General features: G+C 41.2%; 1 protein-coding gene across 6 annotated transcripts; it reads left to right on the top strand.

Annotated features, from left to right (window-relative positions):
- The first annotated feature begins 22,857 nt into the window (after positions 1-22,857).
- SIPA1L2 (signal induced proliferation associated 1 like 2) lies at positions 22,858-99,040 on the top strand. 6 transcript variants are annotated; one of them, XM_080998456.1, is made up of 23 exons: positions 22,859-23,089; positions 39,166-40,857; positions 47,401-47,534; positions 51,253-51,441; positions 53,632-53,806; positions 54,640-54,743; positions 58,230-58,307; positions 62,352-62,509; positions 63,688-64,264; positions 66,481-66,755; positions 70,421-70,678; positions 71,708-71,791; positions 72,723-72,826; positions 74,104-74,207; positions 76,281-76,666; positions 78,752-78,976; positions 79,595-79,745; positions 81,439-81,658; positions 83,499-83,630; positions 87,634-87,687; positions 88,596-88,713; positions 94,021-94,102; positions 98,489-99,040. In XM_080998456.1, the coding sequence occupies exons 2-23, from the start codon at positions 39,399-39,401 to the stop codon at positions 98,633-98,635; spliced, it is 5,214 nt and encodes a 1,737-aa protein (XP_080854582.1). In that variant the 5' UTR covers positions 22,859-23,089; positions 39,166-39,398; the 3' UTR covers positions 98,636-99,040. The 6 variants fall into 6 exon arrangements, with proteins under 6 accessions (XP_080854587.1, XP_080854582.1, XP_080854585.1 ...); XM_080998457.1 differs by lacking the exon at positions 22,859-23,089 and adding an exon at positions 23,170-23,263; XM_080998459.1 differs by lacking the exon at positions 58,230-58,307.
- Positions 99,041-137,742: the final 38,702 nt, after the last annotated feature.

Raw genomic sequence — 137,742 nt, 5'->3', positions numbered from 1 at the left:
GCTTGCAGCTTATCTCGCTCCTGTATTTGGCAGGGAAAGATATTAGGCTTACGATCTATCTATCTTGGTGGTGCTGGAAGCTAGCCAAAAGCTTGCACTTGAATTGTTTAGTTCTATAAATTCCGGTTTTGACTGGGCAGGGTAGTAGGTGCCTGCAAACTTGTGACTTCACAAAACTTAGTAAGAGTTCTTAAGCCGGAGTCCAGAAATAAATGTAACCCTAACCTCCACCTGCACTCAGAGCAAAGCAGAGATATTTGCATTGTGGAGTTCAAGGCAATGCTATCTGATAAGAAGAAATCAATGCGAATACTCTACCAGAGACAGGAATGTAGGAAGCTGCCTTGTACAGAGTTAGACCATTAATCCAATGGAGTCAGTCTGCATTGACTGGCAGTGGCTCTCCAGCCCCACCTGGAGATGCCAGTGATCCAACTGGGGTCTTCTACTGGAGATCTGCCCCTGAGCCACAGCCCTTCCCTCAATTCTGCTTTCTCTATCTTGATCAGAACAGAACAGAATTGTTGAGCTGGAAGGGACCATGGCAATCATCTAGCCCAACTCCTGGCAATGCAGAAATCTTTGTTCCCAACATGGAGCTCTAACCCACGACCCTGAGATTAAGAGTCTCATGCTCTACTAACCGAGCTATCCCAGGTCCCTAAGTTCCTTTCCTGCCTAATACACACCGCTACATCTAGAGAGCACAGGTCTAAATATTTCTGAACTCTGACATGCTTACTAGCAAACAAATGCTAAAATATGACCTTTGCTGCAAAGGGTATTGACTTCCTTTGGGTGGTTCAATCTGGAATGATCTTCCATTTGTGAAACAGTGGTTCTCCCCCAGCTCTTAGCCCAACTGAATAGTTGTGTTGATGACAAGTTAATGAACCAAAATAAAGCAAAAGTCAATGACAAGTTTCGATTGTTAATGTCCCTTAGTTTCCTTTTAATTAAAATTTATGTAGAAACATGCATGCCCTACTCAGAAACAATGGACTGGAAAGGTAACATGCAGTTAGACAATTGGCAAGACACAATAATGTTGATGGAAAGCTCTGATGACACAACACAGACATTTCCAGGTTGGTACAAGAGATTTTATTGCTTGAGGTGGAACAGCAAGTCAAAGTGCATCGTATACAGATTGGTCAAAGTATTTTGCACCAGGGTAGTAGTGCCTGCCCCCTCACTGGCAGTAAAAATACAGCTATCATAAATTCATAGAATCAAAGAACTGCAGAGTTGGAAGGGATACTGGGGCCCATGGAATCCATCCCGCTGTGATGCAGAAATCTCAGCTAAAGCATTCATGACAGATGGCCATCCAACTTCTGCTTAAAAACCTCCAAGTAAGGAGAGCCCACCGCCTCCTGGGAGAGACCAGAAGGTCCTTCCTGATGCTTAGTCAAAATCTTCTTTCTTGTAACTTGAATTCATTGGTTTGGGTCCTAGCCTCCAGAGCAGGAGAAAACAAGCTTGCTCCATCTTCCATGTGACAGCCCTTGAGATATTTGAAGATGGCTGTCATATCTCCTCTCAGTCCTCTCTTTACCAAGATAAACATACCCAACTCCCTCAACTGTTCCTCATAAGGCTTGGTTTCCAGACACTTTACGATATCCAAAATCAATGGCCTGAGGTGGCCAAGACCTTCTCATGCGCACGTCTGTGTATCGTGCATAGCTCCATACATCCCTAAAAACTGTGGCAGACAGCAGGCCTTCCCTATGCCTGCTGTGTAGGTGACAGTTGGCTGAGACTTTCCACAACTATTACACAACTGCTTTCTCTTCCGCTAAAAATGCTACCTCTCAAGTTTACTTCAAACATGCTCCATTTCATGACAAGAAGAACATACAAATGGCATGCCGGAGCATAGGAAATGTGCCAGATGAGAGCACAGAGACCCAGGTTCAGATCTCCCTCACTGGGTTGACCATGGGCCATCTCTCAGCCTAACCTACCTCACTGGGGTGTTCTGAGAATAAAATGATGGTGTTGGGTGACCATTATATGCCAGAAGCTCCTTAAAAGAAAGGCGGGAGAGAAACACAATACATAATAATGTAGCAAAGCATGTCAGTCAGAAATCATGCATGGCAATTGCATGCTTTCAAACTAAGGAGCCCAAAAGAGATGTGTGCATTTGTCGCATGTGGTGATTTACATGTGGCTGGCATGTTTCCACCCCACCCCCCACAGAAGTACCATCTGTGTGGGAAATTAACCACATTTGGAAGTGCCCTTCTGTTGACACCAATAGTGGAAAGATTAGCCAGGCTCCTTGTTCTTCTGTTGTTATCTAAGCGGCAGCACTGTTGCAGTTGGCGGGTGCCAAGGAAAGAAAGATGACCTCCGTGCTTAAAAAAAGGGATGCACCAGGAGAGAAACGGTAGAATAAAAAAAAAAACACAGTCCGGGTTTTTGAAACAGTGCAGCCCAGCGATGTTTCACCCCAAGTTAGCAAGGGCTTAAACTATCATTTTCCTGCTGCTACTCACAAAACAGTGGATCAAGTGTGAGTTATAAAACCATCATACCACTACCAGCAGCTAAATGTGGGGGAAAGGTCATGCTGTGTAAGACCAACTTCCAGACGTGAAAGTAGAAAGCTGAAACATAATAGGGTGTGGGGAGAAGAGATCCTTCTACACTACACCTATGTGACACAGCCACAAAAGCCCTATTCAGTTGTTCAGCCTAAGCACATGGGCTGAATGTGTAGGGGGCAGGGGAATGTGTGCCAACCCCACACCCAATATTCTTGCACACTGGGGCCACCGTCTCCAACCTCACCTTCATGCACTGAGTGGGAAAGTCTAAAGAAGAAGGGAATGTGGGAATTGACTGGTTTACTATATATAGCCGAGGGTGTCCAAGCTACTGGCTCATAGGGTCGTTTTCAGAAATGCATCCTCCCACCTCCATATACAGTCGTAACTTGGAAGTCAAATAGAATCCGTTCCAGAAGTCCGTTTGACTTCTAAAATGTTCAAAAACCAAAGTGTGGCTGCAGCCAATCGGAAGCCACGGAAGCCCCGTCACATTTTTGGCTTCCAAAAATAGTTTGCAAACCGGAACAGTCACTTCTGGGTTTGTGAAATTTGGGAGCCAAAACGTTTGGGAACTAAGCTGTTCGACTTCCAAGGTACGTATTTATATATGGAGGTGGGAGGATGCATTTCTGAAAATGACCCTATAACCCAGTAGCTTGTGTGTGTATATATATATATATATATATATATTGGCTGTATACCGTATTTTTCGCTCTATAAGACACATCTGACTATAAGACGCACCTCATTTATAGAGGAGGAAAACAAGAAAGCAACGCAAAGCCTCTTGAGCGAAGAGGCAGGAGCGCTCTGGCTGCGCTCAAGAGGCTTTGCATGGCTATCCCTGAAGCCAGAAGAACGAGAGGGATCGGTGCACATCGCTCCCTCTTGCTCTTCTGGCTTCAGCGATAGCTGCGCAGCCTGCATTCGCTCCATAAGATGCACACACATTTCCCCTTACTTTTTAGGAGGGGAAAAGTGTGTCTTATAGAGTGAAAAATACGGTATACAGCCAACATCCAATTGACTCAGGCCTGTGCATGTGAGCATTACTTCAAGCTGGAAGTGGCTGGAAAGTGGGGTGGGGCAGTGTGTGAAGGGCAGAAGGGGTTTACACGCACTCCACTGGTGTGCATGGGGGTCAGGAGAACAATCCTCTGTGCAAAACAGTCGTTGCCTATATCTATATGCAAAACCTCTGGCCCTTTCTCCTCTTTACAATGTCTGTATTGTGTGAACTAAAATAAAAAAGCAAATATTGTGGTCTGTAGTCTGTGGTCACCTTGAACTAAAAAACTAGAAAAAAGAAGTTTTTAAAAAGCATATTTTACACACATTCTCAGAAGTTACTTGTGACTTTTTCTGACAAATCCTGTTGTTGATGTTCTCACAGACGGGTGTCAAGTAGACCCTGTGCTGAAAATGGATAGCTCTCTAGACATGCAATCTGTAAAGCGATCTTCTGCCAAGAAAGGTACACTGTAAAAGCAACTGATAATGTCAACTCCTTTCCTGTGGAATGGGATTTATCCTCACCCTTTTCACTCTTTGGCCAATATTGAGAAATATTAGTGAAGCCACTCCCCGACTGAGTCAGTGAAACTTCTGTAATAACATTCCAGCTCATTCCAGCCATCAGATAAGAGAACCCCATGCATGCAGAGCATAAAGTTACAGTGAATGAGTCAGAAATGAATCTCCCAAGGACAGGCGTATATCAGGGGAGGTCTCATGGTGTTACGGGGGGGGGGGGGTGAGGGGAGACACATCATGTGCTTTTGCAAGGGGATAAAATTAATTCCACTTCTTCAAAGAAGAGTGCATCTTAAGAGGCCCATCTAAACAGTTTTCTGGCATGCTTTTGCCATCTGTGGCTACCAAGAGAATAAGATTAATATTATTGTCTGCTACCAGTGCTGTTTATTCCCTTTATAAGATGCTGAGCTTATGCGGTACCATATATGTTATGATTTTGTAGTTCAGAGTGAGTGGATAAAAGTAGTTTTGAGTCACTTAATGACTGAACTTTATGCTGTATGCAAAAATATAACATGAAAACAATAAAACTGTGTAACAAAAATCAGTAAACCAGTACAATATTCTGAAAGCAGGACTTCTGTAATAACAGGGTCCAATCTCATGTGTCAGGGAAAGCCTGATCAAAAAGCTATATGCTTACAAGATGTCTGAAGGATGATTCCATATTTGCCGGGTAATGGAAATAACTCTTCACGTATTTTAGATTGCTGGGTGGCACAATCCAGTTGCAATGCCAATTATCCTATTTCTGGATTCTCATTGTCATCTTTTGATGATGCAGAATTGTGGGGAAATGTGGCACAAAGTGAACCCAGGGCTGTGTACGGACACTCGTTTACTCTGCATCTGGGGCACTCCCACCACTGATTTGGGGAGTGGTGCACACGTGACATTAACCACAATCCGTATCTATCCTACTGTTCCTCATGAACTGCTGTGTTTTGATGTGCTTTCCCCCAAGCCACCTTCCATCTGAATTGAGAAAAAGAACAACCAAGCTGCATTTTAAGCCAGTAATGTGTACACAGCCTGCTACAAAAATAAAATTCATTTTATTGATGTTCGAAGTTTATACCCAGATAACACTCAAAATCCTTCTCTAACCATGTATATGAACTACACGTGATAATGTCAAGAAGAGTGCTGGATGGTCAACCTTTGTGAATGTCCTTTCTTAGCAGGAACTAAGAGTGACATTGTGGGAGGTCATGAGAAGTGTACAGACAGGACCAGTCCCATATTTCGTGCTGGTCATGCACAACAGATATGCTCAGCAAAGCTGCATTAATTCAGGGGAGCTCAGAGTCAGCACAAAGTGACATGACATTTCCTGATTCCATGCATCTTTTCACATGGCAGCACACAGAATAGCACAAAAACCACCATGTAAGGCTTCCGAGGACTGGAAACGTGTCCAGATGCAGGGGAAATTCCCATGTCCATCGCTGGCCTTCAGACTCCTTTGCACGCAAAATCTGAGTCTGTGTTAGTGCATACTCTCGTTGCAGCATTTATTTCACACCACTGTGTGGCCATGGGAATAAGTTATATTAAATTAGCTAAGATGTCTGCAAGGCAAATAGCTTAGAATGCAAGTCCATAGATATGTATAAGTGGGTGATCCATATGTCTGTCTGTCTACATACCTAATCATGTCTGTATTTTCACATGGTTCTGTTGTGCAAAAAAGATAAAGAAGTGAATATTTTCTTTGTATTCTCCCTGAAAGGTGAAACAAAAGGCTTGTTCTTGGCTACAGATTAAGCAGCAGAGACCTTAACAACAATCTCAAATTGTTGGGTTTTTTTTTCAAAATTACATTTACAGTATATCCCACCTTTCCTTCAAGGAGCTCAAGGTGGTTCTCCTTCTCTGCATTTTATCCTCACATTGATTTATGTGAGGGAGGGGGCTACTCTCTCCAGCCTTAATTTGAAGCTCTATGGCACTTCAACTGTGTTTCCAAACTTGGAGGGATTGTGTGCCCTGTGCACATTCCAAACACTTAGCTAGTTGATGTTGTTGGGCTGATTGAGCAAAACCCCACCACCACATTTCACCTCTCTCCCTAGCCTGCCAGAGATCATTGACCAGCGCAAACAAGCAAGTTTCAATCCCACGATGAGGCCTGAATCTCAACTGGAAGGGATCCAAATGGTCCGCATCTTCCAGGCGTGCCTGGACTTGTTGAGCAACCACCTGCTCAGTCACTTTGCCCAAGACTGGAAGATTTCTAGCCTTATTTTCCCTATGACATGCTAGTTTACAGGGCGGAAGCATCCATGGGAATGAGCATCTCTCTCCTCCATTCTGAAGTGATAAGTGTCTCACTAATGGTCTATTATGGGACATGGGTGGCACTGTGGTCTAAACCACTGAGCCTTGGGCTTGCCGATCGGAAGGTCGGCGCTTTGAATCCCCGCAACGGGGTGAGCTCCTGTTGCTCGGTCCTAGCTCCTGCCAACCTAGCAGTTTGAAAGCACGCCAAAGTGCAAGTAGATAAATAGGTACCGCTCCGGTGGGAAGGTAAATGGCGTTTCTGTGTGCTGCTCTGGTTTCGCCAGTCATGCTGGCCACATGACCCAGAAAAACTGTTTGCGGATAAACGCCAGCTCCCTCGGCCAGTAAAGCGAGATGTGTGCCGCAACCCCAGAGTTGTTGGCGACTGGACTTAACTGTCAGGGATCCCTTTACCTTTTTAATGGTCTATTGACTCTATTCATTTTCTGACAGAGCTGGCCTACCTACGAGGCAGGCTGAGGTAGCTGCCTTGTGCAATGGAAGCTCACGAGGTGCCACACCTGTGGGCACCTCCACCACTGGCAAGATTTCTGCTTTGCAAGTGCCGCACCACAACCCAGGTAAGGGAGGTGGCAGTGGCAGAGTGGTGGTGGCAGCAAGATGGCAATTTCCTAGTTTGTGTCAGGTGGCGGTTAAGCAAGCACCACCTCTGTTTTCTGAATATCTAAAGTGCCCCTTTGCCCTGATATAAGAATCAGACCAAATCACTTTGATTTCGTTCACCATTTATTCGCTGATCAATGCGAACCAATTTGTTCTGAACACAACAGAAGCCATAGCATGGGTAACATAAACTGAAACAAGCTGCTCATTGTTTCATGCTCTGCATTTGACAAATATGCATCTGAACTGCAATAGCTGATGTAATGATCATGCCAGCCCAGCGCATTCCTGCTGATTTAGAGCAGAATTTAAGAGCTCTTTGTTCAAACAGCGGCTCAGAAATTTTGGGCAACTTTACATCAACTACGTCTTCTCCCTGTGCTTCAAAACACCATCTATTAAACTGGGACAGCACTGCTCTTTTGTACAAGCATGCTACAAGAATAAATTCATTAATGCATCTGAAGTGCTCAGAAACATAATGACAGTGATTAGCACCATAGAAAAGTCCCTGAATTAATACACTGATTACTCACAAATATAATTTGGGTTTTCAGAGATGCAAATTTCATTCAATTGTTGTTCTTTTTATTCTGATCTTAGCAAGCTGACTGTTCCCCCCCTCCCTTTTTTATGTGAAGAAATTGGCTATGCAGTATTGAAAGCAGAATGGAAGTTAATTCTCAGTAAACCCTGGGATTAAATCCTTAGCAATAAACCTAATCATTTTCTTACAAAGCACCCTATATATTTCCAATTTGGGAGGTTTTCTATTCTATATTCAGATTTTTAAATAGATATATCTGAGGGAATTATTTTCAGAAATAAACCAGTGACTGAAGTCACAAGGCATAAACTGTTTTAGATACAGTTAATTATATCTGTTTCAGAGTCTTCATGTTTTTAATGTTCATCTTGCGTCAGAATGGGATCTGGGATGCATAAAATTCTACAAATTGTTATTCCTTTCAGCACATCATGAAAACCATATATTCCTTTCATAACCTGCTGGGATGAGTCCAGACAAGTCCACTGAAAACTTCAGATTCAGATTTGATCAACCAAAGCAGGGCCTAGAAGATAATCCAAAAAGCTAGTTTGCTTTTTTAACTGCATAAATGATCCTTAAAATTGCAGTTGGGCTTAGAATTCAGGTCTTCTGAATGAAAACATCTTTTGAAGTCTTAAGCTTTGCTAGTCTGAGCCACAAAGCCAGATGTAATGACACATACTATTTTTAGATATATTTTTTGTTGCCTATGCTTTATTGTTTATGTATTTTATTGTAAATGGTAAACCTCTATGGGATCATCTTGTTATGATGGAAGAATGGGGTAGAAATATTTTAAATAAATAAATAGCATTATTTTCTAAGGTGCAAAGTTTAATTTTCAAGGTTTTGTTTGCTTGTTTTTTTAAAGAGAGCACATGCCTTGAAATGTCTGAATGGTGGCACAAATGTTTTGCTATTCAAAACCTCTTGAGTAGGGATGGGGGGAATTCAATTCACTTTGCATTTAAAGATGAACCTACCTAATTATCACTTTTAGTGAATGCAACATATCCAGCCTTCAAATTTTGGACTTCTCTGAATCTTGCAGTGCCAGGTAATACACACACAAATGCATATACTAGGATGAAATGTGCAGACAAATGCATATACTAGTAAAAAGGACATATGGAAATGCATTATATCAGAGACAACTGCTCTTGCAAAAATGAGTATATTTGGGGAAATTACATGCTAACGTGCGCATACGGTATAAGGAGAACTTTGTGTCAAAATGCTGATGACTTTCCATGACGACCTTTTTTTTTTTTTTAAGCAAACTGATGTGGAAATGTGAAGAACTGCACTTAGGACTGGGGAAAAATGAGAAACTGAAATGGAAACTGATACATTGGCCCATCCTTGCTCATGAGCAATAAAAAGTGGTGTAATAGTAATAGTAGACACAAACTACAAATCTGTGACTTTGTGGATGGTGAGTTCTGCAGTTCCTGATTTTCAAAAGTACATGAGTAAGAACTATGCTGCTTTCTACATATTTTCATCTATGCAAGCTCATCTGAGCCTAGCTAGAGAATGTGGGCAGGTCATTTATAAAGTCTGTTGGTTGTGGTAGCTCTTGTGCTATGACCTAAGGCAAAATTTGCAAGCAGGCTTGTAAAAAAGTGATGACATTCTAAACAAAAGGTGGCGTGGGTGTCATTTCCAGGTTTCACCCTGCTCCATGTAAAGTTGATGGGAAATGGATTTTACCAGAAGCAAGACCTGGAGTTATACAAATATAAGCTCTTTAATGTGACAGCAGTGCCCAAACGGAAGATAGTGTACAATGCAGCAAATGTGATGCTCTGTTGAGGTATTGTTATTGCTGCTGTGTTACTATAGTGTTGTAAACCACTTTGAGGTTTGTTTTGAAGTGAAATATTGATTTATAATAAAGAAATACATTTATCCCTCTTACCTGTACACAGCTGACGATGAATAGCCTACACTGCCTGATTCATATTAAGAGGGCAGATCGTGGCATTGCTTTATTTTACCAGCATGAAACGGAATACATCTAAGGATGGAGACAAACAATAACTTTTAAGAGAGTTGAAGGCATTGCAATAGAGTAGGGTTTCCTTCCTTCTTTGATCTGATGGTTTGGTCCCATAGCTTTTTCAGGTTTTTGAAGCACTATGAAACCCACTTACCAGATACACCATAGTCAATATTGCTTCTAACATACCTGTATGAATGTACAGTGGGCACCTCTGGTTAAGAACTTAATTCGTTCCGGAGGTCCGTTCTTAACCTGAAACTGTTCTTAACCTGAGGTACCACTTTAACTAATGGGGCCTCCCGCTGCCGCCACACGATTTCTGTTCTCATCCTGAAGTAAAGTTCTTAACCTGAGCTACTACTTCCGGGTTAATGGAGTCTGTAACCTGAAGCATTTGTAACCTGAGGTACCACTATATATGTGAATGGGAGGCACTATCCTTTAGGGAGTACTACTCTCTACTTGGTTTGGCTGGTGTCAAGAAATGGATGCAATGGATTTCCGTTCCTCCCTGTTATTTTTATCCTGACTCTTTCAAGTTCCAGGTGGCTCACATCTGTAAAGCACCATATGTAAAATATCATCACCAGGAACCCAGTGCAGCCTCTGCCAGGTTTGGAGTGTGTTTCTGAAAATGGGGTGCTCTGGACAGGAAAGGCATTGTGTTGGTGTATTGCCTGCCTCACTGCCCAACAGTCTCTAGGCCGGTGAGGGATGTAACCTGAGGAGAAGTGGTATGGCCTAGGGAGGAGGCATATTCTAGGACAGGGGTCAGCAAACTTTTTCAGCAGGGGGCCGGTCCACTGTCCCTCAGACCTTGCGGGGGGCCGGACTATATTTTGAAGGGGGAAAAATAAACGAATTCCTATGCCCCACATATAACCCAGAGGTGCATTTTAAATACAGTGGTACCTCTGGATGCGAACGGGGCTCTGAAACGGATCCCGTTTGCATCCAGAGGTACCACTGAAGCAAACGCAACCCACGTCTGTGGGTCGTGATTCGCCACGTCTGTGCATGCGCGTGATGTCATTTTGAGCGTCTACGCATGCGCGAGCGGTGAAACCCAGAAGTAACGCGTTCCGTTACTTCCGGGTTGCCGCGGAGCGTAACCTGAAAACGCTCAACCTGAAGCATATTTAACCTGAGGTATGACTGTAAAAGCACACATTCTACTCATGTAAAAACACCAGGCACGCCCCACAAATAACCCAGAGATGCATTTTAAATAAAAGGACATTCTACTCATGATTCCCGGACTGTCCGCAGGCTGGATTTAGATGGTGATTGGGCCGCATCGCATCCAGCCCCCAGGCCTTAGGTTGCCTACCCATGTTCTAGGGACAGTCTCATAGGCTGGATAGAGTAGCCTGGAGGGCTGCATTTGGCTGAGCTTTCCTATGCCTGAGGTAAGAGGAAAAGTGATGCTGATATGATAAAGAACCAAGCTGTCCTAGGGCAGATCCACACTACACATTTAAAGCACATTCCACTCTATTTCCCCCAAAGAATCCTGGGAACTGCAGTTTCCTCCTCACAGAGTAACATTCCTAGGACCTGTAACAAACTACAATTCCCAGGATTCTCTGGAGGAAGTCATGTGTTTTAAATGTGTGCTGGATGTGCTTTAAATGCATAGTGTGGATCTCCCCTGGAAAACCACTGTAGGGAAAAGAAGTTGAGGTTTTAAATGGCTACATCCAGGGTCCTTCAGCTTTTCTCCAGTTTTTGGCCTCAGACAGAGAGCATTCCCAATCCATGTACACGTGAGTGGACTTGTCCACTTTCGAAGCAGTGTGGTGGGTCTTCTATAAATACAAAACAGGACCAACAACTTCAAGAACCAGTTCAAAGTGTCTCTGCTGTAAATGTTACAAAACAGACTATTTGCAATGTGTTTTGAGACCTGCTGATTTCTGAGACTGAGCAGTGAACTAACTCACCTCCCCCCCCCCCAGCCCCAGCCTGTCTTTGCCCAGAGGGTGAAAAATTACATAAAGTCTGTGTCATTGTACTTGTTAGAACAGTGGGGAAACAGTATGAAACAAAAGATAAAACCAGGTCTCCTTTCTGTTGTCTCATGTGATGGATGAGTCAGGAGCCTTGGTCAGCATGACGTGCAAAAGGAGAAACAGTGGGATGGATCAAAACACAGAGGAGGTGGTGATAACATGACATGCACAAACGGTACTTGATGGGGGGGGGCGCTGGCAGAGGCAACATACAGCTCTCCTGTGAGCCACGCAATTAAGTGAAACCTTTTTTTTAAAAAAGAAACATCTGAAAATTGAGTTGCCTGAGATATCACTTCTAAGGTTTTCCTAACCTTTTCTAAAAAAAATTTCCCCCCCAGCTCAACATTTGTGTACACTCACCAAAATCAGCAGAACAAACTAAAGTTAAGGACGTCTGTTTTGTGTGCAGCATTTTCTGATTGTGTATGTTTTTCCCTCTGGCTGAGCATGCTTTGGATTATGGTCTAATCCTATAACTGCCTGACTGCCTCAATTTTTCAGACCTTCAAATGAATAGCTGATTGCTTGCCTGGCATATGGTTCTGTCACATGCAGCCGAACGAAGGAGTCAAACAGGAACTTTGAATTCCATCACAGTCACACAGAGGCGTACCCAGACTCCCTCGTGCCCTTGGCAAGAAGATGTTGGCCAGAAGGAGCAGAAGAGCAGTGACCCAAGGAGCACGGAGACAGGCAGATGGCCTCCTAGCAACTCAAAGCCAGAGTGGAGAGGCACGGTTTTTGCACACACACCCTGGGCCTGCGTCTTTGGTGGTGGTCAGTCTGGCCAACCGCTAGGTGCACCCCTGCATACACAGAAATGAGACCTTGTTCTGTTGCACCTTGTGTCACGGTCCAGTCTACAGGGGATCAAAGTCCCGGCTGACGATGTAAGGACTGGGAGCAAGATGGCGGGGTGAGAGCAGGAACGAGAGTCCAGAAGCCGGGGGTCCGAGTGTCAGGAAGCAAGGAGTCATGAAGTCAAGGGTCCGAGGATCAAGAAGCAGGGAGTCAGCAAGCAAGAAGCCAAACGCAGCAAGGCAGGAAATGTGTTGCTGTGGCAACGAGCCGAAGGGAAATGCTGACCTTATATCCCTTCCCAGCTCTTGCCACCAGGTGCAGTGAGTTACCAAGCGGTCTCACCTGTGTGGCTGCACCTTGCCTCTCCAGAACAAATTTAGGAAGGCCCCAGTCCTGCGAAGCCCTACTGGTCACAAGGCCTGGCTCCTGCACGCACTCCTGACACCTTGCTTCCTAGGATTTCAAATGGCTAGAAATCAGTGTGGGTGGTTTGTCTCCAGTATCCAAGTATGTATGTGAGAGACACTGTTTGTAACAGGCCTGCATGACGGATGATTCCCCAAGCCCAAGATGCCATGCCCAGTAGCTTCTGAAGTTCTTGACACCCTTTCTTTTTTGCACTTCTAGGCGGGGGGGGGGGGGGGAGGATTGTTGTACCCTTTGTTTGCCACTGTCCAGGGGTGTGGGTTGCGCTTAACTTGGTGGGCTACAAATTCTACAGGCTTAGTGAGCCACAAGTTGTGCACTGCATGAACAGATTGTGATTCTTGCAGCTGAGATCTTCCGAGGATACCAGGACATTGCAAGCTACTTGTGTATATATACTTGTATATACTTTGTGTGTGTGTGTGTGTGTGTGTGTGTGTATGTGTGTGTGTATGTGTGTGTGTGTGTGTGTGTGTGTGTACACATACACCCCCCCCCAAGAAGTTTAGGAGAAAATTAAGCCTCCTTAAAGAGTTAAGCTTCATTCTCAGCAAAGCAAACAGTGGATTAGCAGTATTATATTTCACATTTGCTGAAATGCAGCCAGTCTAGCGTGCTTTAACACAATGTGAATCCTATTGAAAGTGCAGAGGAATTTTAGGCAGCTTTCTAATATGCTTTGCTTGTGTGAGAACTGGCCAGGAAACAAGCCTGAAAGTTTTCATTGTTATAGGAAGAGGCATGATGGATGCAAGGATTGTGAGTTTTAAATTACTACCTTAAAGCTACAATCCTGTACATACTTGAGAGTAAGTGCCATTGAACTCAGTAGGGGTAACATCTGAGTGCACTTCAGTTTGCATTTAAAGGCAAATCTACCCAATGCACAATTTCCAAAATAAGATGAAACCAAAACACAGCCATCTTTTGAAATGCACACTTGTCTGAATTTTGGAATGCAATAATGTGTGCAAAGATGCATATACTAGTGTAAAGTGTGTATATAAATGTATATATATATGAAGGAAGGAAATACAAAAGGAAAAATTCTTTGCAAAAATGTGTATTTTATGAGAAATTTGCAGGAACATACTGGTGAATTTGCATGACTTCTTTATATATATATAAAACTAATGTGGAAATGTGGAGAACCGAAGATTGGGAAAATGAGCAACTGAGAGAAACCAACACTGGCAGATTCACCCATCCAGGCTTCTGAGTAACTAAGGCCACACTACAAAGTCTGATTCTCTCTGGTGTGATGCAGCATTATCAATGACTATAGAAAATAGCCACTGCCATGTGGAGAATTTTGATTTGATAGGTCATGGGTGCTCCAAGGGCATTCACTTGCAAATAAAAACACGACAGGAATATTCCCCAACAAAGAGCTGAAAGGCAGAGGAGGACAGCTTTTGTGTGATTAAGTAGTATTTCGGGAACTGTGTAAACCCAGCGCTTGGTGGTGGAGCATGGGAAGCTCCCCTGCCCTGCTGGGGTTTGGTGTTTGATGGAGAAGGGGCAGCACTTATCAGAGCCTGGCTCACCGTGGTCCCCGCTGTCTGAGCTTAGGAAGACGTTGTCTCAGCAACACACCAGCTTTGTCTGCTGACAAGGCCTTTCTTTCCAGTGGCTCCACCCTTCTGGGACAGGTATCTGCAAACCGTAAGGGGCCCATAACTGATTCTGTCGTCACGTGTCCCTGAGTGGCTATGGAGCAGGGCACTTTAAGAAGGGGCCAAGGAGACTGGTGAAACTTCTCTAATAGGAGCAGTATATGGAGAATGGGGCACTACTGCCATCCTGTACCTCCTGGTTGTCATGGTGACCAGGCCCCTTAGCCCATGGAGTTTCCCCACTCCTTCATACTCTCAAACACACAGCTGCTTGATTTATCTTGTAGGCCACATTATTTCCTTTGACCTAACTAGGGCAGGCATCTTTACTTCATGGCGTTCTTCTTAAGTTGTCACGACTCCCTTGTGCTTTCTAAATAAACTTTCTCAAAGAGAAAGAGGCAGCCTCAGAGCCAGGGCACATGTGAAGAGTGAACAACACCAAAGTCAGAAGATGATGGCAGAGCCACATCCTCAGGATGGGATGGTACTGAAGGAGGTCTTAAGGGCACTCACCTGAGTGGGGGGAACACTGGGACTTGACAGGAACATACCCGCTCATCCTTCCTAGAATATACTTCCCATGTTTATAATGTAATTTCAAATTTGTTTTATTTTCCAAAGTCTCGTTTCTGTGTGCTTACTAAAGTGGTATGGAAAACAAGTCTTGCATTTCTGTTTCCATTAGGTGTGTGCAGGAGAGAATATGCAGCCCCAGCCCACACACAAGGTGGGGTGCAGCAGCTGCCTCAGGCACCAGAGGTTCCCAAGGTGGAGCCCCTGTGAGTGCCCACCCCACCCCAGAGAAGCGGCACCTGCTCTGGCGTGCAAAGTCTTGTGAGATTTTGGTGAGAACTGTTGTGGTGAGCAGCACAGCGGTGGCAGAGCAGGGCAGCACTTCTCGTTTGGCCTCAAGTAGTGGAACAGGATGCATTGCCCCTGAATATATGAGTGGATTGTGTCCCTTAAGTCCTATCACTCTGTCACCCATTCTGCTGCCCCTAGTGGCATTCACAACAAGTCACAAGCCATCGCCAGCAAATCGACTTCCTCAGCTCTGCCAAGCTCTGATACTCCAACAGTGGCTTGCAGTGCCTCTGCTTGCTCACGCTCTCATTGAAAAGGCCATTTCTGCTGGGCCCCTTTCTCAAAGGTGGTGGGGAAATTACAATCGGGGTTCATCCAGCTCATTAGCTGCAGGCCGTATTCTGGGTGGCGGTGTGCAATTATTTATGTTACAGTGTTCGGAGATCTCAGATACCACATCTGGATCAGGAGGGGGTGACAGCTGAACTTTAAAACGATTTCCTTCCCCAGCATAATTAAGTTAGTGTGGCTGCGCAGCTCATTTTAGCAAATCTGAAAGGCGGGAAAATGTCAGCATGGCAAGTGTACAGATTATCGTTGTATGTTCTCTAATCTTATATTGATAAGTCCCCTCTAGTGGTTTCCTGCTGGTAAACCGCAGACAAGGGAGGCAGGGGTTAGTCAACTGGGGAAAATTAGATGAAACTTTGCTTCTGCAGTTAATATAAAGGCACACTTATTTGAAGGATATTGCTAGTTAAAACAAGCAGTGCTTTCCCCATTTCATGGGCTCTGGAAATGGGTTTCATGGAATGCACAGTAAAGTCTACGTCATGAGGTAAGCCACTGTGGCAAACTCTGTTTTATGTGTTCAGGTGAAGACTTCTTCACCTTTATTACATACAGATAAAATTGAGGATTTTTTAATGCAATTTAAATGCATGTGGTTTTCTGTGGATTTTTAAAGCAGCCCTCTTCCTTCCCTGTATACCATCTCTCCACTAAGTGTCTGTAGATTAAAGTTATCACCCCCCCATCCCGCAATGCTCCAAAGGTACTCAAAATTGCTGTCCTGACCCCAATCTCCTACTCCCCCCACCCCATTCATCCATCATTTCCTGGACTGTGGTTGCAGCAGGTCTGGTGGTGGTGGTGGTGGCAGAGATGAAGAATGAACTTTCTTTTCCTCACTTCATCTCCGGCACCAGGAATAGGGCTGAGGAGGGTGGGGAAAGGAAGAGGAGAAGGAAGCGGAGAAAAGAAGATGGGCAGAAGATTCCCAGCTACTGTTGACACTGTAACAGATAACACAAGCGACAGCTAGGTCAGCAGGTGGGAGCAGGGTGGAAGAACAGAACAGCCCATCCCTCCTTCCTCTGCTCCTGCGTAGTTATGAACTGGGAAGAAAACGGCATTTGGTTTGGTTGAAGGATCACCCACGGAGATTAGCGCACGAGCCAACATCAGAATCTAAATATTAACAGGAAAGGAACTAGGCGAAGGGCCTGTCAGGAGGTAACAAAAGTCCACTGGAATTATATGAAAGCCTGGAAGTGTAAGTGTGTACGTATAAGATTATTTGTCTAGGGCTGAAGCCCTGTGCTCACTTACCTGGGAGTAAGCCCCTTTTAATTTAAGGGGATTCACATCAAGTAGACAAATGTAGCATTGCACTGTTAGCTATACAAGTGAAAGCCAGGCCTACAGAGAAAGGGCAGAGAAAGGAAATTTTAGGGGGATGTGCTAGCATGTCTATAAAGGATGCAATATGCACTGTTTCAAATTAATATATCTGGCATTTCCATGGTCTTAGGCAGTGCTTTTTTCTGGGGGGACCCCTAAACATTTTGTGAATCTTTGTACTTTCGTCCATTTACTGTACTTATTTTCCCTGATTTGAACTATAAAATGGTGATTTTCTTGAGTCAAAATGAGAGTACCCCCAAATATACTTTTTTTTAGGGGGGGGAAGCACTGGTCTTAGGGAATAGTATTTCCAGGCAAGGTTGCTGAAGTATAAATCTGCAGCAAACAGACCCTGGATCTGAAACACTCCTGATCTCTTAATAATACAGGTTGCTTGCAAAAGGTCAAGAATTCCGCACAGCATTTAGCACAGCAGGGGGTCCCATCAAAATGAGCTCACATGTAATAGTAGCCAATAATGCAATAAATATTTCAGCATTACTGAAATGTGATAGGTAAGAGAGAAAAATCAATGGTTAGGAAGGGCGACCTGTAAATGTTCATATTTTTAAAAAGGACCAGAGATTTCATGTCCAGAAATAACCACAGCAGCAAGTATTAACAGAGGACACCTAGTGGTGGAGAACCATAACAGGTTATTTCTTAAGACAATGTACATTATGTAAACTGCACAATGAAATTGCCTGTAATGCAAATTCTTGTATAATGATTTTACAGAGATTGGGGCCTTGATGGTTCTGGAGAAAATATGCTAATGAAAGAATCAGAAAGTTTTAAATACATGTGAAATAAAATAATTTGTGTCCTCAATTTTGTTTCAAACTACTGTAAGCAGAGGGATTATCCGGGGAATAGCATTTTTTGCTCGTTCCCTTAATACACTTGTCAGTTATTTCTAGGAACAACAGTGACAAGCTATGAAGAAAAGGCTTCAAACACAGCCAGAATGCTTTGTAGGTGTAATGTGGGACTCTGGGTACCGGAGATAGCACGACAAGAAGAAATATAGGTGTACCTTCAATTGTTCGGCATGAACAGTCTTTAAAAGGCAGAAGTAATATAGATTCCACCTACCTGCCTTTAAGGAGAATTTACATCCATCTACCAAGCAAAAGGTAGTTTATATAGTACACCGGTAACGATTTAGTTCTTCGGTTGCTAATTCTTACATAGCCAAAAACCATCTATGCACAAGAGGTAGGTGCCAACGGATTTGGGGGAACCTCAAGGTTTGCAGAAGCAGAAAAGTACATTAGAAAGGCCCTATGGAGGAAGAAGGCCCCCTCCCAGTCTAATGAGAGTAGAGTGTGCTGAGTGGACATTGAATACTGAGTGTCTATTGAAGGGATGCTGGTAAAAAATGGGTATTTGTTTGTTTGCATAATTTATATCATGCTCTTCCTCCCAAAGAAGCCCAGGATGGCAGGGTGAGTAACAGAATGTCCTCAAAGAGGCCACGACTCACTGGCTGGCTGGAGCACTCAATGGGAGCATCCCGCACTGCAACAAGTGCAGGTCCCACTTAGAAACATAGTATTGTAGAGTTTGAAGGGACCCTGAGGTCCAGCCCCTTGCAATGCAGGAATCTCAACTAAGGCATGCATGGCAGCTTAAAACCTTCAATGGGGAGTCCACTACCTTCCAAGGGAGTCCTGATGTTTAGTTGTAATCTCCTTTCTTGTAACTTGAATCGATTGGTTCAGGTCCTGCAGGAGAAAACAAGCTTGTGGTGGCCCTTGTGATGTTTGAAGATGACTATCAAATCTTGTTTCCTTTTGTTTTAAAAGCAGGTGTTTCACCTTTATACTGCAGTTGTGCTTTCAATGCAGCTCTCAAAATATTTACTAAAACAATTCAGATACACTAAAACTATGTGTGGCCCACACAATGCAAAAACGAGCGTGAGCATTATCAATGTTGATAATGTGCTAGTCAACACCACACTATTACTTGTCTGGTTTTTTGTTTGTTTTTTTAAAAAACACTATTCATATACTGTTTAATACTGTAGTCTCTATGTGGCACTACTAAAACCAGCCATTCAGTGCCATAGCAATTTAACATTGTGCATATATGTGCAGTGTATATATTTTGACAATATATGCACCATGTACAAATTCTCCACAAACCTTTGTATCATAGATGGATATATGAGTCTACCCTGAGTTTATAAAAGAGTGCACTTTCAGATAGCACTCGCTGGGGAGTAGCTACCTAATGACTCAACAGAATGCCACCTTCATTTAATCAATTAAAATACTCGTTTATAATTACATTTGTAAAAATCAATAAATAAACACAGGATTCTTTTTTATATATGGAGAGAGAGAGAGAGAGGCAACTATCTACACTAGGTAATGTTGTATACAATTTGAAACAAAGATTGCCTAGGAAAAAATTAATGGATTTGATTAAACAGTTGAGGAATGCACTCAGGTTGTGTGTGATGTTTTACTTATTTAAAACATTTCTAGGCCACTCTTCATCAAAGCAGATGCCAGGATTGTCTTCAGTAATATAGGCAACAAATTAATTAAAACCTAATGCAACACAAAAACATGAACATGAGCAGCTGGGGTAAAAACAACAACAGCAACCCAACAGCAGATATATTAAGGTTAAAATGTAAACTTGATTGGTTGAGTATTTTAGAGCAACCTTGAGCATGTGGCATTTTCATTGTGTCTGCCTGCTCTGTTTCAATAAGGTTAGCAGTAAAACTGAAATTTACAAGACAAGGGAATTCTTGTAAATGTCAGTCTGTTGCTTGTTTCCAAGCCATGTGAAAACTAGGGTTACTGAATGGTTAATCCCCATACCTTCCTAGTGAGCAATTGAAACTTTGAGGGAAAGACTATGCACTACACGAAAATGTATGTAATGAAGGCCTGATGAGTTTTGTAATGAAAACAGCCTCAGGAGATTGTGTTTTTGAGCAGAGGAGCACTTTGCCTATGTGTAACCTTTTCCCTGCCAAGTATTTTTTTCCCCTCCCAGCTTCTCTCCCTCTGCTTCCATATGTGTATTTGTGAAAAAGGGTATTTGTGTGTGTGATTTTAAACTAAAAATCATCATGGGGAGGGGTTAAGCACTCATTCCCTCTACCATTCTTTTGCTCAAAATTGCAGCCTTTTTTTTTTTTTAAAAAAAAGACATCATAGATCACTTTACTATCTCAAAGATCTCAAAGTGGCTTACATACACAATAAGTACAAAAAACCCACTTCAGATGATTTCCACAACAAAATACATGAACAATATCCATAAACTTAAAATAAAATTAATAAAATCAGAGAGCACTACAAGGCAGGATATCTTGGGGCTGCTTTTCTATTGCAAAAACTCTGGGTATTGTAGTACCTACTTTATCTCTGAGTTCATTACTGTCATGTCACAGTTATGATTAAAAGAGTTGGCGGCAGTAGCACTTTTATTAAATTGAATGATATCTTGCCTACTATACTGCCTGGACTCTTGCAACTGCCCATCTCTAGACATGATTTCACCTAGTGGATGAATTCTGAGTCAACTTTAGGAAGATCAAGACCATGTATTCCTGTGAGGCGGGCCTCTCACTGAGAGCCAGTGTGGTGTAGTGGTTAAGAGCAGTAGACTCATAATCTGAGGAACCGGGTTTGCGTCTCCGCTCTTCCACATGCAGCTCTGGGTGAACTTGGGCTAGTCAGACTTCTCTGAAGTCTCTCAGCCTCACTCACCTCACAGAGTGTTTTTGGTGGGGGAGGAAGGGAAAGGAGAATGTTAGCCACTTTAAGACTCCTTAGGGTAGTGATAAAGTGGGATATCAAATCCAAACTCTTCTTCTCTTCTCAAATTCTTTTTATCCAAGGGGGCTGAAGAGATGAAGCCAAGAAAATAACACCTTCTAATGGGAAACACCCCAAAAGAATCAATTAAATATCTTTTCAGAGCATACTGAAGTCATAACGTCTTTCCCCTGGAGTACACCTGTTTGAATTTATGGGGCTAATATTTTTCATATATATAAAAAGATGAAAGTGCACTTCTTCTGGAAACTGCATTAAGTCTTAAAATTATTGTTTCCAAAACTTTAATGCACTATTCTAAATTTTAGAGGGAATAATAGGGCTATAGTACAACTGCACTTTACTGAAAACCCTGTGCCTGTCCTCAAGGCAAAGTGCAACAAGGGAACTGTGCTTTGGGCTGCAATCCTGCACACACTTACTTGGGAGTAAGCCCCATGAAACTCAGATTTATTTCTGAGTACAACTGCACGGTCAGAATCAATGTTGACGACTTCTTTCTTCCCAGGATGACCTTCCTGTATCTGGGTACCTGGTACATAATTCCTTCAGAATGAGCTGCACAACTCTCTGTGTCTCTGCATTCCATGCATTCCTATCAAGTATCAGTACCCAGACCTGGTCAAATCAGATTTTTCTTATGGTGGATGTTTTAATAAGAAATAATGTAAGAAGTCAGCAAAATGCTTCTCATTAGAGAGATGGGCAGGTTGCTTTACATACCCAACAACAGCAAATTTGTAAGCATAAGGTTTTCAGAACAGAAGTTACTCTGAGAGTAGCTTTTATCATCATACGTTTGAGAGATATGTAATTTATTTTGTCTTCTCAAATAAAAACTCATGGTGCAATTTTACTTCCTGCTTCTAAAGAGCTGTCCCTACATGCTGTCTGTCTCTCGTTTTTTTCATTTCCACTGTTTTACAGTGGCTACCACAGATGTGTACATTACGGTTTTAAATAGACTTTGAGGTAGTTTGTGCGTTTTGGCACTCAGCTGGGATAGCTCAGTGAACTGAACACGAGACTCTTAATCTCAGGGTTGGGCAAAAGATTCCTGTACCATAGGAGCCAACTCCTAGGAGCTGAGGGGGATTGGCCGCCCAATAAAATATTTGAGGAGGCTGCCCCTCCAAATTGAAGGGCATTGCCATATAAATGTGCACAGTGTCATGTGATCGATTTTTCGGGGCGGGGCTTACGTCCCTTCCCCCTATTTTATTCAAGTTGGCACACCTGACCCTCACGGTCCCTTACAATTCTGTGATTCTGATTTCGCTGCGAAGACACCACCTGCCCCAGAAAGAGAGCACGAAATGGCAACGCTTTACAACGATGGAGTTGTCCAGGGTCTTGAAACCGAGATGCCATTGAATGCTTCGAGGATGCTCCCCGCCCCTGCAAAGGGCTGCCCTATGCGCCCTGTAGGGGCTACGGAGTCCCCACCGGAGTTTTAGAGGCAGGCACGTTTATTAAAGTTTACCGATGGCCGCTTTTCTTTTCACCCCCCCCCCCGCTTAAACAGCGACTCGGGTCAAGGTCCGATCGCCGTCCACGCAAGAGAGGAGTTTGCGGTGCAAATCGGCGTCCTGGCCAACGTAGGTTTCATATTCGCATTTAAAAAACCCCTTTGGCCGCCCAGAGCCGCGCTATGAGGAATCCCACCGGATCCGAGACGCAGCGCGCAAGGCTGGTTACAGTCTCTCTCTCTGGCGGCGAGCTGCTTCGCTCCGGGCTTCCCGCCGGCCTCCTCCCCCAGCTTAGAGACTTTCCCCAGCGGAGCTGTCCTAAGAGGCAGAACTTTAGGAACCCGCCCCGCGCGCCGCCTGGGAAACGGGGGGGGGGGGGGAAGGAAAGGAAAGAGCGGCGGCTGCGGATCTCAGCGGGCTCTATAAGGCAAGGAAGACAATTACAGAGAGAGAGAGGGAGAGAGAGAGGGGAACAGCAGAAGGTGGGATCGCCTGCTAATACGCAGGCGGGGCGTCCTCCCCCCCCCCACAAGAGGCATCCTCCCTGTCCAATGGGGCGTCAGGGCGCCCTCCGAGGGGCGGCCTCAGCCAATGAGGAGCCAGGGAGGCGTAGCCGCGCCTCGCAGCGAAGCTGAGCTCCTTTCCTCCCCAGCCTATCCGGCGGCTGAGACGGACCGAGCCGGAGCTTGCCTCGCGCGGGCAGCTGCGCCGGCTAAAGCGGACGGGCGGCGCGCGCGGCGCTCGCTCGGGTCGCCCCCCCTCCTTCCCCTCCCCGCCGCCCTTTGAGGGAGAGACGCTCCGCCAGTCAGTCAGTCAGTCAGTCCGCCAGTTGGTTTCGAGGGGGGAGAGGAAGGTAACCGGACGGAGCTCCTTCGCCTGGGAGCAGCTGGGGTGTGGAAAGGAGGTAAGGGAGCCGCCGCCGCTGCCGCTGCCGCCGGGTCTCTCTCGCGTCGGTTCTCCTCAGAAAGTGGTGAGGGAGTCTGGAAGGGGAGCCGAGCCGGCTGGGTTCGAGACTGAGGGGCAGAAGCGGCTCCTTCAGTCCGGCTGAGGGGAAAGCGGGTCTTCCGAGGAGGGGCAGGTCGGTGCCATCCCCTCCCCCTCCGCCCCTTGGTGGAAGAGAAAGAGGGAGGAATTAATGGAGGGCTTTTGGGGATTAGTTCTCCACGGCACCAGGAACTCTCGCTCTCTCTTTGTGTGTGTGTGTGTGTGTGTGTGTGTGTGGTTTCTGGTGGGGGGTTGGGGAAGCGACACTTTCTTCATGCACTTGCTGCAGATGGTGCAAAGGTTCCTCACGTTACTTTCTTCCTCTCCCCTCCCCTCCGAGAGAGAGACAGACAGGCAGTCAAGATGGAAAGTTGGAGGAGGTTATTCTGGCCTGGGAATAGGTGAGGAGGCGAAGGCAGGAGGGAGTTGCCTTTTCCTCCCTCCCTCAGGGATCTCTGCTTAGCCACCCCCACTCCCGTGGGTGGAAAAATAGCACGGGGGGGGGAGAGGGGCTTGGGGTCGGAATTCGCCTTCCCCCCCCCCCGCCCGCCCAGCACAGAGTTCGCCTCTCTGGCGCGCAGCTTTTGTGCCTGCTGTAGCATTGCCATACATCGCTTGATTTCATCTACTGTATTTATTTATAAGTTTTGCAAAACAAATGGTTCTGCTTGGACTAGGGCATGGGTTGGCACAACGGTGGTATCTGTTGGGCTGCCGACGTCATTTCGCTGGACAGTTATCTAAAACCGGCACCTCAAGTTTAGTTTAACTTTTTAAGGAATGCTGTGTGCTAATTGCTGGGATGTTTTTATAACGCTCCCCTTCCCCCAAATGGGCATATCGGAAAGGGAGGTAATGGGGCAATCTTCTCTTCCCTTTGGTTTTGAAAAACAAATGTATGTACATCAATCGTAGGTGCTAGAATACGGTTATTGTCTGTTCCAGCTAAATGATTTTTCAGCAGTTTGATTTTTGTGTATAGCAAATGGCAAACGATGTCCTGTGTGTTTTCTCCCCTCCCCACCCCCTTGTTTTTCTTCGAGTCTGAAGCATGACCACCAATTCATTTTTTAAAAGAAAGCTTTCTCCTTTTTAATGTTTTGTCTTATGCTGCATTTAATGGAACACAAGTGCCTTTGTAGTTTTGTGGAAAACTTTTACCATTATTTTATGGATTTTGGTTTAACAACATTTGCAGGGCTTTCCACTGTTATGGGTAGCTAGCTCACTGCTTTATTTTGACAGTAGACTGCTCTGAAGCTGATAATTATCTAATGCACCTATTAACATATAAAGTGAGTTTGTAAGCTACATTTTTAATGTATGTTAGAAGATACCTTTGAATACTTGCAGCATGGTTATCCTATTTTTATAGGGTTGGTTTTTGGCAAAACATTGTTTGAAAACAGATATCTATATTTTTGTAGTAAAGATTCTTGCTAAGGAAAAGATTGCTGTGAATTCTTTTACCTTATTTTTGTGTTCCATTTTCATTCCTAAATCTTAACACTAGATGGCTTTCTTGTATCGTCCAGAAAGTACAGTACAGTTCAGAGCTGGCTTCTGACTTTGCTAGGTTATATCCTAGCACTTGCTGCTTATAAAATGCTAGTGTCCTGATCTGTTTTATAGTAAATGGAACTACAGTAGAACCAAATTTAAGCAGTTCCGTTCTTGGCAGTTTTGTTTTGACATTCTTCTTTACAGAAGTGCTATATGTACAGTTTGCAATTTCTATAATTCTGTGGTAAACGATGCTCAGAAAAAGCTTTGAACATATTTTTTCCATGAAAAGGGCTGCTTTATAATTGATGCATATATTGATAAATTGCATTGCTTTACATTCTCTTTGAAACTGGTATAACCTCTTTAACTGATTTAATATAAACAAATCAATATTTTCTCTAGTTTTGTGTTTTTGTTGTTAATTTTGGCCAAAATGATGCTACTCCAAGTCACGTTTCATTAGCTTCTGTGTAGCTAATACACTTGTATTTTGTTTGTACAAAATGTGGCCATAGAACAATTCTTTATTAGTGCACGATGTTTTTCTTCCTATGAACTAGGTGACTGTGCAAGTAGCGTAGATATGCTTCTCTCCATTCATAGGAGCACAGTATGAAATAGAGACTGCTCTGTTGTTGTGGCCTGTCTTCTACTTGGGTCATGCTCTGAAGAGTAAAAATGTCCCCCTCCCACCCCCCGGGTATCAGCACCCTTAGACTGCATATCAATACAGAGGATTGAAATGTAGAGCTGCCAAATTTGGATTTAGGAAGGCTATTGGGCTCATTATGGTTATCATTTATCTGTGCTGTTTTCTGAACTATTGTTGATGGAAAACATGAAATGCAGGACCCCAATGAAAAAACTGCTTGCTACCTAAGAAATAATTACAGATGGAATTATTCCAATAATGCAACTTTAAGGACATTAAAAACACAGTTTGGCTTCAGAATTGTTGGCTTACTCTGAGTGTTCATATAAATTAAAATGGATCCCAGCAAAATCTTAACCATTGACTTGTGTTTGCTGTAGTAGCTGTCTCTTACTGCTTTGAACTTAATGAGATAATATACGTATTCAGTTTTGAAAAAAATTGTATAGATGGTCTAAGTAGCAGTGTAGCTAGCCATTTGGGTGCCTGGTGCGGCGCACGCGCACTGCAGCTGGGTGCAAAGTGAACCGCCCATGGGGGCGGGGCGAGCCAAGGCAGGGCGCGCTGCGTGAAGCCTCTCCGCAGCCTCCCCCTCAGCTATAAGGTGGCTGAGGTGGTGGGCAGACGCAAGCCCTGCGCTGCTCAAAAAAGCAGTGCAGAGCTTGCAGGCAGTCCACCCGCCGCCTCACCCTCAGGAGAGACGCATGGCTTAGGCACACTTCATCATTCATTACTTCCAATATTATGATTCTGAATATTCACTTGGAAGGAAGTCTTGTCAATTTCAATAGAATTTCCTAATAAGCATTCTTGGGAGTTCCTCTGTAGGCCTAGTGAAGAATCTTAAATCCCAATATTTGATACTGGAAGGGGTTTGTTGTTGTTGTTGTTTAGTCGTTTAGTCGTGTCCGACTCTTCGTGACCCCATGGACCAGAGCACGCTAGGCACTCCTGTCTTCAAGAGGAAGGGGTTAGAATAAGGCATAAGTTTTCTCGGCTCTGCTATGGGGTAAGCTTTGCCACTGTGGAGGCCCCCATTGTACACTCTGACCAAGCGCAATGTTCCTGCCCCTGGCAGCCATAATAAAGCCCCCAAATGAGGTATTAAAGTTGTGAAGTGTCCAATTCAGTGTATTCAAAACTGCCCCATTTCCTGACAAGGGGCCTAATATGGGCTCCTCTGCTGTGTCAGCTTGGAGTTGGCACAGCTAAAAGCAGAGGATTATTGCCTCATGTCTTCTACTCTGGCTGTCAGGGAGCTATAGGGCTGCAGTTGTAGTGGTCAATTGACTGGTCAGTGCCATCCTAGCTCCAGTTTTAATTGCTCTGCCCTAACCCTAGGCATGCTTCTTAGGGAGAAAGTCCAACTGCTGTTAGTGGGAGTTACTTCTAAGCATCCACAGGTTTGAGTTGCATAAGTTTCAAGACTGGAGTAAATATTTATTTATTTATTTATTTGGTTGGTTGGTTGGTTGGTTGGTTTATGCAGGCTGTGACTAATGTTGTCTGTTACCCAGTAGTAGGCTTTTCTTGTAGGTTGATGCTACAAGAAGTAGATTGAAATAGTTGGCCACTTCTGCTTCTGCTTGTTGTTTCTCACATTGGAAATTCCATCATTGAATGTTAGAACTGAAATTGTCTTGATGGATGTTACTTTACATGTATGATTTGGCCTCATTATAAAATGTACTTCAGTGTCATGTCTATCCCTAGACCTGACAGAGGGTTAGAGTATAATCTACTCACTTGGTATGCTTTATAACATGACTACAATAAGTCAAATTGTTTACATTCTGTTTGTAAAAGCTACTTACATTTTCTGTGCTCTTATTCATGCACTTTAGTTAGGTTTGTGTATCCAGGTCCATGTTTCTGGATTTGTCAGGGTTGATTGGCAGGTGTCTTGTAAGTAATCAGCTCATTTGGCTTTTATAGAAGACACTCAGAATATTTGACATCATCTGTTAATTTGCAACGGAATAAATTTCTGGAATAAAAGTTGCCTACCTGTACTTTTGTAATTCATTAACATAATTTCAATCTTGCAAACTCCTATCTTTTCAGTTTTCTTTGAATTTTTATTAGTTAGAATATTTTGTCAAGCTATTTTGATGTGTGAGAAACACTTGTTTAATCAGAGTTTTGAAATGTCTGCCCCATGTACATTGATGGCACTAAATTAAATAAATGCAGCATTTACAAAAAGTTGTGGAAGAATTGATTTTAAAACTTACTGATGAAGTAAAAAGTCCCCCCAACTAATTGAGTAGATGTTTATTTGCTCCTGTGTAAATACTTCTAGTAACAGTAGAGGAAGAAGTGTTTCCAAGGTTGTGCTGGACAGGGTTGGACAAGTTTTTTTGTCTGTCCTTGGTGGATCTCCTTTTAATAAAATGCCCCCCTCCAAAAAATAAAAAATAACCAATGCAGGATAATTAATTATGCCAGTTCCAAACTGGCATTGTTGATGATTATGATCCTGAAGGTTTCAGATTGAAGACTGCCTCTACCCCACGCCTGGAATGAACCATCTCAGGGCCTACCATTGTCTACTGCCAGCAGTAGAACTATGCTCATAGAAGTATCTGCCAGTGTGCAGCAGGGGGCTGTGCAGCAGATGTGCCTATCTACAAGTGCAGCTCTTCACCAGCGCCTCCTCCAGTCAGTGAATGGGGGGGGGGGTAGGATTGTTCTTCCAAACTCTTGTAGTTATTTGACTTTCTTTAATTGGGTGAGAATTATAATCATAGAGGTGGAAGGGACCCAAGGGTCATCTTGTCCAACCCCCTGCAATGCAGGAATCTCAGCTAAAGCATCCATGACATATGGCCATCCAACCTCTGCTTTAAAACTTCCAATGAAGGAAAGTCCACCACCTCTTATGGGGTTCCACTGTTGAAAAGCTGTTACTGTCAGAAACTTTTTCCAAATGTTTAGTCAGAATCTTCTTTCATGTAACTTGAAGCCATTGGTTCGAGTCCTACCCTCCAGAACAGGAGAAAACAAGCATGTTCCCTCTTACATGTGACAGCTCTTAAGATATTTGAAGATGGCTATCATATCTCCTCTTAGTCTCCTCTTTTCCAGGCTAAACATATCCAGCTCCTTCAAGCACTCCTTGTAAGGCTTCATTTCCAGACCCTTGATCATCTTGGTTGCCCTCCTCTACACACATTCCAGCTTCTCAACATCCTTCTTAAATTGTGGTGCCCAGAATTGGACACAGTATTCCAAGTGTGGCTTGACCAAGGCATAATTGCTTCCTTGCAATGACAAACCTAGACAGCATCCTAAAAAGTAGAGACATCACCTTGCCAACAAAGGTCCGTATAGTAAAAGCTATGGTTTTCCCAGTAGTGATGTATGGAAGTGAGAGCTGGACCATAAAGAAGGCTGATCGCCGAAGAATTGATGCTTTTGAATTATGGTGCTGGAGGAGACTCTTGAGAGTCCCATGGACTGCAAGAAGATCAAACCTATCCATTCTTAAGGAAATCAGCCCTGAGTGCTCACTGGAAGGACAGATCGTGAAGTTGAGGCTCCAATACTTTGGTCACCTCATGGGAAGAGAAGACTCCCTGGAAAAGACCCTGATGCTGGGAAAGATGGAGGGCACAAGGAGAAGGGGACGACAGAGGATGAGATGGTTGGATGGTATTCTCGAAGCTACCAGCATGAGTCTGTCCATACTGCGGGAGGCAGTGGAGGACAGAAGTGCCTGGCGTGCTCTGGTCCATGGGGTCATGAAGAGTCGGATACGACTAAACAACAGCAACAATTGCTTCCTTTGATCTGGACACTGTACTTCTGTTGATGCAGCCTAGTATAGTGTTAGTTTTTTTGCTGCTGCATCACACTGTTGACTCAAGTTAAGCTTGTGCATCTGGTTCTTCCTGCCTAAGTGTAGGACCTTACATTTGTCCCTATTGAAATTTATTTTGTTAGCTTGTGTCCAGTTCTCCAATCTGTTATGGTCATTTTGAATTCTGATTCTGTCTTCTGCAGCATTAGTTACCCCTCGCAGTTTGGTGTCATCTGCAAATTTGATGAGCATCCCCTCAATTCCTTCATCCAAGTCATTTATAAAGACGTTAAACAATAATGGGCCCAGGACAGAACAGTGTGGCACCCCACTTGTCACTTTTTCCCCAGTTGACAAGGAACCATTAATGAGTACTCTTTGGGTTGAGTCAGCCAGCTACAAATCCACCTCGTTCAACCCACATTTTACCAGTTTCCTCACAAGAATATCATAACATGTACTTCACTGTCTACACAGTGTGAACCACTCTGTATAGTCACACACTCCTGCATAAGTATTCTGTAGTAAGAACTGTAGTAAGAAGAAAAAGAACCCCTACAACTGACAGCTGTTCAACATGAATAAAACATGTATAATAAATAAATAGTCATGTTAGGTGACTTTGAACATTTATTAACATGAGAAGTGTTCTATAGTATCTCCAGCTGGTCATTGTAGCAGCAAAGTTGGGAGCAGTTTACGGAGAGAAGTGTTGGTCTGGCAATGTGGGCATACCTTCTGCTGCATAGGATCATAGTACAGTATTTAGTGCTTCTTTTGTGCCTTTTTAGCTTTTCAAATACCAGTGTGGCAAAGCATCCAGAAAATGGAGAGCTGGAGAATGAAGTTATGGTATAGGGAAGAAAAATACAGATACAATAAGAATGTTCTGATTAGAATTGAATACCCACATACATAATTGTATTTAAATATCAGTGACCCATAAGCAGTATGTCTTCCTTTATTTATTAGAGATGCAGAATAGAGTACTGGGCTCAATTTGTGTTGAAATTAGAAGAAACTTCATTGAAATAGCTTGTATGTTTAGGATTTATCCCTTTATATTTGTTGCAAAACAGCATGGCATGTGGAAAGTCCTAGCAAGATGAGGACTGAATAGAACAGATATCTGTGGAGTATTACAGAAGGTTCTAGGAACATTTTAAGATGTAGATATCAAATGAACACAGCATAGGGAGGTCAATTTATTCCATTTAGAGAGGCTGAAGCAGGGTTGCAGTCAAGCAGTGAACTGCCTGGAAGGTAGGTGGGCAAGAAATTTGGAAGACTCAGAGGGGAAAAAGCAGGGAAGTGAGAAAGTATTTGCAAGCTGACAAGCAGAGGCAACTAGAGGTAGACTACAGCCAAATGGAAATAAGACCAACATCTGGCTGTTGATCAGGCCTGATCTGGAAGTATTTAAGGCAGGTCAGAGAAACAATGGATTGTCTGGGTAGTGAAGCATTCAGAGAGAATGCTCTTGTCAGCCTTAGCACAAGGGGCACAATTGATCTAATCAGTAAGCTTCCAGCTTGAGACTTACAGTACTGAAAATAAGGCACCTCTCCAGATATATGTGGCTTGATAAAGAGCAGTGGGTTTAGGTCGTTGTAATAGTGTCAGCATCTACATGGTTGGAATGTGTAAAGGACAGGGGTCTACCATTTTTGGTTGGCGTTGCTCACCAAGCCAAATAAGTCTAGCTACTAGACACACACCACCCAATCAAGCCTCCAGCCCTCTTCTCTCTGGACAATAATCCAACAGGTATTTTTCAAAGAAAAGACCAGTAGGAAGTGTACCAGGTTTGGCACTGCTGGTTTGAAAACACTCTGAGTGCCTTCAGAAAATAGCATCCAGCCCTCCCCAGTGCATTCCATTCCTGTTCCAAAGCAGGAAGAACCAGTGTGGGGGTTGTTGGTTTGGCCCTGTGTGGCCAAGGCTCATCAGACATTTTGGCAATGCAGCTGCTAATTTCCATCATTCCTTACAATTTTGGAGGTGGCAGACATAACCACACACTTGTCTGGATGACCTCCACTCACCACTAAAGCTTCAAAGTTGGGAAGAAAGCTTTGTTGGGAAGTTGAGGAGTGAAAATAAAAGGATAGGAGAGAAACCTAGAGGTAGAATTTAATTTCATTGATAAGTAAGATGAAAATTAAACCAAGTTCCTAGACAGAGTTAAAGTAAGCTGTTGAGTCATCACTTGCTCTTTCAACTTCCTAATGAGGCTGATTTTATCACCAGATGATGGACCCTGCCATTAATGTATTGCATCTTGGTTTAGACAATTTATTCAAACATCTTTCACTAACATGGAAATAAACTCTGTCCTACTGAAATCTCAATTGTGGCTTACATGCAAATACAGTACATGGTTTCATTTTTCTACTGTAACCTCTAAGCAACATTCCAGCAAGAAGATTATTCTTGCTGAGCCATTTGAGGTAAGCTAACACATTTGCTGTTTGACCAGCAGTACAATTGTCCTCCATGGGCTTCGTATACCAGCTGTACCACTACAAATGATTGTGTTGAGTGGTGCTTTGTTTAAAAGAGGGAAAACAAATGTGATGTTAATATACAATTTCCAGAGTTGGCCACATATGGGGGTTGGAGAGGGGACTGGCAAGGAAGTGCATGGATGGATAAGATGTAGACAGCATTGTGGTGAGACAAGAATTTTAAGAGGTGGGAATAAAGTAGAATCAGGGGTTTTCATAGATGGAATAGCATGCAAAACAAAGTATTTACAGATTTTGTTTAAAATATTTTTCAGAATATGTATTGTAAAAGTTCAACGTAGATAGGAGTGAAGTTGTGAAAACCCTAAAGAATAGTATTTGTTAAAAGTGTAATAAATAATCCCCTTTAAAAGGTCTTATAACACATAGTAACCTATAGTAAGGTCTACCATTTGTTAACACATTATTTCTTATTGCTACTGAGGACACCGTTTAGTGGAAATGTCTCTGGCACAAATGCCATTGCAACTATATGAATGGTTGCATGCTACATCCAGGGTTGCTTGCATAAATGTTCCCAGTGAATTGCTCATATATATAAGCCCAGTGTAGTCAGAATTGTAACCTGTATTGTGGAACCTTGAAATTAGTTCATTAATGTATAAGAAATTTATAAGCTTCGTTAAAATGATCATGATAGATATTTGCCTTAAATAGATTTATTTAGTATGGCCTTCAAAAAAACTTCAGTGAGAAGATGATGTGTTCTATATATGTTTCACATGGTGTGATTTAATCACTTGCTTCCATCTTAAAAGCAACAATTATAGTTGTAAATAGCTTTTTCTAAAGCATAGCATAAATACTATAGGAGTTAATGACATTTCAAAATAACAGCTGCTTTTAAAAATAACATTAAGTACTGGTGTGTGTGCATTTTTAGCATTCACTTGATTTTGGTAGGTAGTGTAGTTGAACAGCTGCAGATTGCGTATTTTCATCACAAGCTGTGGCAGTTGGAAAGTTATTCTACTTCTGCCTATCCAACAAAGGTAGTTTGATGCTTGAGCAGCTAGATCAAGGTCACTTAGTTTCAACTACACACAGTACAGATCCCCCCCCCTTCTGTCTATAACAATATAGTAAGTCACTGAAAGGAAAGGCATCTACAGGATTATTTTGTATGTTCTCACAAACTTTCAATTTATTCTTTTATGTAATTGTGCTTAGTAATAATTCTCTACATAGACACTCACATATTCAGACTATGATTAATACAAATGAGCTGTCAATGGTGCAGTGCTTGTTTGTAATACACAAGAGATCTGAAGCAAAATGTTGTAGCTTTGCGAGTTCTGTTCACTGTTACTATCACTCATCCATGCTCCAATGCATGATAACACAACTCAATTCATGTCTCCTCTGGTTTTCTACCCTTCCCTTCAACTATCAGTCAGTATTTATTGGCCATTGAGTAAGCGTAGTTCTCATTGGATTATTTTGTGTTTCCCTCTTGGTTTTTATCTCCTAAGCATTTTTGTACTTCTGAGCAACTTGGGCTCTCCCAAGCCCACTAATATATCAATGTTATGTGTGGATTATGCTGTTTTTGGCTATTAGTGCTCACAGCCTGGACTTCAAAAACATAGGGAATGGTAGAATGATTATTTACTGAGATGTGCTTACTGTGTTGAATCTTAGTAGCCTGCTTGAGATCTTGACCAGCTTCTTTCTAGAAGCTTTACCATAAATCCTTAACTAATGGCTTTCACAATGCTACTTGATTCAATAATGACCATCTATGTTCTAGAAGATTTCGAGGCAAGATTTTGGCCCAAATCTTGCAGTTACCACGACTAAATATTCAACTGTTGTAACTCTTTTTCAGGTCAATTGCAACAGTCAGTGTACTTGATTCATATATTTATCATTCCTTATATTTCTGATTAAAGTTGTCTTGTGATTGTGGCACTGCCCAAGCATGTTAGGGGACGGGGGGGGGGGCCTCAGCTGATGAAGCATTTCAGCCTCAGTGATGACAAGTCAAGACAAGTGAGATAGGCAACTATGTAAGGACAGATGACATCCACCCAAGAGTTCTTAAAGAACTCAAATATGAACTTGTTTATGAGCTATACTTTTGTTAGAAGATATCCAACTGTGTTGCTCAGCTGATAGTAAAACATCTATCAGAAGAATGGGGAGAAAAACAATTTTCAGTGAACCCCACTCCTCCCTGCAGCTCCCAAGTTCCTCCAAAATTGCTCTGGAGGGGTCAGCTTGAGCAAATTTAAGGGGAATGTGGAGGGGAATTGTGAAAAAAACAATTCTCTCCATTCTTCTGACAGAAGCCTTGCTGTCAGCTGATCAACACTATTGGATATAACCCAGTGTAATTTGTCTGTAAGATCAGCCTCTATACTTGAGGACTGGAAAGAGGCCAATGCAACTTTAAAAGAGGGAGGCAGGATCCAGGAGTGATCTGAGAAATGGCAATCTGGTTAGTTTAACATCTATTCCTGGAAATTACTGAGCAAGTCTTGAGGAACAAGTTTTGCTGATGAAGAATCAGTGTGATTTGTGTAAGGATTAGTCTTATGGTTAAAATAAAAAGGGATTTTGAGGAATCCAAAATGAAATCTCCAAACTGAGTAATGGGCATTAGATGTGATTAAATGTAAGAAAATGTAAAGTGATGCACACTGGAACAAAAAGCCTAACTTCACAGATATGTGACTTTGCAGTGGTTTGAGCAGTAAAGTGATCTTGGAGTTGTAGTGGATAACTCAATGAAGATGTCAACTTAACTATAGAAATGTGAATTTCATGTTAGTGATAATTAGGAAAAGGATTGAAAAGAAAACAATTAGTATCATAATGCCATTATACAAATCTGTCATGAAATCACACTTGGAATACTGTGTTCAGTTCTGGTCTTCATACCTCAAAAAAAGACGTAGAGTTGGAGAAGGTTCAGATTAAGGCAGCCAAAATGATCAAGGGATTGGAACAACTCTCCTATGAGGAAAGATTACAACATTTGGACATGACAGAGTTGTAGGAAAAAGTGGATGGACAGAAGTTGCCATCCCCTCACAATACTAGAGTGGGGGCCATCCAATGAAGCTGCATGTTGGAAGATTTATGACAGATGAAAAAAAGTACTTAATTCAGTTAAACTGGAAATTGTTCCCACAAGATGTAGTGATTTCCACTAAACTACTCACCTTTAAAAGAAAAGTTCATGGAGAATAAGGCTATTAGTTGCCTCCTCCAGTATTGGAGGCAATATGGCCCTGAATGTCAGTTGCTGGAAAGCACAAGTGGGGGGAGTGTGATGTTGTATTCATGTCCTGCCTAGGGGAGAATAGTGAATCAAGGCCATCACAAACAGAGAACAGATGGACCACAGGCAGAAGAAAGAAGTTCATATAGAACAGATAACAGCTGCACACTACAGGTCAGGTTATACATATTGTGAAATTAAGGAACTGAAATACATTGTAGAAAGGACTAGGTAAGAGAGGTGAGAGAGGACAAGCCAAGTATTTGAGTGAATCCATGTTAAAGAATTCTTAAACATGAGCCACTATGGCAGAACTCCTCATGTGTATGCTTTACGGTGTTCCCGTCACTGTTAAATGCAGCTTGCCACAGTGTCCATGGTTCTCAGGTGTCCAGCAGACCTTTCTGCATACCCAGTTCCTGCTCTGAACTCAGCCTTGGTATGCATCTATTGACTTTATTCAGTTCCTGAGCTGTTGGCTGACTGACCATTTAAAGATGCTTTGGATTATAAGGGACATGACAAAGTTAAGAATCCTTGTAAATCCTTACAGTTGTTTGTCCTCACTATGGTAAGAATAGTTTGAGGGCTAATGGGAAGCAAGGAAATGCTCGATTTAGATGTGTTATCAGCACTAGATGTGACTCGGGCCGCCACATTAAATTGGAGTGAGAGCATGAAAGGCTGCTTTTTATATTAAAAATGAGTGCAAATAGGGAAGGGTACCTTGTCTTTCCTCCCGCCCTCCGCCACCATACTTTGTTTCTTCAGGCATTTGTCGGCCTGGCCTAGAAGGTCTTCTTGAAGCAATGGAAAGTGGAGAGGTAAAGTGAGGGAGGCTTAGGTTCCCTCATCTGCATAATACAAATAATAAATTATTATTATTATACTGCAGTATATTTTGTATTATTTTGTCCCTCTTGCAAATGAAATAAGTGAAGTTTTTAATGGGTAGGTTAAATATCGCCCCCCCACCCCAGTGCAGCATTCTGTGTCCTCAAATACATTGCCATTAATCAGCATGCTTCTTCTGAAACAAGACATCAAACGTAGCAGTACCTGCTACTGTAATACCTGCTTCATGTACACATCAGTATGATAGGAAATGAAACACTTTCTGCTCTTGCTGCCAGTTGTGTTTCCTGTATGTAAACAAAAGCAATCAGTTAGCAGAATGGGAAATTGTTTATTTGCAGGATGCTTGCTGTATGAACGGAAGGAAATGTTCTTTTACAGAGATCAGCTCATTGTGTTGAGGCTACATTGCTGGCAAAATTGATTTTAGAATAGTTTGGGGAAATTAGCTGCAAAATAGGTGCATCTATTTTGAGTCCTAAAAACTTCTTAACTCTTTACATTAGTGGTTGAAGTTGAAGCTTATAGATCGCATAACCATCCCTATTCATAGTTTATGAACAGGGGATTTACACAGTTAAATGAATGTAATTTTAAACAGGAAGTTTGCTGTTTGTGCACTGCCTTTTTTAAATTTTGAAGCAAAGATGTACAGCAATTTTGAATACAATCTGAACAAATTAGCTAGGAAATATGTAGCCTGATAGTCTGTAGTTTAAAATTTTGGAGGATGCGTGATAACAGGACTCCAGTAAATCTCTGCACCCACCCTGCCTTGAAGTGAAATAAAGGTTGTTTCCCCACTAGAACACTTTACTGCAACTGAGACCTTGCTTTTCATTGGCTGAAGGCTTCACACAGGACTTAATAGTCCACCATTACCTTTCCACGTAGCTATTTGCTTAGAATTAAGTCTATTCAAGGCAGGGTACTACAATATAAACATAAAATTGCAATAATGTAACATGATGTTTCAAACATTAAATTGCAGAAACAAACAAGCAAGAATACAGTAAAATATAATTCAGCAGTACAGAATAGTTTCCAAAGCCACAGCAATAAAAAGTATATACAATAAAATAACATGTGTTAAAAACCACATGAAACAGGTGTTTGTCTTTTTGAACACAGCACATCCCTTGAGAGGGAGATCCATAAAGTGGAGACCACTGTACTTTGAAGTCTCTGTCTGTGAATCCCACCAATTTGACAGATCTTAAAAGTGAACCAGTGAGCAGTCCCTATATTCAGCAAAGGTCTCTCAACACTAAGGATCCTTCCTTGCAAGTTTTGCCCCTTTATTGTTTTGTCATGAGCATGATAGTTCTTTTTAGAAAGCTGCTTCTTAACAGATCTATAGCCCCACCTGCACTATACATTTAAAACAGTATCGTGCCACTTTAAACAGTTATGGCATCCCCCAAAGAATCCTGGGAAAAGTCATTTGTTAAGGGTGCTGAGAGTTGTTAGGAGACCTCTGTTTCCATAAGCAACTGCAATTCTTTGAATCACTCTTCCCAGGGAACTCTAGGAATTGCTAGGTGTTATAATGGCTCATAATTTTGTATGTTTACAGATCTAGATTTGTCTTGTCAGGTTGGCAGGGAAGGATTTCTCTTATTTTGTGCATTCTTAGAAATGGATTCTCATTCGTGGATTTAATTTTAAAATGTATTCTCCCTTGCTGTTCCTTTATCAGCAGACATTTATTTAGAATTTCTGAAGTTCTAGTGGGCTAGTTTAGATGTGTTTCCAAACATTTGATTCTGTGAAGCAGATAAGTTGATGTCATGGTCTACTACTCTACCCCTTCATCTTTTGTGTTCTAATTATTAGATTGTACTCCAGTAGTTTTGTCTGGGGAGGGTGTTGTAGTACAGGTTATTCAGCAACTGTGTGCTTCCCAGTTAAGTCTTAGGTGCAATCATTTTATTTTACTTTATATTTAGCTGGATATTCTTGGGTCTGTAGTATGTACTGATATAATTTTATATGTAGTGAATGTATGTTACACAGTATCAATTCATTATGTAATATTCATTGTACTTTTATTCTCTGTCTGTAAAATAATTTTAATCACTAAGATAATTTAATGTAATAGTGTTTCCGAAAGAAGAAGAAACCTTTTTGTTACATAATATAAACGGAAACCCATTAAGTTGAAGACTATAATTTTAATTTGCTTCTACCTGTATACTCCCAAATCTTTCTATTCCAGATAGCCATTAAAAGAGCTATGTAACTAAAAAAAATAGTGAGCATGCCACACATAATGCTAAGCCAAAACATGATTTATCACAAACAACTAAATGTGCATATTTCCAGGCCAAAGGTTGCAGCTGTATTGCTCCTGCCTTAGTTCTGCTGCCACCATGTCACCTGGGTCTAAGCCATGGTTTGCCTTAGCAATTGTGTCTGAAGGCCATTTGGTATTCTTTCAAGGTGAACAAGGTTTTGAATCTAGTAGCTTCCTCTGCTACTGACGCCAGAAGACTATGTACATTACAAAACTTCTTAGCTGCAGGTAGTTGTATATGTATACTTTTGTAGTACATAATGCTTCTGAAATGTTGGAGAAGACTAGCAATAAGTCTTTTTTAGACATTTTCATAGGAAATGGACTGGGATTTAAAAATCAAAAGTTTGTATTCTCCTTTCCTGAATCATATATGGTGCAACTGTCCCATTTTATGTGAGACATCCTGGATTGACGCCTTCTGATCCCAATCCTGGATGTCCCATTCTGGCTTCTGTGCTCTGGCCCTGCCAGAACATGGGACCAAAAGATGGATGTTTTTTCATCTCTCCCTGTGGTGTGACTCAGTTGGCTCACACCAGAGCGTAGGACCAAAAAACAGAAGCAAAGCCTACCTTGCCCCTGTGCATCACCACTCTTTTTTCTCCTTCCGTTGTGGGACTTCTGGAAACTGGCTTCAGGAAGCACATCTGCGGAGGAGCTGGAGGCCGCAGTGACTTCTCCCAAGGTTTGGTTTAGTGTGATGTGCAAACCTGGTTTGTGTGAAATATAAGTGATTGGATATTTCTTTAAAGTTTGTTCTGTTGTATCCCACCCTTATGCTACTACTAAAAGATTATTGTGGGGCTCTCTAAAATGTGCATTTTGAACTACAAATAGCTGAATATACAAAGTTGCCTCAGGGCTACTAAACTCATGAGATGGCAGCTTGTCACAGCTAGAAGGGCCAATATTGCGGTACCCTGATATGGAAGATAATTGTTTATACCTTTTTATAATTTTGAATGTGTCATATTGGGACATAAATCAGTCCAAATGGATTTCTTCTTTGTTTAAATTGATTTCTTATGTATAGGAGATGGTTCTGATTCTGGTGGTGTTTTAGAGTAAGGCTCTGCATTTTGAATAGATGATGTGTTAATTGATTTCTTCTTCCCTTTTGGTTGACAGGTATGTGGAGTAAAAGTGAATTGCTATCAACTTGATCTTGATCCGAAGTTATAAAATGCAGACCCAGAAATGAGTCCTACTGAACTACCTTCTGGAATGACAACCTGAAAGATCTTTTGATACGCACAGACACTGTAACTCTTTCTTACCTCACTTCATAAATAATGGAAATGGCAGGCCAACAGCACTGCTCTTGAATATAAGGCTTTGCATTCCCTTCCCATTGCTTGGATATGAGTGATCACACATCACAGGAAGAAAAACACAAATCCAGCAGAACTTCCTTAAAGTTTAAGGAATCAGCAAGAATTATGCAGTCTGATGACTATTTTGCAAGAAAATTTAAGGCTCTAAATGGTAATATGGGCCCTCCTTCTTCTTTAAGCGCAACCAACAAAGGTGAAAGCAGCAACCCTTCCAATGGTACCCCAGCTATGCCTAAGATGGGTGTCCGAGCCAGAGTATCTGAATGGCCTCCTAAGAAAGATTGTACCAAGGAATTAAGCAAAGCTACATGGGAAAGTAGACCTCAAGTTAGTTATGACGGTGCTGGGTCAGCAAATGGTGACCAGAATGAGGGGCAGCAAAAAGAACCCCTTGATATAGAATTTGCAGAGGCAAAGTATGCATTAGGAGACATTTTTCTCCATTCACCACACAGAGGGCTTCACCCTATAAGACAAAGAAGCAACAGTGATGTTACAATCAGTGACATTGACACAGAGGATGTACTAGACCAGAATGCTGTTAATCCAAATACAGGAGCATCTCTCCATAGGGAATATGGAAGCACTTCATCAATTGACAGACAGGGTTTATCTGGTGAGAATTTTTTTGCAATGCTTCGAGGCTACAGGGTGGAAAACTTTGAGCATAAAACACACATGCCATTTGGATTTCCTGAATTTTTTCACTGCGATCCGACAATTTCTCCAAGCCTGCATGCTGCAGCACAGATTTCCAGAGGAGAATTTGTAAGAATTTCTGGACTTGACTACATGGATAGTGCCCTGCTAATTGGCAGAGACCGGGACAAATCTTTCAAATGGAGATTGAAGTCAGAATCTGTAGAAACGTCACTCTTTAGAAAATTGCGGACTGCTAAAAGTGAACATGAAACTCTTAAATTCTCATCTGAACTAGAAGAAAGTAGACTTGATAAAAATGTTCATGCTTGGAATTGTCAGAAGTGTTTTGCACATTATGATGTCCAGAGCATTCTGTTTAACATTAATGAAGCAATGGTTACCAGAATTAATGTGGGGAAAAGAAAAAATATAACCACTGGGGCATCTGCTGCATCACAAACTTCAACAGTAGCCGGACAGCTTGGAAGCTGTGAATCTCCTATGGGGAGTAAAGAGGATCTCAATTCAAAAGAGAACTTAGATGCTGATGAAGGTGATGGGAAAAGTAATGACCTAGTACTGAACTGTCCTTATTTCAGGAATGAAACTGGTGGGGAAGGTGATAGGCGGATTGCGCTCTCTAGGGCAAACTCAGCTTCTTTTTGTGCAGGAGATAGTTGTTCTTTTGAGTCTTCGCTAAGTTCACATTGCACGAATGCCGGTGTTTCGGTGCTGGAAGTACCCAGGGAGAATCAACCAATCCACAGGGAGAAAGTGAAACGTTATATCATCGAGCACATTGATCTTGGTGCATATTACTATAGAAAGTTTTTCTATGGAAAAGGTAAGCAATTTTTTCTGAAATCTCTTACTCCCAAAGGTTTCAAAACATTGGCTGAACTTGTGGGTAGTGTTGTGAGATGTGAAAATATCTGATGTAAAATGAAGCTCTCCTTTTTTAATATGTGTCTTAGAGGGCATCATTGTGGCCCTCCTTAAAGTATTGAAAGCCCCAACCTACTTATTTAATATTAATGATTTACTATTGGGGTTGTGTTTCTCTGACTTTGGTGTCATGTTCTTACATATGCAGTGGCGTAGCGTGGGGGGTGCCAGGGGGGCCGGCCGCATCGGCCGCAACATGGGCGGGGGGCGCGCTCGCACTAGCAGCTCTCTGCCCCTACTAAAATCCATGGGTTAGGGAGCCCGCGCTCGCTCGGCTTGGCGAGGAGGTCGCGGAAGGGGGAGAGTGAAGCCTTCTGCCGCGGGCAAAAAAAGGAGAGGAAGCCGGGTGGGCGGGCGGGCGGGCTGGCTGGCGGGGGTCTGGCTGCGCCTGCTGCTGCCGGTGCAGGGCAAGGCAAGCAGAGCGAGGAGGAGAGAGAGGGGAAGGGGGGGGGGAAGCAGCTAGGAAACGCTGCGGTGTGGAGGAGGAATCAATTAAGGAGAGAAAGCGAAAAGCCTTGGAGAAAGGGAAAAAAGGAAAGAAAAGAGGCAGCTCCAGGAGAGTGCGGGGGAAAGAGAAGCCTCGCTGCTGCTGCTGCTTGGGAGAGTAAATTACTGTACTTGCCTTGCCCCGGGTTAGGGGGCGCAAATTATTTGCCTTGCCCCGGGTTAGGGGGCGCAAATTACTTGCCTTGCCCCGGGTGCTGATAACCCACGCTACGCCGCTGTACATATGCTTTGACATCTTTAATGAAAACCATAATCTGGTCTCCTATTCTGAACGACAAGATTAAAGGAGTTAGGAGTGTGAGAGTATCACACTGTCAGTGGTTGCAGCAAGTACAAAAAACAAGTACAAAAAACTGTCTTCCATCAAAATGCCATAAGTGATATGCTCTTATTCTCTAACTAGTATTTTATACAAATAAACCAGCTAATTTCATAAGCGCCTAATACATGTGAGGGTGATGTGATGAGTTTTAAACTCCATACTTAGTGCAAACAAGGGTTTAATATTGCTACAGATATGTTTAAAAATACTCAAAATGCCGCATTTGAACTTTAAAAGTGCATAAAGTGTGATTAACCCATGGTCTGAATCTTGCCCGCCAAGGCACAGGAAGTAGTTCCAGCACCTCCAACTTTATCTCTCAATCTGATCAGGAGATAGAGCTCTATCTACTCTTTAAAGAACTAACTTCTCTAAAGATCTTTTCTAAAGGGCAGGGAGAGAGATTTTATCTTCAGTCTTGGTGCTAAGCAGCAGAACACTCAAGATCAGAGAAAGAGTCTGGTACCTGCTCTTTAAGAATAAATGGCAGCATTTCCACCTACCCCAGCATTTGAGTGGAGAGGGTTAAAATGTGTGCCCGTGCATATCTGTCCCTGTGCATTTGGTGTGTGAACATGTTTGTGGGCTGTGTGCCCACATATCTAAGGAATGTGTGTGCGGGGGCAGGGAAGGTCTGAGTGTTCTGTATGTGTAGTGTTTTTCTAGGAATGTGTGTGCACATTGACATGCATTGGCCATGTCAACCACTGGCATGTGGCCCTTGGAGGAATTGCTTTTGGGTAAAAAAAGCATTAAACCATATTTGTTATAAAGCGTTAAATGCATTTGACCATCTTCCATCTAGTTTTGGTACTATGAGTGTATTCCCCTGAGTGTATTCTTGTTTTTAAGAGTCATTCAGTAGTATGTTGTGCATGTGCATACACATGCTGTTTCTTTGTTTCTGAGGATATTTATAAAAATATTCAAACTATTTTCTCAAAGTTTAGGGGCCATTCTTACCAGTTTCCTATTTACGAAAGCTACAATGCAGAATTGTAATTGTCTAAAATATGTGCTAGGGGGCTGCTGCTTTGAGAATTGGACAAAATCTGGGTTTTAAAACAAAGTGTGATAAAATTTAGGTATATAATAAATACCTGCCTCTACTTAGCTTTAAGTGGAAGCAGATATTTTTATTTATTATTAAATGTTTGTATGGTATGTATGGACTATGAAATAACTTTTAATGTTGATTCTTATTCAAGGTATGTGGTGTTAGGTGAAATACATTAAGAACATACTCCTTCTTCCTATGTGATGGACAACAGCATGTAGACAGAAACCCCATGGGAGATTGAAATCTTCCGGGGTGCTCTGGAGAGAGGCTTATACAATGCTATAAGCCTCTCACAGAAAACTGAAGCTCTCTTGAACCTTGAAGGCCCAAGCCAGCCCATTGGAGACAGTCTCAGCATGGATGTTGAAGTCTTCCAACACTGCTGTAAAAGGGTTCTCCAACACCACACACCATCAGCTCAGAAAGGGAGGTAGTACAGCCAGGTAGACAGTACACGAAAAGCACAGGAGGATTTGGAAATAGCTGAAGGAATAACAGCAGGATTATTTAATGTTTTCTAGAAGTAAGTCCCATTGAGTTCAATGGCATTTACTCACAGCCTAAGAGAATTTGAGCTGTGTGAACTCTGAAGGACAAAAGGAATGCACCAGAAAATGATATATCAGTTAGGACTCATCAAAGGAGGACAAGTTCGAGAAAGGTACTCAAGCAAGACTGTAAAGTAACTAGTAAATAATTTTTATTAGTTTTAGCCATCTTTGCCCCATGCTTCAAGTAGGTTTCCATGACAGCTCGCAAAATTTCAAAATAAAATCTTTAATTAAAATGTGCAATCATAAGCTAAAAGCAACAATTCAAATTGGAAAATATAAAACAGTAAGGAGAGGAAAACATTTAAAATTCAAAAAATGGAAAAGTAAGGTTCTGTGAATACCAGCGGCGTAGCGTGGGTTGTCAGCACCCGGGGCAAGGCAAGTAATTTGCGCCCCCTAACCCGGGGCAAGGCAAGTAATTTGCGCCCCCTAACCCCTAACCTGCCGCCGCTGCCAGCTTCTTCTTGCTGCTGCCTGGTCTGGTCTGGTGTGGTTCTCTCCCGCGCTCAGCGCTGCGCTGGGCGGCCACTGCACTGTCCCTCCCCCAGATAGTCCATCGCTCTCTCTCCGCACCGCACGCCTGGCACCCACCCCCTCCACAGTGGGCGGCGACCCAGCGGCTCGGATCGGATTTGCACAGCCAGCACTGCAGTGAGAGAGAGTGAGTGAGCCAGGTAGGGGCAGAGAGCTGCGAGTGCAAGCACGCCCCCCCCGATGTTGCGCCCGGTGCGGCCGGGCCCCCCTGCACCCCCCACGCTACGCCACTGGTGAATACTCTTGAAGTACCGGTAAGTTCAAAGAAGAAATGGGAATGAAATTTCCCACTCCTACTGCCAGTGAAGGCAAAGCTAGAAGAAATGGGAATGAAATTTCCCACTCCTACTGCCAGTGAAGGCAAAGCTAGAAGGATAATATATTCAGATTATTTTTATCACTTTTTAAAAGAGGCATGTTATTAAACAAATAATTGCTTGATTTGGGGACTTGCATGTGTATAAATAGTCAGATTTGGCAAAAAGAAAATTCTGTCTGTCCACCTTCCAAAAATGTGGAAATTCTTTATATTAGATCCATTGCGACTTAAATATTCTTTTTTTAAAAAAAATATGTGTTGGAATATAATCTGTGTAAACTAAAACCTACTATCTTAATAGAAACTATGTATATAGACTTGTCAGTTATGAAAATGTTTAAAGCACATTTGACTAGCCTATGAAAATAGTCACAATGACATTTACTGCACTGTCAGTTTAACTATCCTCTTAAGAACTGTGCTCATCCATGTATGTCATCTCTTACTTCCATATAAGTGAATAGCAGCTATTCACTTTGTGTAATAAAAAAATAAAGTGGGCAAAACCTGCAGACAGTGGGTATCCCAACTTCTACCATGAGGAATCTAATAGGGGAAGCAATATTCAACCCCACTCCTCTGAACAGCTTCTTCTCCCCTTCTCTTTAGTCCTTTCCCAGGAATATATTTAGGAGGCTCTAGGCAATGTAGAGCTCCCATTCTGCCTGCACTTCTCCTTAACATGTAGGGTTTGAGGGGAGTGGGAGGATTTGCATCCCTTGTTCTGTCTCACCCAAAAGTCTCAGTGTCCTCCCTCAGTCATTCAATCAGAGTAGGAAAAATAGGTTGCAGGAAGGATTAGAACTCAACATCTCCTACCCTTCTCATCAAACTTAAAAGGATGTTAGCTAGTTTTGAATGCGCATAGGTTTTGACCATATTTTGTGGAGGCTTGGAAGATGCAAATAAGAATTCTGTTTAGCCTGAAGGCTAGATGCTACTCAGGCTCACCTTATTAATGGCATTACTATGATGATAACTAAGCCTTGGTTTCAAAGAGCTAAGAAGGTTGATGCAAGGGGCTTGCCGTAGTCCAGTGGAATGTTTCACTTCTTTCTCCTTTGAATGCCATATCAGTACAGTGGTACCTCAGATTACATACGCTTCAGATTACATAGGCTTCAGGTTACAGACTCCGCTAACCCAGAAATAGTACCTCGGGTTAAGAACTTTGCTTCAGGATGAGAACAGAAATCGTGCTCCGGCAGCAGTGGGAGGCCCCATTAGCTAAAGTGGTGCTTCAGGTTCAGAACAGTTTCAGGTTAAGAACGGACCTCCAGAACGAATTAAGTAGAGGTACCACTGTACAGTTCTTGGCACTGTCTCAGTTTTAAAGGCAAGGTGCATGTATGACTTATTTGACTCCTATTCAAGAAAAACAGACAGTCCCCTTCATCAAATTTGTGGTGCGTTTTGCTGAGTTGTATATATACCTGCAGCTCAGGGAAACACTTCATGCATCTGATGAAGAAGACTATAGTCCACAAAAGCTTATGCCATAATACATTTTTTAGTCTTTCAAGTGCCGTAGGGTGCTGAATAAAAATTTGTTACTAAAACACTTGCGTCTAAAAATATCAATATCAAAGGAACATTAGATAGCAATAAAATGTCTTTTGACACAGAATATTTTAAAGAATCTGGCAGAGCAATCAAACCCCCACTTTGCATCAGATAGGGGTGGGTGGATAGGACTGGGCAGAAGTGTTCCTTCACCAGCTTTGTCATCCTTCCAATGGCCAGTGCCTGGAGAGAGACACCAGCATCATTCTGCTGTTGTGGTGCTCCCCCTTTTTGTCCTCTAAATGTCTGAGTGGGGCATTGGCTCTAAGCTCTTCCCCAGCTCCAGGTTGCCCCACCGCACCAAACTTCTGCTGCTGGGGAAGAAGGGAAGTTTGGATTCCTTTCTAAATAAATATTGCAAACACAATCCAGCCAGAGTCAAGGACATTTAAATACCACTGACTTCAATGAGGATATTAATGAGGTGCTTGATTTTCTTCCTTACTCTGTGTCCACGGCCATAGGCAGTATGCTTCTGAATACCAGTTGCTGGAAACTGCAGGGGGCAGGGCAGAGTTCTGTTGTGCTCAGCTCTTGTTTTCAGGCTATCAATGGGTACCTCGTTGACCACTGTGAGAACTCAGGGTAACTCACCTGCCAATCACATGTCAATATTATGACATCAGAAGACTGATGGGTGGATTGTCCCACCTACCTGTCCGAATCCCTTGCCTGGTGTTCCCAAGCTTGGGAACTACAGTGCAAGCAGTGTTGCCAGCTCTCTGCTTTGCAAGCCTCTCTTTGCTGCATCTTTCCACCCCGATGTGTGAGGTGGAAAGGAACAGCTTCAAAGAGCAGTGCTGGTAGCGAGAGTTGGCTTTCATTGGATGGAAACTGCTTTTTTCTCTTTGAGCAAGGCACACTCCTCCTTACCATCACATGCTAGATGATTGGGAGCATGCCTTGCTCCAGCAATGGAACTGTCAGGAGCTAGTGGGCCAGATGGGGAAATTTTAATTATTAATCTTAATTATAATTAATTATTAATCTTAATTATAGTTTGGCACACAGTTTGGAAGTTCCCTACCCTCCACCTTAAATCAATAGGGTTTAAATATGCTTAACTTAGGTTGGATTGTACTTTGTGTGTGCATTTAGAAATGTGAGTTTTCCTGCAAAAGAGAGTTAATTTACTTCTAATATAGTTGAAATTACAGTTGCCTCATTTGGAAGGTGGGGAAATCTTGTTTTAAGAGAACCTGATCTGTGGATTGCCATAATTTCATGTGTGCCAAAATATACAAGACTAATTTCTAACGAAGTATTGCTCTGGCATCCCATATGCTGCAGAATGGGTCATAAACTAGTGTGTATGAAAAAATATTTTAGTTATTTGCATTTTTTTTAATGGCTGACAGTTTTCAGCTACAATACAGATCTATGCTGAACAGATGTCCTAACTTGCAATACACTTACTATGTTTTTAGGTTCGTTGTCCTGCCTGCACATAAGACATAATAAAAGTGTAAACAAATAGGTCTGAGGGACTTTCCAATCTCAACCAGTAACATTTATCTGACAAACGAACAGGAATTTGTCAGTCTAATATTTCATTATTGTCTTCTCCTCTTTATGTACAACAGAGCATCAAAACTACTTTGGAACAGATGAAAATTTAGGACCAGTAGCAGTCAGCATCAGAAGGGAGAAGTTTGAAGATGCAAAAGAGAAAGAAGGTTCACAGTTCAACTACCGTGTAGTGTTCAGAACAAGTGAGGTAGGGTTTCTGCCAGGTGTGTTGATAGGTAGTTAAAGGACTTGGGACACAGTCCTATGGCACAAATTTGAATAAAATTAACATATGCTTATTTATATGCATAGAAGCAAATTTAAATAGACTTTCAGAGGGGGGAAATAAATGCTGGGGTTGCTGACAGGGCTTATTCTGAGCTATGGGGTACCATGAGGATTTTCTGGGCAATGTATACTGTATTATGCCCTCTGTCCTATCTGTAATATATTGGTAAGAGCAGGTGTTTGCTTGTATTTTTTCTCCTGTTCTGCCTCCCTTCAGTAATAGAGCCCAAGGTAGCATAAATGTGGTTTCCAAGCAATTTTCCACTGAGGCACTAACCAGCTTAGTTTCAGCAAATTAATGGCCAGACCATACCTTGGGACTTATGTGCGCAAACAACAACTTATCTCTGTTTCACACATACACATATGCTTACATGTCGTTTTAAAAACTCAGTGCCATCCACACATAATACCTGGCAACCCCAGATTAAAAGAATACCAGATGTGCAGGAAAATACTGGATGTACAAAGCAGATAACCTAGGAAAATTACGGTAGTCTATTTTAAAGATGGGAATATGATGCTAAAGCCTGGGACATAGCAGGTGCCCAGGAGTTCTTACTAGTGCTGTAGCCTGCCCTGCTGCCTTGTGAACAAAGTTTGCTTTAAAAAAAATAATTAAAAGAAGGGGAAAGGGTCAAAAGTCTGGGATCTAGTGCAAAGTCTGGGAACTAGTGCAAAATACTCTTACTTGGGCCCTGTGGATCACCCCTTGACAATGCCCCTGGTTTCCACACTGCTCCAGAAAGTACTGAAAGATATTCAAAGAGAAATAATAAATTCCCAGAGCTTTCATTCCATATATAAGAATAGATATCATGTGAGCTGACTTCTGCTCTGCTCACACAACTGAACTTCCCCTTCTCCCCCTCATACCTCATGAAATCTGCTCCAGAGGGTCCCCTATCCTCCAGAGCAGATTTGAGGGGTGCATGAGAGAAGAAGAGAAAGTGAAGTTCTGTTGAGAAGGCAGAATCCCATTTCTATTTCTGCATGTGGACATGTAGGCACTTGCAAGGAGAAACAGGCAATTACTGGCAGCAATTCCCATAAGCTGCAGTGGCTGGAGAAAGTGCCACTGCGGTTAAAACAAAACCACAGAATCATAAATAATTATCTGTTTCCTTCCTGTTTAGCAGTTTGGTGTAAATTAGGTGTATACTACATCTTGGTTCAGCACACTAGATGGATGGGAGCTATGGGTGATTCCCCCTGTTTATTACTAAGAGTGAGTGATACATGCTTTTTGCTGCCTGACAGTCTGGTGATGTTACTCTGTTCTGACAGAGAGTAAACTTATTTTGCCCAGTCTAGATTGTAAGAAATATAATATCCCATGTAAGAAATATAGTCTTTAATTATTGTTATTAATTGATTAAGGTCCTGGTGACTTCTAAGTTGTTTGTAAGTTGTTTATAAAACTTAAAACCAATTGTACAACATTGATAAAGTACAGAATAATTAAAATATGTAATAAAACAATCACATTAAATCAGCACAGCAATTAAAACAAGAGAATCAGGTCAAGAAATCAAGATAATGCTTGTGTAAACAGGTGCATCTTCAAAAGCTGGTGACATGCCAATATAGATTTCAGCAGAGAGTGCATTCCAGAATTCTGGTGCCACCAATGAAAAAGCTTGTCCCTGCATCACAAGCTAATCAACATTAGGCCATGTTCTTGTGTGCCCAGGTTTCAGAGTGATCTATGGAATTGGCAGGAGAAAGAGGGCTGCTGTGTTCCTGCTCCAGGGTTTGAGAGTAATTACATCTGAATATAGCCAGCAAAGAGTGAGATTAATTTGGGCAAATATACCCTAGTCTTTTATACAGCACCTGTCTCTTACAGAATTCTGGAGAAAGTTAACGTTCAGAATGACACAGATGAAACACAAACATTTTTCTAGGAAAAGAAGTAACATAACACACATACATATGTGTGTGAGAGAGAGATCTTGCCACTATAATCCAGCAACTCTACCAACCCACAATCTCTGTTTTTTCTTCCTATCTTATGTACTGTAACCCTGATTTCCATTATTATCTTGTTTCTGTTCATGGGGTTAACAGTGGGAAGTCCTTTGTGAAGTGCCACCTGTGAGGAAAGTCTATTCATGTTTCCAAATCTGTGTTCCACTGGGTTTGACCTCAAGTTATTGTGCCTTTCTGTACTCTTACCATTTGTGTTCAAATGCCTTTTCAATTTTGTAATTGCTATTGGTTTTATGTCATTCTGTATTTCATTTTCAAGTTGTCTGATACCTCTAAAAACATTGGTAAATGCCGTTAGAAAGTCCCACTAAATCAAAGGGATTTAGTCCTGTGTGTGTGTGTGTGTGTGTGTGTGTAGGATTGCAGTAGTTTTACATTATTTTGTGGATGTGCTTATAGTTAGATAGAATATGATGGCTCTTGTAGAATCAAAGCATACTGGAGCCTAGCAATTCTTATGTCAGAAATTCATTTTCCCTATTGAGGAATGAAGGAAATGGGTACACTTTCCAAAAATAAACAGATGGTGAGCCTGAGAGTGTAGAAGATAAGTATGGCTGCAGATGCTTGACAGAAGAGGATTATAAAAGTATAAGCAGGCTTGGGAAGAGAGTGGAAAGGAATAATGTTTTGAGAGGGGGAAGGGAGAAAGGGGATGTGACATAGAATTCCTCTTTAACAAAATACTTTAAATGTCTATTTTATTTCGTGTTGTTGGATGTTCTAGCTATTTCTTTTTTCAGTGTACTAACTATGTAAAGCACAGTAGGGTAATTTGTTGTAAAATAATGGCATGTTCAAGGTTTAAAAAACAATAGCATCTGAAGTCGTAGGAGGGATGCTAATTAAGCCTCAGGCACTTTCTTAGGCAGCTTTAACAAAACACATACGAAAATCTGGTTGTCCACCATTAATTTCAGTTATAGGTAGTTTTTCAGTTCAGTTTTCCTTCTCTTGTTAATTAATCATGGGAATGGCTGTGTATGACATTTGTGATAAATCTTTGTTAAAGGTTTCTCAGATCTTACATTGGCTAGCATACACAGAATTAAAGGATGCATTTTGCCATATAGTTTGCTGGTGCAGTTTATGAAGTTTATATAAAACCTTCTTGAGGGCTGGAAACTGAGCCCAAAGTGATGGTTTCATGCTAACCTCCAAGTGCTATTGCTGAAAATATACTGCTTGTGAACATGTTTCAATAGACACCTGATTCTGACTGTTAACCCTTCTGCTTATTTTATTCTTTTCAATGTGTGCCTTTAGTTGAATTTTGAAGTTTTGCTAATTGCTGTTGCCCAGCACCACAGTAAATGAAGCTTAAGTGTAGCCATGTTCAAGCATTATTGCTCAAGCTAGTGTAGGTTCCCCAACCTAGCACCATGTGCCAGATGAATGCATTTAGAATACCCTTCACAATCCTTGATAGTGCAGTTCTATAGAGGTTCAGTCAAATGCACTTAATCCCCTGTCAAACCTTCCCATTCAGCATAGCAAGGTTGGGGGTAAGGCTAGCATGCATGTTCCTACTTCTCCCTATGCAGGTTCAGGCAGTAACAGCTTAATAGAATTTGTATCTTCCTTTTCCTTGTTGAAGATTGTGTTACAATGATAAACATTTAGTAAGACTTATACTCTTGCTGTAGCTTACCACGTTGAGGGGAGCCATTTTAGAAGATGCTATTCCATCTACTGCTAGACATGGCACAGCACGCGGTTTACCTCTTAAAGAAGTATTGGAATATGTAATACCAGAACTGAGCATTCAGTGCCTACGGCAAGCTTCCAACTCACCCAAAGTTTCTGAGCAGCTGCTTAAACTTGACGAACAAGGGGTAGGTATTGCATGCCTTGCCTGAACTTGCGTGCCTGTGAGTTGTCTTATTGCAGTGTTTTGTTGTCATAAATACAACTGAATTTGATCTGACCTGTCTGTGGAAATGCAGTTAACTTACGATAAGTGAAGGAGGTTTTTAAGGAACTTTAACAAAAGGGGACTTTCTGTGTATTTATATTACGATAATTTTGTAGGTTTTTTGGTTTTTTTACATGTTGGCTTATTTATATACTGCTTCAGTTAAAAGTGGTTCACATAAAACAATAAATATACAAAATGAACATTTACACATACTAATCACAAGCACAAATGGCTGTACTTTCCATGGAGGTAAAATACAGTTTAGTAAGCCATTTTTGGTAAACACCCAATATTAGAAAGCTGCACATTGTATTAAAGGGAAAATCATTGGTTTGCCAATCTTTCACCTTTTCAGATTTTTCTTTCCTAATTATAATTAGCACACCTCATTCGCAGTGGCAGTCTTCTTACTTTATGTGGAATATATGATAGATCAAACAGCTGAAATTCTAATTGGGACTATTTAACAAGTTAACACTGCATGAGCAATGAAATGAACATATACTTTAAATTCAGAGTGAATAATGGTGAGATTAATTGGTTTGATAAGGCAGACACTGTTCTGCAAGATTATAAAAGGCATAATTGATCATTTTATATAGAAATGCATATATAGATACAGAAAAAAGAGCATCATTTTAGTCAGCCTTATACAAATATGATGAATAAGGTAAATATCCGGCTTCTTCCAAGGAGCTCAGGACACCATATATGAGGATGTCTCATTTTATTCTCACGTCTTGACTCCAAGGTGACCTTGGACCAGTCAACCAACATTTGAGGTTTTTTCTTACAATCAGCAATATATATATTTTTTGAAACAAATTAATAAAATAATAAACCAATCCGGGGGTTTTGAGCTGGGATTTGTCCCCTGGATTCCTCATTCCATAGAGCAATATTCTTTATACAGCACACCTCATTGATTCAATGACATACATTTTTTATTCTGTAGCCAGAGGATGTATTTTGACCAAATAAGTATTTTTCAGTGTATGTGATTATGAGCCTTGAGCATGGCTGGATATCTGAAAGCAGTACAGGAAGACTGCTGCTTTCTATCACTTGGTTAATTTTTAATAGGAAGAGGAAATGCTAATAGAATGGATGTAGGAACACTGGATTCTTCCTATTTTGATACTACTAGAAGTTTTTAATAAAGTTGAAAATAGAAGAGATCAAATCAATTGCTATGGTGAAAATAATCACTATTTGTTACAATCAATTGGCAATACATACTTACATTATAGATGCTTTAGTTCATCTGCAATTATTGTCAGAAATAAGCAGGATGATTGTGTCAACAGTAGTTACAATCTAAAAGGGAACTTGTATAAACTTCACCCCCACCTCCACCAAAATCCTTCACATAATTGGGAAAATAGAGAAAATCGCTGGTGTTATTGCAAAGAGGAGGAGAGTCCATTGAACTTCAGGTATCTGAAATTTAAGTTAGAAAAAAACAGTATTTTTTTCCTAATGCAAGAGTAACTAATTTGTGTGGTCTTTTTGGGTTGAATATTCCAGAGCTTTCAGTACTCACATCTTCCATATATGGTGCTTTCTGCTTACACTTCATATTCTTTACAGACAACCACTTACGAAAGACAAATGGGGAATTCATTCACCCAGAGCAGCAGAAGCTGATGTTCCTGCTTATGCAGGCAATATCTTAAATTAGCCCAAATGCATTTGCACTGGGATCAACATAAGGTGTCCCATTTTGCTAGATGAAGATGTAGACAGTACTATAGTATACAAAGCAATCCTAAAATCACATTTCACTTCAGAGATTATCTCAATAGGTATAACATGTATTTTGGTCTCTGAGAATAAAAAGAAAACCTTAGAGAGAATGAGGATACGCAGCTGCAAATGATCCAATGATTAATACTGCACAGGGGCTTTGGGAAGGCATGATTTATCCATCATATGCTAAAGAAGTTCAGTTCAGTTAGTGTGCCAGAATTGGCATTAGCTGCTGTTCTAGGGAAGTTCAAATATGTTGATCCTAAACTGAAAAATGCTTACTAGGGTTACAAAATATACCTGTCAGACCCTGTTTTAGAGACTTTTTCTGTTCTGACTAGTTTTTTCCTAATTACAGCTGAGTTTTCAGCACAAGATTGGGATCCTGTATTGCAAAGCAGGCCAAAGCACTGAGGAGGAGATGTATAACAATGAGACCGCAGGACCGGCTTTTGACGAATTCCTTGATCTCCTAGGTCAGAGAGTATGGCTGAAAGGTTTCAGTAAATACCGAGCTCAGCTAGACAATAAAAGTAAGTTTTAATAATAAATTGTAATAAACACTAAAATTATAAAAATAAGGGAATCTGTTATGCCAAAGTGCTTTCCTTCTGTAAATGCAGATTACACAGAGATCACAGAGACAGCATCTACACTGCATTTCTTTCTTCCCTTCCAGTCTGAACACAGTCACCCTACAGTGGGGCCAGACAGTGTTCCAGGCCTGCATGCTGATGATTAGGGCCAGAGTCATAGCAACAGATGAGTTTTATCTTTGTGCAGTTGACTACATTCCAACCATGCAGAGCTGTCCAGACACACCCACACTGACACCCATCTCCATCCTCCATCCAGGCAAGCAGGAGGCATCATTACAATTGAAGGACATACTACAGACAGGCAAAGATGAGAGCATGGAGTAGGACCAGTGAGGGATGTAGCCTGAAGTGGTAGAGAGGCATTCCGAAGAGGCATGAGAACTGGACAGAGGGGCCTGGAGGGGCCACATTTGGGCCTGAGGTTCCTCATCCTTGCTCTAGGAAGACCAGACCCAGCAGCTGGTTTCCTTGGCGAGGAAAACAAGGGGTTACGTAAGTGGCTGTGTTTTGCGTGCTCCGTCTTAGTGGTTGTGCTGCACCCATTGAATGGCATGCAACTTTCACTTGCCACAGGAAATAGTTGAATGCCAAATTACAATAGGGACATATGGCTTGGAAAGGGCTTCTGAAACTATTTGGAATTTTTATGGAACTGTCATATTTGCTGGATGGTTTTTTTTTGCGGCCCAGTGGTGGGGAGAGATGTTTATATTATACTTGAATTTCTGCATTGTCTTCATTGACCCACTTGTGGACTTTAATTTCAGCCGATTCAACTGGAACACATTCCCTTTATACTACCTACAAAGATTACGAAATAATGTTTCATGTGTCAACTATGCTTCCGTATATGCCCAGTAACAGGCAACAGGTATGTCTCAAGTCAGCTTTAGGGAATCATGCATGATTTCTTGTCTGAGAAGTTGTTTGTAGAATGTATTTTTGTTGTTGAAATGTTTGTTATGAATACTCAGTAAAAATTATTGTTGTTATTATTTTAACTTGAGGATTGCATATTGCTTACGGATTAAAATGCTTAGGTTTATTACTTCTGCTTTGACCCAAAAGTTTATTCTGTTAACTATTTTTTTAATATATCTGGTCTTTCCATTTTTAAAAAAGAGAGAATAAATTATTTCACTGAATTGCCAGTATTCAGTGATACAGATACTTCTGGAAACTTAAATACTTCCTCTCCTACCAAAACAAACTGAATCCAGCCTAATTTTAAATAATGTGCATTTAAAAGATGCAAGTATATGTAATTTGATTTTTCATGGTGTAAGTTTTGGTATTCTAATAACTTAACATACTGCTTGTCTGTTATGCACATAGATAATAGAGCATTATATAGCAAATACAGTTAATGTTTGAACATGTACCATTCTGTTCTAGTTTAGAATATCTTGCAGCATTAAGGATGGCTAAAAATGACATTGCATCAGAGGTTTTGTAGAATCCTAATGGTTGCAGTCTTGAATGATTTGAAGTTAATGGGCTTTTGCCATTGGCTTGAATTGAATTATGATTTTCTTTTTTTGTTTTTGTAAGGTTAACCCTGTCTTTGCCTGTACTAATTGATATAAATAATACCTTTGGCATAAGTTTGCTTTATAAATGGGATTTAAAAGAAATAGATACTTTAAAATGTATAATATATTCCCACTTCTACGAATTTAATGTGTGAATAAAGGAGCCATTCACAAATGAGATTACTGCTCAGAGTGTAACATTCTGCAAGCCAGTGTGTGTAGATAAAAGAAGCAAAAACAGTTCCTTGTATATCTGCACAAAGAATAAGGATTTCTGCAAACATATTTTCAGACTTATTGACAGATGTATAAAAGTTATTTCCTTATCTGTGGTGAATTTGTTTTGGGAGAGTAGCTAAAATTGTAGTAGTTAGGTTGTATGATATTATATTTATGCCTAAAGTGAGCAAGTTGAGAATGTGGCAGAACTTGCAATTCTGGAGTTCTAAAAGAATAGCTTCGTAGATGTATAAAAATTAAAATAGTTTTATAATCATTGGCAAATCACTTTCCTAGAAGTGGGTAGGTGTAACCAGCTGTCTTGTTTACCAAATTCACCAAACTATCAGAACTTTATAGCTTGTTTTGTACTGTTTTAACTCAGGTGTACTTTCTATTGTTTTCAATGGGAACTATTCCCAAGGCAAGTGCCCAGAGGATAGAACGAAGCCTTAGTTGGATAAAGAGAAAGTCTTAATAGTAGACCTGCACAGTTCTATCCAATGAGAAAATATTGTAGCAACACCTTTTAAAATGGAGCTAGAAATTATACGTGAAAGGCATATAGGAAACGGCTTTAGAATACATCTACCTCAGTACTGTCTACACTAACCAGCAACAGAAACTAGGGTTTCTGATGGGGACATTTCCAGCCCTACAGCTAGAAATGCCAGGAATGGAACTTGGGACCTTCTGCATACAAAGCAAATGCACTACCAGTGAGCTATGTCCCTTCCACTATACATCTTCCATATTTGGTCTACCTATGGTTTTTGGGACCATTTTGACCATTTATGATGATACAGAAAAAAATTCAATCTATCATATGAAGTTAATTATATTTCCATGTAATTTAGAAACACTTAAATTTCTTTGTAATCCAGTGCACATGCCCAAGGTGATTAAAGTGATAGGTTAACATATCAAAGTTGTGAACAAGGAGCTTACTGCATCTATTTGCAAATATTTTATTCCCTCCAATATGACACAAAAGACAGTATACACTGGAATAACAAAATGTTTGAGAAACTGTAATCTATCTGTGGATGGGTTTAAATTGCAAAGTTTAACTATTGTAGAAAATACTTCTACAAAAGATATACTCAATGTTGATTTCAAATATTTTTGTTCCTAATTGCAGGCAATGACAATACATTAAACCCTTACTTGATGTTGAATGTTAGTCTTTGTCTCGGTTTTACCTAAACTGTGAGCATAGGAAATAACCTTTTACCTTGATCCACTTCTTCCAGAATTGTATGGCGTTTGTCACCCTCACTATTGTGTTTGCTTGAGCCACTCATTTCACTCTTCAGTTTTCTTACCTTTGCTTATATCTTTACCTAAATATTCCCTAATGTGTCTTCCTCTCTAGACAAACTAAAGCCTGTTCTTGGTTTATCCTCAAAATTTTCCAACCTAATTCCATTATTTCCCCAGTAACAATCACACCCTTCCACAATGTTTTAGTAAACACTCATCAGTCTTTGTACCTTAGACAGTCTTGGTATATTTAGCAGTAATATCATAGTCTGTTCTATGGATTTCTTTGGATAAAATAATGTGGAAGTTTTCCATATTTAGGTAACATTGGCCTCATTTGCACGTATCACTAAGCCGAACTATGGCTTAATTTGAACAAAACAGTGTGCTGGTGCACATAGTGAAAAGTGTGGCTGCTTAGCTCCTTCCCGGCTGTTTCATTACCAATAGGTAAACCATGGTTTGACTTAGCAAACTTGGGCTTACGGTTTGTCTCCCCCAAATCAAACCAAGAACAGTAAGCTGAGAACAAACTTTGGCTAACATTGTGGTTTGTTTGGAGTGAGATGAACCATGAGCTCTAGTTCATAAGGCTAAGCTTAGCTTAGCTAACCAATGGCTTAGCTATTGGTAGTGTTGCTGCAGGAGCAAAGCATACTTCTTTGTTCACACTAAACCATAATTTGATTTAGCGTTATGCACAAACCAGGCAACTGAGATCTGAAGGCCCCCCACATTATTTTTTATGATACTGGATGCCAGTGGTATTTGCACAGCATGGACACTTTTCAATAAAATGTGATAAGCACACTCTAGTAATCAACATTTAGCCAGCCTTAATGTGTAGAAGAAATAGCTAATGAATGTTTATTTTCTCTTTCTGTTGGTACCTCCTTGCCAAACTATATAATGTAGAATGCACCCATGGAAGTATTCTTGACAAGCTAGGAACAATTCACATAAAATAACAAACCTTTCCCTCTGAGACACACAGGAAGCTAAGATTCAGCATCACAGATAAAGTTGCTGCTGTCTTGAAGGAACAGTCTTACCAGCCCTGTGGTATAGAAATTTTACTTTGTGTACAGGGCTTATCTTGTTTCATCCACTTATCCGAGTCATGTGGGAACTTCCCATCTTAGATTTGAATGGGATCTAGAGGTCTAGCCTCCCACTGAAATTATGGTGTGAATAGGTTTATACATCCATTATACCTCATATGGTCACTGGCCAAGGTATGTAGCCAGCTACTGTGAGCACTATCTCCAATGAACATTTCATAAAATCCAATTACCTGTGAGCCAGAAATAGGCCACACCAGAACTGTCTGTTGCTTTTTCTAGGAAATAACTACGCCCTGCTTGGTCACTGATCAGGACATCCCTCTAGTTTTAGAGCGAGCAGGAGATCCAAACACACAGGTAATTTTTCACTTTGGCTGCAATATAGGGTGGGGAGTCTTCACTCTGTGTTCTGATCAGAACAGAGGGAGCTACCCACTCTGGTGTGGCCAGTACCACCTCCTTGTATTGGCTTTCCTTACACATCACAGTTAAAGGCTTCTCCTGTTGAACTTTTACCCTTGTAGACACCCTTTCCAGATCATTTCCTTGCAATATTTCCTCACACTTCTGCCATTTGCTTTTGTTATCTTTGGTCAGATCTGATTAATCCAAATCTTTTGTCAAGTTATCTCCTTGTCTGATATAATAATAAAAAAAATGAAAACGAGTTACTGTCTTGGTATGTAAGATTAAATGCTTCTTCAGTGTTTGGAATTTTCCTAGTTTTAATCAGGTCTGATTGAAATATGTGATCTTTGTATATGTAAATATTAACATATTATAATGCAAACTTACTATGAAACCACTTATTTTATTACTAAATTAAAATAAGCTTGAAGGTTTCTTGTGATGTCTTTTCATTCCCCCCCCCCATTAAATTGAATGAAGAAAGATGCTTTATGCAATATGACAGGATAGCTTTGTTGCTTTCGCTTGAGCAATTAAGGCTTACAGAAATAGATTGCTGTGGCTTTAGCTGTCCGATAATGGTCAATCTAGCTTGGGAAGCTTAGAGATGAATAAAAATATGCTAAAGGGACAGATTAGGTGGTGCATCCTATTTCAGATTATCTGGAAAACTTAAAATCACATTTGATTAGCATGTTAGGGAAAACAGAGCCAGTAAAGTAAATTGAAGGTCCACAATTAAGGTCAGATCAGAACGAATACATTATTTTTAAAAGGTGGTAGATATTTCTTTTCTAACATTCTCTTAACTTGATACTCTTTCATATTAAAATTAAGTTCATTAATGCTGATATTTTACTGGATTCATATTTAGATTTACCACCCCAATTAAGGTTGTGATCTACATTTTTTTTTTAAAAAAATACTATTATCAGTGGACCTTACTTCCAAGTAAATATTGTGTTAGAACTAAGGTGAAAACTGTTATTAGGGTCTTGTTGTCAATATTGTGTTACTTCCTGAAAATAATCTCACTTGACCTATGTACTATATTTAAAATTCCAATTGAATTGTATCATTGTTAAGAGTGTGTTGGAAGGGCAGTTGAACAAATAAGGAGAGAAAGGGGAAAAGAACTTAGAGATATGAAAACAAGCTCTGTATAATAGTTACATACCATTTTCTTCAGCTTTCAGAACAGTGTCTCTCTTTTTTTCATACCTTTTTCTCCATTCAATTTGCATTCCATTTATACAATCCTACCGAGATCAATGTATTACATATCAATATCATCTATTTAACTCTCCTTGCCTGTTCCTTGCATTTCAATTCCCCATTTATAATTATATGGTTCTATTACTGTTTTTTATGATGTTGTACAGACCTTTATGGTAATGATTATAATGGTTGTCTGCTATGTTGACTAAAATATTAGTTGTACCTCAGAAATCTCACCCAATTTGCCAACATTTTAAAGAATGAACGAGTTCTAATTTGTTTTATATGGTTAGGTTAATACAATTACATTAATGAATATGCTCATGCATGTTGGTGACAAGACTCAAATTCCTTTCAGGAACTATTGATGCCCTTTAAAATAATTTAGAAAGGTTTATATTGCAAATGTCTGTTATTTATTATTCAACCCAATTAGCACCTAATATCTAAGCCAAGCCATGGCTTGAGGCAAATATGTGGGATCCCAAAAAGGAAATTGTCCATTTTGCCCCTCTCTAGTTTGTTTTGCTGCTGCACTTTGCCGAGCTAAGTTATGTTTTTGCTTAGCATGTCATCCAAAGTCAGGAACCTTTGAAGCCCATAAGTGGGCCTTCTAGAGATCCCCTGGAAAAAATCTGTCCTCCACTCAACTAGCTGTTACATGCCTTTCCTCACACAGACTGGAGTAGGCAAAATGTTCATTCTGTTTGTACACTTTCCTGAAGGCATAGCCAATGTGGTGCAACTTCTTTCAGTCTTAGCCAGCATGGCTAATGATCAAGGCTGATGGGAGTTGTAATCCAAATCATCTGGAGGTCACCATGTTGGCTAACCCTGAAATATTTACTTCTTACTTCTGTTTCCTGATTTTTAATCTGTCACTGTTAACAGAGGAAACTGAAATCAAAGGTATTATTGTCACTTTCTGCAACTTTAGAATAATTTGAATATATGGGAAACTACAGCTGTTCTGTACATGAACTTTTATTTTGGTAATATGTTAGCAGTGATAAAACTCACTTCCATAGAGCCTTTGGGGGGAATTCAGCATTGCCCCAAGGAGATCATTCCATCCGCACAGTTACTTTTGCTTGCCAGGCAAAATGAACTCCTCCCTCTGCACCCTGTTTTGGGGGCTCTCCTGACTCTCCCAATCAGATATGGGGGGGGGCATTGGTGTGAAGGTGAGGGGGGCAAGTCCTATTGATCTCTTAGGACTTGTTGCACTGGCTTCTGCTAGTGCAACAGATTAGTTCAATCCAGTCCAATTACTTTAGTCCACCTGTACCCAAGTATTTATGCCCCACTAAAAACACGCTGAAATTAGTGTTTGTAGCTGTAAAATGGATTGCAGCTACTGGCTTATAATGGTATGGCAAAACTTTCATTGATTTTAATAGAGTTGGGTTGTACCCTATACCATAACTCAGTGTGCACCAGATGCATACCCACAGTTGTGATTTTCATTTACATATGTCTGTCATCTACATCATTTCAAAAGCCAGTAATAGGTAATGTTTTAAATAAAATTCAATTACAAGACCTCAGAATACAGCAGAGGTCATATCTCCAATTTTCTAGCAGCTTAATCCTGGACATCCCAAATTTACACAGTAAACAAAAAGGTATTGCACCATTTCCAAAAGCCCTGAGATCGAAACTTTCTGGTAGATAGACTTAACAGAGACTTTGTGTTGCTTCAGTATTTCCTTTCACTGACAGCTCTTCTTTTAAGCTAACAAAGAGAAGCTGAAATAGCTTCTGGTTTACTATTGTGGACTACTGAAGTAAAAATTCACCAGAAAACTGCATGTGAACATCGGTATGTGTCTGTGGAGCTCCTGGATTGTAACATTTCCAACACCTTTTCAGCTTTCCAAATAATTATAGAAAAGGTTGATGTTTTAATTACATGCTTGTTACATGGTTACAAGTTATTTAAATTGATACTAGGTTATGTTACTTAAGATATGTTACTTCAAAATATCATCTTTAGCTGTAATATGAATGTCTGCATGGGGCAATATCCAAAGGACCACATGAGAGATTCTAAATGTGTGCCAGGATATCTGAGGTCCCCTTTCTTTCACAGAGTCTGCTGCAGACACACTACCCAAAAAGCTGTTCCCAAAAGTCTGGGAGGTTACTGTAATAGTGTGGAAAGTTGCAGCTGGAAATAAAAGGCAAAAGCTGTGTTGAACCGCTTCAACGTACATTTAGGAATCCTTGGATCTTGGCCTGCCTTTGTCCACTGCTGCATTTCCAAACTTAATTGAAATAAAATTGTCCTGTGAAGATATTTGGTGACTGTTGTGCTTTTTATGGTGGGGAAAGATTGGTTTAAAATGTTGAGAATTTCTAGTCGATATAGAAACCACTACAGTGAGGAAAAACATCTTAAGGAAACAAGAAATGTTTATTTCATATATGAAAAGTTATTTTGCATCTTGGAAATGATTAAAGGGCTATATAGTGTGGGTCTATGCTTCATATACTTGAACAAGACTGGTTTAAGATTTTACCTATTCTCAACCCACCACTTTCCCCTTTTTAAAGAGCTGTGTATTTCAAACGGTATAGGCAAGACCTGTAAAATATACCGTACTTAGGTTGCGTGCTGCCTGTGCCAAGACAAGAACATTGTGACTAATCAAAGTCTAGGGTTTTTTAAAATACATAATTGCCATTTTTAATAGTTATCTTTTTTTCTAGTGGATGTGAAGGAAATTGTAGTCACCGTTTTAATGTTTTTTTGTTTGTTTGTTTTGCATCTAGCTTTTAAGGAAAAGGCACATAGGAAATGACATTGTTACCATTGTCTTCCAAGAGCCTGGAGCGCTTCCTTTCACTCCAAAAAATATCCGTTCTCATTTTCAACATGTGTTTGTCATTGTTAAAGTCCACAACCCTTGCACTGAAAATGTGTGCTATAGGTGAGTATAGGTTTGTCAATTGCCTTAGTTTCTTAGGCTTTCATTGGAAATTGCTGGGGCCATTGTTTATTTGCTTTATCAGCCTTTTCTGCATTTTCCATGTACCTGTGCTCCCAGCTCACCCAGCCAACCATCATGGCACCAACCTCCCCCTTCCACTCAATGAATGAGCTTAGTGGGAGACCCACTGGCCATATCCTTGCCTGTGGGGGCTGGCAGCAAGCCCCCAAATGGGGTGCCTCAGGGAGGGGCTAAACCACACTGGGATCCACTGGGATCACTGCCATCGGATGATGGAATTTGTTCCAGTTGTCTTGTACCTCCTCATCTTTGGCCACAGTGAGCAACCAGAGTGCAGATGGGTGGTGGATGTACTGCTCCAAAAAGTCCAAATGATGGCTTGAGAGGGTTTGGATTGCACCCTAAAACCAAAAATGACAGTACTTTAAAGAAATATTAGTAAGGTTCAGGAAACTTGCTAGCTTCAATAAAAATAAGTTGTATGGTACCTATAGAACGTAGTCTCTATATTTAAATCTCTGAATTATTCAAGGACAAGAAGCAATCTTATGAAAGCTGAGCCCTTTTGTTAATACAAATTTCTATATGCATGGGGACTCTAGACTGGAGAAGTGGGGTAACTGACTCAGTTCTAAGGTAGCCCATAATGGATCGTGGCATGCTTATATGTTCATACCATGAATCAATACTGAATAGGAGTGCATTCTAGGCATATGGCATTAAAAAATTGTGCATTTGTTTATACACTAGTACGCTGATCTATATATTTAGTGTTCATGTACATGCATCTGTAACACACCATTTTATGATGGGTTGGTACAACAACATTTGTGCTCTGTGAATATTAAATTTTTTGATGCAGCACATTTTCAATTTGATAAAAAATATATTCAGTTAGGAAGAGTTCTGTAGAGGGTTGGACTGCATGATCCTAGTGGTTCCATCCAACTCTACAAATCTATGATTTTATTTTTCTCAATTTGCTGCAAATGTAATTCCTGACAATTTCTGCTTTTGAAGAGTTTTGAGGTAGTTTATTATATAATTTTTTCTTGTCCTTGGTAGGTGCATGAATATCTTATGTATAAACAAATAATGTTTTAGTTAAAATAACTTACAAAACATTGATCCTATAATAAGTTTTCTTCACTTTCTAGTGTTGGAGTTTCAAGGTCAAAAGATGTACCACCTTTCGGGCCACCAATACCTAAAGGAGTGACTTTCCCTAAATCAGCAGTTTTCCGGGACTTCCTTTTGGCCAAAGTTATTAATGCAGAAAATGCAGCACACAAGTCAGAAAAATTTCGAGCCATGGCCACTAGAACACGGCAAGAGTACTTGAAAGACCTTGCAGAAAACTTTGTTACTACTGCTACAGTAGACACATCAGTCAAATTTAGTTTTATTACACTGGGAGCAAAGAAAAAAGAGAGAGTGAAACCAAGGAAGGATGCCCACTTATTCAGCATTGGAGCAGTGATATGGAATGTGATAGCACGAGACTTTGGTCAGTCCCTTGACATTGAATGTCTTCTTGGTATCTCAAATGAGTTCATCGTGTTGATTGAAAAGGAATCAAAGAATGTTGTTTTCAACTGCTCCTGCAGAGATGTTATTGGATGGACATCTGGATTAATGAGTGTTAAAGTTTTTTATGAAAGAGGAGAATGTGTTCTTCTCTCAGCACTTGATAACTGTGCTGACGACATCAGAGAAATGGTTCAAAGACTGGAAGTAAGTATGGTTTCTTTTAAGTGCTTGGCAATTTCAAATGCTATTGTCAGTAATTTTTCAAGATAATGGAGATGGATAAATATGATACCTGACTATAGAATTTTAAAAATGAAAAATTTACCAGACTATTTCAAGGGTATTTCTGTATTCCAGGCTTAAACTGGAAACGTGGCAGCTGTAGTCTGAAACAGAATTCTCCCTTTTTATTACAGTTAGGGTTGCCATATTTCAAGAAATAAAAATCCAGACAATTCTACTAAGCATAATAGAGAATTTTCACTTAATTCAGATTCTCTCTAAGTGTGTTATATTGTTCAGATATATAACCTGACCCAGTCAAATGAGTCAGGTTACAATAATTTAGCATTGTTCTAATGAAAAAAGGTGATCTGTACCTGTAAAGACTTCAGTAAATTACTATTTTGCTTCCTTGTTTAATACAGTGGTGCCTCGCAAGACGAAATTAATCCGTTCCGCGAGAGTCTTCGTCTAACGGTTTTTTCGTCTTGCGAAGCAACCCTATTAGCGGCTTAACGGATTAGCGCTATTAGCGGTTTAGCGGCTATTAAAGGCTTAAAGGCTTAGCGGATTAGCTGCTAAAAGGCTATTAAAGGCTATTAAAGGCTTAGCAGATTAGATAAAGGGGGGGAAAGCGAAAAAAAAATCTCTAGACTCGCAAGACATTTTCGTCTTGCGAAGCAAGCCCATAGGGAAATTCGTCCTGCGAAGCAACTCAAAAACGGAAAACCCTTTCGTCTAGCGGGTTTTCCGTCTTGCGAGGCATTTGTCTTGCGGGGCACCACTGTATAAGGCAGCTGCTAAGTCTTCTACAAACAAAACAATCCCTGAATTGTTATAGTAATCAGTAAGAGAAATGTACTGTCTTAGAAACTGGACACAGCACAGATGGTTGCTCCAGGGGCATCAAATGTTAGAGCTTGGAGAACAACATCTTTATTCAGAAATCGCTAGTCAGCCATGAATGACAAAAACAATATTAGCTACCCGAGGGGTATAATATATTAGTACATGTGACTTTGCATTGTTTGAAAGCAGTTCCTTACATGTTTCAGAAGGCATGTGTCCAGTGAGGGAGATGTGAAGGCTTGGTTAAAAAAAAAAAAGAAAGTGGTGGAAAAGAAATGGGTGTATATGAAAAGTGGGTGTGGGTGTGCATGCAAGACTAGAAACAGATTACTGAACAATTGGTAGTTGGGAGGGGGGGATCTCTTAGGAAATGCACATTTCAGAATGTGTAATACTAATGTGTATAAAAGAATCCGACAGTTAATTTACCCTGCTGAAAAAGTTTAGTTTTAAGATTCCAAAGCAGTAATAAGACTGATGACAGAACTGATACTGTGTCTGACAGGATTACTGAAGAAGTAATTATTTTCTATCTTGATGTTGGAAACTTACTTCAGAAGTTGCAGAGTACATCTGTGAGTGTTTGGTCCAGAAGTACATTATGAGAGTATTCCAGTCATTTTGATTCTGAAACCTGGTGGACTTTGTACAGGCTGGCTTTTGACTCCTCTTTTAAGAATTTGTTTAAAATATTTATGCATGGCCCTTAATAAAAAAATAAAATTACAGGGTGTCTCACAATAACACAACTACTATACACTGTAATATAGCAAACAATTTTTATTTTCATCTTGTTTTTAGGTTACTTAGGTTAGGATTCACCTAACCAGCCCTGTCAGTGGAAGCCTTGTGCAAGGACTTTCACTTGTGCTATAAGGCTTCCCCCATCTCTCCCCCCCCCCCCCCCCATGCCTTCCAGAATTGGCTTAGAGGGTTGGGAGAACCTCCAGAACAATGTGCAGGGGGAAGCGTATTGTTCCATTTGGCAAGCTGGAATGCTAGCACAAATAGAATAATTGGAAGACCTTAAGTCTGCAATCCTAAACACTTAGCTGGGAGTAAGTCCCAGTTAACAGTGTGGCTCTTATGTATTGGTTCCATCATGACACTGATTTATAATTGTTCTAATAAAACAAAGTTGTTATTACTTTTGGATTTCAGAAACATATCAAACAATAAAATTTTATCTTATAGGTTATAATAAATATTACACTGTTCTTAATGGCAGGGGGATAAAATCACATTTTAAAAACCATTTCAATATCACCCTACCCACAGCTCACCATTTCTGGAATTTTTACATCACTATTCTTTTATACTGTGGTCTCACTAATTTCTTATTCCTTTAGATAGTAACTAGAGGGTGTGAAACAACAGAAATGACCTTAAGGAGAAATGGCTTGGGACAGCTCGGATTCCATGTTAACTTTGAAGGGATTGTAGCAGATGTGGAGCCATTTGGTTTTGCCTGGAAAGCTGGCCTACGTCAAGGCAGTCGCCTTGTGGAGATCTGTAAAGTAGCTGTAGCAACCCTGACTCATGAACAAATGATTGACCTGCTGCGCACTTCTGTGACTGTAAAGGTGGTGATTATCCAGCCACATGAAGATGGATCACCTAGACGGTAAGAAGTCACAGTAGCTAGTAGGTTATTTGTGTCTTCACTGCTGACATTCTTTTGCCCTTTTCACAGATGGCTTTCTTGTTAAATGGGTAGTGCTCATTTGGTGCTAATGAGACTTGCAGCTAACACAGTCTGTGAGAGAAGTGCTATCTTGTAATAGATGGAATGGATCTTATAAGTTATTTTAATAAAGGATGGATTGTATACTGGGGGGACTGGTTGCTTTTAGTTAAGTGAGCAGTGCTTTCTGAATAAAGTGAACTGTTTACTATAGAATGGGGAAAGCATCAATATGGGAATAAGTGGGGCAAGTGGTGGCAATTAATCAATGTTTTTGAAAAGAGTGAAAATTAATAAGGGGTTTGAAATAGGGAAATAGAGTAGAAATTAATATGGCTTTTGGAATGGAATGGAAATTAATGAAGAATAAGGGGGGAAAGGATAGAAAGTAATAAGGAATATTGAGGAAAGGGGTGAGGATACTCAGTATATTTAATGAGGCAAATGGTTAAGAAGGTTTGGCTTTGACTACACTCACATTGACATGCAGCCCCTGAGGGATTGGCCATAGGTCGATGCAGTCCTCAGCACCAAAAATGTTAGCTACTGCTTGTCCACATGCTCTGTCCTCATAGGTAACGTATTCCAAACCCAAATCATTTTGCTTGTGCTTTTCTGCACCCTTTTCAGCTCTAAATATTCTTTTTGAGATTGGGCAACCAATGTTTTCTTCCATTTCTCACTTTCAACTAAAAGTATCCAGAACAGATGGAGCAAGGAAGAAATTGAGAAAGCAGAAAGGGAAACTTAGGTTAAAAGAGGCAGCCTTGTGCTAGATGTGCCTTTGTAGCTAGGCAGATAGATATTATGAGGACAGAATACATGTCCGTTATACCCGCTTTAATAAATGATTTTTTTATCTCAGCTAATTCAAGCGTTCAGTTGCTTTCTTTAATAGGGAGAGTGCTTGCTGTGTATGACTGCCACATTAACATATTTAACTATAGCATTGTAGAATTGGTGATATATATGTTGCATTTTATTTATGGATGTTCTCCAAAAATTAATTTCTTAGAGTGAAATGGGGGAAATTATCCCTTTATTGCTGCCACTCATATTGCCACACATGTGCTGCCTTTGGCAGCTGAAAGATTTTCTCAGCTTCATTTGGAGATTTTTGCCATCTGCTTCCAAGTATGAAATAACACTTTTTGGTACTTATTCTCCTGATTATCACTGGTGCCATTCCAAAACAGTTGGATCCATAGCTTAGGATAGGCTGCAGACAGCAAAAAGTCTAGAAAAGTCAGAGCCCTTCTACAGGCTCCTAAGTCATCATCTACCCCAACAGAAGGAGAAGGGATTTTCTGCAGTATAAACTTCCTGTAATATGAGACTCTTCAACTGCCTCTTTAAAAGAATGTCTGCTCTTCCTGGATTATCCGACTCTTTGAAGCCTTCTTAGCAGACTGGACTGAGTATAGTTTTCCCCAGAGTCCACTGTTTTTTACTACTTCCAACCAAGGTGAATAAAAATGGATAAAAGTAATCTTACATTTTTTAAAAGTTCAGTCTATAATCTGTTTCTCTTCTAAAAATAATGTGGTTGAAACCATGAAGGTTATTGCATAACATCAAAGGCTCAAGGTGCCGTAAGACTTTTTTGCAAGAACAGGCTAACTCAACTATTCATTTGGGAATTGGTTTAAAACTAAAACTGACCTTAATATAAACATATAATCTCTTAAATATGAACATAGAACCCTCTTGTGAAAGACTCCTTTCCTTTCCTTTCCTTTCCTTTCCTTTCCTTTCCTTTCCTTTCCTTTGCTTTGTAAAGACAGATCTGTGCTGTGAAATATTTGTTCATGGGGGAATATACAACATACTAGATCACATCTTAAACCCTGATTCAAGAGACCAGAGACAAGGAAGTCATCACAGGTTCTAAAATTCATATGATGTCATGACTTGCCTTATAACTGATCCCATATATATCATGTTGTCCTGTTTGATGCCCAACTATCTGAATTGTACAATGTTTATGACTCTACTACCCTAACAACAAGGAATTCACTTTACATCTCATGGCGAAAACACTGTTTTGCTCTTCAACTACCTTTCCTTCAGAGACCAGAAAATATGACAGCAGGGGACTTAGAGACAATACTAGTGGACATCGCTTATGATGGAAATCCTAAGATGAAGACATGATCATGAAACTTACGAGGTTTTCCAAGTTATCTGCCCCTGGAAAAAGAGTACTCTCCACTTCCAAAATTTTTCTCACATGATTTTCTTTCCGATACTTTTCTATAAAGGTTAAAACTCCAGTCCACAATCAGCAACTGGGACAAATTATAATAGATTATGTGTGTCCGGTTTCCCACCTTCTGTGCTTGTCAAAATGTTAAAGACACCACTGCCCTAAGTTTTGTTACCCCATATCCAGATCAAGCTTCTGTCACTGCATTTCACAACCACAGGCATATGTCCAGTGAACAGGAGGGATAGCTAATTTGCTACCTTAATCTATTCCCAGGCTTTATCCCTGTTGTATTGACATGTTCAGCATATTTTCCTTCCCAATGTGGACAGATGGGCTAGACCCTGTGCTTCCCATGGCTAAAGATTTTCAGCCTCGTGAGTCTACAGACCATTGAAATCAAACTCTGGAAAATCCATTGAAATCAAAGGTCCATGTTATATTATCTCAAAACTCAGGCTTGATCAGGTCATTGATTTTAAAAAAATCTAGCCATACTTAACGTAGATGATGCTGTCCTAGCATCGGCTTCAGTTTTTGTTGTGTTAGTGACCACTGTAGGTAGAAAACGCCACTTCTTCAAGCTTTGGGCTTTGTAGGGCTCAGCTGGTAAATTTGCCCTTTTCCTGCTGAGAAGCCATTCAAATAACCTCTAGATGAGTTTTAAGGCTCCGTATATTTGCCCTTAAGTGCTAGGTATTGTGGTGCTGTTATTATTATTATTATTTTAAAAAAAGATTGCCCATCTCTCTACTGGCAATCTAGACTGGGACCTTAGAATGATGGGGCATGAAGGTTTTAACCCTTTGCAGTCAATTTGGCCCCTCAAACTTGCAATTAGCACAGTGTGTCTTTTAAAGCTCGCTTTCCCCATGCAAGAAGCCAGCATGGGAAGCCTGGTCTGAATTGGTACCATAAGGAGGCTAAAGGGTCAAAGCCCCCTTACTCCATAATAGGGTCTTAATACTGCTTGGCCACCTGGGCAGGGAGTATGTGTTTAAAAAAATAGTCCTCTGCACTTAAACAACACAGATATGGAGCTAATGTATCCTCTAGTTGGGCCCTCAGTGAACTTGTGGGTAATAAAATAACCCCTCAACCCCACTGAAGTCTTCCTTGTTTACTCTAAGATATCTTGGACACCAGGGATACTAGCGGCATGTTCAGCAGGCAGGTTTCCCTTGGAATGGAAAAGCTGCTTTGCATTCAGTTTTATCTCTGACAACTTAAATTTTACATAATCTAGTGTAAGAGTACAGATGATGGGTCATATTTTATATTACGATATAACTGATATAATATATAATTTTATGACATGCACATGCTATACTTCTTTTTTAAAAATGATGGGCTGTATCTCTACAAGACTCAGGGATTATTACGTTTATGTATACTGCAGGGGTTGCTCAGAACTGTGTCGAATTCCCATGGTGGAGTACAAACTTGACAGTGAAGGCACCCCATGTGAGTATAAAACCCCTTTCAGGAGGAATACTACTTGGCATCGGGTGCCAGCTCCTGCAGGGCAGCCTCTTTCTCGTGCCTCTCCAATCCTAGGAACATCTGATAGATTGCAGTGCCAGCAGCTTCTCCAGCAGGCGCAAACAGCCATTCCTCGCAGTACTTCATTTGACAGAAAGCTGCCAGATGGTGCAAGGTAATATGTTCTCTCTGTTATTAATTCCTGTATTTTCTTAGTGCTTTATTAGTAAACCTTTCTGGTCTTTGGTATGAAGTGATTTTTTAAAAGCTGTTTTCTTTTTAAACCTCATTCATATACTACTGTACAAGGTTTTAACAGATTTGAGCTGCAGTGAGCTTAGTGTTCGCCTCCACTAATCCTTGTTGAAACAATGGTCAGTGCTAATAATACTTTAAAAGGTAGACGACATTAAAACTCACACCCTCTTCTCTATTTATAATGGAATATAAAAGCTAGGTACCAGGCAAATTCAGCCACTGTGGTAGTCGACCAATAAAATAAGAACTTCTGAATAAGAGCAACAAGCATTTAAAAAAATGAAATTAGTTGCTTGCAGGTTAATACTTTCATCTCATTCCAAGAGAGTTTTATTATATTTGTAACGTCAACAGAACATGGCTATAAACGTCCAAGAGCAAATGGATATTTGTGGAATGTTGTCTTTGTTTAAAAACTGAAATGACTTAAAAGTTAAATGAAAACCCAATTGACGTTTGTTCCAATTCTGTAGTAGGCAGTGGGTTTTTCCAGGGAAAGTGGCCGGACAAAAAAAAATCCCCTCTCAGGCCCGTACCTAGAAATCACAGGACAAATGGAAGTGCGGATGAGCGCAAAGACACTATTGCTTGCAAGGATCTATCTATATGTACTTTAAAAAGTGCTGAATTGTGGTCATTATGCGAAAATGTGCAGACTGTAGGAAACATCCAGTATCACACGGGCAGACTTCACCAGTCTCTTGCTCCCTCGTTGCAGGCCCCTCCAGAGCAGATTGTAGGGCTACTGAAGTGGGGATGAAGGGAGGCTGCATATCATTAGATGTCCCCGCATCTAAAAATGGTTTAAATTTCACAAAAACTATTCAAATGTCTTCATATTGTTGTCTGTATTTCTAATTTCATTAGGAATTTATATCAAAAATTGATTGTTGTTGAAGCATCACAGAACTGTGTACATGGTTAATTACTTGAGTCACTATTTCAGAAGTTCACCGAGCAACCAATCATCCTCCAGTGACCCAGGACCAAGTGGGAGTAGTCAGTGGAGACACCAAGTGGGATATGATGGGTATTTGTTTCTTTACATCTGAATCCCTTTTTATGAACAGTAACTGTAGAAGCTAATTTACGTGTGGAATATCCAACTGGCTGTTGTAGAATGTTTCATAGGTGGCTTTGTAAAGATAATAATTTAATTACCGTATTTACTCAATTCTAATGCTCACCATTTTTGGCCAAATTACATTGTGAAAATTAAGGTGCGCATTAGATTTGATGGCACATTTACATTCACCAGCAAATACTTTTTTTGGTTTCAAGGTTCTGAAAATTGAGGTGTGCATTAGATTCGATGGTGCATTAGATTCAAGTAAATATGGTATGTGCTGCTGTAGTCAATCTGCCCCATCTCTGAAGGCTTGGAGGCAATCCATACATAGCTGAGTGGTGGTGGTATCTAGTGGCGTCTATTTGCTAGTGGAAGTGCATCAACTAGCACAAGAAGAGGGAGCTGTTTTTCACCAGTCCCCTGTAGCAATTGCAGCCCCCTATGTCATATCTCATACTGTTCAAGAGGGTCTCCCAACCCTCAGGAGAAGCTTTTGGAGCAGCATTTGGCTGTGGGTGGGGGGAGCGGGCTAGGTTGGATAGACCTGATTAGTGAAAAACTGGTACCCTACTTTGCTCAAGTGAAAGCGGCTCAGCTAGTAACAAAACCACCCATTTAAAAAAGAAATCAACATAAGATCTAATGTGTTGAGCAGGGGTATCAGCAGCTATATTTGGGCAACTTTGTGTATATGTCTTAGATAAATAATAACTTGAGCAGAATATATTTAAATTGTTCTAACTACTGTGGAATGTTTTACTCTTCTTTGCTTACCCGTTGTCAATACTGAAAATATATAGTTGTGCCATTTTACAGCAGGGATTTTATAAACTGGATGAGAAGCTTTCCCTAGTGAGCAGGGGAAAGCAACAATTTCTTTCTTTGTTAATAGGTGCCAGTCCCCTTTACTTCATGATCACCAGGGTTCAGGTCAACTGGAGAGTGAAGGAGGCAGAGAACATGAAGAATCTTTGGAAGCGACCAGGCATCCCAATGGTAATTATTATTCTGTTTCAGTTTAATTACAGCTTTGCTGGTTTGTTTTCCACTTGTATAATGTTTTGCATTATAAACTATCTTAAACTATCACTGGCATACTGATGGTAACAAATGCAAAACCTTTGGAAATCTTTCCAAGCCATTTTATGTAAATGTAAAACAACATGGTTGAGAATATCAGCCCTATGACACAATTATATCCCAAAGATTATTCCCACTGGCACATTCTGAAATCTGGCCAAGAAGGACATTTTCTCCAAGTCTCATCCCAGCTCAGTGATCTAGAAGGATGCCATGGTTGATAGTATTGGAAGCTAGTGAGAGGTCAAGAACCAGCACTCTCCTTGCCCAGTTTCTGGTATAAATCCTCCACCAGGCCAATCAAGGCTATCTCTGTTCCAAAACCTGATTCCACCCATATGAGATTTGCATATTTGTGTGCAAAACTACAGAGGATTTTTCTTCACGTGAGAGTGTGATTGCTGAAAATACAGATTCACTCATGCTAAATCTCAAGATTTATAGTTATCAGGTACCATTTTTGTCCTTGTGTGGAACTTACATGAATTAGTGCTGTGGCATGATCGGGAGCTTTTGCTGTAGCTAAATGTGTATATGGTACAAGGGATGTCCCACAAGGTTGTTTTTTCTAATACAGTTCTGCTACTTCCTTTCTTTCTTTTTATATTCCTATTTCCCTGTTTCTGTCTTCCTCATATAATTGCAAACATCCTTGCACACACCATTTTCTACCATATTTTCACACAGTCTTGTGCACCTGCGCATAGTACTCTCTTGAATAAAGACTAGAATCAGCTGCATATGTATCTCATCACATTTGTTGTTTGAAGAGAGTTTTAAGATATTTTTTTATCCACATACAAGCTAAATTACTTTTCCTCAAAGTTACTAGGATGACTCCTTTTAAAATGATACTGTTTATCTCCCTCTGTTTTTTGATCATCAGAACATTAAGCGGATGTTTGTATTGATTTTGCATTGTGCTTGCATTTCCATGTTTTGTAGAAATGACACAGCAAAAGGACATGTACAAACAGGCCCTTCTTATTCAGAACTCTCATTTAGTAAGCTGTATAGACATAAGTTTAATTATCTTTTAAGATGATGGGCAAGAGTAAACTCTCTGCTCTAGGAAATTTGAAAGAACATCACTGTTTCAACCTGATGCATATAGCATTAAGTTGTGAGCTTCTTTTCATTGTACAATATGTTTTGTGCGTTTAGAAATTAAAACACATAATTATTTATGGCAGAAACCAAGTGGCATGCACCATCAACCAAAGTCTTGAGTTCCTATAAAGACCGCGCTTTACAGAAAGAGAACAGTGGCAAGGATTCACCAAACAAATTTTCTCATGTAAGTCTTTTTTCTTAGGGTTTCCCAAATTAGGAATCTTTCCAAATATGTGGGCACAGTCTCTGTTGCAAAAGTTGGGAGAGCTGTGCAAATAGCTGGTTGCGTTTGAGCCAGCAACTTGATTGAAAGTGTATGTTTTGACCCTGCTTTCCCGTATAGAAATGGGAAGTACGAATTACAGATGGTAAACTATCCTGCAAGATGAATGAGCTATTGGGGTTAATAAATTTATTTCTGTATCTTGCTATGTCCTACAGTTCTGTTTGGCATTGTTTTGCGTCCTATCATTTTAATGGAATAACTGAAAAACTGTAAAATTGAATGGAAAAGAGGCCATCCAGTTGTATCTGCCAGTGTTACAATCTCAGATGTGGAATAAATTGCAAGAGTCTTGAATTTTTTTCTAAAGTGTGTGCACAACTAATAAGCATCACTGATGCAGAAATAGTTTCAAGTATTCTTTCTGGCAGTGACCTCAAACAATCTCATTATAAAGGGCATGTGCAGGTTTCTAGGGCACTGCGTGGATTAAAGCTTCATGTAAGCATCACTCTGGTGATTAGAACGTAATTTACATTGACTTGCATAGTCCTGAATACATTTCTTATTGTATTCAAGTGACATTCATACATTGCCATTTCTTGTCATATTGTGAGGGATAAGCATCTGTTTTAATTACCAGCAATTGCACTTCTTTTATTTAGGCAAAATTTCACATTTAAAGAATGCATCTAATAAGAATATATTGTTATGCTTGTTCCTGTTAATTTGTGTGGTGGTGGTGGTGATGACCTGATGTTAAGAAACAATTATTTCCAGCTGAATTAAATAATGTGAGAACTGAAGTGTGAGATTTGGAAAATAGAGCCTGTTTGTGCACAAATATCACTTTTGTGGTAAATTAAATGACAAGGGAACTATGCCAAGCCAAATTCTTAGCTTTTCTCTAGTTCATATGCATAAGCAGTCCCTCCCCCGTGTTGCAGCTAGCAAATGTTCATCGCCTTTTTGTCAGTGAAACAAAAGAGCAATCATCAAATCTACTATTTCAGCATATTTGATTCCCACACTCTGTCCGGACAAAACCAGTGCTGGTCACAGCTCATCTTCATGACTGAAGGATGATTGTAGGATCAAAACAGCACTGGTTATCTAAGCCACCTAAGGGAGCAACATTGGTACAAGGTTATCCTGTGTCTTATCCTATGTTTCTGCATACATAAACATTTAGGTGGATATGTGCTGGCGATTTTTTAATATGACACAGGCTTTTTAAATCCCTTTCCCTTTCCTCACTTACACCCTTTTAAACATTGACTTTCCTCAATACAAGAGGAACTGATATTGTTGACTTTATCTGTATTTCTTTATTTTGAATCTTGCATATTTTGCTTGTTATGTCAAAGTGGGGAAGAGAAGGTGAGAACAGTTTGGGTTTTGCTGTCCCTTGCTTGCCCAGCTTCAGGAGGGGCAAATGCAGAGGCTGATGCCAGTCTTTTTCTTAAAATAGTTCATCTTGTGTTCACTTACTTGCAAACATGCTGAGGTTCTCTTATAACAAAATGGACATTTGCTGATGTAATATGACGTGTTAGGGATTTAATTTAAAACTATGTTATAACATTTATTCTGTACTGAACACAATTCACTCTGCAGAGTGGAATCTTCTATACAATGGGCAAATTATTTCCCATCCTGTTTTTACTCTGGTTTATTAAATTTGTTCTTTGCTTCCCATAGCCAGAGTCCTGAAGCAGCTTACAAATGATAAAAAAAATTAAAAATACAAGTGATAATGGCATATCCTTTAAATCATGCAATAAGCAAAAAGTGTTAATTCAAAAAGTCACTCAAAAAAATCCACCACCACCAAGATGCATTTGAGCATGTGTTAATCAAAATACTAATTATTTTATCCATATTACAAGTTTATGCTGTTAGCATTATTCATTATATCTGCTTCATTTTTATTTGGCACTTCCAACAAGTAGTGAGGCAGCTGCTTGCTTCTTTGATTGATGAAACTGTGAACAGGAGGAAGTAAAACTGTATTGTAAAATGTTTCTCTTTAAGATTGGAGACAAAAACTGTTCCAGCCATTCCAGCAGTAATACCCTGTCAAGTAACACATCCAGCAACAGTGATGATAAGCACTTTGGCTCCGAAGACCTAATGGACACTGACTTGCTTGGATTAACATACATTAAAGGTGCTTCTACTGACAGTGGGATTGATACAGCTCCTTGTATGCCTGCTCCAATTTTGGCTCCTTTGCACCTGGCTGGAAGCCGGTCAGGGATACATAGCCGGACTGATCAGTGGGCTGAATCATCTGAAACTCCTGGACCAGATGATGAGACTAAAATGTATGCTGTTCACAGCTATGCTTCTGCCATTTCTAGCAATCATACAGGTGATGGTAGCATGGGAGACCTCAGTGAAATATCTTCACATTCCAGGTAAGCAATCCCCCCCCCCCCCCCCAAGATTCCAGCTCCACAATTCTGTGATGGATAGTTCTGAGTAAAGCGTGGATTTACCTTTTTTTTTTTTTCTTTTTTTTTTTGCTATTAACATTACATTTTACATGAGTGCTTTTATAAAACCTCATTTCAACAATGTTACATTTCAGAACAGAGGAGGAAAGATTAAAATGCCACTTTCCTTACGAACTGCCTTCATGTGCTTGACAGTAAAACTATAAAAGGAGAAGAATATGCAATATTGTGTAGAGCTGTATATTCCATGCAATTGCATAATAGCATGTGACCTGTTTTCTTTGCTGTACGCCAAGTCTCTGCTTGTTCAACAACATAATTTAGATAACATGATTTTATATGTGGACACTTTTGAGTGGATAGTCTTCCCATGTGGCAGAAGATTGAACTAGATATCCCCCTACCTCTAATGTTTCAATTATGAAATCTGTAAATTACATTACACTTTTTAAATCTGCAAAACCCTTTGGATTATCCCAGCATATATAGACTATTGCAATCTTGGGGGGGGGGGGGAGAGATGCACATGAACCCCTCTATGCATTGAAAGAGAGCTTGGGTGAGTGCATGGCTGTGTGGTCTAGCTCCACCCACTGCCACCACAGATGTATGTGTGTAGACCTTCTGACATCATTTGAATGTGCTGGCATCAGAGGAGTGTGACAGTGTTGGACAAGGCTAGCCTGCATGAAAGTGATAGTAAGTTGGACCAAGCCCTGTAGCCCTACCACACGCTCTTTCAGTTCATGGAGTGCTCCATGGCTTTTGCATAAAATGTTGACACTGAAAAGAATGTGACACGCAAATGTGTGTACATATTTTACCTTTGTTTTGTGAACAAGTGGGTCTGGTTTATGATGATAGTGATTTGCAGGGCAATCCCTAGCAATACTGAGTAAAAGCATATGTCCTTTGAGTGGAACAGAACAAGACATTCTAAAAAGTGTGTTGGGATTTCCACATTTAGAGTTTTTAAGGGTTTAAGAACTTAACCAGTGGAAATTGTTCCTATTTTTTACTTCTCTGAAATACAAAACATTTGCAAACAAATCAACTCGGCACTTGAAATCCTGTCACTTCAAGTTCTGTACTAAATGTCTTTGTACATCTGGTCTCTGTAGTTTCAGTTTCAACTTAACTAAGCTGTAGAAGATGGCAGTGAAGTAAGAACATAAAAACTAAATAGAATAAAACCCACAGAAATATAGGAATTCCATGAGTGTGTTCATCTTTCTTGCTGAAATGTCAGTTTAAACTATGATGTTTGAAAGGCCTCTTACAGCAATGTTTGGGTATATTTTTGAATAGTTTATCTGATACTGGTGTGTTTTAAGCATTGAGTTAAATTGAAGAAAGGTGGGACATATGTAGTAATGCTTTATAACCTATAACAAAATGTACTTTTAAATTGATTGGGCACAGTCTAGCCAAAGAATAACACTGTCAAACACAGTGGTCGTTATCTGGGCCATTCTCTTAATTCCCCGCCTCCTGAAAGAAATATAGCTGATCCAGGAAGTGGGGCGGGGGCTTTTGGTTGTAGCAACCTATGTTATATCCTCCCCAGGGAAGGTCATCTGGTGCCATCCTTGATATCATTTTGGTAGTAGTAGAATTATTTTTTATTTGCCTAGGTATTCCAGCATGTACTGGTCTTAATAGTGGCTTCATCCATTTTGCTGGATTTTATTGTTGCTGTGTTTTTTCTCTACATTTTTCTTGTTTTAAGTTATATTTCTAATTCATTTATGTTTAATGGATACTGCCTTGAGAATTGTACAGCATACATTTTCAAAATAAATTTCCTATCAGTTGTAATGGGGAAATTATGAATTTCTATAAATACATCCAGTGAAGCCAGGATGACTTTAAAGTATTTATTCGATATTGGACAAAGAAAGCAAATAACATTAAATATGACTGACCTCTGTCCTTTTGAGAAGACTTTATTTTTTAAAAAAATATGTATGTGATATATTTTCCTGTCACATATATCCTCATGTAGTTCACTGTGTATTTTGTTTTGTGTGTTTTCCTCTCCTCTAGTGGGTCACATCATTCAGGAAGTCCTTCAACACATGGCCCTAAAAGCAGTGGATCATTAGATACATCCAAAGTGTACATAGTGTCACAAAATTGTAGTCAACAGATCTCTGGCCCCATAGCAAAATGCTACCCTCGACAAGGAGCTATAAGCAAATATGTCATTGGCTGGAAAAAGTCAGAAGGTAGCCCTACACCTGAGGAGTCTGAAGCTTCGGAATGCCAAGAGTAAGGGATAGTTTGTTTTCTTGGGGAAGAAAAGTTTGTGTGGATTGGAGGCGGAGAAAAGCCTGAATCATGAAAGGAAATGCAGGCTAGATGATGCATAATCCCAGGACTAGGAAGAAGCAGGGAAGGGCCAGACAAAGTTAGCTGCTTTCTATCGGTTTGGCATGAAATCAAAGTTCTAAATCAGTATGTAGAAGGAAAGTGTATAGTTGAATATTTCAGTTTGTTTTATACATTTTTATGTGCAGTTGATTTCTTATCCAAAACTGCTTTGCAAAATTTCTGGTAATAACAAAACATGCTCTAATAATATAATTACATAAATGTAAAAGGAATGTTATGCTTTATTACTAGTAACCTAATCTGTGCTCAACATGAATGTGTACTTTGTTATTTTTTATTTAATAATAATCCAGGAAGAAAAAGGAATTGTATTGTGTGTTTTCTCCTCCATGTTGGAACCCAGCTTTAAACAACAAACAAAAAAACTTCCTTGGAACTTTTAATGAATGATGTACTAGATACTGTGGTTTTAGTGTCAAGTTTTGATCATCATTTTAGAGAGTTAACAACTTTGCAGCATTCCCTCTAATTGTAAAGAACAAATTGTTTCTACAGAATGTATAGTGATGTTGAGGGCCTATCATCAAGTCAGCTTCAGGCTTCTATAAGGAATACAGTTTCTGAAAGTCAGCGAGTCTTATCAAAAGAAGAGTTTCTGAAGTTGATGATGCCAGACAACATCTCTGTGGAGGAAGGCAGAAGAAAGGTTAGCTGCTGTTACTTTTTGCTTTGTCTCTGTGTAACCGTTAGAGGCAGTTATGGTGGTGGGAGCACTGCTTGATATAGAGATAAGTTCTAAAAAGAGCTGTAAATGAGAGAGAGTATAGAGCTTGTAATACTACTACTACTAATAATAATAATAATAAGCATGCTCACAAATATGAAGCCTGGTATGGTTATAGTCAGGAGGTTTGGTATATTTAACCTGAAAGCTCTTCACTTTAAGGCAGGGGTGGCTGCCCTGAGACTCCAAATTTTGTTGGTCTCCAACTCCCATCAGCTCCAGCCAGCATGGCCAATGGTTAGGGATGATGGGAGTTGTAGTCAAGCAACGTTTCAAGGTCCACAGGTTAGCCACCCCTGCTTTTTAAGTTGCTACGTATAGATTCTCATTTGGGATGGAATTTTCTGAAAATAATGATGTTGAACTTGCACATTTGGACTATGGTTAAATGTGATGGATGAGCTAGGCTGCTGTAACTTGCACAACATTTTTAACACATTCTTTGAAGTGTATTTTAAGTATAGAGGATTGGACTGGCATTTCTGGAGAGGTTTGAGAGTTATCCAGAAAATAAGCTTAGAGGCTATCATGAAATAACTGTCTGTTTGGTTGGTTGTATGGTGTTTTGGGTTGCCCTGGGAAAGGTAAAGCAGCTAACAAATACTTTTAGGTATAACTTTAGTGACAGTATATAAACCTGAGGGGGAAGGTGAGGGAAGTCAGCCTGAACCACATGGGAACCATTTCCAATAATCCACTTTCCATATTGTGTAGTGATCATACTGGTTAAGTAATACCTGAAATGGGTTTAAGAGAACTTGGTTGATGTCCTAAAGCAGAGGTGGGGAATCTCTAGCCTGTGAAGCCATTTTATCCAAAGCATACCCTTCTACCTATTAGCTTTTGTCACTCGTGACATTGTCTGCTGAACAGGAGGGTGGGGTTGGATCTTGCTCAGTTTGGCTGTATGCTCCCATTCCCAGAATTTCCTAGCTTTGGGATTTCACTTGCCATGATTCTGCTCTCAGGTGTTTGGTTCCACTCACCTGTCAAACAAAGGCAGCAAGGGGTGGACAGAACATAACAATCTGGCCCTCGAGGCTAGAAAGCTTCCCCAATCCTGGCAAGGAAAGGGGAATCGGTGAAAATTGCCACCTCCTTCCATCAGAGGGACCCTGGAGTGGATCAAGGGACTTTCTGCAAATGAGAAGTAGAAGATAATTGGTTTAATCCAAGTTATATTTTGGAGTCTATATATAGCTAATGACTTGGATTAGATATTAGAACAGTCTTTAAATCAAGACTACACATTAACAGTTTTAGAAGGATTTCAAAGAATTCTTGCAACTATTACCTTCAGAGAGCTAGAGGTTTCATTTATTACTCTGGAGTTAATACAACATTTCAGTAAGTAATCATTCATTATGATGAATGCTTGTATGTCAGAAGAAAATCTAATAATCCAGTAACTTTGCTAAAATGCCAGATAACCCAAAATGATTGATGTTAGTGTACTATAGTGGGTAAGACTTATCTACAGAATGAACTATTAGAGCAATTATTAGACGCCACCTCACCAATTAAACAGTATATAAATGAATAAATTAATAATAGTGATGATGATGATAATGATGATGGAAAATATTTTCTAATTTATATTTTTCAAAAAACATAGTTTTCATTTTACGGGAACCTATCTCCAAGGAAGACACTGTACCGCACTCTTTCTGATGAGAGCATATGTAGCAATCGGAGAGGATCTTCATATGCTAGCTCGCGGAGCTCAATGCTAGACCAAGCTTTGCCAAATGATATTTTGTTCAGTACTACACCACCATATCACAGCACCTTACCTCCTAGAACAAGCTTAACCACTGGTACTGGACACCTACGACGTAAGTGTGTGTTAAACACTGTCTCATTTGATACTGTGCAATTGAAGGTAGATCTTCTAAACAGAATGTAGGAACCAAATTGAACCATTAGTTCCTCTAGTTCAGTACTGACCAGGAGCAGTTCAGAGTTGTTCACCTGGGATCAGCTCTCCGGGTTTCTTTCCCAGCCCTACCTGAAGATGGCAGAGCTTGAACTTCGGGCATTGTGTATGAACACCAGTCCAATGCTAGATGACAAAATCCCTCTGGGAAGGGGCCTCAGCTACAAAAGATGGCAAGAGTGGTCAGATGGTTTCACTCAGACTGTTTTCACATTTTTGCTTGGATTCTTCTTTCTGCTCCTCTATTCAGTCTGTCATCTTTATTCTTAATTCTGTTATCTGTGAGGTAATTACAATGTATTGTGCTTTTTGCTAATCAAATGATGTAATAGGGGAGCGTGGAATACGGCTTGAAAAAGATACTATGAATCTTAATCATGTCTAACAGTAACTGAGATTCCTATCATAAACAAGATTTAAATCCCAGGTTTGAATCTTGTTTGCAACCAAAGTTTAAGAGGCTAATTAGTCTTAAGAAATAAATTATGCTGGTTCAGACATAACCCATAACCGTGGTTAGTTCAATCAAGGGTAGGGGAAGGAGCACACACAGTACCTGGTCCAGGCTGAGATCACTGCCATCAGCACCAGGGAAGTTTATCTCCACAGGGAGGACAGCAGTAAAACCAAAATCTACATCTCCCAACACCAGAAGGGCAAGTCTTCCATTCAGAAGACCTTGCAGCACCCATAGTGGGGCAACAAACTCTCACATCTCCTGGAACTGGTGCAGCTTCTCACACAAAAACCAAGGAACTCGAGCAGCAAGGAATGCCCACCTAAATAATGCCCACCCAATCTTTTACCATTGTTAGAGATCAGGACCAGTAAGCAGATGAGTTTGTGAAAAAATACAGCTTGGGTCAGAGGTGCCAACTTAAATATTGGGGGGGGAGCAAGTATTCCCTGCCCCACATAATTGATCACAAGACATACATGCTGTTTTAATGGCAATGCCCATCAACTTTGGGGACCCTTGGCCCCCTCAAATATTTTATTGGAGCTGAAGAGACCTCAGCCCCTAGGAGTTGGCTCCTATGGTTAGGGTCGGTTCATCAAAGCTGGGATTGCTATTTGGAGGGATGGAAGCTAGAAGTAAGGTTTTCCAAACAAGATTTCGAAACTATCAGCATAAACTAAAATATTGTCTCATTCATATCCAACCGAGCACTAGGAAGCTTGTTCAGTCTTAGGTAAGGATCAGGCTGCTGCCACTTAGCTGTTCAAACTCCTTCCCATTACATCTCAAACAAGTTCCATCTCTGTTGTAGTTTTGATGGCTATTGAAAGCCTTCCTTTTTCAAGAAGCCTCTTAAGAGTGGCAATTTTTGTCCCAGTCGGCATCTGTGTTGGATTTGAAATTGTTTTTGTATGTTTTAATTGATCACTTTAAAATATACAATGAGAAGTGATTCATAAATGAAAAACATTTATTTTAGAGTGGTAACCATTAGCTAAATACACTTTGTAGCATATTGATGGCTTGATACTGTGTGTACATATTTTCTGGTTTTGGACCAGTCATAGCCCTCCTTTCAGGTCAGACACTCCCAAAGTAGTTCACATTGTATTAAAAGCATAACATCTATGATGACCTAATTAAAAACTATAAAATACTATGGCATATACACAGTCCATAAAAAATAAAACATTTTTAATATTGTAATTATTCATTTTCTAACCTGTTGAAACATTGTCCTGAAGATAGCTTCTGCTTCTGCTTCTGCTTCTTAATTTAGATGAGTTTTGGTTCTCAGACGGGTCTTTATCGGACAAATCAAGATTCAATGATCCTGGGTTGATGCCCCTTCCAGATACAGTAACAGGATTAGACTGGTCTCACCTTGTAGATGCTGCACAAGCATTTGAAGGTACTGTAAGAATTTCTGCAACCGCTGCACGTGTAGTTAGTAGAAATTAAAGTCCAATGCTTATTGTAACATGATTCATTACCCCTCGTTATTGGCAGTCCTGCACATGCACCCTTGACTTACCTGTTTTTTGCCATTCAGTGATCAGTCACTTCTAGTTGATAGATGAGCCCCAAGAACTATGTTGGTGGACCATCAGGTCATTTTGCACAATAGCCTAAGACCAAAGGTGGCATAAGGAGAGCTAGAAAGAGAACAGCATAGGCTGACATTACTGAGTTTTCTTAGGGCAGTTTTTTTCTACACATAGCCACTAGTTCATATTATAAGTATCTTAAGAATCAGACAAAGTCCTGGCTAAAGAGGAACACTTTCGCCTGGCTCCTAAATGTGTAAAATGAAGGCGCCGGCCAAACCTCCCTGGGGAGAGCATTCCACAAGCAGGGAGCCACTGCAAAAAAGGCTCATCTCATGTTGCTACCCTCCAAACCTCTTGTGGAGGAAGCACACAAGAAGGGCCTCAGAGGATGATTTCAGGGTGTGAGTAGGTTCATATGGAGAGAGGTGGGCCTTGAGGTATCCTTGAGCCATTTAAGACTTTATAAGTCAAAACCAGCACTTTGAATTGGGCCCAGCAACTAATTAGTATCAAGTGCAGTCAGAGCAGGATTGGTGTAATATAATCAAACAGTCTTGCCCCAGTGAGCAACCTGGCCCCTGAATTCTGCACTAGCTGAATTTATCAAACTGCCTACAGAGGCAGGCCTACATAATGCAATAATCTAACCTAGAGGTTACCAAAGCATATATGACATAAGTTAGGCTGTCCCTATCAGTGCTTTTTTCCTAGTAAAATAGGTGCTGGTACTCAACATGAAGTTGTTACAGTAAGTGCCACACTTTATAACGACAACAAAAGAGGTGCTGATGCTGCATACCCTTGAGTACCCCTGAAAAAAGCACTGGTCCCTGTCCAAATCAGGGTGCAGCTGGGCCACCACCCAAAAGTGATGGAAGTGGTGTGCCACTGAGGCCACCTGAGCTTGAAGTAACAGCAAAGGATCCAGGAGTACCCCCAAGCTATGTATTCGCTCAATCAGAGTGTAGCCCCATCAAAGTTATTTACACAAAGACTTTTCTGCCCCAGTGTTGCTTCCTTCAACCCCTACCGTCTCCAGAATATTTTCAGAAGTTTGGTAGACTCTCCCAAATGTTGTAGACTGTAGCATGGGAAACTGTAATTGAGTGTTGGGGAATTGCCAGACTTGGTGGAGGTTATTTGAACAAGTGGAGCTGAGCTCATGCAAGAGGACTTCCTTTTCTACCCCCCCCCCAATCCTCCATTTTATCCTCATAACAACTATGCGAAATAGATTAGAATGAAAGACAGTGATTGGCCCAAAGGTACTCCCCCACCCTGAGTGAGGTTCAAAGCTGAGTAGAGATTTGAATCTGGATTTCTCCAGCCCTGATTTTATTCATATTCAAAATGTTGGATATAAAAGGCTTTTCCGATTCCTTCAGACAACTGTAGCAGTTATTGCCGCTGCTGTTTTTCATGGATGCAATACAATAAATAAACTTGTGCGGTTTAGCACATAATGGAAATTTTAAAAACTCTACTGTGTTTCATAGTGTGTGTTTGGAAATCTGCTTGAGCTAAGTAGCTAAGACTGCAATCTTATGCATAGTTACAAGTGAGTAAATACCACTGAACAGTCAGTAAACATGCAAAGGATTGCTCTGATAGTATGTTTAGAATTGTAGTGTAAACATTGGAAACAATTATGAATGAATAGCTTTAGTAAAAAGAACCTGAGGAGAGAAAATAGATGTATCTTTTTTAAAGAATAAGAATAATAAGGTTGATTGTTAAAGGATGTATACTATTGAAAGCCAGCTTCTAAGTCATCATGCATATGGAACACATGCTTTTTCTTTGTTTGAACTTTTTAACACTTCCATCTTCAAAGGACCTCAGGGCAGTATACAAAGGTTTTCTCCCAATTTTCTCTCTACAAGGAACCGGGGGGGGGGGGGGAGTTAGGCTGTCAGAGACTGTGGCTAGCCCAACGTTCCCCAATAAGTGTTGTGACTGATCAGGGATTGGAACCCATATTTTCAAAGGTTCACACTATTCACTACATCACAATAGCTCTGGTTTATGGTTGCCACCTCAACATCAGAAGACCTGTTATCCTAGCAAAGCATTAAAACTGTGCCAGAATACATGTTTAAGAACAGGATGTTACATTGTTAGAGCACTGCATTAATAAAAACATAAAATCAAAGTTAGGACTAAACTTTACAGAGCATGTTAGCCTAAACAGTTTGACAAAGACAATGGATCTACTATAGGTGTATTTCAATTAACTTGAAGCTAACTTCTGTTATAATGATTAATATAAATGTGATCTAACAGCTGGTTTCTGAACTTTTATTTTGTAGACCTTCAAATGTCTTCGCATAAATTTTCATTCTTTGCTTCTTCCAGTTTGTAACAGTGATCAGCACACTTCTGCTTGCATAGCTGACTACTGTTCAGCAGTTATATTTCTTTGCAGAATCAGTATTCCTGTTCTAGGTATAACAAAGGTATCTGTTAATACCATACTTTAAAAAAAAAAGGCTGGCATAATTCAGATCTGTATTTATATGCTGAAGGACAGAATAGAGGCCTCTACTCACAAACAGGATCCAAGGGCCTGGTGTACATGTTGTTAATCAGAAGGATCATTGTTCATGTCTAATGTCGGTTCATTCAGTTCACTTCTGGATTTCAGATTCCTGATATGTTATGCGTTCCCATGATTTCATTCTCTTTGAGAGAGACAGAATGAACATCTTAGATCTGTATTGCCTTTGTCAGAGATGGAATCCATCTGCAATAGCTCTTTCTTCTTGGATAAGCTATTACATTTAAAAAGCCATAGCATCAGTAATTGTATTCTGTCTTCAACAGCAGCCAGTATTCAGTTCTTCAGAGGAAATTTGCAGGATTGCAAGTCAAAAATTATTATGTTCCTTGTTCTTCTCTGTGTCTGACATTTTTAGGCCTTGAGACACTCTGAGAAAGATGTTTGTATTTTGGCCATATTAAGAACATAAGAAGAGCCCCGTTGACTGCCCTGTCTAACATTTTTTAATCAATCTTTCCAAAATTTAATATCTCCAGAATTTAATATCACCCTTTGCTCATTTCTTCTCTAGTATTTACTTTTGCTACTTCTGGTTGTGCCAGTGATAGTCTGCAGATGTATCATCTGTTTGTATTTTTATACTTTTCCCTTTTGTAGATCAAACAAAAGTGTTAAAGGTTGGCTGCTAGGACTTTCAACAGTCCTTGACACTGGATATCTACTATTCAAAAGTCTCTAGAGGAAAAAGAAAGCATATACTAGGAATATACAGTATTTTACATGCAGCCTGGTAAAATTACATTTACAGTCAAGCATATCTGAAGGTTGCCATGCATCATGCGATCTTGCCAAGAAAGCGAAAGAAAAAGACTGTCTAGCATTCAAATTTTACATATGTTTATGAACTCCTGTGTCTCCTCTATCATTTCCCATCATCTGCTAGGGAACATTTTTAGGAAAAGATTCAAATATTTACTTTTATTTCATAATTAAAAGATTGACATGAAAAGGGAAAGTGATAACTAGGCCTCAAGCTGCAATTTTATTTTAGTCCCATAATTCTTACAGGGCATAATAACGAAAATGGATAGTTTGTCTTTTGGAAAGAGGAAATCCTGAAAGCTATTATGCTGCCATTATTACTGAAAAGTAAAATCATTTTTTTTTACTAAGCACATGTAGCAGTGGGGTGAGTTGATGAGGAAAACTACTGTTTTGAGAAAATCAGCAAAGGTCCCACAGAAAGAGTTGATGTTAAGTAATATTCCATAACTGTTGTGTCTCATAAGGATTGCAACTATATTATTCCAAAGTTAGCTCGGTGGACTTTGTTGTTCATAGGAGCATTCTAAATCTTATTTCAGATTTTGACTCTGACGAAGAACTTGGGCCAGTCTGTCATCACACTCCGTTTCTAGGTGATGGTCTGGGGTTGGCTGCTGAATCTTATATAAAAAAAAAAACTATCTTTATGCTTTTATATGTTTGCACGGTTGCATGATTATATGCAAGCATTGGGCCTTTGTGAGATGTGAGGGGAAGGGAAGGCATGTTATGGTCAGGGCCAGCAGAAGTCTGTGGACCAGAGAAATCTGAATATAGTCTATATATAAATGAATGATCTCTGTTGTTGCAGCATAAACCGTTTGCATGGGGGGAAAACCTCAAAGCGTGATTTACTCACGTTCTATACCAGTTTGTGTGTGGCATACTCATTTTCTTTTAGAACTGGGTATATTTTTGTATGCCATACTGCATGTCCTTCAGTAAAGAAACTCTGTTCCCAAACAAGGCAAGCATGTATTCTGCAAGCCCTAGGGTAAAGATTTTATTCCAGAATCCTAAAAGGAAGCAGCTGACAATATATGTGGAAGATTGGTAAATGTATGGCAATAGTCATAATGGTAGCATTTGCATATTATTCTGTTCAGGTAGAATAACTGTGCCTTGCTATACTGCATTCCATAACTTTTTATGGAATTATGTATCTTCCTCTGTCCCATTAAGTGCCTGCATTTGCTCTTACAGTAGTTTGCTTGAAATTGGTCTTGGTCTCAGATTTTCTGTACATTTCTGTCGAAATAACTTAGTGAAAACAAATCTGTCTTGTTTTGTTGATATATGCAAAGCTGAGGCTATAGTGGTCTTGCTATCAGATGCTTTATGTTGGAAATTCGGGGGGTATGGGGGCGGGAATTCCCTGTAATATATATACTTGTTTCTTGGCTGTAGCTGAATTGGATAAAAGAACACCGGTTGTTTAATCTGAGAGTATTTTTATACAGTCATTTCATTTTAGATGTTTATTTATTTATTTCCCTTCCAGATCAAAGGGTTGCATCTTTTTGCACCTTGAATGACATGCAGCATGTGCAAAGCTTGGAGAGTAATCAAGCCTTGGGCGCAAGTCCAACAAATGGAAAGGACTTCATTGACACTACTGGGTATGTAAACCTTGCCTCTTTTCTTTGAGGGGAAACATGATTGAACAAATTCCTGAAAACATTCCTCCTGGAAGGAATAGAGAGGCACAGTGATAGATAGGGTTATAAACAGGGGGTTGGGGGTATTTGGCTTGGAACATCTTCAAGGACTTGGATAGGGGATTGTCTTACCTCAGTACTTGAGATAGATATTGTGCTTCAGCTCAGAGGTTGAGTCTCACCCCACTTCAGATTCTGAAGTCATAGGCTCCCCATCGGCTAAAATGAAAAAACAAAAAGAGGTGGGGAAAATACTTGAGGAAGGCTGAGAAGGAGTTGCTAGCCTAGAAAGCAGAAAGGAGAGAGAAGGAAACATGTATCTAAAAGGCCTGTTCTCTGCCTGCCAGACAAAAGTGAGAAGTCTTTAACCTCAGCACACATCTCACAGGGAAAGGAGGGGAAAAATCCCTTTTGCAGGTTGAGCCTTCCCTAAGAGGTTCTTTCCCCACTCCTCCTGGGAGGTGCGACTTCACGTAGCAATGCAATTTAAAAATCAAGTCGTCTTGCTTTTGTGGCACACAACTTTTCATAGGGAACAGGCACTTGCTATGAAAGCAAGCAGACCTGTTTTCCCTCCCCTGCTGCTTTCTTTAGCTGTGTGTGCCTATTCCCAAGAGAGAAACTGAGCAGGATTTAACTTCTGCCTGTCAGCTGTTAAGCAGAGGTAGAATTCTGCTGCTTTGGCTGCAGTCACCTGTTTCCTGCTGGGGACAAGCACCTGCAACATTGCAGAATTGAGTCCTAGCCTCAGTTGATGTCATAAATGACACCAGCTGCTTGACAGGTCGGCATGGTTTGGGAGAAATGGCTTTGTGGGCTGGAGGTTCCCCATCCTTGCACTAACATCTCCTGGTAAGGAGCACAGGACTGAGAGAACAGACGTACGTGTGTGTGTGAGAGAGAGAGAGTGAGTGTGTGTAGATAGATATATTGTATGACTTCCCCAGACCTTGTGTTTCTTGAGTCCTTACCAGTTGGACTTGGAGCTGCGGTTGTTGGCAGGATAGTTGGGAAGTGGTTGGCTGGATAGTTGTTTTCTGCTACTGTGTTTCTTGCTACTAAGAGTTGTGTAGGAGGGCCTGGCTAGTCTAAGGATTTTATAAAATAGCTGTTGCTGTCACCCTATTTGATTTTTGGTGCATGTGTTTCAGTCTCTGCAAAAATTAATGGTATGGTGGTGCTGAGTAGTTATTGTTTGTATTGCCTTTTTGCCTATACTTATATGTTAGTGATCCCAGGACTGGTCAGGGTGTGAGACTCACCCAGTCCTGTGTGTTTGGTACCCATGAGTGAGAGGCGGGGGGAATTTGATTGTTTCCCAGGAAAGAACAGTGTGGTTGCTTAAGCAAATTAATTAGCATCTGTCTAATTATTATTGCTGGTGTTAAGATTCTTGTTATAGCCTAGGGTGGTTGTGTATTGTGGCAGGAGGTGCTTGAAGATGTGTGTGGGAAGGAAATAGGATGAAGAGGGTTGGGGGAGATTGGGGGAAGTAGACGGCATGGCTCGAGAGGAGTCGGTTCAAGGGGGTTCACATATGATTGCTTAATGTCTCCCACTTGGCTCCTCTCCAATAGCCTAGTGTTGTTGTTGTTAATCTCCATGTATATATAAATTTAATTTAATAATAATAATACAACTTTTGCTGTCTCTATATAAAAAAAACCAGTTGTGTAGTTTGGAGGTGCTCCTGGGTCTAACTTTGTCACTTGAGGTTCAGGTACCTTTAGCGGATAGAAGTTCCTTTTACCACATTTGGCTAGTGCAGCAGCTGCACCCATCTTGGACAGGGATAGCCTGGATACAAAGATTCATTCATTGGTAACCTCAAGTGTTTCAATGGTTGCAATGCACTCTGCACCAGGCTGCCCTTGTGCCTGGTTCAGAAGCTCCAGCTAATTCAAATTTCTGTGGCTAGACTGTTGGTAGGTACAGACTACTACCAGCACATAACTTCAGTTCTGAAAAGCTTGCACTGGCTGCCCACATATTACCAGGCCAGGTTCAAGTTTCTTGTATTAATTTACAAGGCCCTTAACAACCTGGGTCTAGAATATATTAAGGACTGTCTGATCTCCTATATCCCAGTCCAATCAGTGATCTTTGGGGGAGTCCCTGTTGGCAGTCACCCATGGCTCAGATGCATGGCTCATAACTACTAGAAGCCATGTGTTCAGTGTAGTGGGCCCAAACCTCTGGAAATCTCTTCCATCTGAGATTGGACAGGCACCTTCATTTGCTGAACTTCAGGTGCATGCCTAAGACTTCCTTGTTGCAGCATGCATTTTGAGGTAGTGCTCAGTTTTATTGTACATTTTTATTATCCCATTTTTTTGTGGATTGCTTTTATGTACACCTCATAAGAAATGCTTTAATAAATAAAAATTAAAACAGGCATTAAAAACCCGTCATAAAATGTAGACACAACCCTCCAATTCCAGTGCACTTGAGGAGGAGAGGATTGTAATTCTTGGCCTGTTACCTGCTTCTATAATAGAATGTATTTTGTATGAATAATTTGTACAGATCCATGTAGGAACAGAGGCAGGATGTATCTTGTGGGTTGTAATGGGAGAGTCTAAAACTGGCAGGGATCATCGGGTAGGACAGGGATGGGGAACATGACTTTAGATTCTGTCGGTGCCAGTAAGCATGGCTAATGGTTAGGGATGATGGGAGTTCCAACCCAAAAAGTTTTGAAGGACCACACATTCCCCCACCTCTGGGGCAGGGCTCATGGATTTTATTAAGCCCCCCCTCTAATTATCTTCCCCCATCATTTGAGCACTGCCTTAAATTACATTTCAACTTTGCAGTTTAATTGTACAACATTTTACTACTAAAAACTCTAGGCATTTAGTGGAATAGAGCATAAAATAATCACTTGACACAAAGATTAAGGTTTATGAGGGACTTATTTACATTTCTGAAGTTTCAGATTTCTGGTAGGGGCAAGAGGGAAGTTAATGGGAGCAATGGTGGAGAGGTTCACTGCCCTGTTGTATTCAACCTTAGTGCAGCTTAGGCATTTTAATAGTAAACGACAAGACAAACAACGTAACCCCACAATCCAGTTGCCCTAGAGAAATAAAAATCCAAAGGGAGCTTGCATGCAATGGTAATTTAGCTCATTATATCACTGTTCAGTGATCCTCCCTGCCTCATGAGTTGCCACAACAACTGTATTTTCTGACTGCTACATTAAGATTATAAGAAAGATTGCCAAAGATTTGCTGCAACAGAATTCATAGAATCCATGTTTTAAATTTATCATATTGTTCATTTGAAGTCTGTTAAAATTTTAATCAGCTCTCATACTTTCCCAATATCTGTCAGCTTTTTTAAAACACCAGGAGCTGCCTCCGATATTGCTGGAGTGTTCTGGCTGCCACCAAAACAAACAACACACACACACCTTACTGCAGGGGAAGCCATTTATATGAAGCAGCTATTTTATTTTAATAGTTGTTTAGCTGTCATTTAAAATACAATATTGTATCTCCATGGTGGCTTAATAATTTTTTTTAAAAAAAGATTCAAATCTTATGAGATATAAACAGCACAGCCCTAGTTCTAATAATAGCACTAAAAAGATTTCAGATCAATATATCTTAGCATCCATAGCAATATAAAACTCTCTCCAGAATGCAGCAGTGACTTGGCCAGAGGGAGATCAGGTAAGAGGTGCAGCCCCACTGTGCCATCCACTACTAAGATAAGAATTGTATTTACTAAAGTTTTGAAGTGTCTGTTTAGATTTTCAGTTTCGAAATGTGGAAAGAGGCATTGAAACAAAGTCATTATCTTAAATAAGATGTCACATTTCTTGATACCTTTTCTTTATTTTATTTTTTTAGTTAGCAGTATTGTAATACAACTTGACATATTTGCATAATAATTCAATGAGAACCAGTGTGCTAGAATCTCATTTTCCTTCCTTTCAAAGCAAGAAAATTCATGATGACAGTTGTTTTCTGAACCGTTTTAAGAGAATTTTTTCAACCTGTAGCATTACCTGCTTTAGTTGATTTTGTCAAGAACAATGAACAGTTTTGTTTTGCCTCCTATTTTACTTGCAGATATAGTCTTGTATTTCATCTGACTGCGCTTTTTCTGTTAATGTGTCGGGCTTCTGTGGGCAGGGATACAAAAACAGCCACAGTCACTGGGATGTTCAGATCATGACTTTCATTAGGGATTAAGTATTACAGTACACTCTAATAGTTAACTCTAATAGTGTTAGAGACGCATCTCCCTGGTCATTTAGTCAGCCTCCCTGGATTAGGGTTTTAGACATTCCCCCAATATTTGTGAATCCACTCAAAAGCACTTTGGTATCTAGTGAATACCACACAGTTCCTTGTGTGGCAGCTTAACCTCTCTCTTTCCTGCATGCAAAAAAAAGGGGGGGGGACCCTATTAATCTTTCCTTCCAGGACTGACCCACCTCCCTGGGGGCTGAGGCAAAGGAGTCCACTGAGTGAGGGTCTGTGTCAGTGCTCAAGCATTTCAGGGACTCGGCAGGGCAGTTCACTAGGCCCCCAAGTTCCTCCACCCTCCTTCCACTCACCTAACCAGCCATAGGTATGGTAAAGCATCCTTATGCCTCTCCCCATTTGTCAGCTAATCACTCCAGCCTCCAAGCATTTTTCTCCCGGCTTGCCTGTTGCTCAGCCAAGACTCCTCCCACCAGCCTCCTCCTTTTCACCTGAGCTATAAGGAGTTCTGAAGCCCCAAGGCCAGCAGATATGTCTTCTCCCAACAGGAGGAGAAGCTTGTCTGTCTTGCCTGCTGGCAAGCCTTGTTGACTGGGACCCTAATTCTGCCTCTGAGCAGGTGGGAAACACAGGGTGCAGTTGATCCTTCACATAATGCATATAGATTGAATATTACTTAATTATTATGGCAGTGGATTCATGAGGACTTAATGACTATGCATTTCTAATGATAGATCATAATTACGACCAGGTTAGAGCAATGGCCTGTATTGCTGTTAGTGTTCCTTGTGACAAGCACTTTGCACTCATCACAATGCCTAGCAGTAAGATTTACTTGCTCCTTGAGAATGATACCATAATCATATCTGTTGGTGTTTGATCTCAATTTGTGTCAATCTTGAGTGAGCTTGAACCTGAACAAGCTTTTATATGTGCTTTTTGCACTGATTACAACCGTTATTCATTGTCATCTGCACAGGGAGCTATTTTACTTGGGCGTGGGTAGGACATCTCGAAATAATTCAAAACTAAGTGCAATTTAATTTTGTAGGGAGGATAGCCCTACTACATTGACTGGAAAAGTAAACCAGCTGGAAGTGATCCTCCGACAGTTGCAAACTGATCTTCGGAAGGTAAAAATGTTTAGCAGAATAAAATGTCGTTGGGTTTATCTAACACTGTAAGCATCTCACACAGTGGGACTTCTCCTTTCTCTCCTTCTCCTGTGCACCCCCCAAAATCTGCTCTGCGTGTCCCCTAACCCTCTGGACCAAATTTTGAGAAAAGGCCTTTAAAAATGTTTTTGAGCAATCTAGCCCCAAACCCAAATCAAGAATCCCAGCAGCTGCATTTAAGAATAAGAATTTTATTATTTATACCCTGCCCATCTGACTGGGTTTCCCCAGCTACTCTGGGCTGCTTACAGCATATCTTAAAACATAATGAAAACATCAAGCATTAAAAACCTCCCTATATTTAGCCTTTAAAAATGTAGAAAGTCTAATTAGTCTCCTGGCTAATCTAGTTGCTTCCTCAGGGCTGGATTCAGTATTTCTGGCATAATACGCTTGGGTAGCACTTCCTGTTCTCTAGTTCAGGTTCCCTATAACCTGTATGATAAATTATACTAAGTGATAGATAAGCTAATACTTGGCCTATGTTTAACACGGTATAGTAAGTAATACAGGCTGCATTTTCAGATCTACAAATGTGCCCCCCCCTTTTTTTTTAGTTCACAGCTATTTTCTGTAAGAAAAATAAGTGTGTCAAGTTTGTTTAAATCATAGGTTTTAATAATGAAAAGAATTCTACTTTTTTCCAACTGAATACTAAGAAATAGGAATTTTCCTTTGTATATCCTTTGACTGTATCACCATTTTTCTTCATGAATACTTCTATTATGATAGCAGAATTAAGGGGGAAATGCTTCAACATGCGTAAGGTCTGAAGGCACTGATGTACTTGTTTACCACACAGATGACAAATTAGATTGCTTTCAAATATTACAGGAGGTTCAATACTACTTTGACTTCTTTGCAGTTGCCTTCTTACATAAGACTTGCTTTCAAAAATATTTTTTTTGCAAACATCTGCAAGGAATTATTTCATAACCTCTAAAGAAATAGCATATGGCTGCTTTTGCAGAGGTTCTCTGAAAGGAAGCACTTATTGTTATGTTTAGAAAACTTTTTAAATTGAGCAACCTATCCTCAAATCTAAGGTTCACATTACATGTTGCAGCAGTATAGCCCCTTGATTAAAGCTGGATCTCACCCCCTCTTACATGAGGGAGTAAAAGAGAATCTGGGTGTCTGGGGTTGGGGGTTTCCTGGAAAAGAAGTGGTCCATGGATGGGAGTGCTACCTCACCACTTACATCTGGTAGCCATCCGCCTGAAAAGCCAGTGAGGAGACACTATGGGGCTTTAAGCTAGAAAAGGGTTTAGTTTTTGTGCTCTTTTTAGTCTAAAAATCATACCCACACAAACATTTCATTCAAGCCCAGGTCTGACACAACTGGGTACAAAACTGTGAACTGGTCGATTTCATCTATCTTTAGCACAAGAGCAATTTTTGCATCAGGGTTTCCAAACAGCTACTTCATCTTGACTATGGTTGTTAGGTCATATCTACATCATACATTTCAAACGCATGGCTTTCCCCAAAAAATCCTGGGAACTGTAGTTTAAGGGAACGGAATCATATAGCTTTGTGAGGAGTAAATTACAGTTCCCACAAATTTTTTTTTTTTTGGGGGGGCGATATGTTTTAAATGTATAGATGTGACTTTAATAGCCTCTCATAGAATTGTAGAGTTGGAAGGGACCCTGGGGGTCATCCAGTCCAACCCCCTGAAATGCAGGAATCTCAACTAAAGCAACCATGACAGATGGCCATCCAACCTCTGCTTAAAACCCTCCAATGACTCTCAAAGTCAATAAAATAATAATAATAATAATAATAATAATAATAATAATAATAATAAAATAATTTATTATTTGTACCCCGCCCATCTGGCTGGGTTTCCCCAGCCACTCTGGGCGGCTTCCATAGAAACCAAAAATACAGTAAAATATCACAGATTAAAAACTTCCCTGAACAGGGCTGCCTTAAGATGTCTTCTAAATGTCAGGTAGTTATTTATCGCTTTGACATCTGATGGGAGGGCGTTCCACAGGGCGGGCGCCACTACGGAGAAGGCCCTCTGCCTGGTTCCCTGTAGCTTTGCTTCTCACAATGAGGGAACCGCCAGAAGGCCCTCGGCGCTGGACCTCAGCGTCCGGGCAGAACGATGGGGGTGGAGATGCTCCTTCAGGTATACTGGGCCGAGGCCGTTTAGGGCTTTAAAGGTCAACACCAGCACTTTGAATTGTGCTCGGAAACGTACTGGGAGCCAATGTAGGTCTTTCAATGTAGGTGTTATGTGGTCTCGGCGGCCGCCCCCAGTCACCAGTCTAGCAACTGCATTCTGGATTAGTTGTAGTTTCCGAGTCACCTTCAAAGGTAGCCCCATGTAGAGCGCATTGCAGTAGTCCGAGCGGGAGATAACTAGAGCATGCACCACTCTGGCGAGACAGTCCGCGGGCAGGTAGTGTCTCAGCCTGCGTACCAGGTGGAGTTGGTAGACAGCTGCCCTGGATACAGAATTGACCTGCGCCTCCATGGACAGCTGTGAGTCCAAAATGACTCCCAGGCTGCACACCTGGTCCTTCAGGGGCACAGTTACCCTATTCAGGACCAGGGAGTCCTCCATACCAGCCTGCCCCCTGTCCCCCAAAAACAATACTTCTGTCTTGTCAGGATTCAACTTCAATCCATTAGCCGCCATCCATCCTCCAACCGCCTCCAGGCACTCACACAGGACCTTCACCGCCTTCACTGGTTCTGATTTGAAAGAGAGGTAGAGCTGGGTATCATCTGCATATTGATGGACACGCAGTCCAAACCTCCTGATGATCTCTCCCAGCGGCTTCATATAGATGTTAAAAAGCATGGGGGAGAGGACGGAACCCTGAGGCACCCCACAAGTGAGGGCCCAGGGGTCTGAACACTCATCCCCCACCACCACTTTCTGAACACGGCCCAGGAGGAAGGAGCGAAACCACTGTATAACAGTGCCCCCAGCTCCCAGCCCCTCTAGACGGTCCAGAAGGATGTTATGGTCGATTGTATCAAAGGCCACTGAGAGATCCAGCAGAACCAGGAAACAACTCTTACCTTTGTCCCTAGCTCGCCGGAGATCATCAACCAGCGCGACCAAGGCAGTTTCAGTCCCACGATGAGGTCTGAATCCCGATTGGAAGGGATCCAAATGGTCCGCATCTTCCAGGCATGCCTGGAGTTGTTCAGCAACCACGCGCTCAATCACCTTGCCCAAGAATGGAAGATTTGAGACTGGGCGATAGTTGGCCATACTGGCCGGGTCTAAAGATGGTTTTTTAAGAAGCGGTTTAATGACCGCCTCTTTCAGCGGATCTGGGAATGTTCCCTCACAGAGGGAAGCGTTCACCACCCCGCAGAGCCAATCGCCCAGCCCTTCCCGGCTTGCTTTTATTAGCCAGGATGGGCAAGGATCAAGGAGACAGGTGGTTGGTTTCACGTGTCCAAGCAGCCTGTCCACATCCTCGGGGGTAACGGATTGAAATTGATTCCATGCAAAATATTAATGCCCCCAAATAACATGTTTTATAATAGGTACTAAGGTTGGCGGCTGTAGTACTGAGTGTTCTACATTTCTATACAGTAAGGTAGAACTGCATATAATGACCCAGTATCCCATTATAGTGTAATTGCTCCGCTCTCATCCAGAGCAGTGAAACTTAAAGTATGAATTAAGCAGTGCAGTGGTGGTTTGCACATACTGTACTGTGATTCCCTGTAGCTTTCTCTTACCCATTTGCCAACACTTGGCAGCATATGGCTCCCCCCCCCGACTTTGCTTATAGAGCACGCAGCCTTTAAACATTGGCATTGCAACAGACCCTGTGTCTCTTGCTGATAAAAAAATAATGTTGATGCATTTGCATTGTACTTGGAAGCTGTTCCCAACTTCATGTGTCCAACATGCATTCTTTCCCCACTGTTCATTTTGGATGGCAGTGTTTAATACTCAGCGGGTAGAAACCACGCAGCTGGACATCTTGTTGCCTTCTATTTTGTTTAAAAGTACCTCTAAGTCTGTGTAGCTTTTTCTTAATCTGATGTACAGCTCTAAAAATATTCCTTATCTTTTTGTGTAGTGATCTCTCTGAATATGATGAAGTGTGCTGAAATGTAGCCTAGTCCTACAGCTCTGCTGCAGAAACTTGGTTATACAATCTCATTTAACTTGTTTAGCCTGCAAGGCTATCTGATTTAGAACAACCGAGCAAGCAAATTTGGGAATTCAGCTTAGAGTTCCAATGCTGTCATTGCAAAGAGGGAGCTAAAGAAAACAGAAGTCTATTTACTCGCTCAGAAACACAAGCAACAAAAACACTGTCTCTAAGTGTCATTCAACTCCTTTTTTCTGTTATCTAGGAAAAACAAGACAAAGCTGTTCTCCAAGCTGAAGTCCAACATTTGAGACAAGATAACATGAGACTTCAGGAAGAATCTCAAACAGCAGCTGCTCAACTAAGAAAATTTACAGAATGGTTTTTCAATACAATAGACAAGAAATCCTAATATCAAAGTCCCTGTAAAAGCACAGTTGAAGCCACATAACACCAGTAACTTTTGAAGTAGCCTAATATAATTTCACTGTGTCCACAATCCATTTTACATTTTCTGCTGTAATCTCTGCCCAGCCCCAGGCTACTGACAGTAAGAAATTACCTTCATATTCATCTGAAGAAAACAGAGAATGAATAGCAGACATTTGTTTTTGTGAAGATGAATGTACAATTCCTGGTGTCATTTTAGACATTTTAGAGTATACTTCTGACTTGGGATTGCCTGAAGAAGAATAAATTGGGGTTTATCTTCGGTACTTCAGCTGCTCCAGTGAAGATGCTAAAGCAATTTATGGTAGCTTGGGTTTCAGTATTGTAAGATAAATAATAATAATAATAAACTAGACATATACTTCCATGTTTAAAGGTGCTCTATTTTTTTGTATGTACAGTAGATATTTCCACAGTCACATTGTCATAGCAATAAGAATGGAAGTAGAATTGAATAGTCACAAAACTGTGTTTATAAAAATTAGCACTGAGGTGTTTAACACTAGTTTGGACGCAGATATATTAGGGGTTATTTATTTGCAGAAAAAATGGTGCCTGAATTTAAGCAGTGTTCTGATTTTTCTAAAAAAAATAAATACACATGCCTTGTAAATGGCTCACTTGAATCAGTTCACTCCAATGTCAGTTCCTTTTGTATAGTTCATGTTCAGCTAAGATTGTTCTAGAGAAACTAACTATTGAAACCATATGTGGTGCAAGCCAGCCAATCATTTGTATAATGCCAGATTTGTTTATCTTTGTACAGAAGCTTTCAGCGAGTGACTTATATTTAACACCTTTATTTAAGCTTATTTAACCTGTTAATTTTATAAAGCTTTTGTTTTATCTGCACTATGGTGAGGACAGTGGATTGCAAGCTACAATGTGTGTTTAGCTTGCCAAAATGGCACTGCAGAGTTCTAGAAAATTCTAACTATTGGATGCTGCTAGTACACAATTTGTGTAAGTATACTTTAACATTTTTAACTGTTTCATTTGAAATGAACATACATTTTGCTTTTTTAATAAATGTTAAAAATGTGAACCACAAATAAGAACTCTCTGTTTATTAACAAAAGCTGCTGGGTTTGATAGATTCAATGAAGGAAGAGCACAGTTAAAACATTTTGCTTGCACTCTGGTTCCAAATCCAAGAACTTGAGTAGCTACTGCTTCAATTCACTTTTACACTCCCCTTTTTAATTCATAGTGTGCAATTTAATAACAACTCTGGATCATATCTGTAAAATAGTCTGCAATCCCATACACACTTACACATTGAACATCGCAAGACTTATGGTGCAATCCGATACATATTTACACAGAAATATTTGCTTCAAAATGTCTAGCTGTGTACTGATATGCATGTTGGTAAAAAATGTTTGCAACATCTTAAAAGGAGGTAGTCTCAATTACTTTAACATCTTAGTTGCCATATTATAAAAATTAGGGATCACATTAGATACCACATTTTAAAAGTTTTGGACCATGAAACTGCTGGACTCCAACTCCCATCATCCCAGATCACTGTCTATGCTAGTTGGAAGTCCAGCAACATCTGGAGGCCCACAATCTTGGAAGTGTGCAAGAAAAAAAATCTTTATTGGCCCAACTTGCTTTGAAATACACTACAGTGTGAACAATTAAACCAATTTCATAAAAGTGAAGCAAATCTTAAAAACATTGAGCTTTTTCATTGATGTTTTAATGATATAGGTAAAGGTAAAGGGACCCCTGAACATTAGGTCCAGTTGTGACCGACTGGGGTTGCGGCGCTCATCTCGCTTTATTGGCCGAGGGAGCCAGCGTACAGTTTCCAGGTCATGTGGCCAGCATGAGTAAGCCGCTTCTGGTGAACCAGAGCAGCACACGGAAACGCCGTTTACCTTCCCACCGGAGCGGTACCTATTTATCTACTTGCACTTTGACGTGCTTTCGAACTGCTAGGTTGGCAGGAGCAGGGACCGAGCAACGGGAGCTCATCCCGTCGCGGGGATTCAAACCGCTGACCTTCTGATCGGCAAGTCCTAGGCTCTGTGGTTTAACCCACAGCGCCATCCACGTCCCCTTTAATGTTATATCTCACTTGTTATACTTGTATACTTGTTTTTATAATATTACAGTATACAACTTGTTCATTGTTCTTCTATATAGTGTTCCTTTGAATGTCTTTGAGCAATGAACCCTTTTCATGTATTGTTAAGGTTTCATCCTCCCTCACCTAACACATTTATTTTTTCTTGTTGGTGCTTTCCTTCATGGTTTCCCAGAAATGTCCAGTGACCAAGCTATCACGTAATTAAGTGGCTGCATGAAAACAGGTCTGAGTGAAATTATGTGACGTGTAACAAAAATATTTTCTTTTAGTTGGTCAACCATGGTTAAAAACCATTAAGTGGTCAACAGGCTATAATGGTGCAGATGGAAGATTAATGCTGTGGCCAAGTGCCCAACACCACAGTTTGTGATCACTTGTCGTTGTGGAAGGAACCGTATTGCAAAACTCTGCACTTTACAAGCGCTGGCTTTGGTTTCTATAACTCTGAGCAATTGTTTGAAAAAGTCCCATTAATTTAAAGTAATTAAATGTGGCACTTGCACGTTCCACTAGAGCTTGGTTTCAAATAAAAGGCATTGGGTTAAACCCATCTGTCTAAAAGCCTTGCCAAATATCAAGCTTTGCAGTTTAAAGAAACATCAAAACATGGTGCTAATCATCCTTAGAATTATGAGCAAATTTAAGTAGTTTCAAAAAGCAGACTTTCCCTGAACAAATAAATGATCATTTATATAAATAGTTTCCATATCTTTTTAGAGAATGATTTAACTGAGGTGCAGTAACAGACACTGACTTATGTTTGCAGCTCTTGTGATAGGAACGATAATTTAGCTGCTTACTGGGATTTAGCAAGTAAGAGTCTATCATTCCCCTTTATTATCAGTTGTTTCTTTTTAACCAGAATTGAAATTTATGTTTCCCACTCTACATTTGCTATGTTTGTCATTCCTGTGGTGGCCCACTGTGGTTACTTATACACATGTTTTTACACATGAGTAGCAGTAGATTTGAGATTAGGCTTTCTTCCTTTTATCTCTTAAGAATCATGGAATGGAATCAATGAACATGCCTATTTTATGGCACATTTGCTAACTGCAGCATAAAGCAAAAACCCAAAGTTGAGAATCATAACACTTCTGAAATTTAAATCTACATAAAAGAAAGTTACTGAAAATAGTGCTAACACCAGTGGGGGGAGGCACCTGTAGCTGTAGAAGTAAGACACAGGAATAGAGGTTTACTGAATTATGAGTGGTGTGAAGAAAATTGATATTAATTATTCCCTTTTTGTGCAGTAGCAAAGCACCAGGTCACACAACAAAGTTGATTGCCAGACCAGATCCATGCAGCACATAATCAACTAATGGTATTCACTCACACAAAGTGTGGTGATGACCACTCGCTTAGGTGGCTTTTAAAGAGGATTAGACGAAACTTGTAAAGGACAGGTCCATCAGTCATGCTATTAGTCATGCTAACGAATGAAGCTCCATGTTGAGAATCAGTATACAGTACCTCTGACTAGCAGATGCTGCAACAAACATGGAAAGGCTGTTGATTTCATTCCATTCTGTGAACTTACTGAGAGCGATCAGGTTGGCAGCTTTTGGAATGCTGGCCTAAATGGTCTAATCAATGATAGTTCTTATGTCATCTATCCACTATCAATACTCTGGGTGGTCCACTGCTGGTTTTAATGAAGTATAATATGTACACTAGTAGACCTTTGTATTGTATAAGGGCCCTGTATCTTCAGTGACATCTTCAGTAAATCAATGATCAGCTGAGCAATAGTGAAAATAGAGACGAGAATCAATCATAGATGAAATGGTGAATTATATCCAGATGCTCTCTTAGAAGTGAGGTCAAACAACTTGACAAAGAATGAGAAAGATAAAATTGAAGTCTGTCCTTATTAACCATGACCTTGGCAATCCATAGTTCGCTGATTGATTGATTTTTGAAGTGAATGTGGTTTAAAGCTTTTACTAAGCTCCAAACAATATTCTTCCCACACAAAACCCCCAATGTATTATGTGTGTCAATCTGTTTAAAGCTGGAGAGCCCCACATGCAGCAGGTTGTCAAACTGGATAGTTGAATTGTAGGCAGAAATTTGTGATACTTTGCCAACATTTTAATTCTTTTTATTAAGAAATGTGTACCCTTTCAAATTATATATGTGCAGGTGACAACATGACCAGCATCTCCTACTGCTGCCCTGCAGCGATTCTGAATACCTTGATTACCCCTTTGTAAGCCACAGTTCTTCTCTTGAAGAAAAGTGCTGAAAGATCAGGATGTCAGGAGCACAAACCTAGCTATTTCCACTGTCTCTCTTAAGAGTAGCAACAGAACAGTGCTTCAGGGCCTGCAAGTTCACTGATTTACTATCTGTTTGTGGAAAGGCAGGGTGGAAAGGCAGCCCAACATCTTGTAGAAAGGCATAGTTGGCAGTCAGCCCAAGGAACAACATCTTAATCACAACATGTGAATAACTAGAATATACTAGACAGGGCTTCTGGAAAGGAATCCAAGGTGTTTGTGCTTCATTTCTGAAACCAAATGTTCTGTTTATATAAATGCTATCTTTTGTCTTGATCAGTTTGCTTCAAATGCCGTCACTAGAACCCAAATAAATTATGACTAATTGTGCAGGTGGCATCTTGCATATGTATTTAGTACATCCCTCTTCAGAAAAACAAACAGGATGTATGTCCTTTTATGATGATTCCTGACACATCTGAAGATGTTTAATTGCCTAGGGCTTGCCGATTGGAAGGTTGGCGGTTCGAATCCCCGCGAAGGAGTGAGCTCCCATTGTTCATTCCCAGCTGCTGCCCACCTAGCAGTTCAAAAGCATGTCAAAGTGCAAGTAGATAAATAAGTACCGCTCCGGCAGGAAGGTAAACAGCGTTTCCGTGCGCTGCTCTGGTTTGCCAGAAGCGACTTAGTCATGCTGGCCACGTGACCCGGAAGCTGTCTGCGGACAAATGCCGGCTCCCTCGGCCAATAAAGCGAGATGAGCATGCAACCCCAGAGTCGTCCACGACTGGACCTGACGGTCAGGGGTACCTTTACCTTTACCTTTAACAGTGGCCAAGGCCTTGTCACTGGGAGATAAACATCAGGTGGTGTCTCCAACACAGGAGAGAAGGGGTTATGTTCCAAGCTGGGAAGCTACCTTATAGACAGTGCTTTTCTCGTAGAAAAAATGTTGCTGGTACTCACCATGAAGTTGTGACAGTGAGTGCCACACCTGACCAGTGCTTTTCTTCTGGGGGGGGGGGGGTAGTACTGCGTACCCTTGAGTACCTCCAGAAAAAATCACTGCTTATAGATATGACCTCTGTAATATAGAGGCAAGGCATTTAATTGATGCCCAGCCTTTCCCTGGAGGCAAGCTACATGCATAAGGAAGGTGTGAAGCAAGAAGCGGGAAGTGAGAGTGCTTGGCTGGGGAAGAAGGAAAAGGCGTGTAGAGTCAAGAAAATGTAGAGAGAATAGGCGAATGTTGGGTGGGTAGCAGTCTGCCTGCTACCAAAGCACATCCACTTGTTAACCCAAACTGTGCTCACAAGAAAAAGAAATGGGAGTCAAACTCAGCAGGAGCCAAACTACTTGGACATCTGATTCTCCAGGGAGGGCTACAGTGGCTTAAAGCAGAAGGCTCCATGCTGACTCCCAGGAGGCCTGCAATTTGAACCTACAGTAGTTGTGGCTCACTATCCAGACATTACTGTTCTTCTGGAAGGGAGCATCAGAGCTTATCAGAATTTCCAGTTTTGACCCTGCCATCATCATCATCATCATCATCATCATCATCATCATCATTATGACATTTCTTAGCCACACAAAAAATTATCAGAGCTCATTAGGAAAGCAAGGTTAATTCTTGCTCCTGCATGCTACTCTGTTAGGTGCAGAGGCTTCCATTAATAAAATAGGCAAAGTGTTCTTTTCTCAGAGCCCTTAAGACCTCAGGTTTTAATCTCTTAACCTGTCCTCCACAGTCAGCTCTTTAGCTAGTAGGAGGCACAAAGTCAGAATCTTAGGGGATAGCTGGACCTTGCTGCTCCACTACCACCCGTCACAGATCAAGAGACTACCTGTCTTCTTTCCTGCTATCCTTCAGCAATATTGTCAGTGGAATGCAGAAGTCCAGCCAAAGCTAAGGCCGCCACTGCCTCACAAAGAGGCTTTATACCCCACCCTGCTTCAGACATGGAAAGCTTCAAGGTGCCCACACAGTGACCCAGTTGCACTACTTCCATCAAAATGTGTGGGAAGGCTAACCCTAGTCTAGGGTCTATGAGTTCCTGGGGTTTTTTGGGGGGTTGGGGTTGGGTATATGGCAGAAGTCATCTTCTCAAAATGCGAGGACTCTCATCTCCAGAGGGACGTCAAGCCTTTGACCAGAGAATGGGTTAATCCCTTTCCAACTGTGTATCAGAATGGAAATTCATGGTGAGTTCAACTTTCATATCAAAACAAACCCATGAAGGTTTAAGTGTCCTAAGGGTAGGCTGTTGAAATAGTGTAATATTTGGCCCTTCAGATGTTGCTAAACTGCAACTGTTGCTGGGGGTTGTAGTTCAACAACAAACAGAGGACAAAATGATCCTCACAACTGGTGTAGCCTACCTTTCCTCCCAACCTCTGATTTTAAAAAAGATGTCTGCACTGTAATAATGCTGTGAACTTGTTCTACGTAGTACACCCGCCCCCTGTCTCTCAATCCTTCACTTTTAGTTCTAACTTGAAACAGTCCCTGTGTACTGAAGTCATGTGATCAGGCTGGCTGTCCTCACTTGCTGAAGGTAAGTATCTCCTTACATTAGGTTATGCTATCACAGTGGGATCTTGCCAGCTTAGATGCAACTTGATTCCCTCCCTCATGGGCAAGTCATTGGGAGGTGGGAAAGATTTGACAAATCAAACACGAGAGGAACACCTGCAACAAGAATTATGCAATGTTGCTAAGAGATTATTAGGATTTCTATACTAACAAGAACATCATCTACAACTGTTTAAATAACTGTGACTAAATCAAGTTACTAGGGATGATGTACGGAGACTTTTGTGCATTGAAGATCTCACAGTGAAAATGAGAGCCTATAATAGGTATCGTTCCCTTTGGATGGAAGCCCAAGTACTTGTTGCCAGTTCATTTCTGGGCCCAGTTCAAGGTGCTCAGTCACTTGGTTGACCTTGGGCCAGTCTCTGTGGGTGAGATCCTATATAATGTTAGTACAAGATGTTTGAGAATTGAGATTGTTGCTCAGGTGCTAACACAATCAGTAGTACATGAAAGTAACTGTCACAGAGTGGCTGCTGTGAAAACTGGATGCTGGACTACCTAGACCACTGACATGATCCAACAGGCTCTGCTTATATTCTTAATAGTGTCTCTGTTAGATGTTGCACATTTATTGCAAGGATGACTTCAGCTGTTGCACTATACTAAAGATAACACTCCAGCCAGCACGTGCTTCTTCAACCTCGCACCTTGCAGTTGTTTTGGATTCCTGCTCCTTTCAGTTTCAACCAGTATATCCGGGCAGCCAACATAGCTAATTATCAGAGTTATTGTGTAGATATAAATGGAAAGCAGAGTTGTTGTGTGGATATAAATGGAAAGCAAAGAGCCACATATACACCACATTGAATTCCTTGGAGAAAACATGGGATCAGCGGCGTAGTGTGGGTTGTCAGCACCCGGGGCAAGGCAAGTAATTTGCGCCCCCTAACCTGGGGCAAGGCAAGTAATTTGCGCCCCCTAACCCGGGGCAAGGCAAGTAATTTGCGCCCCCTAACCCCTAACCTGCCGCCGCTGCCAGCTTCTTCTTGCTGCTGCCTGGTCTGGTCTGGTGTGGTTCTCTCCCGCGCTCAGCACTGCGCTGGGCGGCCACTGCACTGTCCCTCCCCCAGATAGTCCCTCGCTCTCTCTCCGCACCGCACGCCTGGCACCCACCCCCTCCACAGTGGGCGGTGACCCAGCGGCTCGGATCGGATTCGCACAGCCAGCACTGCAGTGAGAGAGAGTGAGTGAGCCAGGTAGGGGCAGAGAGCTGCGAATGCGAGTGCCCCCCCCCCAGATGTTGCGCCCGGTGCGGCTGGCCCCCCCTGCACCCCCCACGCTACGCCACTGCATGGGATATAAATGCCATAAATGAACATTAAACAAGAGAAACTCAAATATGTTGCCCTTCTTATCTGAAGAATCATCTGGGCAGACAAGAGGAACATTTCTGCTCATCATCTCACTCCCTCAGTTTACAATGAACCTAAAGCTTCTCTTTCCCCTCTGATGTACATGAAATTATTTCCCTTGGTGGCTCACAAGTGAAAACTTTTTTTTTTTTTTTAAGAAGAGTAGCCTATCAACACAGTGCTATTTGCACTGTCAAGTACTTTCTCTAAATGCGTCAGCCAACAGGCGAGGAACAGAACTCCACCATATGTTCAACAACTTCTCTTTTAGCAAGAGACTTCCCCAGTCTACATAGAGCACATTTGTTCCAATGCCAACATACCTGATTATCATCGCCTAACACGTACATACGAAAATGTGTGCTGTTATCAGTATGCTGTACTTTAAAGGAATGCATGCTTACATGAGCTGGAGATCTGGGCCTGTAGTTTGTGGGAAACCAAAATCAACAAGACATAATTGCCTAAATACACTGGTGCTCTTGATTGGTACCTTAGCTTGACTTTGAGCTTCTGAAAATGCCTGCCTGCCATAGGCTCCAGGTCCCAGGGGCCCTGGGTGCTGTGGCTCCACAACATTTTAAGTGAGGGGGAATGGCACCCACAAAGTTTGGTGCATCTGAGCATGCTTCCCCCCCAGCGTGCCTGCGCTACATCAGTTCTCTAATCTGTCAAGGTCGTTTTGAAGTGTGATCCTGTCCTCTGGGGTGTTAGCCACCCCTCCCTGCAGTTTATGCTGCTTGCATAAAGTCGTCAGGTGTCTCTTTTTCTATTCATTTGGCTAGAACTCACCAGGCAACTGAGATGGAAAGGGAAATGTAAACTTCATAGCCATGAAAGAAGGTGACTGACAAGAGAAAGGAATTCCGTTTACTTCTGAGAATGATTCCCCATTAGGTGTGTGCAAAGTAACTGTTCTATTAAAAATGTCCAACTAGAATGTTTTCCTGAGAACACAGCCTGTAAGGAGACACCTGTAGTCAGAAATCAAGGAGAATAGGCTCTTCTCAGACGAATGCTCTTTGCTATAACAAAATGCTTTGAAGATCACACTGCTTGTTGTCGGAGTTGTATAAGAAACATGACTTGGGAGGAGTCACAAAATTTCAATTGATTTCAATTTCCCAGTCACTTAGAAAAGCACCAACTGATGCTTTCAAAGCCCCAGATTCTCAATTTTCATGATTAATATGCCTCTGTGTCATTTCCAAGACAATATCAATAAAATAGCATCTTGACATTCTGGCAGAAAAGATAACAAACATTTTCATGTATCTCCAAATGGAATGACACAACTGTTGTTAAAAAATCATTGTTTCCCAAATAGCTAGGGCCTTTTCTTTCTTTGTTTTTATTTCCCTTCATTTCCTTTTGGCAGATGTGAGGGCTTGATAAAATCCACCCAGAAAATAGCATGTTTTATTTTTTATAACCCCCCCACCCCCCAGAATTTTCATTGGAAGAGGCTCTGCCAAAAAGATGATAAAGGGCTTAGGAAGCATCTTCAATAGAAAGGGGTAGGGAGGCCTCGGGGGGGGGGGGAGGTTGACATAGGACCATCTTCAAATGTTTGAAAGGTTAGCTCACAAAGACAACAGGGGGATGGCAATAAGGCAGAGATTGTGTGATTAAATCGAACACAAGTGGTTTAACCATGGATTTACACATTATCAGTGTTCCTCCTTCCCATTCTGTAATGTGTACTTTCCCCAAATCCATTTGGGAATCACTAGCCCATGCCATAGGTCCTATGATGTAGCGCAGGGATGGACTAACTCTCAGTGTAATGATAACAGTACACAATATACATTGAACTTCGCACATTATCCAGGTTCAAATGCAGAATGCCTTCAGTACCAGCTGCTTGGAAGAAGACAATTGCCCTCACATCTCCAGTGATTGGCTACTGTAGTAAGCAGGATGCTTAACTAAGTGGATTCTTGGTCTGATCCAGCTGGGAGAGTTCTATGTTAAAGGAGTTTGGGGAGGAGAGAAACACACCCCAGGACTGTGTTTTGTAGCAAGCCCATGTTTCTGACATGCTTGCAGCTCGCACCATGTGGACAAAGCATTAGAAAACACTCTACTGCAAACACAATGATATGAAGGACAAAATGCACTTCTTAGATTGCAAGCTCTTTTTTTAAAAGATCTATAAGCTATTTAGGAGCCGATTTTGGCTGGAGAGTGCAATATATATTGTTTAGGTACACATAGCTCCTCATCTTGGTAGTCGTTCAGTGCATTTCATTTTTCTTTTAGCTTTATTTATTTATTTACAATTGCCACCTGCCTTTTGAAATAAAGATTTAATTATTTCCCAAACCCAAGAAAGGCTGCAGTTCACATATAAATATGCCTTAGTGCTTGCATTTTATGAGTTTAGAAGTGCACTCTTCCTTTCTCTCTCATTATATACACTCTATGGCCTCCTGCACATTTTCCCTCTGGTGAAATTCCCATGTCTGGCATCCCATTCAGAGCTCAGTTGCAGTGAGCTGGCTTTTCATTCTGGATTTTTAAACCTACTTTCCCTCTCTCTGTAGATCCCCTAGAGCTGAACGCATCAACTTGGCACCAAGTCACATCTGCTTATATCATTCATTCTGATGTGTGCAGTAGTTAAGTCAAGGAAGCTGATGCAGAGCAGTAGCCAAGCTATGCAGCCGCAGCACCGCAAGTTAAATGCAATGTAATTTTCGTGGGATGGGGAGGAGAATGACGGGTTTCCCATTTAAAAGATCTTGCCTCAGTAATAGGTTCCGGCAGGAATGGCAGCACCTTTCCTTCGCACCTCGGACTTGCTCCTCAGCAATGCATGGTGTTGGTAAGAGAAGGCCCCAAGGTCTCCAGGCAACCTTGCTGGCTTCCTAACCATTTCTGGCTGTTGAAAAGGGCTTTGGGGGATTATTAGCATCTGAGGTAATACAGCTTGACTTCCAGGCCTCTAGAATTTATGGCAGAAAATGCGGGATAAATCAGCCTCATATAACCAGCATGCTCAACTCTAGTTGGTGCATGAAGGGGTTAAGACCTCAGAGTAAGCCTTTTCCCTAGACTTAGCTAGGTCACACACCCTCACAGTGGAAGGAGGGAAGTCAAGTTTCTTTGTTTCTAACATCAGGATTTTAAAATTCCTTTAAAAAGCTGAAATCACTTCAAGGGGCTCTCCAACCAAAGAATACTTGCCCCAAACCTGGATCTAGGCATCCTTTTATTCTTCTAAGCCAAACAGAAAATGGCCTCCTATCTTGATATTGTAGGTTTTTTTATATTGTATTGTATCTGTGTTTTTATATTGTGATTTTATTCTGTGAACCGCCCTGAGACCTGTGGGTATAGGGCTGTAAATAATAACAATAACAACAACAACAACAATACTAATAATAATAAATGAAGATGATGTTGCTCCCAGAATCCAAAATGATGCTTTTTTTTTTTTTGAGAGGGTGATGTCTAAGATCTCTCTCCCTCTCTCTCTCTCTCTCTCTCTCTGTGTGTGTTTGTGTGTGTGTGTGTGTGTGTGTTTCATTAAGGGCTTTACAATCTCCTCCACAAAGAATAGGCGCATGTATATCCTCCACTAGGTGCGTTTCCTCAGGATACCCCACCCTTATATGAGAACACCCTTTGTGGAACACCATCCTCATATGCAGTGCAGATGTCTTGTCCCTTACCAGAATCAGCAACTGTCTGAACTGGAGTTTCACTGTGGGCATTGTAGTCTCCTTTGCTATATGAATGGGACCCCCCACTTCCTCCACTGAGCAGGTTTCCTGCAGACACCCAGTTCTGTAATGGATGATGGGGTTTTGCCTGAAGATTTCCCAATAGGCAATGCAGATGCCTTGCTCCTTAGAAGTATCAACCATCATCATCCTGACTGTGGTTCCACTGGGCTCTTTGCAACCTTCTTCTGCTTCATCTACTAGCTGGATTTCCTGCCAACATATTGCCACCCTCTCTTTGCCTGACCTAGAAAAGTTCTAACACACATCCTGGCCCTCTTTTCCTTTCAGTTATGGACTCTTGGGTGAAGCTCCCCAAGGACTCTGCCTTAAACAAGCATGCTCATTTATATGTTTGCTTCCTTGGAGGCTTCCGGGGTGGCGCCATCAGTAATGGCGGATTCCCTCTGACTCGGAGGGGACCGGCTCTGCGGAAATCGGGTCTTACCGCTACGGCGAAGCGGAGACCCTCTAAAAATCACAGGCGGGTGAAGCCTGTGACCGTGGGACTCGGCGGGCACCTTTTGTGCCCCCCCAATTTGCAAAGGAGCCCGATTACGGGTTCCGGAGTGAAGCGGGGAAGCGGCGCGGTGCTGTGAGTCAACTGCTTCTTCCGTGGAGCGAAGCCGCACAGCCGTTACCGGAGAGCGCTACCTTTTTCCTGTGACAATTTGGCTACAAAACAACGATCCGTGAGTAGGCTAATTTGGGAATTAAAGGAGAACAAAGAATAAAGAGGTAATTTGATACCGAAGCGGAGAGGTATAAACAGGAAGTCTGCCTTCCGTTCTTTGTAAATAGAGTAAAGCAATGAACTGGCAAGCTAAAACCTTGAAAGACGATTGAAAAGGACTATAATTCTATCATCAAAACAAGCGATTTCCCCCCTTGATTGCAGGAGAGGAGGGGGAAAAGGTTTGAACTGTATTTCCCTGCAAAAAGAGAGAAAAGGAAGCTAAAATCCACTGCTTAAGCCCTGGGAACGGGCTGCCAATGAACAATAAGAATGTCATACTGTGAAGTGCACTATTGGTGAAAGTACTTTCTGACAGCTAACTCTGCAAGTGAGATACAAGTGAGATACAATATTTCTGGCTGGCTTCTCCTGGTTTCAAAGTAACTGGAAAATAACTGAAAATTGAAACTGTCATCTATTTTGTGAACTGGGGGGATTAAATGAAAAAAGGCTATTTACTTTTAAGGTAACAATTTCGGACTGCTATTGTGTCCCCCTAGAGGAAGTTTGAAACTGTTACAATAATAACTGGGCCAGGGGAATTTTCCACTTCAAAACAAATCCTAATCGTGGGACTGACCTTGGATTCTATCTAGACTGTTATGGCAAATGGAAAGGAGAAAATAGATTTGCTTCAGGAAAAAACAACGAGGTCTGGTAGATCATTTCGCCCAGACGTTGGGCTGCAGCGAAGAGTATCAACATCTGGCCCTTCTGTCCCTTCTAGCTTACCAACAGGGGCTGCATTGGCACAAACCAAACCCAAAGGAATGGCATCCGAAGATGCTTTAGCTCAGGCACTGGGTAAAATTAATGAATCTCTGGAAAAAATAAGTAAACAAGTGGCTGAAGCATCAGTTAAAATTGATCAAAACACCACAAGTATTAACAATTTGGGACAGAAGGTAAATACTAACACAGAAACCATTGAGAAATTACTACAGGAATCTACTTTGACCCGAAAGACAGCTGAAGAAGCAAAGGAAATAGCAATTGCTGTAGAAGAGAAGATACCACCGATACATAAGCAACTTGAAGACCACAGGCTAATATTGTCTACGATTGAATTGAAGGAGAAACAAACGAATTTGAGGATCAGGGCCGTACCTGAACTTGAGAAAGACAACTTGGCCGACTTTCTTACCCAGGAATTTGCAGACTTTTGGAATACAGACTTGGAAAAGGACAACTTTAAGATAGTGAGCACTTTCAGGCTTGGAAGAGGAGGGAAGAAGAACAGGGTGAGAGACTGTTTGATCACCCTCTGAACAAAAGAGGAGAGAGACAAAATTTTGAGTCTGCACTTTCAGAAGACTTTGGAAATACATCAGTCAAAGGTGGAGATATTTAAGGACATTCCAAAATATCTTTTGGACCTTAGATCCAATTATAGAGATTTGGCTGCCCTGCTGAGAAGCAACAAAATTATCTTTAGGTGGGAATTCCCCCAAGGCCTTTCCTTTAGTTTCAAAGGAAGAAAGATAAAAATAAGATCAGAGGACGACAAAGAAAGATTTTTGAGAGATCACGGAGAAGACCTGCAGAAAGTAGCTGGAGAAGAGTCAAGAATACTAGAAAGAGGAACTTTAGACATACCAAGACTACCTTTTGAATTAAAGGACTGTTTGGAGAAGGTGATACCACCGACAGAACAGGAACAGGCACTTGGTGCAGTTGGAGGAGAAGTAAAGTAACTACATCATGGCTCTGCAACTATTAAGCTGGAATTGTAATGGTCTTAACTCTCCTCAGAAAAGGAAATCTGTGTTTCATTTATTAAAAAAGGAACAATTGGACTTGATTTGCTTACAGGAAACACATGTAACAAGGTTACACAGGAAAGTATTGATTAACAAAAGACTGGGCCAGGAATTTATTTCTTCAGTTAAAGTTAAAAAAAGAGGAGTAGTGATTTATGCAAAGGAGAGACTATTACCGAAATTTATTTTCAAAGATGACCAAGGAAGATTTGTGGCAATTGAAATTCAAATACAAGGAGAGAAATTCTTAATAGTAGGAGTTTATGCACCAAATGAGGGGAAATCTGAATTCTTTAAAAAGTTGCATGAGACCTTGATGGACTATTTGGACTATAATGTGATTCTGATGGGAGATATGAATGGAGTGGTATCTACACATATGGACAAGGCACAAAGACAGGTAGTCTCCAAGGATGGTAGATTACCGAAAACCTTTTTTGAAATGACAGACAACTTGGACTTAGTTGATATCTGGAGAACAAAGAACCCCCTGGCCAGAGAGGGAACCTTCTTTTCTGAAGCCAAACTGACATGGACAAGAATTAACCAAATATGGCTAACAAGAGGAATGGCACCAAAGATAAGAAAAGTGGAAATCTGCCCAAAAACTTGCTCTGACCATAATGCTGTTAAGATGGAGATGAAACTAACACCAATTGGCTCCTTCAGATGGAGGATGAATGATGCCTTATTTAGAGATGAAGAAGTTATTAAGAAGGCCCAAAAAACTTTGAGAGACTATTTTGAGATAAATATGAACACCAATGTTGAAAAAAGAGTAATCTGGGACGCAAGCAAAGCTGTTATGAGAGGGTTCTTGATACAACAGAATGCATTAAAAAAGAGAATCCAAAATGAGAAGAAGGATAAAATATTAGAGAAAATAAAGGAAAGTGAAAAGAAATTGAGAGCAAAACCAAAGTCGCAAGAGATTTTGAGAGAATTAAAGTAATATCAAGTACAATATATGAAAATGATGAATCAGGAGATAGAATGGAAAATTAAACAAATGAGACAAAAGACATTTGAGTCGGCTAATAAACGTGGGAAATTGTTGGCTTGGCAAATGAAAAAAAGACAAAAACTAAATACTGTTACAAATTTAGAAGTGGAAGGAAGGAATATACAGAACCCAGTTGAGATTAGAAATTGTTTCCAGAGGTATTTTAAACAACTATATACACAAGGGCCACAGAAAGAAATTGATATAGACCGATTTTTGAAAACAAATGGATTACAAAAAATCTCTCAAGAAAATAAATTAATGCTAAACTATAAAATAACTGAACAGGAGGTAGAAGGTGCCATTCAGAATATGCAATTAGGTAAATCTCCAGGACCGGATGGACTGACTTCTAGATACTACAGATCCTTGAAGGAATGGCTAGTACAACCTTTAAAGGAAGTCTGTAACGAAATAATGGGTGGGAAAAGGGCACCAGAGTCGTGGAAAGAAGCGTATATTACACTTGTACCGAAAATAGAGACTGAAAAGACTCAGCTTAAGAACTACCGTCCCATATCACTGCTCAATGTGGATTATAAAATCTTTGCAGACATTTTGGCTAAAAGACTAAAAAGAGTCCTAATGGAAGAGATACATAAAGATCAAGCAGGCTTTCTCCCGGGTAGACATTTGTCTGACAATGTGAGAAATATAATTAATATTTTAGAAAAACTACAAGTGAATATAAATACCAAGGCAGTTTTGATATTTGTGGACGCGGAGAAAGCCTTTGACAATATTTCTTGGAGTTTCATGAAGAAGAACCTACAGGGGATGGGGGTAGGCCAAGGCTTTGAAAACGGTATAAGTGCAATTTACTCAGAACAAAAGGCTAAATTAATTGTAAATAACATGGTGACGGAGGAATTTAAGATAGAAAAAGGGACACGACAAGGTTGCCCAATCTCCCCATTGCTATTTATATCCGTCCTGGAGGTCCTCCTGAATATGATTAGAAGGGACCAACTGGTTAAAGGTATACAAGTCGGAGCTAAACAGTACAAATTGAGAGCATTTGCAGATGACTTAGTATTGACACTCCAGGAGCCAGAATCTAGTACTAAAAGGGTTTTGGAACTGATTCAAGAATTTGGTCAAGTTGCAGGATTTAAATTGAATAAGTTAAAAACAAAGGTCTTAGAGAAAAATTTAACTGTGATTGAGAAAGAGAGGTTTCAGAACGAGACAGGTTTAACAGTGGTTAAGAAAGTGAAATACCTGGGGATTAACATGACAGCAAAAAATGGGAATTTATTTAAAGACAACTATGAAAAATGCTGGGCTGAAGTGAAAAAAGACTTAGAAATTTGGTCAAATTTGAAGCTTTCACTGCTAGGCCGTATTGCTGCGATAAAAATGAATGTATTGCCTAGAATGTTATTTCTTTTTCAAACATTGCAAGTTTTGGACAAAATGGATTGTTTTAAGAAGTGGCAGAGAGATATCTCTAGATTTGTCTGGCAGGGCAAAAAGCCTAGAATAAAATTTAAAATACTAATGGACGCAAAGGAAAGAGGTGGATTTGCCTTGCCAGACCTTAAACTTTATTATGAATCAGCAGCTTTTTGCTGGCTGAAAGAGTGGCTACTTCTTGAAAACACAGACATTTTGGATTTAGAAGGTTTTGACAACGTATTTGGATGGCATGCATATTTGTGGTATGATAAGGTCAAAGCACATAAAGCATTTAAAAATCATATTGTCAGGAAAGCATTGTTTAATGTCTGGATAAGATATAAAGACTTATTGGAAAATAAAACCCCAAGGTGGCTGTCACCGATGGAAGCGAAAGCTCTGAAAAAGCTCAATATGGAGGCCAAATGGCCGAAATATTGGGAAATTTTGGAACAAAAGGGAGACAGATTGAAACTGCAGAGTTTTGAAAAACTAAAAAATAAAGTGCGAGATTGGCTTCATTATCATCAGATAATGGAGGCATATAATTTGGACAAGAAAATTGGCTTCCAGGTGGAAAAATCCAAACTTGAAACAGAACTGTTAGAACCCAAAACGAAGATTTTGTCAAAGATGTATAACTTGCTGTTGAAATGGAATACTCAGGATGAAACGGTTAAATCTGCTATGATTAAGTGGGCACAAGATGTTGGACATAACATAATGATGGCTGACTGGGAACAGTTATGGACCACAGGTATGAAGTTTACGGCATGCAATGCCTTAAGAGAGAATATCATGAAAATGATATACAGGTGGTACATGACACCAGTCAAGCTTGCAAAAATCTATCATTTGCCCGATAATAAATGTTGGAAATGTATAGAAACTGAAGGTACATTCTTTCACCTTTGGTGGACGTGCCCAAGGATTAAGGTTTTCTGGGAGATGATTTATAATGAAATGAAAAGGGTATTTAAATATACCTTCTTGAAGAAACCAGAGGCCTTTCTCCTGGGCATGGTCGGCCAAACGGTGCCAAAGAAGGACAGAAATTTTTTTATGTATGCCACAACAGCAGCAAGAATACTTATTGCAAAGTATTGGAAGACACAAGATTTACCCACTCTGGAAGAATGGCAGATGAAAATGATGGACTATATGGAACTGGCGGAAATGACTGGCAGAATCCGAGACCAGGGAGAAGAGTCGGTGGAAGAAGATTGGAAGAAATTTAAAGACTATTTACAGAAATACTGCAAAATTAATGAATGTTAGAATGATGTCAGAATGAAATTAAGTGGTCTTAGCAACAATGTTATAAAGGTGTATGTACAAATGGATTGTTAACAGATGAGAATTTAAAGTTATAATATGTTAAGTTAAAGGATCAAGATAAAAACAAAGAGGGAAAGGAATTGCTGAATTAACTAATAGGACTGGAATACAAAAAAGGGAGGTGTGAGGAAGTCAGGGAAGTAAGGAAATGAAATGTAAGTTAGGGAAAGATCGGTGTGTTTTTCTTTTAAGTGTTTTTTATCTTTTTTTCTGTATTTTGTATTTTTTTTATTTTTCTTTTCTTTATTATCTATGTAATGTTTCTTCTTTGAAACTTTAATAAATATCATTTTTTAATATATATATATATATGTTTGCTTCCTTGCTTGTAAAATTCATATGCCTTCATCTCTAAATAACCCCAGAATGGGTCACAACAATGGAAATACAACACCATCCAATAAAGTCACTAACCCCCCCCCCAAAAGAACCAGCAGGATTATATAAAATTTAACTTTGGCTGATTTTTGTGAAAGAAAATTTTCTGTATATTTATTTCATTTAATGGGTTTTTATTACATATATATGTATGCTGTAGGGATGCAGGTGGCGCTGTGGTCTAAACCACTGAGCCTTGGGCTTGCCGAACGAAAGGTCGGTGGTTCGAATCCCCGCAATGGGGTGAGCTCCTGTTACTCGGTCCCAGCTCCTGCAAACCTAGCAGTTCGAAAGCACGTCAAAGTGCAAGTAGATAAATAGGTACCATTCCGGTGGGAAGGTAAACAGCGTTTTCGTGCACTGCTCTGGTTTTGCCAGAAGCGGCTTAGTCATGCTGGCCACATGACCCGGAAAAAATGTCTGCGGACAAACGTCGGCTCCCTCGGCCAGTAAAGCAAGATGAGCGCCGCAACCCCAGAGTCATTCATGACTGGACTTAACTGTCAGGGGTTCTTTACCTTTTTATATGTATGCTGTAGCCCTTGTAAATCACTTCAGGGCTCCTTCATCATGAAGCAATTGAATCCATCTGTTCATTTATGTAAATATTCTAATTGTCTTCCAAATTCCAGGTGTATTTGATCAAATGAGGTTCCCAGATGTGAACAAATTTCTCAAAGATCTAAGCAAGGAAAATTCTTCTCGTGTCTTAAAATCCTGGTGACCTTTGGTCTGTGTTGCTTCATAATTTCCATGATCACTCTGCCTACATTTGTTGAGATTTCCCCCCTTTCATTCATTACATGATATATCATCAGTTGCATAATCTTTACTATACTTTACAGTAATTGCATCGTTTCCACCGCCATCCTCTTTTGATATCAACCCGTTGTTTCCTATCTCTGATTCACATTACAAGAACGGTTCAGTTGTTCATTTTATCATTCTGTCTTCCTGCTTCCAATTCAGCCTCTCTGTACCTTTGACATCTCTACATTCCCATATTCAGTTATTCTAACCTCCTTCTTCTCCATCTTTTTGCTGCATTTCCTAATTCTGTCTCATTTTATTGTGTCGTAAATCTTCATTAACTGTGTGCATGTGTGCTCTGTAGTACACTGATATAATATTGGCTGGATGATTTCTTCACTGCATTCTTTCATCTTCTCTTCTTAGCTATCTTATATTTCTGCTTTTGACATGAAATGCAATTTATAATTCCCCGGAGCAACATTTTTTAATACTGACCGCCGTGTTTTTTTGTTCATCCTGCTAGGCTCTGAGATCTGCCTCCACGATCCTGCTAATAGTGGCTGCAGTAAATGACAAGTTGCTCCAATGTAAAATCTTAACGTAATGGCTTGAAAACATAATAATCACACCAAAGGCTAGAGCTATGTAGCACATTGTAGCTGCTGCTGAAAAAGGTGTGGGCGTTTGTTTCAGTTACTGTTCTTACTCTGCCTTTCAAGCATATTACCAGAATGGCTTACAGAGTTATAAGATAAAAGCATAATTCATAGGTATTATGCTACAAACTAAGAGCTTGACGAAGTCAGCATACATCATCATCATCACAACATCTAGAAATGCTACAACATGTGAGTTCAATTATATCACACACACACGCTTTCCATGCCCTTGTCTGTAACATACACATTTTGTATGCATTATAAGTCAAACCTCGGTTGCTGGACGTAATCTGTTCTGGAAGTCCGTTCAGCTTCCGAAATGTTTGACAACAGAGGCACAGCTTCTGATTGGTTGCAGGAGCTTCCTGCACTCAGCAGAAGCCGTGTCGGATGTTTGGCTTTCAAAAAACGTTCGAAAACTGGAGCATTTACTTTTTGGCGTTCGGGAGCCAAAACGTTCTGAAACGGAGGCATTCGGGATCTGAGGTTTGACTGTACCAGAATTAAACCTTCAGTTACAAACTGAATGATCCCTGCTGTTGTACTTCCAGTATCTTTCACTCTTTCATCCTCACAGCAGCAAATGCTTAATATTCCTTTTCAGAGCCCCAGATAACTCCTTTCCCTCCACACCTCACAGTTCATCCAGTGCCAAGTTCCAACCAGGCTGCTACTCTTTGGTGTGCTCACCCAACCCACACAATCTGCCTCAAGCCTCCTGCTGTGTGTGTGTGTGTTACAAAAATAGACATACAGTATAAGCGTTTGTTTCACTTTAAGCTCCATGTAAGAATCTGCCAAATAACACTCTCAAAGTATACCACTCATGTTATATTAAAGCTTCCTCAGCAGGACTATTGTCTTCCCTAGACATTTTCCACAATATTTTCAACCTGATCCTTTGACTGAACCAGGGACTTTCAGCATGCCAAGCATGTCCTGACTACCACTGGGCTTTGGTCTCTCTCCTAAATGCCTCCTTTTCTATAATACAAAATCTGTTGCTTGATTCAAATCAGTCTAATACTTGCTCCATCTGCTTTTCCCCTACCCAGTACTTTTCTTGGAGGAAAATACAGGGAGATTATTTCAACACCACACTGATTCTGATCATTCTGTCGGTGCAAACGTTTTGGCTTGCCAAATTCTCTCACCTCCTCCCTCCACACACTGTTCCTGAACCCCACCACAAGCAAATTTTGGAGGAGACCGGGGGGGGCGGGGCGGGAGCCCCATTGTGCAATAGAACACCTTTTGCAGGACGTCCATTGATAGGGCCCATTAAGTTAGATCCTGTCCTGGGACTACACAGAGTTTTCCTTCATAGAAGCGATAGTCCTCAGGGTGAAGAATTTGTGGCCCTTCAGATTGCCAACATGGACAATTGTCAGGGGAGATGAGAGCTGTGGTCCAAAATCATCGTAAGGGCCACAAAGGAAAACTTTGTTGTTGGGAAGCAGCCTTGTTCTCTGTGGTCTTGGCAGATGCATAACATCTCTTATTTGAGCAGCAACTGAACATCTCACAGCGAAATCTGCAATCCAGCTGGGAATCAATGTGATGCTTAGGTCTCTTTTTTGTGTTTGGCAGGCTTGTTCCTTTCTGCCTCCACAGCTGGAAGCATTAATGCTTCTGAATACCAGCTGCGGGAAGCCGCTAGAGTGTTCATGTGCTCAGGTTCATGTGAGAGGGAGTGTGGTGTAGTGGTTAAGAGCAGTGGAGTCGTAATCTGGTGAACCAGGTTCGCTTTCCCGCTCCTCCACCTGCAGCTGCTGGGTGACCTTGGGCCAGTCACACTTCTTTGAAGTCTCTCAGCCCCACCCACCTCACAGAGTGTTTGTTGTGGGGGAGGAAGGGAAAGGAGAATGTTAGCCGCTTTGAGACTCCTTCGGGTAGTGATAAAGCAGGATATCAAATCCAAACTTCTCTTCTTCTTCACTTCCTGCTTGTGTGCTTCTACCAGCATCTGGTTGGCCACTATGAGAACAGGATGCTGGAGAAGATGGACCATTGGTCTGATCTAGCATGTTCTTCTGATGATCTCATGGCTACATCCTCCCACAGAAGAGGAACAACCTTCTGCCAAATGCCATGCCCCCCACATGTGAATTTCACTAAGGCAGAAGTATGGAAATTTTGCGGCAGTGGAACAATGGAGTGGATCTAAAAAATTAATTAGCAAGTGCTTATATCTTCAAAGACACCCCTTTCCAAACTAAAGAGCACCTGGTTCAAGCTGTGACGGGAGAATTCCAGCTCTCTCAGTGACATTTCTGCTGTGATCCTCCCCATGCTCCAGATCTGCTACAGCCTAGAGCAGATGGCGCTGCATCAAATGTTTTCCTGAGGTGTCATTTGCTATTAATTAATTAGAGCATTGTTGATGTTTGTCCTGATTTTCTTAGAGGTTTGCCAGTTTCAGTGGAGGATGTACTGGTTCAGAGTCATCTGAAGGAAACAGAAGCCCATCTAACTCTCTTCTATGATTCTAAGTTGTATCTCTCTATCTTCTCAAGGCATGAGGCTCTTCAACCATCAGGATTAGCAGCAATAGGGACAGTATTTCACATTTCTCTCCTCCCACTCCACCTCGACCAGAAACTTGGAACAGTGAAATTAAAGCAATGGAGTGCCCTAGCAGACAATTGGAATCCCACCCACTACATACACACGTGTGTTATCTTTCACATATAAAACAACAATATTGTTCTTAAAGAAAGGGAAGGTTTTTCAGTTGGATAAAATGTTAATTAAATCCAACTCTCGCCACCCCCAATAAAAGCACATAAATGCAACAATGAAATGGTAGATTTAGCTGTTACTCAGAAAAGACATAGGAAAAGGAATGAAGAGGCAATGTGTTTCCAAGGCATAGTGGCTGGAACCTGGTGGAACTGTGTTCAAGTCCCACTTCTGTTATGCTTCTTTCTCGGCCTAAGATCTCCCACCTGTAAAATGTGAATGGTGGTCTGCCTGCCTGCCTGCCTGCTTGCCTGCCTGTCTCTGTCTCTCTCTGGCTAATTGTGATGGCAAGTACAGTAAGGTATATAAAGTACTTCACAAATTCAAAGTCTTCTTCTTGTTGTTGTTTCTAAAGCATTTTTTAAAACTGCTTAATATTTCCAAAGTCTCTAAATGGTTCACAGTGCGTAGATTATAAAAAACAATGTCCATAAAACAAAAATGAAACCTGAACCTAACAAAGCAACAGTATAAAAACATACAAAAGCAACTAAAACAGAGGTTCAGGGGATTCAGCATTGATGTTTCAGGGATCAATCCCTCTGCACCTGCCTAAACATTATAAGCAGCAGAATATTTCATAGGAAGGCCAGCCCTATGCACACACACACACACACACACACACACACACACAGGGCCAGCACTAGGTTTGCCCGCTTCCTCATTGTCCCCTGCTCCCATCATGCCCATCCACACTGGGCCATCTCCTCTCTCTCATCCTTCTGTTCCTCCATCCTACACAAATCCACTGTTGGTGGCCAGGCAGGTAGGCAGGACCTCCTTGCACAGAGCAGGGCAGAGAGAGAAAGAGGAGGAGGAGGTGGCAATATGATGGAAAGAAGCAGAAGCAGTGCCATGGGCAGGAAAAGACAAAAGGTCGCCTACAAGGGTTCTTTGGCAGCTGCTCAATTGTGTCATGCGCTGCCGCTTGGCTTGACGGTGCATGAATCCACCTGAGGTGAATAGAGAATCCCTTGAAGGCTGGACAGCTCCATGGCTGCAGTGAAGTTCCAGCAGTCACAGTGAACAGCTGCAGTGGGGTGAGGTGAGGTGAGGTGAGGTGAGGTAAAAGCCTTTTATATTTTAACACAATAAATCCTCTCTCTCTCTCTCTCTCTCTCTCTCTCTCTCTCTCTCTCTCTCACACACACACACACACACACACACACACAAACGCCTCTCTGTCACTTCATTGCGAAATACCTGCTAGATTTCAATGATCCTGATGCATCCTCTCAGAAGATTACGTCAAAATACTTCCTGAGTTGGGAAACTGGGTTGTTTAGCAGGCGGTGGTCTTGGAAAGGATTAACGCACCAACGCTGACCAGCCAGGTGTCCCTTATTTCCTCCGTTAGCCATATGCCTCTCTGTCATTTCTTCTTTAATAGCTTCCTGTCAGAGGCTGATCTATTTGCTTTTCAGTGACAGAAACCAATATTAGTCTAAGGAGATGATACTTAAGCAGATTGTGGATTAATTTGCAGCTTGCAATAGGATACTTTGCAGAATGGACACTTTCTTTGCAGGAGAGATTTTAATATACTTTTCTGGGTTTCCAGTGTAGATTTGTGTCAAGATTCCTTTGAAAGAGTTATGCTTGTCACAAGCCTGTGGCACAAAAGACAGGTGTGAAACACTTGTACAACTTACTTGCTGTCATTCGCTTATGGCCAGACTAGAAAATTTGGAAGCTCTGTATCTTTCAGTGCAGCTGTGTGGGTTTTTAAGACACATGTTGCCAGTGAAGGAGGCCCTGATCCAGACTGGGACCTTAGCAATGGAACGGGGATGCAAGGAGGGGTGATTTAATACTTTGCCTCCTGCTATGGTTCCCAGTTTGGATCAGAGGCTCCAGTATGGAAATTTGCATATGGAAAACAAAATCTTCTGTTGGGATTATGGAATTTATCCCCTATGCAAATTGTGGGAGGAGGGGCCAATCTGAATTGGGATTATAGGTGAAATCTCTCCTGCCACTCCACTAAGGATCAGGTCCCTCGCACAGGCAATTTGTGTTTAAATATGTGCATATATATATATATATATATATATATCCTCACAGATGGGAATCTAAGGTACTGTCTAGTTTGGATTTTACACTTTACTTTCCTTACTTCTCTATTGTTTCGCCAAAGTCCTAGTTGGAGACTTCTGAAAAGGCATCAGGTTAGCCACTGTGGAAAACAAGCTGATCAGATGTAGCAGGAATCCTCTTATATTAAAGACACATTCAGTTGTATATACGCTCTCCCTCTCTGGGCAGCTGTAGTTATGGGAAGTTAAGATCGCTGTGTGTTTAGAAAACTGCAACCCTATTGGTACATGCATGTAGTGCTCCCAGTCCAAACCAGGTTTCCTAGCATGTGTACACAGCTCTCTGAAGATATAATGTTTTATATGTTTAATGTGGGAAATACCAGTGAATCCATACCTTTGAAGTGGTATTAGGGCACTAATACAGAAATAATGTACTTTTTCCCATGGCTATTCTTGACCTCAATCTTTCAACACAAACTAGTCACCCTTGAAATATCTTTCTATCTTCCAATTTTTGCTCATTTCCTGGCCCAAGCCTGGCGTCCCTTTCCCTATGGTTGTATAAATGTGAAGATATTTTACACAGGCGTATTAGGCGTGAAAATGGAAACCGCAATCCTCTGAGCTGAATCTGTACTTACATTTTTCTTAAAAAGGCGAAAACTACTTTTGGCTCAAATAATGTTGTTTAAGCATGTTAGGTGTATGCAGGATGTTGTTTTTCCCCCAGAACTGGCTAAACTATGGAGGGTTCAACTCAATCTATCTTTGTGACATCCCAAAAATGATACACTGAAGGGCAACGTGGGCTCATTTGCAGCTTATTTTGCCAGAAATGGTCCTTTAATGATGCAGAGATATATATGCATACACAAATAATAGGTAAACTGAAAGGCATTCTGTAGAAAGAGGGGGTTATCAGATTGCAGCGATATAGAAATGGAACATTTCGTTTCCACTTCACTGCTTGCTTTATCTATTAACTGCCTGTCTCTCATTGGAGGGGGGGGGGATGATAGCACACTGGAATATATTTATTTTCTCAACAATCTTAGGGCTGAATTTTTACTTCTCCTTTGGATTAAGGATGTTATCCAGAACTGGGCCAGGCCAGGATTTTATTGTGGCTCTGGGCAAATTAAACAATTGTGCCCTACGTGATCAATAATTAACTGGGATACTAGCTCATAGCTGTCATCCATCCCTTATTTGGTGGGAAACTCCCTTATCCCAGCGCTGTGTCCCACTGCTGTCCCTTATTGATGATGTCCCTTAAATTTCCCAGATTTCAAAGGAAGCAGCTCCTCTCCCTCCCTCCCTGCTGGCCAGGGAGGAGGGAGGCTCCAACTGTGTTGCTTGGCTGCATTGCTCACCCAATAAGAGTCTAAGAACGACTGGGGGGTGGAGCTTGCATGCCTTGTGCCGATCAAATTGGCCGCGTTGCCTGGGGACTCGCCTTTGCTCAGTGCTTCCCAGCGGAGAGGTGACGGTGGTTTTACTTGCTGCATCCCCTTTGCCGCGTTGCTGCACTGTGGGAACCACCGCTTGAGGCTTCGTTTGGCTGCTGGCTGGGCTTTCTGCCTTTGGCTTGGAGGGGCTCAGAAGTTGAACATACCTGTGCCCGGAAAGTCCCATATTTTGGCTGCTGATCCCTTATTTTTGAGGCTGCTGGTCCCTTATTTTCAAATCTGTATGTTGACAGCTATGTACTAGCTGCATACGCACTATATGTTTAAATCACATTTGAAGCACATGGCGCTGGTCTTCCCCCCTCACGGAGCTACAATTCCCAGAAAATTGAGCCCACAGATTCAGGAGTTGCCCATCCTATTTCACCACCTGAGGCAAAACAGGAAGATCTCCCACCCAGCTTCTCTTACTAGGGTTATGCTGACATTGTGTGACCCCAGCAGGAGGTCTGGTGGGGTGCTCACAGGATTCTGCCTGCTTCATGGATGGGCCAGTCCAGTATGGACTAGTAGCAAGAAATACTAGTGCAGTTGAATTGACACTTGTGGGTTGCACTGCTCATTGCAGCTGTGTACCCTCCACCCACCAAATATTTTTTCTGGGTGAGGGTAGGAGCACATTTAGTAGAAGGAAGGTTGCCTGCATATTTTGCCCCATCACAATCAGAGCCTCTGAATGCCCCCCAAATGTGGGTTGTCTGTTAGGGCCACATTATGTTAATAGACATGGTGCAGTCCGCAGTCTGGTGCTTTTGCATTTTATTTTGGGTGGAGCATGTTTCCGCTCTCACTCTCCACCTATTTTTCCTTCCCACCCAAAGTGTTTTCTTGTATCTCAAAACTGGGACCACCGTAGTTTCTGATACTGGACATTTTGATGGTTCACCCAGTTTTCTGTGCATCTTCTGTAGTTTGGTTTACATCTGGTTCTGATGCCGTCGCTCTCTTGTAGTTGGTCTCCATTTGGGGCCAATTCAGCATTTGTTTCCTGATGCATGTTTGTAAGATGCAGGAAATCCATTTACCTCTGTGGTGCTGAGATGCAGCTCCACAACAATAAGCTTCAACAGTGTTGGGAGTTATTTGAAGCAATCTTCAGCTGGCTTAGTCCATATTAGGCTTCCTAATGGATGGACAAATACTTTATGAATCTACTGCTGTTCATTCGTTACAATTTCATGGGGGGGACTCCTGTCACAACTGGGCTTGTGAGAAAAGCTTATATTTCACATTAAGGGTTTTAACGTAACAGAAACTATTTCTATTATACATAATGCATGGTGAATATTTTATATTTTAATACAGGCTTTCCATTACATATCCTTCATACTGGAGCATAACTCATCTCGTGTCCTCATAATAAACCCTGGCTTTCCTCCTGAATTTAATTACCAGGAATGGCAGTTTCCTTTTTTCCTTCAAATGGCTTTACTCGTTCCTGCTATGCTAAGCCCATACAGGGATGACTAACTTTTCCAAATTGATTTCAACGGGACCTAAGAGTAACTAACTTATAGTGCAATCCTAAGCACGTCTACTCAGAAGTAATGCCTAATTAATTCAAGGAGACTCACTTCCTGGTAAGTGTGTAAAGAATTGCAGCCTTAGATAACTCACAAGAAACCCTTCATTAATATCCTGATGAAGAGTTGGTTCTCAGAAAATGCATCAGGATTCTGCATATAGTATTTTCATCATGACACTTGCCTTTGAGCCTCTGCCTGCTTCTGGCCTGTTCAGCCCTCTCTTTGCTGTCTTGGAACTTGACCTTCTGCCAGGATCTCTTGACTCCCTTCTTGCCTCTGACCCCTTACTGCTAGTGTGTCTGATCCACTGCAAGACCTCCAGCCCTTCTGCTGCTCATCTCCCACACTTGAAAGAGGACCTTGCTACAGGGCATGACTGTGGAGGCCTGACAAGTCATCACATTCCAATAGTTCTGAGGTGACTACAACTTTCTTCATGACTAAGGCTAAATCAGTGTAATTATTTTAGCACATATCAAAACATCTTGTTTTCAGAAGCAGAGAATCCCAGGGTTTTAGCCATACCTGCTTGGATCATTGTGCAGTAGCAATGCATTCTGAACTTTATCAGAGATAATGGTCGTGATACTTTGTTAACCTGCCTTGATATAAGGCAAGAGTCTTGGTTTTCATTGCCTTCCATTTCACGTTAACTCTTTGACTGTGTGACCTGATCACGCTGCATACATGGGATATAATCTCAGAACTGATTCCAAGGAAGCCCACCAACATTTTAACCTGAATACAACACTCTAATGGATCTTAAAGATGGATTGATATCTTTCCAGTAACTAGAGAGGAACAATTGCAGAAAGATTGTGTCCCAGTATGCCATAGGAAAACTGCTTCCACTAAAACTAATTACTTGATGTATTGGAAGGTGTGAGGACTTGGCTGTGGGCAATAATTTGGAGTGAATTGAGAATGGGATCAGAAGGTGAAACAGGACCAAAGAAGAGACAGACCAGATAGTCACTGTTGTTCAAGTTAAATTCTACTGTCAAAACAAGCCCTCTAATACAACTTCCAGCGCAGGAAGAGTCTGGGTGGAGTCAGTCTGGAAGTTTCCTTACTAGGAAGCTGTAGTGACCTAAGCAACATGAGGCAGAGGTCAGCTGCTCCTGACACCAGGAAATTAGACCTCAGTACCCAGTGCACCTGGTATACAGACATCCTTGAAGAGCTAAGAATGAAGCAATCTGCATGCTCACAAGAAAACAGTTAAAATGGCCAGGAGCTTCAATATGTGCATACCTTGAGAAAATAAATTTGGCAGAAATGCAAGATCTCAACTCGGTGTTTAAAGACAGCATGACAAACAACAAACAGAGAAGCCCCTACTTACATTTTTTTAAAAAACTAAACATTTTGACAACCTATTATTAAGCTGTGAGAAAGACAGAGTGAGAGACATTCTTCTGTATTCACAGCCAAACGTCTCCTAAAGGAATAAGGCTACAGAAGGTGTAAAATGATACGAATCATCTAATGTTCTTCAATAGCCAGTTTTCCTACTTGACAATGAAATGATAAAGGTGTTGTACTATATATATACCACTCAAGTGAAACAATAAAAGTGTTGTATACTACATTATACCACCGTCATGAGCTTGGATTAATTCACACCATTATTCAACCCTCAGGTCAGCACCCAGGTACAGGTCCAATGTCTAGGTGAAATTCTTTGTTTATTAAGTTCTGGCTTAAGTTCTTTGTCGGAGAAGACTTCTTTATCGGAGAAAACTGAGGCAAAGAAGGCATTGAGGAGAAATGCAAACAGGGGACACAGAAAGGGCTGAACTCCTCAATGCCTTCTTTGCCTCAGTCTTCTCCGATAAAGAAAACAATGCCCGACCTGAAGAATTTGGAGCAAATGATTCAGCAGAGGAAACACAGCCCAGAATAACTAAGGAGATAGTACAAGAATACTTGGCTAGTTTAGATGTATTCAAGTCTCCAGGGCCAGATGAACTGCATCCAAGAGTATTAAAAGAACTGGCAGATGTGATCTCAGAACCACTGGCAGTCACCTTTGAGAATTCCTGGAGAACAGGCGAAGTCCCGGCAGACTGGAGGAAGGCAAATGTTGTCCCTATTTTCAAAAAGGGGAAAAGAGAGGACCCAAATAATTACCGCCCAGTCAGTCTGACATCAATACCAGGGAAGATTCTGGAGCAGATCATTAAGCAAATAGTCTGTGAGCACCTAGAAAGGAATGCTGTGATCACCAATAGTCAGCATGGATTTCTGAAAAATAAGTCATGTCAGACTAACCTGATCTCGTTTTTTGACAGAATTACAAGCCTGGTAGATGAAGGGAACGCAGTGGATGTAGCCTACCTTGATTTCAGCAAGGCATTTGACAAGGTGCCCCATGATATTCTTGTAAAGAAGCTGGTAAAATGCGGTCTTGACTATGCTACCACTCAGTGGATTTGTAACTGGCTGACTGACCGAACCCAAAGGGTGCTCATCAATGGTTCCTCTTCATCCTGGAGAAGAGTGACTAGTGGGGTGCCACAGGGTTCTGTCTTGGGCCCGGTCTTATTCAACATCTTTATCAACGACTTGGATGATGGACTCAAGGGCATCCTGATCAAATTTGCAGATGACACCAAACTGGGAGGGGTGGCTAACACCCCAGAGGACAGGATCACACTTCAAAACGTCCTTGACAGATTAGAGAACTGGGCCAAAACAAACAAGATGAATTTTAACAGGGAGAAATGTAAAGTATTGCACTTGGGCAAAAAAAATGAGAGGCACAAATACAAGATGGGGGACACCTGGCTTGAGAGCAGTACATGTGAAAAGGATCTAGGAGTCTTGGTTGACCACAAACTTGACATGAGCCAACAGTGTGACGCGGCAGCTAAAAAAGCCAATGCAATTCTGGGCTGCATCAATAGGAGTATAGCATCTAGATCAAGGGAAGTAATAGTGCCATTGTATTCTGCTCTGGTCAGACCTCACCTGGAGTACTGTGTCCAGTTCTGGGCACCACAGTTCAAGAAGGACACTGACAAACTGGAACGTGTCCAGAGGAGGGCAACCAAAATGGTCAAAGGCCTGGAAACGATGCCTTATGAGGAACGGCTAAGGGAGCTGGGCATGTTTAGCCTGGAGAAGAGGAGGTTAAGGGGTGATATGATAGCCATGTTCAAATATATAAAAGGATGTCACCTAGAGGAGGGAGAAAGGTTGTTTTCTGCTGCTCCAGAGAAGCGGACAGGGAGCAATGGATCCAAACTACAAGAAAGAAGATTCCACCTAAACATTAGGAAGAACTTCCTGACAGTAAGAGCTGTTCGACAGTGGAATTTGCTGCCAAGGAGTGTGGTGGAGTCTCCTTCTTTGGAGGTCTTTAAGCAGAGGCTTGACAACCATATGTCAGGAGTGCTCTGATGGTGTTTCCTGCTTGGCAGGGGGTTGGACTCGATGGCCCTTGTGGTCTCTTCCAACTCTATGATTCTATGATTCTAAGTTCTTGGCCCACCCAAGAAACATGGGACTCCAATGTGGATACCTGAGTAGCAGCTTTCCCACAATACACCTTTATTCCTTTTTGCCATCATTCAAAGGCTAAAGAATTTAGCAAAAGCTACTGGTTCAGAGGTGATAAATACTCATATAAGGGAAGATTGGTAGGGGTAGGGAGATTTACACAGGAACTTGCTCCAACTGTAATTTGTGGAATAAATCAGCCTCGTATAACCAACATGCTTAAGTCTAATGCGTGAAGGAATTAAAACTAGAGTAAGCTGTCCCGCTTAACTCACCTTGGGAGGGACTAGGTAATCAAGCCTTTTCTTCTTCTTCACTCTACCAGAGAAGCTCAACAAGTGAGGAAGTCTGAGCTGCAGCAACCAGCTCAGACAACATGGCTCTAACAAGCCTCTCTTGAGTTTGTATACCAATAATTTAGAAACTTTCACCACTATAATTAAGCCAAGTTTTACTGCCTAAGGTACTTTTTCTGACTGCTGTATGAAAAGGCACATGAATCTGACCTTTGTAGAGTTTGTAACTTACCAAACACGTGGTCTTTTCCTATACTAGGGGAAGAGTGGAATTTTGGAAGGAACTTAGAAGGGCATATTTTAAAGATTTGACAGCCTGTATTTCCATGTTTTACTTTTGTGATTTTAAATCTCTGCTGGGGTTCTCTCACCAAAGAGTACTTGCCCCTAACCTATCTTGGCATCCTTCATTTATTTATAATTTTTTCCTTGAACCAACACTTTCCCCCATATATTCTGTTCAGTGATGTAACTAATAATTGTTTTCTTTCAAAAGGAAAGATGAGGTCTTCTAATGTGACCTGAGTCAGAGAAGAGCATAAGAAGAGTCGTGCTGGATGCCATCATCCTCTTTCCATAGTGGTCAACCAGAAGTCTCCATAAAGCCCTCAAAACAGGATATGAAGAAAGTGGCCCCCTCCTGCTGTTGCTCCCAGCAGCTGATATTCCATAGCATACCTGAATACAGTACCTTGTCTCCTCTGAATCTTGGGATATATCACCTATACTTCCAGAAGTGCAGAGTATCCGATTCGTAGCAAAAGCAAATTTTATAATTCAAAGAGACAGCTACTCTAAAAGTGAATGAAGAATACATGCTGTTGTCATTGAGCCTGACTGCACCCTGATGATCGCTCTCTAGAACTGGTGCTAATCACAGTGGGCGACGGAAGGGGAAGCCTGACACAGTACATTACTCCACAGGAATATGCACTGAAGCTGAACCTTTTAATTAAAACACGCTTTTCTTCCTAATTCACCCCTCCCAAACTTCTTGAATAAAACACAGACATTTCCTTATCTAAAAAATGCAGCGATGGAGCTGAGCTGAATTTTTGATCAGCGTTGGATTGTCAGACAGATCTCAAAGAGATTTTCTGAATGTTTCTCACTTCTTCTTAGTACCCTAGAGTCCGTTCCACAAAGACTTTGTCTTATTCAAGACCATTGAAATGAATGGGACTAGCATGGACAGTAGTTCAGGGGTGGAGAAGCTGTGGTCCTTGTGGTCCAAGATGTACTTGGACTGCAACTCCCATCAGCCTCAGCCAGCATGGTCAACAGTCAGAGATTATGGGGGTTGTAGTCCAGCAACATTTAGAGGGCCACAAATTACTGATTTAGTTCATTTTTGCTGGGTGCTTTGTAAAATATTCCTTGTAAATGTATCAGATTGAAGTCTGCAGATTGAAGGTAAGAGGAGCACATCTCACTCTCTCACATTAGTCCATTTTGAACTAGTGAGTAAATATTCCCATATAAACTCAAGCATAATGCATTATAAAATGGCCTCCAGTCATTTATGGGACAATTGTTTCATTTAAATTATTTATTATGAAACGCTTTCATGTACAAGTAAGTGTACTGCCGGTACACTAAAGGAAGAGTCTTACATAATATGTATGAACTCATTAAAACTCTTTGGTTTCAATCTGTGTCCAGTGGTTCCACTTTTAAAAGCCCCTTTTCAGTCATCCAGACATATATTTATTTATTTTTATTTGAGCGGAAGTTCTAGGCAGTTTCCAGTTGTGTGGCAAGAAAGCATGGAGAGGATCTCTGCAAAGGTCCAGTACTTTAAAACCTTCATCCTAAATTAATTCATGTATTTGTTTTAAATTCCAGTGTGACCTCTTCCAAGTACATCTCAATGACTGCTTCCAAGCAGTTCAGTGATATAGCATCTGCTTTGCATGCAGAAGGTCCAAATTCAATCCCTGGCACCTCCTGGTAGGGCTGCAAGAGACCCCAACTATAATTCTAGAGACGCCCTCCCAGACGGTGTGGACGAGATTGAACTAGATGGATCAGTGTTCTGATTCGGTAGAAGACAACTTCCTACGTTCCTAGGATGCCTATTCTTCAGGGTGATGAAATAGTTGCACTTGCTGTATGCTCATGCTTCAGTGTGTATGTGTGTCAGTGCACATGGGCACAGGTGGCGCTGTGATCTAAACCACTGAGCCTCTTGGGCTTGCCAATCAGAAGGTCGGCGGTTTGAATCCCCACGATGGAGTGAGCTCCCATTGCTCTGTCCCAGCTCCTGCCAACCTAGCAGTTCGAAAGCACGCCAGCGCAAATAGATAAATAGGTACTGCTGTGCTGGAAAGGTAAACAGCATTTCTGTGCGCTCTGGTTTCCATCATGGTGTTCCATTGCACCAGAAGCAGTTCAGTCATGCTGGCCACATGACCTAGAAAGCTGTCTGTGGACAAACGCCGGCTCCTTCGGCCTGAAAGCGAGATGAGCACAGCACCCCATAGCTGCCTGTTCAAGGGTCCTTTACCTTTACTTTTTAAAAATGAGCACAATGGAGCCTAGGTACACTTTTGTCTCTAGACATATGAAATAGTCTAGCTTTAAAAGCAACAGAGATTTTCTATTGCTCATATTGACTATTGCATAATACATCATTTCATTCAAATTCAGTGACCATCCCTTGCATTCAGGGAGGGTTTTGCCTGCCCCCACCCCCACCCCCTCCGTATGAACTGAGGACAGCGCCAGTCGGTTGGTTTAACATAAGCTGCTTCTCTTTGTGCTCTTAGTTGGTCCATCACAGGAATTAACTCTGAAGCTCTGCTGATGCAAAGCACTTTCAACTGATATTGGAGTGACGGTATCTAAGCAGAGGCAGGATGTTTTGTATGAAATCCAATAACTAGGCTAGAATTTTAATGTGTTAATTATTCATACTCAGCTGGTGTTCTTAGAATGTCTTCCTGTTCTGCCCATGTATTATGAATGGCTCCTTCTATATACATGGAAGGGCCTGGGAGGCCACCACTTCAAGTACCTGTCATAAATTAGCTGCCTGCTGCCTCTGAGAGAGATTACCTACATTGGCACATGTGAAGGAAACATATGGGCAATGTGGAGCAACAGCCTTCCAAAACAAAAGCCTATTTAAACACTGGGCTTAGATGAGGAATTAAAATGGGTTAGTGTGTAACGACTCTGTACAAACTGGGAAAGCTTTAGTGCATCACATTTTGCATGCATCTTATTACGAGAAGCCTAAAAGATCTGCTTACGTTCCTCAAGGCAGAGTAAAGATAGGGGATGTTCTTTGGCTGCTCGGTGGGTTCATTTGGTGAGCCTTTCTGGCAACTTTGAGCCGTGGGGGCCAGGAGTGGGGCATTAGTGATCAGCCCATGCAAACACTGGGTGGAGGCTCAAAAGTCGCAGAGGTGGAGGTGCAGAGGCTGGTCTCATTGGCAATTTCATTGCATGACACTGAACCGGAACCTCAGCTTCACCATTGTTTTGGTCTGCTCAAGCACCTTACTGGAGAGAGGGAGCTCTCAGCAATGGTTAAAGAACAGGAAACAAAGGATATGAATCAGTGGGAAATTCTCACAATGAAGGAATGAAGTACAGTGGTACCTTGGCTTAAGAACTTAATTCGTTCTGGAGGTCCGTTCTTAACCTGAGGTACCACTTTAGCTAATGGGGCCTCCTGCTGCCGCCACTGCCACCACGCGATTTCTGTTCTCATCCTGAAGCAAAGTTCTTAACCCGAGGTTAGATTTCTGGGTTAGTGGAGTCTGTAACCTGAAGTGTCTGTAACCTGAAGTGTCTGTAACCTGAGGTACCACTGTATTAGGACACTAGCAACTTTATTTTCAGTCCCTTTGCCGATGGTTCTAGCAGGGCATAGGTGCCAACTCCTAGTAGCCAAGATTGCTTCACCCTCCCCCAATTAAATATTTGAGGGGGCTGGGTCTCTCCAAAGTCAATGGGCACTGCCTTTGAATTGGTATGTGTGTGCTGCATCTTGTGATTGATTGTGCGGGGTGGGGCTTACCTGCTCCCCATAGTTTATTCAAGTGGCACCGCTGTGGCAGGGAGTCTGTCTGTCTGCTTGCAGCTGCCACTTACTGCATCAACATTTTTGTTCACCTGTCCACCATCACCCTTAATAGCCACTACCAGCTCAGACTCCATCAGTGAAGTAAGGAGATATATATATGTTGTTGTTGTTTAGTCGTTTAGTCGTGTCCGACTCTTCGTGACCCCATGAACCAGAGCACGCCAGGCACTCCTGTCTTCCACTGCCTCCCGCAGTTTGGTCAGACTCAGGTTTGTAGCTTCGAGAACACCGTCCAACCATCTTGTCCTCTGTCGTCCCCTTCTCCTTGTGCCCTCAATCTTTCCCAACATCAGGGACTTTTCCAGGGAGTCTTCTCTTCTCATGAGGTGGCCAAAGTATTGGAGCCTCGGCTTTACGATCTGTCCTTCCAGTGAGCACTCAGGGCTGATTTCCTTAAGAATGGATACGTTTGATCTTTTTGCAGTCCATGGGACTCTCAAGAGTCTCCTCCAGCACCATAATTCAAAAGCATCAATTCTTTGGCGATCAGCCTTCTTTATGGTCCAGCTCTCCCTTCCATACATCACTACTGGGAAAAACCATGGCTTTAACTATGCGGACCTTTGTTGGCAAGGTGATGTCTCTGCTTTTTAAGATACTGTCTAAGTTTGCCATCGCCTTTCTCCCAAGGAGCAGGCGTCTTTTAATTTTGTGACTGCTGTCACCATCTGCAGTAATCATGGAGCCCAAGAAAGTAAAATCTCTCACTACCTCCATTTCTTCCCCTTCTATTTGCCCGGAGGCGATGGGGCCAGTGGCCATGAGCTTCGTTTTTTTTTATGTTGAGCTTCAGACCATATTTTGCACTCTCCTCTTTCACCCTCATTAAAACGTTCTTTAATTCCTCCTCACTTTCTGCCATCAAGGTTGTGTCATCTGCATATCTGAGGTTGTTGATATTTCTTCCGGCAATCTTAATTCCAGTTTGGGATTCATCCAGTCCAGCCTTTCGCATGATGAATTCTGCATATAAGTTAAATAACCAGGGAGACAATATACAGCCTTGCCGTACTCCTTTCCCAATTTTGAACCAATCAGTTGTTCCATATCCAGTTCTAACTGTAGCTTCTTGTCCCACATAGAGATTTCTCAGGAGACAGATGAGGTGATCAGACACTCCCATTTCTTTAAGAAATTGCCATAGTTTGCTGTGGTCGACACAGTCAAAGGCTTTTGCATAGTCAATGAAGCAGAAGTAGATGTCTTTCTGGAACTCTCTAGCTTTCTCCATAATCCAGCGCATGTTTGCAATTTGGTCTCTGGTTCCTCTGCCCCTTCGAAATCCAGCTTGCACTTCTGGGAGTTCTCGGTGCACATACTGCTTAAGCCTGCCTTGAAGAATTTTAAGCATAACCTTGCTAGCGTGTGAAATGAGTGCAATTATGCGGTAGTTGGAGCATTCTTTGGCACTGCCCTTCTTTGGGATTGGGATGTAGACTGATCTTCTCCAATCCTCTGGCCACTGCTGAGTTTTCCAAACTTGCTGGCATATTGAGTGTAGCACCTTCACAGCATCATCGTTTAAAATTCTAAATAGTTCAGCTGGAATATCATCACTTCCACTAGCCTTGTTATTAGCAGTGCTTTCTAAGGCCCATTTGACTTCACTCTCCAGGATGTCTGGCTCAAGGTCAGCAACCACACTACCTGGGGTGTACGAGCCATCCATTTTTTTCTGGTATAGTTCCTCTGTGTATTCTTGACACCTCTTCTTGATGTCTTCTGCTTCTGTTAGGTCCTTTCCACTTTTGTCTTTTATTATGGTAATCTTTGTACGAAATGTTCCTTTCATATCTCCAATTTTCTTGAACAGATCTCTGGTTTTTCCCATTCTATTGTTTTCCTCTATTTCTTTGCATTGCTCGTTTAAGAAGGCCTTCTTGTCTCTCCTTGCTATTCTTTGGAAATCTGCATTCAATTTCCTGTATCTTTCACTATCTCTCTCGCACTTTGCTTGCCTTCTCTCCCCCGCTATTTGTAAGGCCTCGTTGGACAGGCACTTTGCTTTCTTGCATTTCCTTTTCGTTGGGATGGTTTTAGTTGCTGCTGTATGATGTTACGAGCCTCCATCCATAGTTCTTCAGGCACTCTGTCCACCAAATCTAAATCCTTAAACCTGTTCCTCACTTCCACTGTAATCATTAGGGATTTGACTTAGATTGTATCTTACCGGCCCAGTGGTTTTTCCTACTTTCTTCAGTTTAAGTTTGAATTTTGCTATAAGAAGCTGATGATCTGAGCCACAGTCAGCTCCAGGTCTTGTTTTTGCTGACTGTATAGAGCTTCTCCATCTTTGGCTGCAGAGAATATAATCAGTCTGATTTCGATGCTGCCCATCTGGTGATGTCCATGTGTAGAGTCGTCTCTTATGTTGTTGGAAAAGAGTGTTTGTGATGACCAGCTTGTTCTCTTGGCAGAACTCTATTAGCCTTTGCCCTGCTTCATTTTGAACTCCAAGGCCAAACCTGTCCCCCTTTAACACACCTTCGTCTAATGGTCCAACTCTCTCTCTCCAGCTGGTTCTGCTGTGTTTAAATCAATTGTTGTGGTCTTAATGCTTTTGTTGTTATGCTCCTTGATTGATTGATTCATTCATTCATTCATTTTGCATCCCTGATTGTCTGTTTGCATTTCTTTTGCCAGAGTTTGCATTCCTCTTTCTTCTCCATTGGGCTGTTTTCCAGAGGAAGTCTTCTTGCCTTTTTTCTTTTCTTTTTTAGCTTCCTTGACTCTGCTCATTAATCACCCCGGCATTCTCTCAGGGCTCTTCCAGATGACCTAATTTTCATGATTTGTTCTATATTTGTGTAAAGCACTTAACAGTTTTCTTACTGTCAAGGGGTAAATACACATAGTTAAATATAAATATAAATAACGTGCTACAGTAGAGACCTTTCAGGACTAGAACCCACGCTAGAACCCACATCCTCAGGTGCCCCAGAGGGGAGTTATTGTTGTTTTTTAGTGAACTGTGCTGTAATACAGGGATATACAAAGCCCGCCTTTTTCTGCCTAAGTCATCCTGACAGTTTGACCTGCCATAATAAATTAGAAAGTGGAGGGTGCGTAGAGAGAACAAGCTTGGCAGGGATTTGTTCTGGAAGATAGTGTCATTATAAATGAAGCAGACTGCGTCCCCCACCGTTACCTCCCTATCAGTCTCATTTGCAGGATGTTCTCTGTGGTTCCTGCCACTGGTGCTAAGAATCTAATTCATCAGCTTTGCTGCAGATGGTGTCATCCGCTGGGATTTCGGTCGGTTCCATCATTAGCACCACCATCTTCACTCGAAGGGGTGTTGAGGGGAGGGGAAGAGGATGCCAGCGCTCCACACGATCTGCTCTGGAAACAGAAGAGCCTCTTTTCTTCCTCCCGC

Source organism: Podarcis pityusensis, assembly GCF_964106645.2.
Source record: "Podarcis pityusensis genome assembly, chromosome: 3".
In the NCBI taxonomy this organism is placed as follows: domain Eukaryota; kingdom Metazoa; phylum Chordata; class Lepidosauria; order Squamata; family Lacertidae; genus Podarcis; species Podarcis pityusensis.
The sequence above is the reverse complement of the archived record's forward strand: the minus strand, read 5'-3'. Positions and strand labels throughout refer to the sequence as shown.

Coding starts and splice junctions, on each gene's coding strand:
- SIPA1L2 (XM_080998456.1), top strand. CDS start 39,399: ATGAGTGATCACACATCACAGGAAGAAAAACACAAATCCAGCAGAACT. Junction 70,679..71,707: donor AAGCTGCCAGATGGTGCAAG/GTAATATGTTCT, acceptor TCACTATTTCAG/AAGTTCACCGAGCAACCAAT. Junction 76,667..78,751: donor GAAATATCTTCACATTCCAG/GTAAGCAATCCC, acceptor CCTCTCCTCTAG/TGGGTCACATCATTCAGGAA.